The sequence below is a fragment of the Ursus americanus genome, chromosome 2 (assembly GCF_024610735.1).
Source record: "Ursus americanus isolate L20-20 chromosome 2, mUrsAme1.1.p, whole genome shotgun sequence".
NCBI classification, from domain to species: domain Eukaryota; kingdom Metazoa; phylum Chordata; class Mammalia; order Carnivora; family Ursidae; genus Ursus; species Ursus americanus.
Window position 1 is genome coordinate 2292090 of NC_142128.1, and position 142666 is coordinate 2434755.

Below are 142666 nucleotides of genomic sequence, written 5' to 3' on the forward strand. Positions count from 1 at the left end.
TCTCCTCTGTCTTTCCTCCAAACCTCGTCACCTTACATTTCCTTGATTACCCTAGCTGCAAGGGAGGCTGGGATATGTGGTCTCTTGGCTGTACACAGTTTCCCAGGATAAGGCAGGGTTCTGTTAATAAGGAAGGGAGTGTGGAGATTGGGTTGTCAACCAGCAGTTGCTTCCACAGTGCCCATAAACCGCAGACCTGGGATGGAAGCCCAGCCTGCCACCTACTGGGTTGATGATCACTCAGCGTGGCACCACGCTGGACGTGGCCTGGTTTTGGCCACACCCTGTCGGGACCATACTTGGAAAGTCTGCATGAAGGGATCAAGGAGAATGGCGCTAGAACCCATATATCTGCTGCGGAGGGGAGCACAGTTCTCTTGCACACCCCCCGCCCCAGCTCCCGGGCAGTGGGAGCAAACCCAATCCAGACCCTTACCCCACATGCTGGACGGAAAGAGGGAGCGAGGCTGTGTGTATGAATATGACATGCAGAGAAGCAGAGAGCCCATGTGGGGAGAGCGGAGTCAGGGCCCTGGCCTCAGGGCTGGAGTCGGGGACGGGGGACCTCCCAAGTAGCCCATGGAAGGACAAGGACGGGCCCTTCCCAGAGTGACTTTTGATAACTTGTCACTTGAATCAGGACGGACGTTAGTCCACGAAGCGTCTGCTGGTAATCCCGCCCAAAGCCCGGGTACAAATCAGGTCTGTCCTGGGTCAATGGGGGTGTCGGTCTCCCTGCCTGCACCCCCCCGTGGGGCCTGACCTCAGCTTTGCAGAAGGGGCCTGCAGGTTACAGCGGGGGCCAGAGTCGAACACCTCTGCCAACGGAGAAATGATAATAATTTTTAAAAAGGTTGAGGGGCGCCTGGGTGGCACAGCGGTTAAGTGTCTGCCTTCGGCTCAGGGCGTGATCCTGGCGTTACGGGATCGAGCCCCACGTCAGGCTTTTCTGCTGTGAGCCTGCTTCTTCCTCTCCCACTCCCCCTGCTTGTGTTCCCTCTCTCTCTAGCTGTCTCTATCTCTGTCGAATAAATAAAATAAAATCTTTAAAAAAAAAAAAGGTTGAAAACAAGGAAATGGAGAGATTTTAATGCAAGAAAAATAATTGCATGGCATGCTTCCCCCTCCGCCCCAGCTGTCCTGCCTGGGAACGTGTATCTGGTGTGTCCCGAGGGCTGGCGGGTGCCCTGGTGTTCAGGGTCCCTGCCCTACAGGGAGCACACCTGCTCCATGCGTTACATTCATCTGCTGCTCTGGCTTCCGAGGGGCCGTTGGCCTCGGGCCTGGCGTCGTGTCCTTCGTGGGGCCCTGCCCCCTGCTGGTGCCACAGGGCGGGACCCTTGGCCAGGTCAGCCCTGGGGGGGGGGTGCATAAACCCGTCCCGGTCCCCCCGGAGAGTGTCTGGCCCCTCAGCTGCATCTGGCCCGGGGCTCCCTGGGGGGCCCCATACCCGGTTGGACGGAGCCCCCTCGCCCCACAGCCCTGCCCGCTGGGGTCCGCACACCCCGGGAGCTGCGCTCAGCCTCCAGGGGCCCGCCTCACAGCTGGTCCTCGTCCACCCAGACGGTCTTGCGCTGTTCCTCGCTGATCTTGTCTTTGAGGACGCGGAGCAGCTCCTCCACGCTGCCCCACATGTCGGCTTCCACCGTGGCGTACAGGCAGGGCAGGGCCTCCAGCTCCTTCTCCTTCAGCCGGCACAGCCGCAGGAATTCCTCCTCCGTCTCAGGCCGCGGCAGCATCTTCCTGTGGGCACAGGGCGGGGGGACACAGGGCGCTGACGGAGCTGCGTGGGAACCCAGGCCGGGGACGTGTGGGGGCGGGGGAGCCTCGGGCTGGGGGCGGGGGGGGGGCGTGGTGCCTCCCAACCCCCCACCCGCCCCGCGACCGCCACCTGCCGCCTTCCAGCACACGGCCGTGTCACCGGCCCTGTTATTCCGGTCACTTGGGACATCCCAAGAGGTGGGGCTTAAAAAAAATCTTTTATTTTTATTTCCTTTTGTTTACTTAAAAAGAAAGTTCTTCCATTTGCAGAGCTAGCTGGCTGATCGGGCAGGGGAGGTGTGACACTCCTTGGTCTTGTTCAATCCGGCAGCACGCACAGAATCGTCTCCCTCCTGACCGTTCTTAAGACGACATCTCAGTAGTGTGGAATCTGCAATCAGAATTCTGCAATCTGCAGAACTCTTGCATCCCGCAAAACTGAGACGCATACCCGCGGACACACTCATTCCCCGCTCACCCTCCCCAGCCCCTGGCGCCACCATTCGCTCATCTGTGAATCGTCCAGGGGCCTGAAGTGAGTTGAATCGTGTAGTAGTTGTCCTCTTGTGTCCAGCTTACATCGCGGAGCCTCATGTCTTCCAGGTTCATCCAGGTGGTAGCAGGTGCCAGAATGTTCTTCCTTTCTAAGGCTGAATCCTTGTCCAGCGCATGGATGGACTTCATTCTATGTATCCATCCATCGACGGCCACTTGGGCTGCTCCTGCCCTTGACTCTTGGGAATAACGCTGCCGTGAACGTGGGTGAGCTGTTATCTTTTTGACACGATGCTTTGGAGTGGAACCGCTGGGTCATACGGTCACTCTATGAGGACCCTCCGTGCCACTGTCTTCCTCAGTGGCTGCACGATTTCACGTTCCCGCCCGCAGGGCACCGGGCTTCTCCCCGTCCTCGCCGACACACAGCCACTTCTGGTTTTCGGACAGCAGCCGTCAAAACATGTGTGCAGTGGTGAGCTGGGGATTTTTGTCTCGTGTGCTCGTTCATGGGTTCCCTGAGGCCAGGCACTTAACAGGTGCTCAGTAAATGTCTGATGAAGAGGCCTCCCCTCTTTCTCTCACTTTCAGCCGTGTGTAGGAGAGGTGGGGTCAGGGATAGCACCACGTAATGGCCAAGCCCCCAACCCCATAGTCAACCCTGCAACAAATACCACCAGCTCGTCCTTGAACACGGATTCAGACCTTTCCTCACCACCCGCCATGTAGGATCCGGGTCCCGGCTCTTGCCCGGGTGGTCCTAACCCCTGTCTCCACACAGCGGCTGGAGGGAGCCTTTTACGTGTCCTGTGAGATCATGTCAGTCGGCGTGGTCTGGACCCCTCGGCTGCAAGGTCGTTCTCCCCGCACTGCCCACCACACGGACTCCTGCAGCTGTCCCCACCTCGAGGTCAGTACCTGCCCGGCCTGCCCTCACTGCACTGAGGCTGCTGCAACATCAGCATCCCTTCCCCAGCCACCTGGGTCCTGTAGCCACGCCTCCCAGCCCTCGTCCCCCAGACGTGCTCTGCGTGTGTGTTCCTGTCTCCGAGGCCAGAGGCTGCGGGTCGTGTCTGCCCTGGACTGCAGCCGGGCACTCAACGAGGATCCCCGCAAGGGGTGAGCAGGGGGACCAAGCAGCCAGAGGCTCTTGGTGGGGACCCCAGAGGTGTGGCAAGGAGGGAGGAGGTGCAGGAGGCCCTGGGGGAGGGGTCTCAGAGCCCTACCTGAACCTCTTAATGTTCTTCTCCGACACCCGGATGAAGAGCACAATGGGGTAGATCCTGGATTTGATCAAGTCTCTGGTGCAGCTGATCCCGGCCTCCAGCAGACAGTGTTTGTCCTGCAAGCACAGCGGCCGGTGGTCAGTAGCTCCACCAGCCCCTGTGGGTAGCTGGGGCGGGGCCCGTGGTGCGGGGTCAGGCTCCGCGGGACAGGGACAGGGACAGGGCGAGCGCCCCAAGTGCCCCCAGCTGCACCAGGGTGAAGCCCGACCCCTGTGAGACAGGCCCCTGCTGGTCCGCACACTTGGTTCCATGGCGCCGTGCACGGCAGTGGGCGCTGCGGGAGCCCGGGCATCGAGCCCGAGGGGGGTCCGGCGGCATGCGTGAGTTGCTAGAAAGCAAAATGAGCTTCGGGAACACCTGTGACCCCCTCAGCTTACGAAGGCGTTCGTGGCACAATCAAGGGTGGGCAACACCTGGAAGGTGAGGTGGGGCTGGACGGTCCTGGGAGCATCTGCCAGGGTTCTCAGGCATGCTTCCCCGGCACCCAGGAGCTCGTCGGTTCTGAAGAAGGACAATCTCTGCTTTGCCGAAAGCGTCACTTCAAAGACAAACAAACCCCCCAAAGCCCAAACCCTCTGCGTTGAAACAGAACATGGATAGAGGAACGTGAGCGTTCCCGAGTATGCAGTTCAATGAATTTTCACAACCCGAACACGCCCCCGTGTTCCTTCTGGTCACTGCCCTCGCTCCCTGCCCGTGTGGCCGCTGCTCAGACTCCTAGCAGCACAGGTCCGCTGGGTGGCCTCACCCTTCCAGCGACAACCATCTCAGCTCCACCCCTGCCCACTCATGTCCTACCCGCTCCAAGGTCAGAATTCCCTAAACTGCTGTGGCCCAAATTTTAAAACCAGACAAACTGTTCCAGGCTGGTTCACAGCTCTGCCCGTGCTTTCATCCGTGTGAGTGACAACACTGAGGGGGTATGTGCTGGGTGGCAGATGCGGAGCTCCGGTGGGCACCTGCCCTGGCCCTTCCCCCTCTCCCCTCCCCCCTCCAAGGTCACCATCCACTGCAGAGCTGACCCCCCAGGCGCTGGGGCAGCACTCAACAGAGAGCTCTGCTTTGGAAAGGTCTCAGAAGGAGAGAGAACTCAATACTTGGGCCCGATAAGGACCACGTTGTCTGGCTCCAGAAGATTCTAGATCACATGCAGACACCTCTCCTGCATTGCTGCCAATAACCCTTCTGCTGCTCCATTTTCCCTCCTCAGGTGAACGGGACTCCTGGCGCCCACTCGCTCTCCCTGTCTCTCGCCCTGACCCATGCTCCCCTGTCCCTGGCCCTTGTTTTCACAGCCAAGCACATGTACAGCCCTGGGCGATGTGAGTCGGAATGCCAGTGCCAGGGAGCCATCAGAAATAGAAGGTGGCTTCAAAATACCAACGTGCGTGTCAGAGCCCAGAGAACGAGGGCGTGCGGAGAGGCAAATGGAGCAGAAGACAAAAGGAAAAGGAAGAGGTGTGCCCCCAGGGAGGTGAGAACAGCTCTGCATCCCACCCTTGCCCATGGCCGAGGCAGCCTCACAAAGAGAACTGGTGGTGTCATCCCATCCAGTCCCCAACCCCCAGCTCACCTTGGCGGCCACAGCTTCGATGTTGGCAGGAACGATGCATTCAAAAGTGTTGGGGTTCTTCTCTCGGGAGTAGATGATGGCCTCTGTCTTCTGCCTCCTGAGGAGCTCCTCTCTGGTGACAACATCTGCGGACAGAGGACCAGTCCTGAGGGCAGCACAAACCTCCCCTTGCTGGGCTCAACAGAATTCCATGTTGATCCTCTTCTGGCCACATTTAAATGAGCCCTAGCTCCTCTACTAGACTGTGGGACTTCTCAAGGGCAGGGTCAAGGTCACACTTCACACTTCCCACAGCAGCCCACAGAAGAGCTGGTTGGTAAATTCTCAGCACTAAGTTTCATTGGACAAAGTAGCTCAGGCACTGAGGTGCAATACTGGTGAGCTGTTTCTCATGAAGGATAGACAACTATCCACCCACCAGCCCACCCACCCATCCAACTATTCATCCATCCCTCCACCCAACCATCCACCCATCCATTCATCCACCCACCTACCTACCCATCAACCATCCAGCTAGCCACTCATCTACCCAACTAACCATCTACCCATCTATCCATCCCTCTACCCATCCATCTACCCATCCAACCAACCATCCATCCATCTCTCTACCCATTTATCCATCCACTCATCCATCCATCCATCCATCCATCCATCCATCCATCCATCCATCCATCCATCCATCCATCCCTCTACCCATCTACCCACCCAATCCACTCATCCAACCAACCATCCATCCATCAACCCACCTGCCCACCCACCCATCATCTATCTATCCATCCATCCATCCATCCATCCATCCATCCATCCATCCATCCATCCTTCCATCTAACCATCCATCTACCCACCCACCCATGCATCCCTCTACCCAATCATCTATCCATCCCTCCCTCCCTCCCTCTACCTATCCATCCATCCATCCTTTAATTTTTATTGAAATTTAACATTTATTGAAAATCTACTAAGGGTCAGTCATTAGAATAAAAATGTGATAAAACATAGCTGTTGTTGTATTTGAGAACCTATGACATAGCTGGGGAGAAGAATATGGGATACAGAAAACTATGAAACGATTCAGTAGGTGCAGTGATGGGCTATTTATTGTGGCAGCAGTGAGGAGATGTGGAGGGACTAGGGGAACAGGCAGGCTTCCTGGAGGAGGAGGTATGTACTGGAGGCCCCACTCACTTGCTGGGTGACTCTGAACACATCTTTAATCTCTTGACCTCAGGTTCTCCATTTATGAAAGGAGGAGGGTGGAGTTAGTCCAGGACTGGAATTCCCTGCTTGGGCCCAGTTGGCTGGGGGAGCCCACACTAGCCCCCAACTTTGGCATGTATACTACATTTTGCACTGGAAGTGGGTGGGAAGGGATCCAGGGGCGAGCCATTAGGGGAGGAGCTGCAGGTGATTTTGGGGGACGGAGGCAGCCTAGAACTCCCACCCTACAGTGCCTACAGCCCCCGGGCTGTGAATGCACCAAGGGGAAGACAGAGCTTGTTAGCAGAGCTCAGAGTGGCTAAATAGGATTCCAAATCAGGCTTTCTACCTAACTTCATATCGCCAGGAGCCAGCCGAGAAATGCTCAGAGCCTCAGGCAGGAGTGAGGTCTCTTTCTCAGAGCCTCCCTGCAGGGTGTGTGAGGCTCCCAGATAGTCAGGCAGAGGAAGAGCATGGGGACACACACCCTTGAAATGTTCCTGCATGTGCAGCTGGGCTTGGGAGGGCCTTGGAGTCATGCAGACCCTGTTGGGAAAGGAGGTGGGAGCAGCAGCGGCTGCAGGAGCTGGAGCTCAGCGAGCTGGGGGACCCACGTCTGCGCCCTGCCTGCTCCACGTGGGGGGCTGAGAACCTGGAACCCATGCTGCGCTTGGCCCCAGGGTAGCCTCTGGCCATGCATGAGTCTCTAACTTCAACGAGAAGTGGCCGCTGTTATCCTGGTTTTGCAGGCGAGGAAACAAGCGAGGTTGATAACTTGCGCCAAATAAATATCCAGGGAGGGATGGGCAGGCGCAGAGCCTAAACTGAGACCACTCATCTCAAAGAACACGATTTTTCCCACCAACCACACTGTGTGCCGTGGCCCTCCTGGCCAGGGCTGGAGAGGGTCTAAACCATGGGAGAAGAGACACTGGGGGTGCAGCCTCTTACTTCCCACTGAGCCGGGCATCCCGGGAGACCTTGGGCGCATTGGCATCAACCTCCAGGAGAAGGCTGTGTGCGGAGCTGCCATCCCGGGGTCAGCAGGTGGGTCTGCTCCTGCCCGGTGCTGTCCCACCCTAACGTTAGGGCTTTTGCAGGCAGCAAAAGCAGGAGTGGATGCCCATGAAGTCTGCACCCTGGCCAGGGGCTGTCCGGAGCGTTCCCAGCCCCAGCCCCACGTGAGAACCTCTGGGGGAGCTTTGCATAAAGGACGCCCGATGGATGGATAGGGCCGCCCCGCACGCAGGGACACTACCCCGCAGCAGGAGGGCAACGTCATGGATGGATCTCACAAATGTTATGTGGGGTGAAGGGAGCCAAGTATGGGTGATTCTCTACTGCATGGTTCCGTTTGTCGAAAAGTCTAGAAAATGCAAACCAATGTGTGATGGGAAACAGATTGATAGTGCCTGGGGCAGGGGGTGGCGGGGATGCAATATTTGGTCTTCTGGTCGTGGCTGGGGTCACGGGGTGCAGACACCTGCCCGAACTCATTCAACGGCACACGTCCACTAGGATGACGACTGTTAAGGCAAATGACCAGTGTTGGTGAGCTTGGGGAGAAACTGGGACCCTTGTGTGTGCTCGGGGGAGTGTGGAATGGTACGGCCGCCGTGCTCATGAGCATGGCAGCTTAAAATTAAAACAAAACAAAAACCATCGAATCCCCACGTGACCAGCAATCCCACTGCTGGGTCTCTCCCCACGAGACAGGAAGCAGGGGCTTGAAGAGGGGCTCGCTCGCCCACGTTCACGGCAGCACGATTCCCAGCAGCCGAGTGGTGGAGGCACCCCGCGTGTCCATCGGTGGACGATGGACAGACACGCGGTGGCCCAGCCACACTGTGGAACATCCCCTCGGCCTTGACAAGGAAGGACGTTTTGACACCGGCTCCCACAGGGATGGGCCTCGGGACAGTATGCTGAGTGACAGAAGCCAGAGGCCAAGGGACGGACGCTGGATGATTCCCCTTATGTGAGGCCCACAGAGGACTCAGATCCACAGGGACAAACAGTAAATGGTGGGCGCCGGCGGCTGGGGAGTGAGCGTTCAATGGGGACAGAGTTCCAGTTTGGGAAAATGAAACAGTTCTGGAAATACATGTACTTAATACCCCTGACTGGACACGTGGAAGTGGTTAAAGTGGTACCTTTTATGTTACCCGTATTTTATGGTAACAAGCCCACCACCGGGCACCGGACAGCGGGTTGGTAGGAGCGGCCCTGGACGTCCACGATTTAAATACAGACGACACTGAGGATGATTCCACTTTGCAGGCAGGATTGGGGCTCAGCCCTCTGTGTCTGGGGTGTACGACCATGGCCCCCTAGCCACATCGAGGTCATGGACGCCCTGGTGATGGACGGCTTGCCTCTTGGGCCCAGGGTGGGACCCCAAGTCACGTCTAACTGACCCTGTGCCCTTTGTCCCGGACCCTCGGTATGAATGGTGACGGGGAGGCCAGCGTTCGCTGCTCTGGGCCCATGCTGAACTCATGGCGACAGGGACCGTGACTCTCCCTCCCTGCGTGCACCAGGCCAGGAGGGAGCGTGGCCCTTCCATCTGCTCTCCCGCCCCGCCGCCTGACCTGATGGAGGAGGAGGGCCCGGGAGGGGCTCCTGGCCGGTGGGGCTCACTCACCCGGCTTGCACATGGTGAACTCCATCGCGCCCCCCGAGTTGAGCAGCTTCTGGACCAGCCCCTTGGCCAGCATGGTGGGCGTGAAGAGGACGGGCCGGCGGCGCTCGCAGTAGAAAGCACGCACCAGGCTGTAGGGGATCAGGCTGAGGTTCCTGCTGAGCTCGCTCTCGGGGTCCAGCTCTGGGAGGGGACAGGAAAGGGCCAGCGGTGAGACCCCAGCCTCCCCGCCAGGGTGCGGGGGTCACGGAGGGCCTGGGAGCCTTGCTGACCCCACGGAGCCCACAGGAACCAGGATGCCCCTTGGCCATCCAGGAGTGTTTACGAAGGGCCCCATGGGCCGGGCCCTGTTCTGGGAGCTGGGGCAATGGCCCTGCCTCCTGGTGCCTGCTTTCAGGGAGGTGGTGGTGGCAGGAGGCAGGTCCGAGGCATGTAACGAGCCCCACTGCTCACTCTGGGCAGCAGTGCTGAGCTCTCAAGGAGGGGCTGGAGCGGGATGGGCAAGGGTGGCTTTCCTGAGGACGGTCAGGGACTGGGGCCAGCGCGTAGAGAAGGAGCCAGGCGAGGAGGGCTGGAGGAAGGGCAGTCTGTGCAGAGGGGCGGGTGGGCGGGCAGAAGGAGAGCGAGGGGCCGGCAGGAGAGGATGAAGGGGCAGGGGTGAGCAGGGCCACCTAAGAGGGGCTTGGGGCTTATTTCAGAAGCTCTGGGAAGCCACCAGCCAGGGGCAGGGAGTGACGTGGCCTCCTTTCTGCCTTTCCAAGCCTCTCTGGCTGGTGTGTGGGGAGCAGTGCAGAGCGGCCCCCAGGCTCCAGGAACCCCCACCCGCCCCAGAAACCAGCGGCTTGTCCTTTCCTTTGTCCCCTGACCTGGCCGTCGGAGGGCCAGTCTGGAGAGGGGCCTGGGCTCTCCGGCCATCCATGCCCGGGCCAGCCTGACCCCACGAGAACAGCCGGGAAGGCTGGCTTGCCTTCAGCAGGGCTTTCCAGAGGGGCCTGTGCAGCCAGGTACCCCTGACTGCTTGGGAAATGGCAAGAAGCACGCAGTGCAGAGAGAAATCAATAAGTGAACACTTCACAGGAAACAGCTCCAATTAACACGGGCATCTGGGCTCCAACCAACTACAGCGAGCGTTCGTTAGGGGTGAGCCTGGCAGGACGCACCCCCCACTCCCGCCCCGGGCAGGCCGTCCAGCCAAGGCCAGGTGGGTCCCCTGGCAGCTCCTCCCAGGGAGGAACCCCTGTTTTGAGGGAGTACGTGTCCCAGCCCCCCTGGTGGGGACCCATGGGACCTGCCCAGACCCCCAGCAGCCCCCAGGCCAGCAGGACGTGGGGAGGGGCCAGGCGGTCAGCACCATACCTTCCTGCTTCTCGGTCAAGAGCTTGGTGGCATCCAGTGACGACCGGGCCAGGCTCCCCAGCGGGCTCCCCGAGACGATGCGGACTCTCTCGTTGCTGTTCATCCTTTTGTACTTGTTCTCAGACCTGCTGACGAACTGGAGGATGGGGTGGGGGGTGCTTTTCTTCTAACCAGACCGAGCTGCCTCCACCCAGGCACGGGCGGACCTCTGCTCAGACCCCAGCTCTGCCCCTGGGGGCCGGGGTCGGTCACCTTCCCCCGTGAAAACAGGAGACACCTAGCAGGCCAAGAGTGTCCTTTAGCTATTTCGATGTCATTAGCAGGGAAGTAAGCAAACAAACGCTGTCTCCCCTCCCTAACCAGGTTGAAGCCTGCCAGGGGTGGGGTGCAGCTGGGGTGCGTGGGGAGTCCCTCTGGCAATCCCATGCGCATTCCTGGGGAGCCATGGTTGGAAGGTCCCTGGCTGGGAGCCCCTGTTGGCAGGACGGTTCCATCTCCTATGATGCTGCCCTCCACAACCCCTGCCTCAGTATCCCCAAGTGCTCTGGGGGTGCCTGCTCCCTTGTACAATTCCGAGTTGAGCCCTGGAGAGGGATGTCCCAGTACTGGACACAGAATCCAAATTCCCACCTACTCCCTGGGCTGCTTTGATCTCTCCATACCCTCCGGAGGCAGGAAGAAAGATCCAGGGACCTGAGATCTCAGTTGGGCTCTGTTGTTCACTGGCCCTTGGGTGAACCACCCAGAGACGCCCAAGGTTTATGACTCTTGCATGACGTGTGGGCAGTGACACAGGCAGGACCGTGTGGTCTCACGTGGTCCTGTCTTCGGGAGTAGCTCAGACTCACGAGGGTTCCTTCCGTCTCTGTAAGTATCTTTCTGGTACCTGTCTGCATCTACGTGGGGTTAGGGTCACACTGTTAACCATTTCTCTGGGTTTCCCATGTTCCCAGGTCAGGACAGAGCAGTGGAGTGATACACCAGCTCTGCTGGGGCCTGATTAGTGCAGTGTCAACACAGGAACATCCTTGCGGGACCACGCCGTCACGTCACTCCCTTAGCTCTTGTCGGCAGGTAACAGAAAAAAGGGCTGCAGAGAATGCTTCTGCGTTTATGTGAAATCCCTTCTCAAGATATCACCTACTATGCTACTCAGTGTCCTTGTAAAAGGATTCATGCCAAAAAATAAATAAATAAAATAAATCCACTTTAGAATTAAGTATAAGGGAACATTTTTTCTGGTCCCAAACAGCTAAAATGTTTCTGTGGTCAGATAAGATTTAAAGAATCTGTAGCATTTCCCTTTTTTCCTTGGCTGCCAGGAGGCTCAGAGATAAATTTCATGCTCGATCTGAGGGACAAAACTGACGTAGACACCTACGATGTTTGTTTTCTTCTCCTGATACACTGTTTCTGATCTGTTAATATTGACTAGCTAAGTTATTTAAGTTCTTTTAGCCTGAAGTTCCTCCAATCTTTTATGAAAGTGACCTGTCGCAGTAAGGATACAATGGGACGGGAAATGTGAGGCGCTGTGAGAAGTTGCAATGGCGTACAAACACAAAGCACCGTTATTGTGATCAGGTCGTCTCTCCTGGGCAGCAAGAGGGCAGAGCCACAGCGAAATGGGATTGCAAGGTCAGTAGGTGCTCTGGGGAGCTTTACCTGAAGGAGCTGGCCGAAAAGGAAACTTGCTCGAGAGAGGCGGGGACTGACCCGGGGGTCGCTGGTGGAAAGTGGCTCTTCGGGCTGCAGGGTGTTCTGAAATCAGTTATCAGTTGGTCAGACGCACTGGGCTCAGCAGGACGTGAGAGCCCACTGAGGCCACGGAGAACCAGGGACGCGTCCTCAAGCCCCCTCGGTGTGAAGGGGAGAAGCGCCAGTCATGCAATCAAGGCATTCCAGGCGGGGAGCAAGCTTGGAGGGCAAGGGGAGCCCCGAGACTTGTTCTGGCAGAGACCAGAGATGCAGGTGAAAGGCTGCCTCCCCTTGAGATTAGCGGCTCCCGTGTTAGCCCTCCCGCCGGTGGGGCCGCTGGGTGACTTACCCGGAGCGCCCTCAGGGTGTGGTGGGTGCTGTCTGCCTCCTCTCGGCTGCCCCTGTGCATCAGACGTTGCAGCTTGACCAGAAGCAGCTGCTGGGCTCTGGGGGAGACGGGAGGGGAGGGCAGAACCTCAGCGCCAGGCCTGCCCCTGTGCAGGGGGAGGTCTGGGGCCTGGAGGCACCCCAGGGAGGACATGGCACCCAGGCAGCTCGGCTGGGGTCCCCCAGCCAGTGCTGACTGTGGCTAAGCCACTCCTCTGAGCCTTGGTAGGTGGCATTTGCCGATGCTGACCTCACAGCATTGGCCTGAGTGACCGCTGGAGTCTACAGGTGCTTTACAGACACCTGCCGCGTCTAACCAACGCTCTACTGCTGTATAATGACATAAGGAGGTCAGGGAGGTGGCCTGCGGCCACGCTAGCCATCACTAGCGAAGGAGCATAAAATCAAGAGCCCAGCATTCCCCGGCGATGACCAAAGGAGGCTTTCCCGGGCATGAGCGAAGCTACAGTCCTTAAGAGCAACATCCCTGGGCAGGCAGGGAAGCTTCAGGAGAAGGAGGGAATGGGGGGGCCCCCCGTGAGCCCCCCTGCTGGGCGGCAGCCGCCCCCGCCCACCCCGGCCCGGCACCTGCTCCGGCCTCACCGGCTGTAGCTGGGTATGGTGCCCACGTCCAGGTCCTGGTCCGTGTAAGGGTCGACCCGTGCGCACAGCCACTCATGCCTGTCCTGGTACATGGTGTCGCGGACGTGCACGACGTCATCGCACTTTAGGGACAGGGAGCAGGCGTCTAGCTGGCTGGAGATGTTCAGGTTCAGCCGGATGTAGAAGGAGTCCCCCGAGGTGATCAGGCCCTCCTCCATGTCCTTCAGCAGCTTCCGGTACCCTGTGCAAGATGAGGAGGAAAAGGAAGCACGGGCTGTCCATCGGCGGTGGGCCTCCCGCTGCCAAGAACCTCCAGGCACAAATCCCCTCCTCGCTGTCCCCGAAGACGCACCCGCGTGGCACGTTCCTCCTAGAGCTCGCAGGGACTCCCCTGTGTCCTGTGTGGGTTTCCCTCTTCATCTTGGCTGCCAGGGAGCTCACAGCTAAGGTGTGTGCCAAGTTGCAACAAGTCTAGGACCTCCGCTACGATCTCCACGCCTTGCTCACTGCTGGGTGTTTTTTCCCCTTTCACCGATGCACGACTCATGCACAGTAAACCCGGTCATTCTCACGAATGCAGGCACCCGGGCATACACTGCTCGGAACCTCTCTCACACTCCCTGGGTCAATTCCCTTCCCGGGGAACCGCGATCCCCGCTGCTGGCACCACAGCAGAGCTGTGCCTCACTGCATGGAGACGGAAGCCAATGGGACGTGCTCTCCCATGTCCGGCTTCGGGTCACTCCACTGTGGACAGTATCATACGTGTCTTTGGTGGACACGCGCACGCGTTTCTCCTGGCTCTGCCCACGGAAGTGGAATCACTAGGACCCTGATTATCCATACATGCAGCTTCCGAGGACACCGCCCAAAGGTTTTCCCAAGCGGTAGGAGCACAGCGTGGTTGTTTTAACCTTACTTAACGCCGCTGTCCTTTCTAGTATGAGTTTTTACAAATCCCTTTGGAAGGAAACGGCAGAAAGTGCAAATACAATAAATCCAGCAAACTGAACGTCTGTAACATAAATCCATAATGCAAAGCCCCAAATCAGCTCCGCACACCCCAGAGTTGCCTAACACAGAAGAAGCTACAACCGTCCTAAGTCCCAGGCCCAGCGTGTCCGCGCCTGCCCCACGGCGGGAGGCTTGATGCTGCTGGGTCTTCTGATCAGTGCTCCCGGAGAAGTGGGGGATTCCTGGTTGGGTCCTTCCCCCTCCCCTGCTCAGGGTTAACACCCTTCACTATCTGAGCTCTTCACCCCCCTCAGAGAAAGGCCCTACTAGGCGGGACCTTTCCTGCCCTGAATCCCGGACCACAGGGTTACAACTCTGGGGACTTTGCCGGCCAGGGGGCAGGGCGCTGCGCAGAGATGTTCTGCTGGGCGGGAAGGCCGGGCTGGGAAGAGGGGAGGAGCCTGCCCGCGTGAGGAGGAGACGGCGGCGGTGGCTGGGCCCTGTGTGTGGGGACCGGCCTCATCTTCCGCACAGACCGGGCACTGCCGGGAAGCAGGCAGGCTAGCAGGCAGCGGTGGGGAGCGGCGAGAGAGAAAGTGGCTATTTATGCGCTGTTGAAACATTCATGAGCCCTCGCGGTTAAAAATAAGATCCAGCTGCAGAGATAATCACGCAGGAGAAAAACACGGAGGTGAGAATGGGGGCTGACTGAGTCTTAGGGAACTGGAAGACAGAGCCTGGCGCTCACTGCCCAGGAGTCGCGGGCAAGACACAGGAGCCGCGACCTCAGCCCTGCTGGGGCCAGATGAGAAGGGAGTGAGGCTTTCTGGAGACAGTCCTGGAGCCAGCCCGAGCTGTGGCTCAGTGGCCCTGCGGTGCCGGGGCGGCCAGCCCAGAGTCCCTGTCTGTGTCAGGGCCAGAAGTCAGCCTCTACCTGGCAGGGAAAGGGGTGAGCCGGGCTGGGCAGGGAAGGGGCCTGGCCGGGGACCCCTGCCTCCTCTCGCCGGGTCCAGCATTCCACAGGTGGCCAGGCACTCCACCTGCACCGAGGTATGCCAGGCAGGTGTCAGCTCACCTGGGCTCCCGTTCACCTGTCCTTCCCTGCCTGCTGTCCCGTCAGACCCTCCTGACCGGGCCGCGACCGGCTGGTTCCTCCCACTGAAAAGACGCACACGCGGAGGACGCTGGTGCAGGGCCCCGCCCACAGTCCGAGCAGGGTGGGTGAGCACGGCGACTTTACCTTCCTGGTTGACCTTGTAGTGCAGGGTGACGGGCCCACTGCACCTCTGGATGGTCCAGTGCGCCTCCTCCTTGGTGCACGTGTCCAGGGGGACGCTCTGCCGCTCGCCCTTGATGCAGCCTTCCAGCTGGAGAGCAGGGACACACTGTTCTTGGCTCCTCCAGCGGCAGGGCTGCAGGGGTGAGGCCGCCCCGCTGGGGAACAAAAGCACCTCTCCCCCAACAGTGACTAGCTCAATGTCGCTGAGAGCCCGGGGAGCATCCCACTTAAAGTCACATGCCTCCCGTGCACTGGTGTGTGTGCATGTGTGTGTGCGCGCACAGGCTCTAGCCACACGCCCGAGGGCCCTCACGGAGAAGGGCCCGGAGAGGCTCAGGATGAGGGGCTGCCGCCCTGCCCCCCTCCAGCTCCCTCCTGCAAGCTGGGGGGCGGGGGTGTGCCCTCCGTCAGCACACGCGTGGAGAAGTGGGGAAAGCCCCGGGCCGTACTCCGGCTGCGCTGCCACCTTCCCCACCCCCCGGCCCCCCCCAGGCGCCTCACCAGCAGCAGCTGGTGGCCCTCATGCAGGCCCGCCTTCTCGGCCAGGGAGCCCGGCTTGACCGAGTGGACGAAGCTCCCTCGCGCGTTGCCCCCGAGCAGGGTGAGCTGCGAGATGAGGCTGTCTCCGTTCAGCGTGGTGTGCTGCACCGAGGGCCCGGGGCCCCGCACGTGCCCCACAGACGTCACAGACGGCCGGAAGGGTCTGGGTCAGAGGGAAACAGTGGTTACGCAGCTGTGATGAGGACATGCCACATGGCAGGCCTCGGAGGGCAGGGTCCCGTCGCAGGAGCTGTGAGAGCAGCCCCCTGAGGAGAGGGCTCACAACCGGCTCTCGCCAGGAAAACAGCCAAGACACTGAGCTGCCCTCAGCCCGCGGCGGCGGTCACGTGAGCGCTCACACTGGCCGCCCGCCCGCATGGGCTGGGCTAAGGACACGCTGGCTGCTCTGCTCCTCCTCACGCACCCGGTGGGCTGCCGTGCGCACAGTCCCCCCGGGTGTCCTGGGTCTCAGGTGGGGTGGGGGCCCGTCGGACATCGAGGGCTGCCCCCTTGCCTCTACCACGCTGTGTGGCCCTGGGCAGGCCCCTTCCTCCCTGGGCCTGATCGGGATGGCGGGGGGATGCTTTCTGGCTCTGGGACACTATGGTTCCTGGGCTCTGATTCTAGAATGGTCCCTTTTTGGGAGATGTAGGGGGTGACTGGCCTTTACCCGGCCATCCCCTCCCCCAGCTCTGGATCCCCTTTCCCACGACCACAGTACCTTTCTAGCGAGAACTTCCTAAACATGAGGTTGACTTGCTCCAGGTCATAGGCGTCCAGGCCCTCGGACTGGTGGGAGGAGGAGGAGGAGTGGACGGACGGGGGTCCGAAGGAGCAGCGCTCGTGACTGTCGTCTGCAAAGGGGCCGGCACACATGAGGACCCGCAGAGCAGGGAGGGCGGCCGCTGCTCCTCCCCACCTGCATCCCAGGAAATCCTCCCGCCGGGCCGGGGCCAGGAAGCCTGCAGCAGGTGCCGCACCGAATCTTCTCCCGGAGAGCCATGCCCCTGCCTCTGAGTCCCTCCTTCTGGGAAGCCTCGCCAGCTCCCTGCTTTTGAAGGTGCCTGTTTCTGCATGTGGGAAAGGGATCTGCTCCTGCAGGCACCCATTCTGCTTTTGGTTTGGGGTCCACATTATCATCTCGGGACCACCGTTCGTCTTAACATCTGCCACTTCTGGGCCTGTGAGCTGGGGCAGGGCCCAAAGGGCAGAGTCTAGACCGAGGACAGAGCCCCCTCTTCCCAACTCAGCGGGACCCCGAGGACTTGGGGGGAAGACACCCACTCCCCACTGCCCAGGCACTGCGATGCAGGATGTGCAAACCGGCCCTGGGCTGATAACAAAGGCTTCTCTGCAAAGGGAATTTGTCCTGACGCTGCAAAATGCCTTGGATGGCTGCCCAGAATTCTCTTTTGAGCTCTCCCCTTTCCAAAACTCCTTCAATTCTTCTCATTACCCAGCCTCTATTAGGTGCTAACCTCTCTTTAACACTTGATAGCTTCTGATGGTCCCCAATTAGGGAGAGCTGCTAATCCTTCATCTTATCTGCTGGCAGCCTGAGCGGCTGAGGGTAGAGGCAGGGTTGGGGGGAGCCCGGGAAGGAGAGGGCTGGCAGGCCCCACCTTGGGGAGTCTGGGCCAGCCCCCACGCTTCCGGTTTAGGAGGAGCAGGGGCCCCAGAGACACGGGGTTATCTCCAGGAGGCCTCGAACCCTTCCCGCCCTCTGTCTTCTGCCTACGCAGGCAGGTGCTCTGGTTGGTATATCACAGCTGTCCCACCTGGGTGACGGCCAGCGCAAGGACTTGGGGACACGAGTCTTTGTGTCCCGTGCCCCAGGCGTGGTGAGGTGTGGGGGCTCAAAGTCTGCTGGGCTGAACTAGATCGCCTCCCACCCCCCCAATTGCAAGGGGCCGTGGGTCCCTGGAGACTGAGCCCTCATTCCCTGCTCTCTGTTCTAGGCCCAGGGAATATCCCCTCCGTCACACCGGCTCTGCCCCATACCTCCAGTTTCAGGGTGGGGGGAGAACCACCCTAACTGCCAGCCCACGTCATTTCCCACCCCCATGCCACCGTCCTTGACCTCTCTGTGGCTCCCTTCCCTCGTCTGCAAACAGTTGTTGCCGATTAAACCCTCTCTTATAAATCTAGATGGAACCGGCTCTGTGCGCGGCAGCTGCAGGCCTCTGCTGCCTCCAGACCGAGGTCAGGCTGCCCCCCACCCCCCCAGGCCCGGGCCCGGCAGCTCCCCAGGGATGGAAGGCCAGCTCCCCAGCACAGACAGCAAGCACCGCCCTCTCGAGATCCACACCGCACACATTTCCTGAGGACCTAGGAGGCGCAGGGCTCTCTCCTGAGCTGGAGGGTCCGGGCGTGGGTGGCTTGGCCGTGCTCCCGCTGGATGGCAGGTGGCCGCCACACCGGTATGCCTGTGAGCTCCGCCAGGCACCTACCGTCAAAGTCCAAGACATCGAACCCGCCACTGTCATTGTCTTCCTCAACTGTGCTGTAAGACACGAGGGGGGGACAGGGGAGCGCATGTGAGCACGGGATCTCTCCAGGCCGTGTGCAGGGGTTGAGGGTGGGGGAAGATTTTGGAACGTTCTGGCTCTCCGAGAGGCCTTGGCTTGGAGAGGGCAGCATGCGCAGGAGGGGAAGGTGGGCGGAGGGCTGGACAAGGCTGTGTGCTCCGCTGGGGGACAGGGGGTCCCACGTGGCCAGCATGAGGAGGCTCACGAAGGGCGGGTAGCAGCGTCCCCGACAGCCCCACCTGCTACTTCCCACTCACTCTCTTCCTGACACAGAGGGCTCAGCACCCACTTGAGCTCACGCCACCTCGTGTGATGGGTCTACACAGCCGAGCGTGCCCTTCACACAGGACGCAACGTGCTCCACGAGTTCCAAGCTCCCCACGAGTGGTTCTTGCCGTAGCCCGACAAGGCCCAAACCAGGCCGTGGGCAGGTGGGGGGTGTGGATCCCACCCTGCAGGCCGCTCTGTGTGGCCAGCCCTTCTGGAAACCACCCAGGGATCTCTAATGTCCAGCTGGCTGGAAGCATCCGGACGCTCGGGGAATGATACCTGCCCTGTGGTTTTCCCAGCTGGGGACGGGGATGGTTTCCCAGAGGTGGGGGGGGGGGAGCAGGAATGGGGAGGCTCTTCCTGGGGTCTACCCTTCTTGGGCTGCCTGATTTCCGGGCAGCACGGGGCAAACCGACGTAGGCGCCGACACTTGGTAGCTCGCTGGGCGGCCCTGGGAAAGCCACACGCCTTCTCTGAGCCTCGGTCTCGTTTGTGAAGCAGGCAGCACCCTGCCTACCTTTCAGGGCTGGCTCAAGGGCTGAGGGAGGGGGTGTGCAGGGGCGCGTGCGGCACCCGCCCCCGCCCACCACCCACCTGCGGTGAGGCGCGTGTTCCTTGTAGCGCCTGAGGATGGAGTCGTTGCCGGGGGGCTCGGCGGTGATGGACAAGATGCTCGAGCGGCTCCGGTGCGGCTGCTTGGAGACACACAGACGCGCCATGGGGGCCGGGGATTCACACGGCCCTGCCTCCGCGGGCTTAAGTAGGAGACACGGGCACGAAGCTTCACGCGGATGCGCCCCGCCCCTGGCACGGCCGGCCAAGCGCGTTCTCAGCAGCGACCTTGGCCGGGGAAGGCTTGTGCTCAGCCTGGGGCGGCTCAGGGCCGCGGCAGCCTCGGAGCCTGGCGCACATCTGCTCGCACATCTGCTCGCCTCGGGCGGGGGCAGGAGGACGCGGGCGGGAGTCCGCCCAGACCCAGGGGGTTGTGGGGGGCCAGGCGGGGCCTTGAACCCTGCACAGGCCTAGTTCCACGGCCCCCCACCCCCTGGCTGCGCCGGCCTTGGGCACCCACTCCCGACGAGAGGAAGATGCGTGGGCCCAGTGCGGCACAGCTGCTGGAGGACGACCCTGCTGGCTCCTGGCAAGGGCTGCCTTAAACAAGAGCCCCGGATTTCGCCCCCCAGAGCTGCAAGCAGACAGGAGCCATTTCTTATCAAACCTCCGCATCCCCCAGGGCCTGATTTTGGAAGCTGAGCTGACAAGCTTCCCAGGGCTTCGCCTCTGGGGTTAGAATTTCTAATCCCGTGCCTTCTGCTGCCTGCCTGGGGGGGAGTGACACTGGATCCAGGGGCTGGGACCCCGCGAGGGGGAGGGGGGAGCAGGCTAGGGCGGGGAACCCGGGCTCTGCGGTCTACGGCTCCAGGTGCTGGCGCCCTGCGGGCTGCCGGAGGTGCCCGGGGCCTGAAGTTGCCGTTGAATTCTCAGCGGCTGCCTGCGCGGTTCCCTACGGCTCCTCAGAGGCCCATCTCTTCTTCCCACCAAGTGTTAAATTGGGAAAGGAGGCGGCGAGAAGGCGTAAATACATCGTGAGCCAGTGGAAACATCTTTAAATAAACATAAGGAGGGTCTGGGCTGCAGCCCCAGAGTGATGCTGCTCACAGGCCTGGAGCAGAGCGCAAAGTAAGGGGGCGGGTCTGCTGGGGCTGATGAAGGGGGGAGGGGCTGGGGACGGGTTCTGAGCTGGGGGTGGCCTGGGGACCCGGCTTACCACCTTGGAGAAGGAGTTGGTGATGGGCAGGGATCTGGAGGAGCTGGGGCTGGCGTCTGTGCCTTCTTCTTCATGGCCTCGCCCTGTCCTCGCCGACGCAGGAGGCAAAAGGCAGGGAAGAGGGGATTCAGATCCCCTGTGGCCACCGAGCGCCTGAGGGCTGTCCCATCTGGGTGGCCTGTCCTCCTAGGGAGGGTGGGGGGCGGCCTCCTCCCTCCTCTTGTTTCCCCAGCTGCCGGCAGCCAGGAGGCAGTGGGGTCCTGCACGCCGGCGCATCCTGCCGCGGCCAGGCCCAGGGCAGCCTCGGGAGAGGCTGGACGATGTCCTGTATCTCTGAGCACTCAGGCGGGGCCCCACCCGGCGCTCTGTGGAACAGCAGGAATGGGAGCATGCATCTTGTAGAGTGGAAACATCCCCGCCCAGGGACCCCATCCTCAAGACGCTTCCCAGCGTCTCTACTGAACAGGCCGACTGGAGACGGGGGCCGGCTGGGGGCAGAGTCGGTCGCCTCCTCGGTAAAGCCCTGGGCGCCCCTCCTGCTCCTTCAGGGCCGTCTGGGGTTTTGTGCACACTTCTCTCAGTCCTTGCCTTGCTGTGCAGGAACTGGCTCTCCCACGTGTCCCCCCGTAGCTTGTGCGTGAACAGTCAGACACACGCACACACCACCCTAGACAGCGGCAAAGGCTCGGGGAGGGTCCGGAACCTCCGTCATCCTGCTGCTGCCTGTCCCTCTTCTTGGGGCAAACACTTCTCCCACAGGCCTCAGGCCCTTTCCACCTCCCTTCTGAGAAAGAAGGTTCTAGAGATACTTGATCCGGCAAGGAGAGGGGTGGGTGGACCCCCACCTCTGGGCTCCTCCAGGCCCAAGGAGAACAGCCGCGGCCCACTCTGGACTCCTCCTTCCCCTGCCCCGCTGCGGACCCGGGGGGCGGGGTGCACAACCTCAGCACGGAGGAGCCCAGGAACCCTGGCCCTGCTCCCCGTGCTGTCCTGAGCTCTCGACGGATCTTCCTCCAGCCCACCGCCACAGCTCTTTCCTGGCAGTCCAGAGCCATGTTCTCCCTCCTCGCTGATGGCCCTGTCTCAGAGCCCAGGCTCCGGAGCGCCCACGTGGACCTACTGGCACCCGGCACACAGTGGGTGCTTGATTTGCCCAGGCACACCCTCACCAGCCAGCTGTCCCCCGAGAGTCACAGTGAGGACAAGTGGCAGGGATTCTGAAGACGCTGTGGCTTGGAGAACCAGGGGCTCACAGATGGACCCTGACCCCCGGGCAAAAGCCTGGAAGGACCGTCGAGGCCGCGTCCTGCTGACAAGCCGTGAGCAGAAGCGTCAAGTCCAGCTGAGGCATCAGGGGCTCCGGGTTGACCTCAGTGTGCGTGCGTGTGTGAGCATGCGTGTGTCTATGTGTTCATGTGTGTGTGTCTGTTCATGTGTGTGCGTGCCCATGTGTGAGCATGCATGTGTCTGTGTATGTGTGAGCGTGTCTGTGTGCATATGTGAGCGTGCGTGTATGTGTGTGTGCATGTGTGAGCGTGCGTGTGTTCATGTGTGTCTGTGTGCGTGCGTGCACATGTGTGTAGGGCAGATGCGACGTTTCTACGTCACAGCTTCTGCCCTGTCCGGTGACAATAAGCATTAATTACTATCAGACACCCCTCCACCTGGGGCCCCCAGGCCTGTACTAGGTTCAATGCACAGGATTGATTGCCGCAATGGGAAAAAAGGACTGGGAGAAGCAGACGGACAGACAGACAGACAGGAGAGGGGTCTAGGCGCACACCAACCTTGGAAATCAGAGGCTCGCTTCAGGCTGATGGGGGATTTGGCTCTCTGCAGCTGCGAGAGGGAGGGCAAGACAACGGACAGAGGGGACAGATCAGACAAGGCCCAGAACATGTGTCAGCAGAGGGAGGGAATGAATGGAGGACGCCCGTGTGGCCCCGGGAGCACCGATGGCGTGTGACACCCACACCCTGGGCTGCGTGGCAGCGGCTGGCACAGAGCCCCTCCCCCCCCACACCCCTCCTGGGAGGTGGCACCACGTGGCTCAGCTGGTACCAGAGCTGACGGTGGCAAGGAAAGGAGCCCATGCGGTCGTGAGGCCCAGCAGAACCAGGTACGTGACACAGACACAGGGGAATTTTCCAGAAAGGACGAGGCTTTCCACCACCCTCACCGGCAGGAGGTTCTGGTGCCTCCCGGGGGGCCCGCCCTGCGCTGACCAGCCCCTCGCATGTGAGATGGGCTCAAGTGCTCCTTCCTGCTGGAGAGGGAGCCCCGATGGCCCCGAACATTGAGCGGAGCGGACAGCATTGCCGCTGTAACTCCCGCTCCCCAGCCGGCCTCTCACAAGCCATTAACGTCAATAAACACGGGAGAGACACTCAATACCTATTTGCTGAATAAACGAATGAATTTGGAAATAACGCTCACTTCATTCTCTCTCAACTTCTACTACGCGGACGAGAGATGGGAGCGTTTGTGAAAGCAAACAGGGCAAGAGCTGGGGCTGGCAGGGTTTCCATCGAGGGGGCTGGGACAGGCGTGCGGCCCGCGCCACCAGCGCCCCGCGGCCGCCCCTACGGCCACTACCTGGATGCCCTTTAGATTCATCCTGCGCTTGGGCGGGTGGTAGGGCAGGAAGTATCTGCTGTCTTCCGGAGACTCCTCCGAGGTCGACGAGTCGTCCGCTTCCTGCCCGTTGGTCCTGGGGCTGGCGTCCCCGAAGTTCTGAGAGATGATGGCCACCGGCAGGTTCCTGGGCAGACTCTGGGGCGGAGAGAGGCCGGCGCCAGTGATGCGGCGGGATGAGCGGCCACCGTCGACGGCCGGCCTTCCCCGGGGCCCCGGGCTCACACTCAGGACGGGGCCCGCGCATCCCCCTGACCCCACGTCCCCCCGGGTGCCCCACCCGCTCCTCGCAAGCAGCCTCCTGTTCCCGTCTCCCCCTTTGTGTGTTCACAGCAGCAAAGCGATGGCCCCTGGGTGGGGTCTCGGCCCCTGGGGTCGGACGGGCCGCCTTCACACCCTGAGGGGCAGCCCTGGGCCTGAGCTCCAAATGCAGGACCTGGCAGGGCAGTGTGGGCCTCGGCCTGGGGCTTTCCAGCCGCTGCCCCGGGCCCCGCTGCATGGGCAGTCAGTAATGTCCAGCTGCCCCCAAAACCACACGACCTTCCTACCGCTGCCTCCAAACCCAAAGCCTCTTGCCGACTTCCCTGCACAACACGGTCAAGGTCCTAGACGAACAACGAAGGGCCTCAGCCCGCAAGCCGACCCTGCTACCGCCTGCCAGCCCTCCGGGCGCGTCTCCCACCTGCCCCTGCCTCCCGCTATATGGGTGGCAGAACCGCCCAGCGTGGCCCACCCGTGGCAGGCTGCGTGTCACACACCCGCAGGCCTTCGCTCAGGTCGTGCCGGGCCTGGAACACGGCCCCGTCCTTCCTCACCCAGGCGGCCGCCCCCACAGCTTTCCCTGACCCCCCTCCCCTCGGGCACATGCTCCCCGAGGGTCTCCCCGATGCCTGGCCCCGCGCTGGGGCTTGGCCTTCCTAGAGCTGCTGCGTGATTACAAACCACGAATGTGCGAAAGGGTGACGGAGCCCCTGCTTGCCATCGGGGGGGCCGGCGAAGGCCTGGCCGGGGGCAGCATCACCAGTGGAGGTCCCGGGGCCGACCCTGAGCTTCTCTGCAGGGAGTCTTTCCTGGAACCCTGCTGGAGCGGAGGCCCCTCCCCCGGGGACCCCACAGCCCCAACCCAACTTGTAATTTACAACGCTGTGTTGGCACGTCCCGTTCCTGGGTTGGCCTCTGGCGCTAAGTTTGGGTCCACTGAGGACCTCCCAGTTTCCCCGGGGCACTGACCAGGGTGCCCCCGCTGCTAGGGTCCAGGCTCCTTCCTTGGTACATGAGGACCGTAACGGTACCTGCCTGGCAGGAAGGTTCTGAGGGCAGGAGCTCACACGCAGAAGGCACTCAGCACCTGTGTGTGGCCGCCCTCGCGTGCACAGCTACCCCAGTGGTCATGTCGCCTGCTCTGATGATAGCGTCTGCTCATCCCTGAGCCCCCGGGGCCCTGCGGTGACACGAACTCTGAGCGTCGTACCGTCCGTAAAAGACAGTGTCCTCAGGCACTAGGGGCTTCAGCGGGCACACGGCGTCTGACGCCCAGTGACCATCCATGCAGTGGACGGGAGGCTAGCTGGCAGCCGCGGTCGGCTGACAAGCTGAGGCTACCTGGTGAAGTCATTTGCCTATGGTCGGCTAGCAACTGGCCACGGCAGGCTCTACCCGTAAGTTCCAAGGTCAGAATTCAGAGTCTGGACTGAGTGGTGTGTGCGTGCAGGAGGGTCAAGGACACAGGTTATTCTGGGTGGGGCCGAGGGTGGGGAGGCACCTGGCTGCAGGTGTGAGGCCCGGCAGCCCAGTCCCACCTGGTCCAGGCTGCTGCTGTCCTTGGAGAGACGCCGGAGCTTGCTCTCCAGGTTCACGATGCAGGCTTCCCGCCGGACCATCTCAATCCTCATCTCGTCGTTCTTCTCCTCCAGCTCCCGGATCTGCTTCCTGTATTTGTCCTTCTCGATTAAGCACTGCGAGTACTGTGTCTGCGCTTCATCCCGGGAATGGAAGGCCTGCGGGGGAGGGGGAGGGGGAGGACGAGGCCATTGTGGTTCTGCACCCCGCACGGACCCAATCAGACCCGGGACGTGGTCTCTGTCTGGATGCTGCTTCCCCGCCCAGTGGTCGGCCTGCTCTTTTCTTGACCCCGACTCTTGGGCGTTTAAATCGCTCCCTTCCCCAGTAGTCCGGATCACCGCTGCCACGTGTCCTGCTCCTTCCAGGAGCTGCGCACTGTGCTGGGAGCCCTGGGGCAGTACCTCTCGGGCCCGCTCCCTGCCCCCGGCAGGTGCTGCTGTCTCATTACTCCCATTTTACAGACGAGGACACGGAGGCTTCCACGGGGCGGAGCTAGCCTGCAGCCACACATCTGATGAGTGACCGAGCCTGAACGTGGCTGTCTGACGCTGGGGACCACGCGCGGTCGCAGGAGCCGCTGGAGCCCGGCTCAGGCCCCCACGTTCTCCGGATGCTGCCCGTACCTGGTCCCGCTCCCGCTCCACTTCCTCCAGCTGCAGCATGACCGTGTTCATACGGTGCTTGTACATCTCGCAGTCCTTGCCCAGCGTCGAGCACTTGAGCTCCAGGTCCTCCTTCTCCTCCAGGTACTGTGAGCAACGGGAAGAGATCAGCACCCAACCCGGCAGGCAGCAGGCGAGGCCAGCGGTTTCCCAGCTGAGCCTCCCTGATGGCCTATCCCTCCCTGACAGTCAGCTCTCTGAAGAGCAGGGCCCAGTCGTAGGGCAGTCAGTGAGCTGAGATGTGCTTCAGACCTGCTGTGTGCAAGGGACCGTGGAGGGGGGACAGGGCAGACATGTGAGCCCTCATGTGGGCTGCGGTCAGGAGGGGGAGGCAGGTGCTGGGGTGGTACAGTAATTCACAAGTCACAGCGAGGGGCTCATGCCGGCATGCATGGGGAATCTGGACCAGGCTGAAACCTGGTCCCCAGAAGACAGCGGGGGTCGGGATGTCTTGTGAATGCACGTCGGTGCACCAGCCGGGGTGGGGTGGGGGAAGCTGCCCCTCCGCCTGGGGGCTCCCACCTTGTCCCGCAGCTCCTCTGCCTGGCGGACCTCCTCCTGCAGGTTGTAGATCTTGTTGACGAGCTCCTGCCGGTCCTCCAGAGCCTCCTTGCGGTCATGCTCCAGGATGTCCAAGATGGCCTTGTCCGAGTCGGGCAGGCTGCGCTTCCCGGCCTGGGTGGGGGGGGCGGGAAGGTTTGACCATGCTGGGGGGGGGCCGGGGCAGGGAGCCAGGTGGACCCGGGAGGCAGGGAGGGGGTGGGGACCCCAGAGCCAGCGACAGACGCTGGGAGAGCAGAAGGTTTTGTGCCAGGGAAGCAGAGAAAGCGTCGCTGCCTCTTGGGGTCCTTAAGCAGCTTATTATTTAAGAATTTTATCACCTGGAAAGAAGCATAACACCCACTTCTGCTCACGAACATCCCAAAGCCTATTGTTCTGCCCTAGCTCTTATCAGAGCCGAGAGAAACAGCGGCTGCTTCTCCAAACGCTTCATAGGGGACGACAAAGAGAGGGCCGATCTGCCGTCCAGATGCATCCCCTGAAATATCAGTTAATCTGCTTCGATTAACCCGGGATTCATTCTCTGCTCCAAATCCACGCCTTTAACGCCAGGCAGCCGATCCTGGGGGAATAATTCTGGGGGAAGGGGAGAGCTAGCCTTTTCCCTATTCCTGCGGATGTGTTTGGGGATGTTATTTCTCAGCTACTTCCTCCTTTACACCTGAAAATGAGCCTGTGATGACAGCTGTGGGGAGGCACTTGAAGTTTTAACAAAGCACGCGGAGCTGAGGGGTGAGTTTCTTGGGCTCTTGAAGGGGAAATCGGTTTCCTGGCCGTCCCTGTCTCACAGAGCCCGGCGCAGGGACTCCATGGGATCCCAAGTGTCATCTCCCATCACGTCGTGTCTCTGACAAGGGGGTCGTGTGGTGACCCCACCTACCCAGGGATGACGCGGATCGCCCGGGGCCCCGCGGCCAGCCAGGGGGACGCACGCCCAGGCCGGGGTCTGCCCCGCCGTCCACGCCTGGCCCCGCCCGCACCTGGATAATGGACTGCAGCTCCTGGATTTTGGTCTTTAGCATCTCGTTCTCCCGCTCCAGCTCCAGAACTTGCTCCCTCTTAGGCCGATTCTCGATGTCGTTCTTTAGTTTCAGAGACTGGTTTCTCTCCAGCTTGCACTCCTCCTCCATTTTATTCAACCGATGCTTTAGTTGGTCAATCTGAAACGCCCAATGGTGCCGTCGGCAGGCCACCCTGGGGAAAGGCAATGCTCCCCCAGATCCCCAGCGGACTCCCCACGTACCCCGTGTGACGATGGAGAAGGGCTCAAAGAAACCTTTTGCGGTAAAACAAAGCACCAGCTTCTTGTGGATGAAGAGCTCCTGATTTGTTAATTTAGGATAATTCTGAAAGGGGTTATATGTCCCTTAGGGAACTGGGGGGATTCCCTCAACAACCCATGTTATTACAGGGAGCGAGGCAGCCACGAGTTCAGGGTTCTGGGCCCCGCGCCCTGACTTTACCCCAGAGCAAGCGGCATGGGCTTGTCCTTGCGGGTTTCCCACAAAATTCTATTCGGACAAACGGCACTGCTGTGAAAAGGACAGTGTGAGGTCCTCTGGGTTCACGGTATCTCTGGCCTAAAGGACCCACGCTCAGGGCTGGAAGAGTGGCTTCCTGGAGGAAGTGGTTACTACATCTGGAAATGCAACAAGTGGAGATGTGCCGAGCTCGGCCCTGGAGAGGTGACTGTCAGGAAGGGGCCCAGAAGAAGACTTCGTAGACCTTTGTGACTAAGCATGTCTGCTTCCCCGAACTGATCGATCTTACAGAACACCCACGCCAAGCCTGTCTTCAAGGGCTGCAGGAAAGGGAGGCAGCAAAGGGGCGAGCGCCCTTTGACAAATCTAGGCTTACGGGGAGAACACTGCAAGGTACCTGGCAGGCAGAGGGTCGTGGCTTTAGGAAGGAAATAGTGCCTGGGACCCATGGAAGGGAAGGAAGGAAGAGGCACACAGGGAAGCAGCCTGGGGCTTGGAAATGACCTAGGGACTCAGCTGGCCAGATGTTCTTTCAAGTTCTAGACACACTTCCCACTATTTCTATATCACCTGGGAAATGTAATATAGGACAAAGTCCTGGGAGAGAAACTTCTAGGTCACTGTCACAGGCTAACGTCTCCAAATCCTAGCTACAACAGCACAGAAACCTCTCCTCCTGGTCATGCAAAAAAAAAAAAAAAATCATCCTCGGCATCTTGGAAGGTCAGCCCCGGTGCCCAGTACTGGCTCCAGATCCCCTGTCCCATCCAAGTGGGCCCCGAGTGCCAGCCCTGTGGGGTGCTTACTGGCTCAGCCACTTTGTCGACGACATGGGGCTGTGTCTCAGCAACCCTGGGGCACAGGAATGATTTTCCACGACTGCCATTTACAAATGATGAAACAGGCCAAAAGCCAAGTAAGTGTTAAAGCCAGAAGCCAAAGTCAGATTCGAACTCAAATGCACAGGCTTTCAAAGCCCATGCTCTTGACGGAAACGCTCTACTGCCCGCTATGCCACCGACTCAATTCACCCGAATTCTAGTGGACTGTTTACTGATCTGTCTGCTTCAACTAAATTGTAAGTGACCTGAGCAGAAATCAGGTTATTTATCCCTGTGTGCCCCACCGTGCTTAGCACTGTGCCTTACACGTGGCAGGTGCTTAATAAATATTCCGAGTCTATTTTCCACCCAGCAGCCAGAGTGATCCTTCTAGATATAAATCAGTTGTCACTCTCCAGCTCTCAATCCTTCAGCGGCTTCCCATCACAAGTGGAATAAATTCCCAAGTTCTTACCCTGCCCTCATGCTCTGGACCTTGGCATCTCTCTGTTCCACCTGCTTGGTTGGGTTCAGCCCCACTTGCTCTTGATGGGTCTCAAAAACACCAAGCACACCCCCTACTCGGGGCTTTTCATTTGCTCTTTGCTCTTCCCCTGAGCCCTTGCATGGTTGGCTCCCTCCTTGTCCTCAGACCTCTGCTCCCATGTCCCCTTCTCTGAGACCCTTCCTACCATCCTATCTAAAGCTGCATCCCTCACTCACCATCCTCACACTCTTTCCTCTCCTCTTCTTAATAGCACTTCCTACTACCAGGGGTTTATGTATTTGTTTGCTGATTAACATGTGAGCTCCATGACAGCAGAGCCTTGGTCTTGAGTTATGTATCCCTGGAAAAGAGCCCAGTGCATGGTGGCCCTCGATAAATAAAAAGGATGAAGGAGGTAAGCAAATTCCCTTCCCCTTCTCTATTTTGGAGGTAAGCTCATTAATGAATTAATCACTTGGCTGATGGATCGTGCGTTGATAAGTACCTTGACCGTCCTGCTGCGTCATGCTGAGCTCTGTGGGTACAGTTGGGAAGGGGAGGGTCCTGGCCTCCAAAACCTCACGTCCCCATGGAACAAGTGCTGTGTCCATCGCCTCCCTGAGGGTCACTCATGGTCTGGGCCCCTGGGTTCTCCAGCTTCCCCGTCAGCTGGTTTTGCAGAGGGGCTGTGAGTGCATGTCTGCACACGCAGATAGCCCCGCTGGGTCAGTGTGTGCAAGTCTGTCCATGTGCATGGTGGCCCTGGGTCCCGAGTGGGTGGCAAGAAGCCCCGCTGGGTCGGTGTGCACATGTCTGCACACACACATGGTGGGTCTCGGTCCTGAGCCTGTCTGTGGCAGGAAGTCCACCACCGGGTTCGTGTGCACACGTCTGCACATGTGCATGGTGGCCCTGGGCCCTCGGCTGTCACGCTAAGCCTCACTGGGTTGGTGTGTGGACGCGCATGGTGGGTCTAGGTGTCCCCCAAGAACACAGTGTCCCCCACTCCTGCTCTCCTCGCTGAGCGAGGAGCCCTGGCGGCCGTGTGCGCCTGTGTGCACCTGCCGCGTGGTGGGCCCGAGCCCCAGCAGCCCTCCGGCATGTGCCGCTCACCTCCAGTTGGAGGTCTCGGCTCCTCATGACTGCCATGTTCTTTTCTTCGCTGAGCTGGGCGTAGCGCATGGCCAAGTTGTAGTTGTCGTCCTTCACCTTGACCAGCTCGTCGTTGTAGCTGTCACGCTCCTCCTTCATCTTGTAGTACCGCTCCTGGAAGGTCAGCAGCTCCACCCGCGTCAGCGTCAGCTGCTTCTTCTCATCCTCCAGCTGTCGCGACTTGGCCAGCAGCTCGCACCGCTGCAGGTCCTTGGCCTTCATCTGCTGCTGCAGCTTGATGACCTCATTCATGAGGAAGTGCGTGAGGCCCTCGTGGCCCTCCTCCACTGTGGGGAGGGGGCACCCGTCAGCCCCGAGGAGGGGGAGAGCGAAGGGGGCCCCGGCTGTGGGGTGGGGGTCAGCCATTCACTCACTCACTCACTCACACACCAACATTGCACAGAGCTCTTCAGGCCCTGGGCCCTCAGAGCGAGCAAGACAGCCTTGGTCCCGGTAGAGCTTACCGTCTCCCAAGGGAGACAGCCGGTGAAAAAGCAGATGATCACACACAGATAGACCTACAGACGGAGAGGATTTCGCAAAGTAAAGGCACAGGGGCTATGAACGTGGGCAGCAGGGGGCCAGATCCAGCCTGGCGGGCACACGGGTTGGAAGGCTCCTGATGGTTGAGCTGAAACACTGAGGAGGGAAAACATGTCCCAGGAAGGTGGAAAAACATTGCCAAAACCCTACGAGGAAGAAGGAGGAACTTGGCACATTTCAGAAACTAAGGAAGACCAAAGTGGCTGGAGTCCAGGGAGGCAGAAAAGGGAGGCTGGGAGCATCAGCAGGGGCTGGACCATGTAGGATTCTTGTGGGCTCCATTAAAGACAGGGGTGTTTGGTTGGATGCAGTAGAAAACCACCAAAGCTTTGCAGCAAGGGGGGCAACATGAGGCGGGGAGAGAGCATCGGAGCAGAGCGGGAATGGATGAAGACTGGATGGGGCTGGAGGGGTCCGCACCGGGTTGTGGTGGAGATGGAGAGAAGGCTCATTCAGGAATATTTAGGGAGGAAAGTGGAGATGAGGCTACTGAGGGCTCTGGCTCAGGGATGCTGACAAGACAGTAGGCAAGGCGAGGGCAGGATTTGGAGGGCAGTAGGAATTTCTGTCCCACCCACCAACATTCGTGGAAGATGTTCCATGAACACCCACTTCTCTCGGCTCCTACTTTGGTCTGCCTCTGTCACCTACCTTTGATCATCGGGCAGACATGAGTGGTTGACAGCCCACAAGCGCCACAGGAACACTGTCCTAACATCATCGATTCATAGCTTTGGAACTGTCCGCCCACTAGACACACACACACACACACACACACACACACACACACTCCTACCAGAGTTCACATGCTCCTGATGGCAAAGCCACTTACCCACAATGGTGGAGAACCTCCGGGTGGGCTCCTTTCCGGTCACCAGTTTGTACAGTTCCGGGTAATAAAACTCCAGGCTCTCCAAGAAGACCACATAGCCCCTTTGGCCCTTGGTATGTAGAATGTCCAACAGTCGGCCTGGCAGAACAGAACTCACCCCGTGAGGAGAAGAGTGCACTTCTGATCGGATGCAAGTCTCCGTGTCCAGCCTTACCCTGGACTCCTATCCCTCAATAAACTCTAAGAAGACAGTCTCACCACATTCTGTCACTCGAGAGCGGTATCTGGGAGTCCAGATACTATAAATCAAAGTGCCAGGCCCTCAACAGGGGTGCAGTGGCTGTTAGTTTTCCTTTCTCTGAGAAACTGGTAGAATCAGGATAAATGGAACTGCAGTTATAGGAAGCCAATGGTTTCAAAGAGCTTCCCAATTGACCAGCACTGAAATTAACCATACAGGCACCAGCCCTTCCGTGACTGAAGGAGGCTGGAAGTTCAAAGCAAATACAGAATAACGCATGGTTCCCTGAGACTCGGGGCAGGAAGACAGACCTCCAGGTGGAGAGCTAGGAAAAGTCACGGGAAGCCGGCCCAGCTCCATGATCTTTGGGATTATCTCATAGTCCGGAAACATCTTTAACCTCAATGGAACTTGCCTGGCGTTTTCGGTTTCTGTCCTACTGGTTCCGCTTAATATTTACATTTCCTGGCCCTTCCTCAAACATTTTATTTTCAGATATTTCTTCCCTTGAGGTGCCAAGATAGACGTAATAAATACGTCTCGTCTTGTGTTAACGGACTGTTTGGCGAGGCACTGTGTTGGGGATTCTGAAGTTACACCCAAGCTCGGGAGGAAAGCGAGCTGTGATTAGTGATGTCTGTCACGTATGCAAAGGAGACTCGCAGCCCATGAGCTACTTATCAACAGTCGTACTGTGGGGAAGTGATTTTCAAACCTTTTCAACGGTGAGCCACAGAAAGATATTTTACGTTGTGACCTTGTGTCTATACACACGTGGGCAAACAGGTGTATACACATGCGTATGTATGTAAAACCAAGTCTTACGAACCACACTCACTACATTTGAAGAATGAGATAAAGTGTCGCGGATCCCTAGACAGTCTGGAAAAGCCTGTGGACCCCTTCTCAGAATAATATTTTTAAACAGATAAAAAGGAATTGGATTACAAAGGGCATCAATTCTAATAAGATACCGTTATCAAATATTAAATCTGAGATTCAGTAATAAAAGTGCTTCTTCACTAATGTATTAGTAACACGATCTCTTGGCAGGTCTAATAACTACTATAATTTTGAGGGTGAGATGAGTGTAAATGATATTTTGGAAGATCTGTAACAGCTGTAATGTGGTATGAAGATACCTGTAATTTTATTGTTGACAAAGTCACGGGTATTGCTAATCTCCACTGCGATTTGTCGCCTACCCACACTCAGAATTGATGGGAACGCTAAATCTCGGTTAAAGCTAGTAAAATAAAGATGTAATTCCCCCCCATCCAAGTCCCTGGACCGTCTCAGTTCTATACGTAGAGAGCTCGGGGAGGGGGGAAACAGGGGTGGGCAGAAGTCAGCGGACCCCAGTTTGAAAATGCCTGACCCAGGGGCGCCTGGGTGGCACAGCGGTTAATCGTCTGCCTTCAGCTCAGGGCGTGATCCCGGCGTTCCGGGATCGAGTCCCACATCAGGCTCTTCCGCTATGAGCCTGCTTCTTCCTCTCCCACTCCCCCTGCTTGTGTTCCCTCTCTTGCTGGCTGTCTCTCTCTGTCGAATAAATAAATAAAATCTTTAACAAAAAAAAAAAAAAAAAAAAGAAAATGCCTGACCCAGAGAAATGCCATTTTGGTACAGCCAACTATGGGGTATTTCCTGAAGCTGCCACAAGAGGTCGCCCCCCTTCCCTCCTGGGCAGCGCCCCGGGTTACCTGCACGGTTGATCTTGGAGGGCAGCATGGGCGCATTGAGCACCTCGTCTTCATCCTGCTCATCGATGATCTTACACTGGCGCAGGTAGGGGGTGAGCTTGGCCGGGTTGATGTAGCGACTCAGCATGTGCCGGTTACACTCCACGTTCTCCCACAAGGCATCCTCCTCATCCTTCAATGTCTCCATACAGTCGTCCATCTCTGGCCCTCCTCCTTTGGACAGAAGCCCCAACAAGGTTAATAAAGGAGCCTCACTGCATAGCTCCATAAACTCTTTAAGAGTGATCTCCAGAATACGCTGTCGAGTTAAAAAGAAAAAAGTAGACAAAAGTACATATGGTATTTTACCTCTTATTTAAGAAAGGAAAGGATATGAACATAGATATATATTTCTTTATACACGACACAGAAACAACGGGCAGATAAGCCATAAAATTAAAAAAAAATTATTTATAGAGAGGCAAAATGTTGCAGTTGGACTATATCCTTTCCATCCAAGTTTTTATATCTTACTAAGAATTTATCTTCCCCCAAACAATATATACTATTGCTTTTTGTTTTACAATTTCACATAAAAGACATCATATTGTAGGCTTCCTTGTTTCATTTTTCAACTTTTTCTCTCTACCTTTTTTGAGTTTCATCTACATTGATACCTATATATCTAATTCCTTCATTTTTAAAAAAACAGCTTTATTGGGATAGAATTCACGTACCATGCAATTGACCTTTTAAAATTCAATGTGTACGATTTGGTAGTCTTTAGTATATTCACAGGGCTGTGCAGCCATCACAATGAATTTTACAACATTTTCATCATCAACCCCAAAAGAAACTCCATTGCTCTTAGCTGGCACCTCCCCATTCCCCCCAGTTCCTGCCCCTCCAGTGGTGGGCGTCCACTAATCTACTTTCTGTCTCTGTAGAGTACTATTCTGGACATTTCATGTAAGTGGAATCCTACAACATGTGGTCTTTTGTGACCGGCTTCTTTCACTGAGCGTAACGTTCTTACTGTTCATCCATGTTATAGCGTGTTTCAGTATTTCACTTATTTTTACTGATGAATCATTTTTCATCGTATGGCTACATCCCATCGTGTTTACCCAGCCATTGGTGAACGTTTGGGTGGGTGGCTTCTATTTACTGGCTATTATAAATTACGTTGCTATGAAGATTCATGTATGGGTTTTCGTGTAGACCTATGTTCTTTTTTTTTTTTTTTTGAAGATTTTATTTATCTATTTATTTGAGAGAAAGAGCATGAGAGAGAGCAGAGAGCACAAGCAGGGAGGGGCGAGGGGCAGAGGGAGGGGGAGAAGCAGGCTTCCCACTGAGTAGGGTGCCCGATGCAGGACTTGATCCCAGGACCCCAAGATCATGACCTGAACTGAAGGCAGACGCTTAACCGACTGAGCCACCTGGGAGCCCCTAGACCTATGTTCTTATATCCCTTGGGCAGATATGGAAAATGAAATTACTGAGCCACATGGAAAGCCCATCTTTAACATTTTGAGGAACTGCCAAACTGCTTCCCAAAGTGCCTGTAGCAGTTTACACTCCTGCTAGCAATGTATGAGGCTCCAATTTATCCACACCCTTGTCAACACTTGTGGTTGTCTGTCTGTTTTATTATAGCCATCTGAGTGGGTGGGAAGTGGTACCTCCGTGTGGTTTTGATTTGTAGTTCTCTGTTGATTATGATGTTAGCATCTTGTCACGTGCGTATTGGCCATTTGTATATTGAGAAATGTCTATTCAAAACCTCTGCCCAGTTTTAAATTGGGTTGTTTGTCTTTACTATTGACTTTACTATTGAGTCGGAATTCTTTATGCGATCTGCATATAAGCCCTTTATCAGATATATGATTTGTAAGTATTTCCTCCCATTCTCTTGGTTATATTTTTGCTTTCTTCAAGGTACTATTTGTAGCACAAAAGTTTTTAGTCTTCATGTAGTCCAATTTATTTATTTTTTTCTTATTTCACTTGTACTTTTGGTGTGTATCTAAACATCATTGCCTACCTCAAGGCTGTGAAGGTTTGCTTCTATTTTTTTGAAGACTTTTATCCTTTTAGCTCTTATGCTTAGGCACATGATGCATTTTGAATTCATATTTGCATATGGTGTGAGGTAAAGTTCCAACTGTATTCTTTCACATGTGGATATTTAGTTGTCCCAGCGTAATTTGTTGAAAAGATTATTCTTTCCCCATTGATTGGTCTTGGCATCTTCGTCAAAACTCAACTCACTGTGTTTACTTCTGGACTCTCAATTCTATTGCATTTGTCTCTATGTCTGTATTTATGTCTGCACCCTATTCTCTTCATTACTGTAGATGCATAGGAAGTTTTGAAATTGGGAAGTATGAGTACTCTACCCTTGTTCCTCCTTTTTAACATTGTTTTGCTTCGTCACAGCCCCTTGAAATTCCATGTGAATTTAAGGATCAGTCTGTCAATATCTGCAAAAAGACGTAGCTGAATCCATTGAAGATGTAGATCAATTTAGAGATCATAAGACAATGGCCCATGAATATGGGGTATCTTTTCATTTGTTGAGGTCTTTCATTTCTTCCAGCAATGTTTTGTAGTTTTCAGTGTACAAGTCTTTTTTTTTTTTTAAAGATTTTATTTATTTATTCGACAGAGATAGAGACAGCCAGCGAGAGAGGGAACACAAGCAGGGGGAGTGGGAGATGAAGAAGCAGGCTCCCAGCGGAAGAGCCCGATGTGGGACTCGATCCCACAATGCCGGGATCACGCCCTGAGCCGAAGGCAGACGCTTAACGACTGTGCCACCCAGGCGCCCCTCAGTGTACAAGTCTTGCGCTTCTTTTGCTAAATGCGTTCCTCAGTGTTTGGATGACATCGTAAATGTGAACTGTTTTCTTAATTTCATTTGTGGAATGTCCACTGTTAGTGTATAGATATACAATTGATTTTTCTATATTGATCTCTCATGCTGTAACCTCACTGAAATAATTTCTTAGTTCTAATAGTTTGTTAGTGGATTTCTTGTGATCTTCTCTATGCAAGATAATGTTACCGGCAGTTAAATAGTTTTACTTCTGTCTTTTCAACCTTGACACCTTTTATTTCTTTCTCTTGTCTAACTGCTCTGGCTAGAACCTCCAGCACAATATTAAATAGAAGTGGCAAGAATAGACATTCTTGTCTTGTTCTTGATCTTAGGGGAAAAGCATCCATTTTTTTTTTTTTTTGTCATTAAGAATGGTGCTAGTTGGTTGGTTTTGTGTGTGTGTGTGCGCACGCTCACGCATGTGTGTTTTAGAGATCTTTTATCAGCCTGGGGCAGATCCCTTGCATTCCTGGTTTGTTGAGCACTTTTGTCACGAAAGGGTGTTTGATTTTATCCAGTGCTTTTCTTCATCCATTGAGATAACCATGTGATTTTTGGTTTTGATTATGTTAATATGGTGTATTACATTAATTGATTTTCAGGTATTAGGAAAACCATGCATTCTTGATATAAATCCCACTTAGTCACGGTGTGGAATTATTCTTCTATACTGGTGGACTCAATTTGGTAGTGTATTTTTGAGGACTTTTGCATCTGTGTTCATAAGAGATATTGGTCACTAGTTTTCTTACTTGTGATGTCTTTGACTGGTCTTGATATTGGAGTAATATTGGTCTCGTAGAACTAGTTGGGAAATATTCCCTCCTTTTCTATCCTTTGGAAGAGTCTGTGAAGAATTTTTTCTTTTGTTTGGTAGAATTCACCAGGGAAGACATCTGGGCCTGGACGTTTCTTTGTGGGTAGATTTTTGGTTACTAATTCTTTACTTGTTATATGTTTGCTCAGATTTCCTGTTTTTCTTGAGTCAGTTTCAGTAGTTTGTGTCTTTCTAGGAATTTGTCCATTTCATCTCAGTTGTATAATTTATTGGAAACAATTGTTCATATTATTCCTTTATAACACTTTTATTTATATAAGCTTGGTAGTAATGTCCTCTCTTTTCTTTCAGAATCACATTCTTCTGGATCTAGGCGCCCTCTAACCAGGGATATCTTCCCCCAACTAGGGGGAACAAAATGAACACCTATTTTAACTTCTTACTGCCCCAGCCATCATACTTTCAAACCATGGTTTCTCTCTTCTTAGTTCCCTGTTATTCTCATTAACCTAATAGTGGGGTTGGAGGGGGGAGAAGGGGGAGAGTTGAAGGGGGAGAGGGGGGAGAGAGAGAGAGGGAGAGAGGAAGAGAAGGGGGAAGGAGAGGGAGGGGGGAGAGAGAAGGGGGAGGAGTAGGGGGAGAAGAGGAAAGAGAGAGAAAGGAGGGGGAGGGGAAGAGAAGGGTGGGAGACTTCTCTCTTTTTTCCTTGGTCATTCTAGCTAAAGGTTTATCAATTTTGTTGTTATTTCGAAGAACCAACTTTTTATCTGAAACTAACACAGCATTACGTGTCACATATTCTCAAATAAAAAAAATTTAAAAACAACAACCAAGAACCAACTTTTGGTTTCACTGATTTCTATAGTTTTCTATTCTCTAACTCACTTATTTCTCTACTAATCTCTATTATTCCCTTCTGTCTGCTTCCTTTGGGTTTAATTTGCTTTTCTTTTTCTAGTTTCATAAGGTGAAACGCTCGGTTATTAAGACCTTTTTAAGTAAAAACATCAGAGCTATAAATTTCCCTCCAAGTGCTGCTTCGGCTGCATTCCTTACGTTTCGGTAGCTTGCATTTTCATCTTCATTCATCTCAAAGTAAGTTTTCTAATTTCTTTCCTGATTCCTTCTTTGACCCACAAGATATATAGAAGTGTGATATTTAATTTCCCCCATATTTGTGAATCCCCCAAATTTCTTTGTTACTTATTTCTAATTTAATGCCACAGTGGCTGGAAAACATACTCTGTATCATTTCAATCCTTTTAAGCTTGTTGACGCTAGTTTTACGGACCAGTGTATGACCGATCTTGGAGAATGTTCCAGGGGTGTGCTTAGGAAGAGCACATCCTGCCGCTGTTGGGGGGAGCGTGCAATGGATGTCTGTTAGATTTAGTTCATTTATAGGGTTGTTCAATTCCTCTGTCTCCTTGTTGATCTTCTGGTTAGTGGTTCCATCCATTATTAAAATTAGGGCGTTAAAGTCTGCGACTATTCAGCTAATGGTTCAGTTTGACTGTTTTATGTATTATTCCATTGCAAGAATATACTATAATTTATTTACCCATTTCTCTACCGATGAATATTTAATTTGCCCCTGTGTTTTGCATGGACATTTGGCGCTGTTTGTAGTAGGCAACAATGGAAGCCAGCGAGATCTCATCAGTGGGTACTCCACAATCCTTTCGTACTATGGAGTAACCTTTGAAAGGGATGTGGTAGCATAAAAACATCCCAAGATGTATTGTTTTTCAAAAAGTCAAATTTCAGAATACATATATGAAGTATAATACAAAAAAAATTGGTCTTGGTCCTGGTTCCTGACACAGAGTTCATAAGACTCCTGGAATCTTCTGAGTGATGAGTCTTTTGTATGGTAATGAGATGACTCTTGGCTTAAGGGCCTTGAGATAGCTTCCAGTGGGGGCTGGACGCCTCCAGTGGGGGCCGGACGCCAGAAAGACCACGTGGTTAAAGGGTTATGACTTTCAGCCCCACACCCCTACTCCAGGGAGGGGAGAGAAGCTGGAAATTGAGTTCAGTCATCAAGAGCGAATGATCTAATCAATCATGGCTCTGTAATGAAACCTTGATAAAGATCCTTCCACAACGGGGTTCAAGGAGCTTTAGAGCTGGTGAAGAAATGTGCCCTAGGGGGGTGGCATACCTCAACTCCATGGGGACAGAGGCTCCCACACTCGGGGCCCTTCTAGACCCCGCCCTCTTCACTGCCTCATCTGGCTTCTCATTTGCATTCCTTAAACTGTAATTAGTACCACGTCTTCTTGGGGTGTATGAGTCATTTTAGCAAATTACTGAGCCTGACGAGGGGTTGTGGGAACCCTGGGTTTGCAGCTGCTCGGGGAGAGTATGGGTGGTCCCTGGGACTTGAAGCTGGCATCTAAGTGGGGGCAGGCTTGTGGGGGTCTTTGCTGACTCTGGGGAGTTCGTGTTGGGATTGAGTCGAATTGTTGGACACCTAGTCGGGTTGGGGAATTGGTTGGCGTGTGGAAAATGACACATATTTGGTGTCAGGAAGAAGATGTCACAGCACAGCATAAAACCACTTATGTAACGCACCGCTAAGCAGGACTATAATTATACAGGTGTGTGTGTGTGTGTGTGTGTGTGTGTGTGTGTGTGTGTGTGCAGAGACGGAAGGGAGAGAGGAAGGGCAGGGAAAGTTCCAGAGAACCGGATGCAATGGCTCATCTGGGAAGAGGAGTAAGTTCAGAGGTTAGTGGTCAAGGAGGACTTGGACATGATACAGTGTTAGTATTTACAACAAGCATGTAGCAGTGCACGACTTACACAGTTTGGAAGAAAAAAAGACAAATGAACAACGGTGAAAGCCAAGTAGAGCGCAACAGACAGGCCAATATCCGATATTTGCCCCTGACTCACATCTTCTTGGAAGACCACAGCCCCAATGTCTTGTTGGCACCAAGGAAACCCTCTGGCTGGTGGACTGGCCTGCCTCACGGAGGACTGGTCCTCAGGCTGGGGGTTTCGTGTGGGGCCGAAGAGACGGCGGGACAGTGAGTGTGCCGTGGGGAATGGAGCCAGAAGGTAGCATGGAGGGAACAGAGCTGGGTCACAGTGAAGCGAGGCACAGGCAGGGGGAGGCCGCAGAGGCCGAGAAGGCGGGCGTAGGCAGAGGAAGCTGGGCAGCTGAGCGAAGCCTCAGTGAGAAGCCCCACGGGTTGAGAAGAAGTGGCAGGAGCGGTCTCTCTGCAGCCCCGGCCCCATCAGCCCTGGCCACACGCGTGCTGCCCGCTCCTTGCTGTGGGATCTCTGAGAGTCTCCCCGTTAACCTGAGCTACTTGCCATGGGTGCTCGCCCCCCACCAGCTGAAGGGTGTGAGTGACCATACTGTGTGCTGTCATGAGCCACGACTGCCTTGGGGTGGTGAACGCTGAAACCCAGCCCCCTCCCCGGGCAGGGAGCTGTACGCAGACTGCCCTGCCCCACAGACACAAGTCCTGACCCTGCCAGCACTCTCGCGGACTCAGAGCAGGTTACAGGGGCCCCACGGCCAGCCTGCGGTTCCGGGCGACATGAACACGTCCACTGCAGCCACTCCCCCCGACGTGACCATTTCTACGCACGAAGCAAAATGTGCTTACCTAGACGGTTCTTAAAGGCTCAATGCTAAGCACTCGATTCGAGACGTTGATCGAGCGTGTGGCAGCCACCGCTGTGTCTGTCCACGTCACCCCCCCCCCCCTCCACTCCTGCTGCTTACAGAATCCTCAGGGTTTTCAGGAACTGAGCTGCCCCGGGCTTCAGGGAGGCCGAGCATCTCCTGAGCTGTGAGGAGCAAGATCTTGTTTGGTCTCTGCCAGTGGTTTAAGAAGAGGCACGTGAAGTGCTTCATGAGACGCTCAACCTGTGGGAAAGCCTGCTGGGGGCAGTTCCGGTGCTCTTCCTCCATCTATGACAGGGACACAGGAAGGAACAGTGTCATCCAGCTCTTGGATGTTAGCAGGTGAAGGTGTGTGTGATGCTGGGAGGTGTGCAGCCATCCTGTGACCCAAGGACTCACCTGAGCACAAAAGCTAAAACCCTCAAGACGGCAGAACAGAAAGACAGAAAGAACCTGGGTCCCTGATGTCCCAGCCTGGGCACTGAATTCACCACCACCAGACCCCTCCCCTCACTGGACTGCTTCATATGCAAGATAATAAATGCCCTTTGCCCTGAGCCATTTTAAACTGGATCGACTATTACATGCACCCCAAAGCCTCCTGACTAGTGAATGTATCTAGTTAATACAAAGACCGGCTAAGCACAGTGAACTGAGAACCAGGTGCTCACAGGCTGACGCTGGTTACTGGGGTCAAAGGCGTGTGTCTAGAGATTAGTTACATGTCAGCTCAAGGCAGGGAGACAGGAGGTCTGGATGGAGCAGAGAGGCATTTCCAGATGCCCTTCACGGACAGAGCAAGTGTGCCGGGCGCTCGGAAAACTCGTTACGCCCATGCCCAGTGCAACAGAAACTCCTCCAGGGACCGGGTGGCCTGTCAGTGGCCTCTGCTGGGAAAAAGGAAAATAAAAACGAAGCAGGACATGACTAGAGCCAAGCCTTTCTCCCCCAAGCGGAAATGAAGGGGACGCTCCTACCTTATACGCAAGGAAACGACAGAGCCTTGGTCTAGCGTCTGTCTGCCCCATCGCCAACACCCTGGTGCGCCTCAGCCCCTCTGCAAACATGGGCCAAACTCACGAGAACCGCCTAGTTTGGTGAGCGTCCCGAGCCACGGGGCCGCTGAGCGGACGCCACGGCCTCCACCACCGGCTGAGGGGGGTGAGCGCCTGCGAGCACCGAGCACCGGCCCCAGGGGCAGGGACGCAAAGGCGTTTCCCACACAGTCCCTGCCCTTGGGAGGAAGCCAACGTTTGCTGTGAGAGCCGAGCCGCCAGCACAGACAGCTGCAGGGGGGGCGTGAGGAGGGCCGCAGAAGACAAGGGACAGAAGTGCCCCCCAGGCTGGGCTGCTACCCTGTGCCAGGTGCACACCTGTCCCCTACCGTCATGGTCACAGCAACCCAGAGGGGGGTGGGATCATCCCTGTTCTATAGACACGTTGTCTGGGCTGAACGGTGTCCCCTTGGATTAGGAACGATGACCCTGCCCACCTGTTCCCACTTGAGGGCCAAAGACCGAGGTGAGCAGTGACTCACCTCCAGGCATCCCCAAGTGGCTGAAATAAACCTTGGGATCGGAAAACAGGTTGACTTGACCTGGCAGGCTCGGACACGCAGGCACGAGCCCAGGCTTCCCTCCCCGGTGCGATCCCTCGAGAAACCACCCCACAGGTCAGGAGGCTCGTGCAAGGACAGCTCGTGGCAGCGGTGGCGGCACGCACCCAAGTGCGAGGAAGCATGCCGAGATCCTGAGGCAGGAGAGGGGATAAGCACTGGGGGCCTGCAGAGAAGCCGCGTGCTACCGCGGCGGGACGAGAAGAAAAAGCCCACCCCGTCCTCACGGATGAACTCAGGATGTGACGCGGGGCACAGCAGCGGGTCACAGAGCACCCACGACAGGCCACTGTCTACGTGTCTGAAACTTACGACTAAACTATGCTGGTAAGGATACGCGGCAAAACTGTACCGAGGAGCGAGGAACGGATAAGAACTGGGACGGTGGCTCCCGTGCAGACCGCAGCACGGTATCACTATCCCCTGGAGACGCCGGTGATACTGGGGTCTGGGGCGTGGCTTAGCTGGGGACGCGGCATCCACTGTATTATTGTCTCACAGACACACACAGACATAAATACGCCAGGTGTTTCTTGGGCAAAAACTACGGATAGTGTAGCTAGCCTCGAAGAAAAAACCATTTTGGACACAATTCCAGCTGCATTTCCTCCCCGCACACTTGGCTGTGACTCAGCCCGATTCCGCCTGGTCTTTGGGGACGAATCCGGCAGCCGGTGTCCAGCTCCGGGCAGTTTCCTTGAAAACAGTCTGCCCAGAATCATGCCCTCAGACGCCGAGGCACTGACGGCCCACGGTGCTGCCCGGTCCTCCGTCCCCTCCATCACGGTCAGGGCTGGAGGCAGCCCTGCCCAACCCTTAGCGGGGGCTGGCGTCCAGTCCTGAGCCGAACCCTAGAGCCCGTGGGTCTTTCGACAAACAGCGGGAAAGGCAAGTTCCAGGCTCCTGGACCAGGGTCTACGGATGGGCCATGTTGCTCAGGCTTTTACGGGACAGGGACATGACTCACCCGTGGACAAGCTCCGTGGCAGCTGCTGGCCTCCTCGCCTCCCTCACGGACTCGAAATGTTTACCCTGTGGCCCCCACTGCTGTTACGGTGAAGTCCAACATCTTTATCGTGACCCTTAGGCCCCGGAGGGTTTGCTCCTGCGGCTTCCGGAGTCTCATCCTGACTGTGTCCCGGGCTCTTCACCAAACCCGCTCTTGCACCTCCCTCCCTCTGCCTAGAACCTCCCCACCGCTCCCCTGTCAAGTCTTAGGTAAGCCTCACTTAGCGTTTTGTTTTTTTATCTACTGGAGATAACACACGGTGCGAAGTACCTGGCATACAGTGGGTGCTCAGTAGCCAGTGGCCGCTGTCGCCTTACGGAGGTCTGACTTCCGCGCCTCCGGGCTGGCGCCTGGCCTTCCCTGAGCCAGTCTTCCTTGGGATCTAGAGCTGCAATGGCCGGAATCTATAAAAGGAAAGATAATCTGACTTGGCACAAGGGTGGAGAGAGAGAGAACCATTCAAGTATCAGAGTGATGCCCTGCTTTGGAAGAAAAGGTCAGAAAATCCCAAGGTACCCATCTCTCCCGGTGACAGTGACATAGTGGACCATGGCCAGGAGCTGCTGGAGAGAAGGGTTTTTGTTGCAGCCCATGGCCAGCCTGGAAGGTCACTGGCCACAGGTCCTGAGACCTCTGGGAACAGGGAGGAGGGCAGATGGTAGCATTGGGGTTAATCCTGGCCGGGGTGGAAGGTCTCTGCAAAGTCTTTGCCAGGAGTGTTTGCAGAGTGGAGATATTCTGATCAGCAGCTAACGCATTAGGTCAAGAGCAGCAAACCACACTCCCGAGCCCAGAAGAGTTCCCTCCACTGTGAATTATGTCTTTAGCCCCCGGCACGCCGTGGGTTTGGGCAGGAACACACCATGGCATGCACTGTAATTTCCCCAAGGTGGTGTTCCTTCCAGTGACGGACAAGGCCGTCACCAATGCCCAGCTCAGCCACTCCAGGAGCCCGGGGAAGGCAGGCCAGGGAGGCGGAGACGTCAGGCACAACCCCTGAGAGGCTGAGGTGGGGCCTGACACCGGGCCTGACACCTGTCCCGATAGTCCCGACAGCTGCTGGATCCTGTCCCGACAGCTGCTGGGATCCCTGTGCTGGGGGCTTCAGGCAGCTGTTCCATGACCGACCGCTCTTACTCGGCAGTGACAGGGACCCTGGGACATCACTGTTTAATCAAGAACTTGCTTGGTTTCAGCTTTGAGAATTTATCACAGGTGACATCAAATCTCCCAGGGCTGATAGGAGCCGCTCTTGTCGGGTGTCAGCTTGGATCGGAGTGGGCTGTCACAGGCCCTCTGCCCGGGGAGGTGGCAGTGACAGGCTTCTCTGGAGGACACCATCTCCTTCATCTCCTCATGGCCTCCCTGCTCTGCGGCTGGGACAGGGACAGCTGCCCCATGACCCAGCACGGCAGGCGACGGCCGGGGAAGCAGGTGATCTGCGGGGCTGAGCGCCGCAGCAGAGACCAGCAGGCCGATGACCAAACGCAAAGGGAAATTATACTTTTCTGCATTTGCAAAAGCAACAGAACATGCCTTTCTTTCATAATCAGAAGAAAAGGCTTTTACAAATTAATTCTAAGAAAGATTTTAGTTACAAGAAAGGAAAAACAGATTTTCACAGGGTTGTACGACTACCCAACGTGTCAACAGAGGCTGGAAAAACTGAGACACGAGACAGCCAGTAATGAGGCTGAACTTTCTATTTCTGCTGTTAGAATTTCGATTATACCCTCAAGAACTTGGTCATAAGGTCGGAAAAACTTATAGGATACGTCTCTCGAAAGATTAGCTTATTGGTATAACATTCAACTGGCTGAAACATCATTCCTGATGCTTACAGATTATTTACTATATGCCAGGCACTTGCAAGCATAACTGAGAAGCCTCAAAAACTCTCTGAGGTAGGTGGCATTTTTATTATTGCCATCATCATCACCATTTTATAGCCAAGAAAACCAAACCTGGGAGAGTTTCAAAGTCCTGTAATTAGCATGGAAGTCAGGGTTTGGACCCAAGCTTCTCCGGCTTACTCAGCACCTAGAATTGGCATCTATCTATCTATCTATCTATCTATCTATCTATCTATCTATCTAAAGGATTTTATTTATTTATTTGATAGACAGAGAGACAGCCAGGGAGAGAGGGAACACAAGCAGGGGGAGTGGGAGAGGAAGAAGCAGGCTCCCAACCGAGAAGCCTGAAGTGGGGCTCGATCCCAGAATGCCGGGATCACGCCCTGAGCCGAAGGCAGACGCTTAATGACTGAGCCACCCAGGCGCCCCTAGAATCGCCTTTTAAAAAATAAAAAGTTTACTTTTAGAAGGACTAGAACCAGAAAGTGTAAGTACCTATCCTCCCTGAAATAGCACGTTTACATGCAAACTTAAGACAGAAGTAAAGCCATGTTCTAAGATGGCAGCTATTGGCTCAAGGTAAAAAGAACGCCTATAGCTTCTCGAAAGAGGAATCAACTGCTTAGTGAGTTCTTAGTGTGTTACTCAAACACAGTCAGTGCCCATTCGTCCTGTGGTGAAGCTGTTTAATCGACAAGCAGAACTTGTACAGACCTTGCTTCTGTCACCTCCTACTTAAGAATAAACAGAGAGCCAAGGATCACTTGATGTTTGAGGAAAGCCTTCATGTGAAAGGAAGAGATCAAAAGAGACAAGTTGATACAAAGAACTTGCAGGAAGCAGACAATGCAGAATAAGAGAAAATTAAAAAACAAAACCCAAAAAACAACAACCCCACAACCTGATAATTAAAATCCAATGAAATTAAATAAGATATTGCATCTAGAAAACAATAGTAGGATGCTATGAAAAAGGGACAATCAAAGAATGAGAAAGAGTTCTTAGCAATTAAAATAAAGTGCCAGAAATTTATCAAGAGAAAGTCTGGAAGACAAAGTTGAGGAAATCTTCCAGAAAGTTAATAAAAAGTTAAAGAGAAGGAAGATAAGAGATGGTAGGGGAAATGAGGTTAATTTAGGTCTAATATCTAATAAATAGAAATACTGCAAAGAGAGTGCAGAGGTTATGATTCCTTTCTTGTCTAGCTTTTGGGGATATAATATAAAGTTAGGGATAAAATTATCAGAGAAATAATATTAGAGGATTCTCCAGATGCAAGCACACAAGTCTTCAGATTTAAATGGCCCTTCGGGTGCTCAGTACAATCCGTGGGAAAAGAACCTTCTCAGAACATCCTTGTGAAATTTCAGGCCATCAGGAAATAAGAGAAGACCCTAAAAGCTTCCAGAGAGGAAACATCAGGTCATACGCAAAGGACTAGGAGTAAGTTTGGCATCAGACCTTTTGATAGTAGTACTGAAAGCTGGGAGACAAAGAAGTGATGCCTTCACATTTTTGATGGAAATTACTTATTAACCTAGAATCTATTACACCCCCCCTGAACTATTAGGCATGAAAATAGAATGATATTATTTTCAGAAAGGCAAAGACTCTAAACATTTATTTCCCATGTACTCTTTCTTAGGAAGCTACTAGAGGATATGCCCCAGTAAAATGAGGGAAAAAAAAAAAAACAGTAGAGAGAAGGTATGGAGCTCAGAAAACAGAAAATCTAATTGGACAAAGCAGCAAGGAAATTTCCAGGGTGAGAGAGATGTGGCAAAAAGGAGCTGGCCAAGATTATGGCAGGACCACGGAGGGCCCACCAGAGGGAGGTGGCCAGGGAAAAAATGAAATGGTCATCTGATATATTTCATAATTTAGGAAATAGTATTGTCAGGCAAATGACAGGACTGTGAGTCAGATGGGAAAAAAATGAAAGATAGGCACATAAAAAAACTTTAATGAATGAAAAAAAAAAAGGCAATGTTAACTCCGGGAGAAAACAAAAAGGTAAGAAAGGAAATAATCACAGTATACAACTTGTCTCAACATAAACAATATTTACCTAGTGATAATAAGGTAACATATAAAACTGTGATCTAAATTCATGGAGAGAATGGAGGAAGGGGAGATGCATGGAGTGGGGTACTCAGAAAAGAGGACTAAATGCTCTTCTACCTAAGAATGTTTCAATAAATAATGCTTACAGTGGATATATCTGTAAATAGCAATGCAAACCTATTACTTAGAAATGAGGTAAATAACAGAAGAAAACAACAATGAAGCATTAGAAGTGGTTGCATCTGGGGATCAGGACTGGGAACAGATGTTTTTATTACAAGGCTACTTTACATTTCAACTCTGCATGACATGTATTATCTTGGTAAAAAAAATTAACAAAAATTAACATATGTCAATAGTTGGAAATACGGACGGTACATTTAAATATAAAGAATCAAAGAGTTACTTCCATTCTCTGTGCATTTAACATAGTCTACCTTTTGTAGTGCTTGTCGGACAGCTCACCTCTCCATGGACCAGCAGTGCTGCCTGTGGGCTGGGCACTTCACAGATGTCACCTCGCTTCCCAGGAGCTCATTTAGGTAGCTTTTATTATTCTAGTTTTTATCATCCGCACTTTAAGGAGGAGGGAGGATCAGAGAGTTAAATAATGGGGTGAGATCCCACAGCCGCTCCACGGCAGAGATTCCAACCCAGCCCTCACTGACTCCGACTCCTCTGATCTCAACTAAACTAGCAATCATCACAACCAACATTTATTAAGCATGGCATCTAATCTAACCAATTAGATTCCTTGCGTCCTGGGCTCTATAGCGTTCTCTTTATGGCTTTACCCCCTCCTTCTGCAGGAGACTGTGCTCTAATAGCTGTCTGTGAAAATGTACATGGTAGCAGCTATGGGCAGGTGCTGTGCTAAGTGCTCCACGTGGATTATCTCGTTTCATACAACAGCACTGTAAGGTACATACCACTACCCCCATTTGCTAGAAGAGAGGTTCAGGGAGGCTCAGCTACCTGCCGTCTGTCTGTCTCATCTCCCATAGAACTTAGCATGGGAGAGGTGCCTGGGTGGCTCAGTCGTTAAGCATCTGCCTGCGGCTCAGGTCATGATCCCAGCGTTCAGAGATCGAGCCCCACGTTGGGCTCCCTGCTCAGCCGGAAGCCTGCTTCTTCCTCTCCCACTCTCCCTGCTTGTGTTCCCTCTCTTGCTGCCTCTCTCTCCGTCAAATAAATATATAAAATCTTAAAAAAAAAAAAAGAACTTAGCATGGGGACTTACTCTTAGTAGCTGCTCAATTTATTTTCGTTGGGTGAATAAATAAACCTCAAATCTGAATAAAATAAACAATAAGGCTATTATTATTTCAAATCCAGGGGGTGCCGGCTCTTTGGGAAGAGCTATGTTTGTGGGACAGACACCTCCTCTCTTCAAGAGCAGCCCTGGGGCGAAAGCTCTGGAACCGGAAGGGGGTCAGCAGTCAGTCAGATAAATGCATCTCTGCTTCATTGATTTGCCTGGAAGATTGGAGTGAGAGGCTTGAGATGGAGGCTTTAATTATTCCAAAGAAACCTCCATTTAATTGAAAGGACTTCTGGCAAAAAAAAAATAAATAAATAAATAAAGGGAAAAAGATTATTTAAAAGGATGATCTATTGCCTTTGAGGAAGGACTGAAGAGACACTCCAGCCGCCTACGTGTTCACGGCCCTGGAAATGAAGCTTTACGGGAAAGGACCAGAGCCTTGTCCCTGGCAGTCCCCGTCCTATAAAAAGGACATGTGGAGAAACAGGGAGAAAATCCCCCCCCCCCCCCCCACTGCAGGATTCTTCCCTGGGATCCTAGTTAACTTTCCAACCTATCTCCTTCAGCTCATTCAACCGAAATACGGAGATGATAGTATTTCTCATCAATTAACGTGTGTACAGCAATCGGTACAGCTTCCCTGATACATATTTTGAAAGCAGCAATTACCATTTTAAACTCACAGTGGAGTGGCAGACACTGCCGGCTGCCGACCTAACATCCATTTTCTCTTCTTTATCAACAGAGTCCCAATATTGTGGGGAGCGTTACTGTGCCCCTCAATAAACTATGCTCACAGCCTCTCTTGCAGCTAGAGATGGCTATGTGACACAGTCCTGACCAATGAGATGGAAGCAGAAGTTTCTGGAGACATTGAGAAGGGCTCTGCAGAGGGGTGGGGGCAGAATCAGGGCAGAAAAGCCTTGGATTTGTTCCTGTCTTCCTACCTGGAATGTGGATGCAATGCCCTGCTGCACAGCAGCTATCTTGTGAGCATGAAGACAAAGGTCACACTCTAAGTATGGCTGAGTAGGATGCCACAAGCACTTTGGGTCCAAGCTTAACCCTTGAGTTCTTGGTTCATGAGAAGAATAAAATCCAATCCCTACTATGTGTAAAACTGATTTTGTTTCAAACAAACGAGATCCAAGCCTTCTAAGAAAGTCACATTGGTCCCAGCCACAGATGTCTGAGCCCCATAATCTGAGCAGCCATGTCTTTTGTCTATTTGGGCCGGTTCTTCTTTTTCTAGATTCAAAACCAGAGTAAGCAAGAGATCAGTAAGGACCGAGGACCCTCCGAGCGGCCGGCAGACTGTGAGGAGATAAGGCACAGCCCAGGAAATGCGACGACCAGATGACATTCCTGGCTTGGCAAGGCGATTTACCCCTCCCGCCCACTGCAGTCCGGCCTCAGATCCTGAGCCATGCCCCTCGCTTCTCAGTCTCGAGTCACATCTCTGCCCCTGCCACGTCCACTGGGCTCTCTCTGTTCTCTCACTTAGCCTTCATTCTTCCACACGGCCCCATCCCACCACCCCTACCCCCGCCAGACCCAGCTCACATGACAGTCAAGCTCCCTCGCCGTCATCCCAGAGCACCGCCAACCTCCCCCGACCATCTCCTCAGGGACCAGGCCACCTGTAATCCTACCTGGAGCGACTCATCTACCTTCAGGCGACCCGGGCAAAGGGCCGGTGGTTTCTGTGGGATAAACATGTCTTGACCCAGTATCACTTAGGAAGGGGGGGGCATCAGCAGACGTCGGGGGCTCGGGGGCGGTGGGGAGCACGGCGCACCGACTGAAGCCTGAGACCGAAGGAGGCGAGCATCACCCCTTCCCCATCCCCAGGCCCGCCACACATCCCACCTCCACCGCGGCCTCCGACTTGCACCGCGGCAAAGAACTTTGGAAGGGCACACGCCTTTTGCATTAACTGAAGTTACTGCTCTCCTCCAGCTCTCGTTTTTCTATCAGGACTGCAGAGCAGCTTTTGAAACAAAAGCACAATTAGGAATGACAGATTTAGATTGTTCTGAAATGCGCATCGATTTATCACACTGGCCTTTTAGGAGCATCTGGATTCGGAGCCGTGCACACAGCACGACGGCAGCGAGGACGGTGTCCAGGACCCGCGGCCGGGCCACCTGGCCAAACCTGTGCCATGCGGTCTTGCTCCGGGGCTGGCCGGGGGGGAGCCTGCGCCTTGGCGATCATGAAATGTGGTTCTGTCCCGCACTGGCCTTGGAAGCCTGGTCAGCAGATGGCCTTTGCCCGGGGACGGTGATGTCACTGTGACCACCAGCGGATCCCAGCTCAGCCGCCCTGGGTGCTCTCTAACACAGACCCTTTGCTTCATCTGGGCGCACCATTCTTCTCCATTGGCACATTCTTCACTGGCTACCGTTTTGTTACCTGGGTTGGGAGAAACTTGGAGCGTCCACAGTCCCTCTTGGAATGCTTCATGTCGAGACTGGGTTTGCAGTCGTGCTCACAGGGGGTGGATTTTCGATAAACATGTGCTGGAGCCAAAGCTCTAATGGCCTAAGGTACTACGATAAGAACATTCCACTGTCACAGAACTGTTGTTGGTTAGCCCAGAAGCACATGGCGATGGCAGGCGACGTGGTCAGCCCAGGTGGCCGCCCTGCCCCACAGCTCCCTGTGGAACCCAAGTCCCTATTGTGGAATGAGCAACCCACATTCAGTGCTTTCTGCCCAGAATTCTGTGCTTTCACCATCGCCCATTTGCACGCCCGCCGGGATTCCTTAAGAGGCTTGTGCTGTGCTCACGGGCCAGTCTCCAGCACACGCCGCCGGCATGCAGTGAGCTCCCCACACATCTGCCCAGCGAGCGAACGAATGGGTCTCCTTCCAGAGCGCGGCCCGGATGCTTGGGGTTCCTGCCAGGCAGAAGCGGGACATGGAGCGTGCATTTTGGTGCACGAATCATAGGGAGGTGTAATTCCAGCGCAGGAGAGGCAGAAGGAAACGCTGAATTACTTTTTGATTTGGGGAATGGGGAGGTGGGTTGGAAGGGAAGAAACTGGATGTAGGAAAGGCACAGCCCTCCACTGGAGCTTAACAAGCAGAATCCTGCCCCTGGGGCTGGCGTGTGAGCGTGTGGGCTGAGAGTCTTCCCAGTGAAAAGGTTGGGTCCTTGCATTTCATAGAAAAGGTCACCAGCATCATCAAGTAAGAGCCCCACTCGGACAGCAGCCAGGAGCGAGACTGGAGGGTTCTGTGGGAGCCACATCCGGACCTTAAATCTTCTGCTTTTACCTCCTCCTGGTGTCGCCTGGTTGGCTCCGCAAGCCCGGGGAGCGCGAGCCCAGGTAAGAATGGCCGAGCGGGCCCGAGGGGACGGTAAGGAAGCCTCACAGTTTCACGGGAAGAAGAGGAGGGAAGGGAGCGGGGCTGGGGAGAACGTGGAAAAGGAGGAAGCCCGGGGTGGCAGTGGCCGCGCTGACAGTTGAGCCTCTGCTCCGAGAACGCAGACCAGGGGTGCGGCGCGGGGAGCTGCCAGGGGAATGCGGGGCGGGCCACGCGGGCCTCACGCAGCTCAGACGGACTTATCTCCAGGCCCCAGGGCTGGTCCGCAGCCTCACGAGCACGCTTTGAGCCCCAGCAGCAGGTGCCCTGGTCTCTCTCTTCTGCATTTAGAAGGTGCCCCGAACACAGACTCCGAGGCCATGTGGTAAATAACCGAAAATGTATTTGTAGCCACGGGGCTGTGTGTCTGTGAACTACCACGAGGACCGGTAAGTCAGTGACACTTCCGAACACGTTTCCACACGTTTGAAAATGACTCTGCCGACGTCTTCAATTGGAGCCGGCTGGTATCTAGAAATGCGCAGATTTCGGGTTTCCTCCTGCGGGAACAGAGAGGTGGCGTTGGGGGCGGGGTGTCCCTGCCTCCAGCTTTTTCAGACGCTTCCTCCCGGTCCGAGCATGACATGAACAAGTGAAGCCAGGGGGTCGCCTCAGCTGCAGGAGAGCAGCCCCTCGATGCCTGAGGCTCCTGCTTGCCCACGGCTGCAGGGGATCCCAGAGACGTCTTCTCGAAAGGCCTCCAGGGCTGGTGGAAACACTGAGGCAGGAAGCAGCCCGGTGTGTGGACCTCAGACTTTCTTATTTTACCCCGGGGTGTTCGAGGCTTGAAGTCAGAGCTGCACTTTCTCCGCCATCAGTCCCCTGGGCAGTCCAGGCAGCAGAAAGGACGGAGGGAGGGGCTTTGAGGGGAGAGAGTGGCTTTGCTAGAGGCGCGGTCTCTGCAGACCCACAGAGCTGGGGGCCTGGGGTTCCATTTGCAGGGAACCCACATGCAAGGAGGGTGTAGAGCCTGTCCTTGAGAGGTCAAAGTACACGGGGCTTGTTGGTGTGAAGTGACATTGCCCCACCCCCCGCCGTGGGAAGATGGGGGCCGTGCACAAAGGATCACAGGAATTCTACTCCAATTAAAGAGAAAGTCCAGCCAAAAAAATCTTTGCACAAGGAGATAACGCTGCGTGTCCTAGCAGAAGGCATCCAGTCCTGAAGTGAGGGTCCTGGGTTTGAACTCCAGCTCTGTCGTGTGCTGTGTGGCTTTAGGTACGTTGCTTAACCTCTCTGACCTCCCCCCTCCTTGGTCTGTAGAACTGGACAAGCAGTGCTGTGCATATGGTAGACACTTAGTCAATATCACTTAATCCAGCCCTCAGACGCCAACGCAAACTCCGGTTGGAAACAAGGTCTCGGCCAGATGTCCTGTATAATCACCTCCATGCCAAACAGAACTTAGACAAAAACATCAAAGATTTGACTTCAACGCTTCCATCCGGACCTCGGGTTTGCCTCTCCCCCACCCCGTGTTGTCAGCGTCTCTTTACATCCATCGTGCTCCTTACGGCCTCTGGAAACGGACCCCTCTCTTTTTTCCCTGGTACACCCCACGGTGCAGACAGTATCTTGCACAGATGGGCATTTAATATTTATAAAGCGATTGATTTCCAATGCATAAGCGCTGGCGCTCTTTTCCTCATTTTAGCTTCCTCCCTTCGGCGGGAAGACCTTTGTGTCTGCAGGCGTGGCGAGGTTTTCACCATGACAGCCTGCTGACGGGATCGTACGCCCTTCATTTGCACCCACTGTTTTGCTGTGTCTGCAATTCGGATCCAAGCACCAATCTATCTTGGCCTCTCAATCAGTCATGGATTAGAAGTCCAGAATCCACAGGCTCTCCAATTTCTGACCTGCAGGGACAGAGCGATCTTGTCACAAACCACCCTAATCGGGTGAGCTGCGGAAAAGCCAGCTGGCCCCACATTCCGTCGGAAAGAACTCTTCGTTGCTGGCGTTCCCAAACACGGCCTCGGTCTCTTTTTGCGGGGTGCTCCTTTCCCGGGGCAGCCCCCGAGTCTGCAGGGCCTTCTGCATCATCAAGGACAGCATGGGCTAGCCACCGGCATGCTGGAAATCGGTTCAGTTTGGAATCCTCATTCTTTGAAAATTGATAACCCCACACCAGTCAGCCTTTCTGGAGGACGCCGAGGGCTTCACTCCCTCATCGTGGAAGGTCACCAGCTGACCTTCGGGGGACACGTTCCTGGACGGAGCTGTGGGTGTCTGACACGCAGTGGGCACTCATGCACTATCAGAGGAGGGGACAGAACGACGCAGTGACAAAACCCACAACAGACGGCACGGGTGGAGGCGGGCAGAGTCTAAGAAAAGATGGCTATCGCTCAGAAGGGCTGGAAAAACTACGCTCTGTAAACTCGGCGTGTCACGCGGAGGGTGTCAGCCACCTAATCTGGGATTATGCTAGACTGGGCTCGTGCTTCCCAGGAGGAAAGGGACAATCGAAACTCTGGTGATGGAAAGCTGCAGGATGCGTCCGCGGTTGTTAGTTTCAACCGGGCGTTAAAATGAGAGCAGTGTCGCACCGCTCAGCACCATTGCTCACTCAGAAAGGACCCCGGGGCCAACCGCGGCCTCCCGAGCCTTCGGGGACCAATGACCCAGTTTGTGGGGGTTCCAGATGCCTGGTTTGTTCCATTCCCCTCTGTGTCTCATGATGTCACCATTTATCGCCGACATTTTGGGAAGAATAAAGTACAGCGCCTACATCCGGCGCCCGTGTTCCCACGATTATTGTAACGCCGACGTTTCCACGCGGGATTGGGCGGGCACAGAAGTGAAATTCAAACCGGTCGGACTTTCTGTCCTGGGGTGTTGGGCCGGGAGATGGCGAGGGGGTGAGTCAGCGACAACGCCCTAACTGAGGATCCACCATGCTGGGAGAAAATAGGGTTGTGCGTCCAAGGAAACGTCAGGCTTCCGGAAGAGAGGGAGAGAAGCAGGAAAGGACCCAGGAAGGGTCCTTTACTCATAAGTAACTGCAGAATAAACAGCTCCCCCATGGAACGGGCCCCTCCTTTCCACCGCCCCTGCAGCCCCACATTTCAATTAGCTCTGTGTTATTCTGGTCCCCTATTAGCGCCGATAATCAAGGTCTGGCTATAATTAATTGTGATAATGTCTCAGGAGCAGAGCCAACAGCAGCTCGGGGAGGCTAGCCAGAGACGCTCCTCTCCCCAGCATGCCCTCTGTTGAGGGGCTGCTCGGGGTTCGGTCTGCACAGACTGCGGGCTGGGCGAGGGCGGTGGGCAGAGACCCTCACAGGCCAGCCTCTTCTGGTGTCTGCAGGGTCGCGGCACCGAGCGAGCTTCCCCTCCTTCCACGTCCCTGTATCCTACTTCCCTTCCCGGTCCCAGCAGCCCCGAACCCTCAAAGCCAGTGACTCTGGAAATGAAGACATTCATACATACAGTGGAATACGATTCAGCCACGAAATGGGACGGGGTGCTGATCTGCGTTACGCCACGGACAAACCTTGGAAACCTTACACGGAGCGAAAGAAACCACACTCGAAAGGGGCACGTGTTGTGTGATTCCATTTATGTGTGATATCCAGAAAAGGGAAATCCACAGACACAGAAAGCAGGTGGGCGGCTGCCAGGGGCTGGGGGCTGGCGGAGATGGAGGGGTGACCGCTAATGGAGAGGGGGGTTTCATTTTTGGGGTGCTGGATATGCTTCGGAGCTAGGTAGATGGGGTGACTGTACAACACGGGAGTGTGTGGAATGTCACTGAATAGTTCTCTTTCAAAGGGGGCTGTGCCTGGGTGGCTCAGTCGGTTAAGCGTCTGCCGTTGGCTCAGGTCAGGTCCTGGGATCAAGTCCCGCATCCGGCTCCCTGCTCAGCGGGGAGCCTGCTTCTCCCTCTCCCTCTCCCTCTGTGCTCTCTCTCTCTCAAGCAAATAAATAAAGTCTTAAAAATAAATAAATAAAAAGGAGGAGTGGATGTTACGTGAATTTCACCCAATCCATCAAATCAGATCAAATAAATAAAACCGGCTACAGTTTCTTAAGTACACACAAGATGCCTGGTCCCTGCTGGGATGGTACCATCGACTCCGATGAAGAAATAAGAGACCCGGGTCCCGGGGAGGGGAATTGGGGGTGGGCGAGGAGCCAGGTCAACCCTGCAAGGCCAGCACACGTCGTCCTCCCCGCAGCGCCCCCGGCGGCGGGTCAGCCCTGGGTCCCGGCAGCCGTGGGAATCAGGAGTGACGTCTGCCGGGCGCTGCTGTGTGCAGGAAATACAGGACAAGGCCCGCGGGAGGCCGAGGCAGCAAAAGCAGGCGGGTGCGGGTTTGAAGAGAGGACGAGGGCCGAGAAAAGGGAACAGGAACTCAGGGTTTTATTTAACACCCACAGGTGCACGGCCCAGGGAGGGACGCGGGTGGGGTAGGCCCCGGCCAGGGAGAGGGAAAGGGAAAGCGGGGTCTGTCCAGGAAGGGCTGCTTCCGCGGTAGCGTCCGTGGGACAGTCACGTCCCTCCTCCCGGGAGCTCCGCGACCGCCGGTGACCTGCACACCACCTTTCCGTAGGCCAGCTCACCTGTGTTAAAGCCGCCAGGCAGCTTGAACCGTAAAAAACACGGAGCAGACTCACATTTTCCACTCCCCTGTGCGGGAAAAGGGGGTAGACGGGACGAGAACATCGCAAAGCGTCTCAACACACTCGGCTTTCCTTGTAAGGACAGAGCTCTGCGGAGCGTCTCTCCTTTTTCAATGATCTGTTATGTAAGCGCATCTTTAAATGAATCTGTCGGGGCTGGAGGCTGGTGGGTGTTTCTTTTCACTTTCTCCCCCCACCCCGGGCTCCGGCAAACACCGGCCGGTGTTTTTCTCAGGTTCTCTCTGCTTCCTACACAGTGGCATGGAAACACTTTCCCCGGTCTCTGAGAGCAGCAGGGGCAGGAATTTGGGGATCTCGACGCTCAGAGATCATCTCCAGCTTCTCCCCGTGAAAGCAAAAGCGCATGAATCAGACACAAACCGGAAAGGCCTTTTTTTTTTTTTTTTTTGGCTTGTGTCAAATGACTCGATCACCTATAATAAGTAAGGCGCCTGTCAAAACTGCACCCAGACAGGGTAGATCAGGACAGACTTGGGGGCCTTTAGGAGCGAGTGTAGTTTGCAGGGGATGGGGGAATCAGCCGCTTTGGTGACCCTTTCTGTGCCTGTGGGGGGAGCTGGGAACGAGTCCGTCTGCCAAGTCAGGCTTGAAGGCCGGCCGCCTGGCGCTCTCCGGGCGTGTGGCGGGCCAGCCAGCCCTTCGTCCGCAGGCCAGGAGACCTCTCCATCGAGCAATGCCGCTGGCTGCGAGACTTTGAGACACCCCTGCACTTACACCGTCCCTCGTTTCCAAGGACACCTCTGAAACCTTGCTGCCTTCTTCACACCCGTGACGTCGGTTTGACCCCCTCAACCTACACGACCATCTCTAAAAGCACAAGACCCCAAGGGCTGCAAAAATTCAACCCTGCAGGATGTGAGGGATTCCTGACGCGTCTCAGTAGGAGAAGATGAACCCTCTCTGAGGCTCCAGGAGATGCTGGCGGGGAGGGGGGGGACCTCCCCTCGGGCCCTGGTCCTTCTGCCTCCTAGAAAAGTCATTTCCCGCCCTGCTGTGCCTTTTCGCCCAGGGTTCTGGATCAAAGGTCTCCCGCCTGGCTTGGGCTCCAGCTTCTTTCTCTCTCCCTCCGTGTTGCCTATGGGCCGGGGCTGGACCTCGGGTTCACTGATGGACCCTCAGCACAGGCCTCTTCCTCTGCATGTGTGATATTGCCAAAGCTCAGAAGAGGCTGCAGGGCGCTCCTGGGGAGGGCGGGGATCCCAGGAGGGCAAGGCTGCCGGGCTCCTGCGGCAGACGCAGCAGACCCTCCCAGCTCCGGCAGCTCTCTCTGCGCTCACACCCACTCCTCCACCCTCGGCCCCGTCCCCCATTGGGAGAAAGTTAAACACATACACACACACACACCCAGCACATAAAAACGAGAGAGTTCTGGTCCAAATCGACCAGGCATCTATCGAGGGCCTTCTCTGGGCTCCATTCCACGCTCTGCGCAATCGAAGTGACAGCATAAAATAGTTGTCCCAGCTGCAGCTGTGGGGACCCACCATGTTGTTTCAGAAATTAAGAAATGAAAAGGAACATGCATGAAGCCGTGAGACACAAGGTGGTGTGGACGAGAGCAAGAGGGATGAGGTGGGGGACGCGGGGGTCGCCTAGCAGCCCCCAGCCTGCTGCAGAAGCCCTCCCTGACGAGGACATGGCTTCTCAAGCTCCGCACCCACATGGCTCAGAGCAACAGGACCGGCCAGTCGGGACACATACTCACATGTTTGCAAACTAGCTCGGTCCTGGGTCTGCCTAGGGGGGCTCTCTGCGTGATCCCCTCAAACTCCCGCTCCTCCAGCGCGTGGCCTGCCAGGCCCCCAGAAAATGCTGATGCTGCAGGGAGCAGCGGCCTCCCCCGGAAGCCCACACAACACCCCCCTCGGAGGCCGCCTCTATTTTTAGCAGGGGCAGAGGTGGGGGCTGGGGGGGCTGCCATACTTCCCTTTTTATTTTTGTTCTGAGCAGAGTCTGTGGGTGACTTTCCACAGAGGGGGGAGGCCGGGAGACGCAGAGGGGACGCTGCTCTCTCTGGCAGGTGGGGCCACGTCTGTCAGTGGGGCCCAGAGAGGAAGGGGGTTCAGGGGTGGAGGGAGGTGTGGTCAGGAGCCTGGCGTCGCTCGCGCCGTCCCCTTCTGCTGGCTCCTGCCTGTGACCTGCACCAAGGGGGAAGCCCGGCTGGCAGGCGTCGGGGGTCTAGAACATTCCAGGGAAGATGCTTCTGCAAGCCTCACATTGAACTGCCCAGAGCCAAACACCTCACCCTACTCTTTTCTCCTCAAACATCCATGGCGGGCCACTGACCCGGCTCCTCTCTGCCTCTCTGACCACCACCCGTGTCTTCTCTGCCTTCTTACCCTGTGGGCTGCCCACGGACTCTGATCGCCCCATTCCCCTGGGGGAGCAGAGGGCCGTGTCCTCTCGGGGAAACGGGGGCAACGGAAGCTGTGGGTGGAGGGACCCAGGTGAAGCACGCACACGCCGGTGGTCCGGACAAGCCGGCCCGCCCCCTTCCTAGAAGCTCCCCTCCCCTCCTCCGCAGCGTCCCCGCCTGGGCGCCCTGGAGCCCCACACCACTTCAGCCTCCCTCCTATGTCCCAGCCTGTGTGGATCGCCAGAGAACTTTCTGGTCCCTCTCTCCTTTCCTCAAATACTGCGGTCAGGTCAGGCGGCATGCGTCCTAAGTACACAGTTCAATGAGTTTTGAAAAGACACCCTTACGACCAATTAAGAAGTGGAGTATGGCCAACACCCTAGAAAGTTCCTTCATGGCCCTTTCCATCCTGTGTCCCCACCCCCAGAGGGCCCCAGTCCTGGGATTTCCATCACAGAAAGCTGGAGAAGCGCACGACGCACTTTTAGGGCCTGGTTTGTTTCGCTCAGCACCTCGAGGTGCGTGCGTTTGTGGCGCATGTCACCGGCTTGTGTGTCCCAAGGTTTATCCGTTCGCCTCTTGGTGGACATTTGGGTGGTGTCCCAAGTTCACTTGTCAGGGACATTCTTGGCCAAATCTTCACGTGGACATGTGTTGTCATTTCTTTGGACTAAACACCTGGGATTAGAATGGTTGGGTCATGCGGTCGGTGTACAATATACCCCTGTTTTCCAAGGTGGCGTGGCACCCTGCCCTCCAGCCGGAGCGGCTGAGAGTGCCAGCAGCCCCACACCGCCGTCAGTGCTTGGGGAGTGGGGTTGGGACGCGCGGAGTGGTGACACCGGCCCGGGCCACACTTCTAGCGCCGGCCTTCCCCTCTCCCTGGACCTCCCATCTGTTGATGCCCTCCCACGTGTACTGGGTTGGACAGTGTCCCCCTCTTCAGAACGTGGCCATATTTGGAAAGAGGGTCTTTATAGGTGCACGTGATTCGAGGCCTCCCTGGATTGGGGGGGGCCCGGATCCAGTGACAAACACAAACACGGAGGAAAGACGCCCATGTGACTAAGGAAGCCGCCGTGGGGCGTGTGGCCACAGGCCGAGGAACTCGGAGCCGCTCGAAGCTGCAGGAGGCAGCGGGGACCCTTCCCCAGAGTGCCCAGAGTGTCTTGCGCTCACTTTGACCAGACTTCTGGCGTCTACGACTGTGAGAACATGTCTGTTTCGTGTTAAGCCAAGTGGTTTATGGGCATTTGTTATGGCCACATCAGGAAGGGAACAGCCCCGCAACCCATCAGGAGCTCTTGCACGGACTCAGGGGCTGGAGGGAGCGAGGGGGAGGGCTGCCTGGCGGAGCTCAGCCTTCAGGAGAGGGGCACGGCCACCCCTCGGAACTCACTGCCTGACCTCTGTCATCCCTTAGTGCTCCCATCTGCCACGGCCACGGCCACGCAGAAGCCAAGGGTCAGGGAGCTCATGCACGGGGCTCACTCAGGTCAGCCTCCGGGCGTGGCAGGTGGGCTGGTCTGCAGGGCATCCCCTGAGCCCTCGGGGTCTCCACTGTCACGTGGGGACAATGACTGTGCCAGCGTCACCTGGGGCGTGAAGATGAAGAGGTGAAGTTTGGAGAACACGAGCCCAGTGCCTGCATGTGGTCAGCGCTCGGGGCCTGACGCTGTGTGATCTCCTGTCGGGGATGGGCCTGCCTTGCTCTGCTCAGAGGACCAGCCTCCTTCCTGAGGACAGAAAGAGTTTTCAGCATCTCCTGGTCATGCTCCCATGTTCGAGGTGCTGATGGCATCACTGTTGGTGTGAGCGGGAAGGACTAGGAAGGAGGTGAGCATGTCCCCTCTCTGGGCAGGGGAGGACGTTCAGGAGAACCTCCTAGGGAAAGCTGGATCCTTCTTCTTCCAGTTCTCATCCTCCCATTCTGTCCTACCAAACACCACAGAAGGGAAGTTGTGCTTAGCTGCAAACCCTTTCACGGCCAGCGGTCCTGTGTGGCCACTGCCATTGCTACCTGGAAGCTGAGGCTTGGAGGAGTCGTAGGACTTGTCTGAGGTCATGCGGTGTCTTCGTCTGCTCCTGCTTCTAGTGCAATGTCCCTCAGACTGGGGGGCTTAAACAACAGGCACTCATCTCCCACAGTTCAGCAGTGTGGGACGTGCAAGTTCAAGGTGCTGGCAGGTTCGGTGTCTGGCGAGAGACCTCTCCCTGGTCACGGACGGCCGCCCTCCCATGCTGTTCTCACCTGGCCTTTGCTTGGTGTGAGCTCAGAAAGAGAGCTCTCCCATCTCCTCCTCTTCCTATAAGACCCCCAATCCCATCACGAGGGTCCCACCTCCAAACACCACCCCACTGGGGCCTAGGGCTTCCACACGTGAATTCTGGGGAGGGTTCACAGGCTGGCTCTGCGTGGGACAGAAGGCGTGCCCCTGTGTCTCCCACAGGAACAGGGCCTCCGTCTGCCTGCTCTGCTGTGGGCATCGCTGGGACGCCGTCAACTGGGGGGCAACTCCCCAACTCGCCAGCAAATCAACGGAAAGGGAGCGCCGGAGTGACGCTTCCGTCCTAGATGGTCAGAGCACAAGGTAATGGGATGTCAGAGCTGGGAGGGGTCTTGATGCCATTTCAGCCACCCACGCCGTGAACGCGAGCACCGACAGGCGCACTCGCTGAATGAATGCTACTCAGCTGGGCCCTCCGTGGGCACTCCGCAGGTGGCTTTGCCCACGCCCACCCTGTGGGGCAGGTCGCTTTACTCTCCATGTTGCAGGAGTGGGTCTGGACACCAGGGCCCGGACCCCACAGGGCGGTGGGGGAGGCGCAAGGACCGATCCTGGTCTTCTCTACTTCTGCACACTGGTCTTTCCATCACTCCACATTTTTCTTCTTCCCCGGAGAAAGCGGATCCTTCTAAGCGGAGATAAACCCACCAGTACCAGGATGAGGGAAGCTGTCCAGTCCCCAAGGGGCTTCAGGGGAAAGGGGGTCCAGGCATGTTGCAGGATGGGGCCAGGTACCCTTCAAGTCCTTCTGTCCCCAGGATTCTAAGACACTCCCCACCAGAGAGACCAGAACGTAGTCGGTAGAATTCTTTCCTGGACCAGATGAGATGCCCACTGGGTTCATCAGGGGCGGAGCACGAGGGGTGCCCGCACGGCAGGGCAGAGGGAGCTGAATTCTCACAGACAGCCGCCGAGAAGAGGGGTTAGTTGAGCTGCTCTGAGCCCCTCCCGGGGAGCCGGCAGGAGCTAAGTGATATGTGAGAGGAAGTGGCCTCCGACAGCTTCCTGCGCACACACCCAGGGAGGTTTGAGTCTGAGTTGTAGGTGAAGGGTGATTTCGCTAGTATGGCAAGAAGAAAAAAAAAAAAGGCAAAACATCCGGCTCTGTAATAAAAACAGCCTCGCAGGGGCTGGGGGACCCCGGACACAAAACACGCCCAATGTGGACTGGCGCTTTGGCATGCCAGCCGCACCCCAGAGGCCTGGGTCTGTCCTGCCAAGGCCCCGAAATGCGTTAGGGCCCGCCCAAGGACGCAGGATTCAACCTCTTCCCCTGGGCTGTTTTATTTATCTCCGCCTTGAAACCATAGTTCTAAACAGTGCAGGCCCTTGACTGCTGACTCAGCTGCCAGAGCCAAAACTCATAAAATCCTATTTCAAAAAGGTCCAATGATTTTATTTTCTGAACATAAATATGAAATTTAATTAGCAGCTTGCCGCTAATGAAGTCGCCATGGAAGCCAGCCTGGAGACGCAGAGCAGGAAGAGACCTCCCGGCATTAAACAGAATCTGCTGCCCTGTTAACCCTCGCCTCTCGCCCCTGTCCTTTGCCATGACCCCCGAAGCCTGGAGAGGGGAGAGCAGCCTCTGACCTGGACAGACAAGGCGGCAGGGGAGCGGGGGGGGGGGGCGCTCACTTAGAGAACGGGATGCGGGTCAGATGTCCCCTCTGGGTTGGTGGGAAGTTCCTGGGCACTCTGGCCTGGCTGTGTCTCCACAGCAGGGCAGGGGTACTGGGAAGAGGCTGGAAGAGCACTTAGGAAGAGCCACATTACTCTGCTTTCCTGGACATCAGTGAGAGAACAACTTGGGGGTATTCACACTTGACCAAACACGTGAAACCTGATGCCCACCCTGCTCCTACAAGTACCCCCGGCCTTGGTTAATCTTCTATAAAATGGGAATCTATAAATAATCTATAAATAGTTTATCTATAAAATAGGCATAATGCCCACAGCTGGTGGAATTTTAGTGATGATGGAACATATTTCTAAAGCCCGTGCTTGGAATATAGCAGGTGCTCGATAAATGGGAGCCTTCGTTATTATTATCATTGTACGGGTTCATTCGTTAAATCCAAAGTCCCAGAACTCACTAAGATCTGAAGTCCTATTGAGAAGAAATGGACTATTTCAAGCATCATTCAAGACTCTGAAGGTGAAACATGAAAAACCCAACCCACACGGTCGGTGCTCAAATAATGCTAACATCAACCAAAGTGTGTCCTGTGCCACGGTGCCTAAGACCTGGGTGTGCGTGGATGGTGTGAGAATGCATCCATCACACGTGCAGAGGTCATGGCTGTGCACAAGCACGGACTCCCTAACACAAACACCTGCTACACGTGAGAGGCTCCTTCCCTCCTGATGGATCTATAGCACGAAACTTTAGACTTAGTTTGCAGTCAAGGCACACAGTATTATATTCTAGAAAAAAGTTTATGGCAGAAGGTAATAGAGTTTTGAGGGTTGTTTTCTTTCTTGCCTTTTTTTTTAAATTGAAGCATATTGCCATTCTGTTGGCATTTGAGTTCTTGAACAAGTAGGAATAGCACATGTTTCAGCGCCTCGTGGCTCTGCAGGGAATTCTCCGAGGGTCACGGCTGAGATCTCTGGGCTGCTGGAGATTGAACAGCCCTCAGGTAGAACTGTCAGCCCCAACAGGTGCAGCTGTCTTGAAGGGTGAAATGTCATGGGTAAACTACGCTGTGTAAATCCAGCCCTGTTGTCTCCATTTACTGGGTTTAGCACCATGGTCTCCTCTATGCCACAGGCATCAGTTGACTCCCCACGTGAGGCACTGCCCTGGCTGACCGGCCGAAATCCCTCCCCGATCGCTGCCGTCTGTGGGCCCACGGATCGGCACCATCTGGAGCTTGTTGGACCTACAGCTCTTCAGGCCTCATCTCAGACCTTCTGAGTCAGAGTCTGCATTTTAACAAGCTCTCTGGGTGACTCACACGGACACCGATAAGTGCTGTTCTAACTCAGTCCTCACTGTTTGCAGAGACGCGGGTTGCTGACTTGCCAGTTCACCCCCCTTCCAAATCTTCTAGAACGTTTGTTTGACTCCTGTGCTGGTCTCTCCTGGCTCACACCTTGCCTGGCCTTTGATGAACCTTCTGACTTTCCATGTTGGCTCAACGCATTCAAGACCTTACGGGCAACTGAGCCCATGTGGGACCAGGTCTTCATACTTCATCCCTCAGTGGTCCTCACTTTGTCACGACCTTGCTGCGGGCCCTAGATGCTCGTGCACGCAATGCACCAGCTCAGTGGTTCACTGACTTCATTTCTGACCAACAACGTCACCGGGAAACAACTTCTAAAACTTGGGGACCCGGGCTCTGCTACCCATTACCTACCTCTGCTTCTTCTGACAATCATCTTCCAATGGGTCATGGAACACTATTTATTACAACTAGTCCTTCTGTAAAGCGAAGTAACAATTCTTTTGCAAAGTGGGATTAAGCCTCACAGTTATGTCTTATAAAATTCCAGTATTTTATACAACAAGATTTTTGGGTGTGCTTGAAGTCTTATTTGCGGACAGGGTGCCCCATGATTTCTACTTAAAATAAATCCTAAATCATTGTGCATCTTTTATAATACCTTCTTATCTGGCTTGATGAATTCAGATCAGTCATGAGGTATGCAGAAAGCAACACATTATGAATAACAGCAAGAATATTAAACAATTATAAAGCGTGACAAGAGATTTGAAATAACTGTTTGTAGACACTGGAATAGGTGGCTCAGGATGACAAGAAGATAAATTCAGGAGGTAAACCTCATGACTGCTCTGGCTTTTTGTCTGGATGCACTTTACGTAGTATGGGCAAAAAGGTGGAGTCCAGAGGATGGCAGTGTCACCAAACTGAGGAGACAGAGATCAGAGTTCAGGGCTGTTAAGGTCTGCAATTTGGGAGGAGGGATAGCAAGAGGGACTACACAGACCCAGAGTGGCTAAATACCAAACCACACTTACACGAGCAAGACTCCATGAGCTTGGCAGAGAACAACTACCACAGGGCTGTGAACTGAGAAATTCCAGATGACACACAGGACTGAGAGATGTTGGAGTTCCAACTAGCCACACTGGACAGAGTTCACTGAGTTCAGAGATCCAGAAAGTCTATACCTCAAGAGTAGGACTACTCTAACTCCAGAGTAAAGACTGTTCTAGATACACCTAACAAAGCTTAAAAATAAGTTTCAAAAGGATCAGCCCTATTCATACATAAAGGAACTATTTGCCAAATCAAAACTATCATGAATTACAATCAAATCCAGAAACTTGGTATCCACAATGACCAGAATTCAGGAAAAAAAATTATTAGACATGTGCATAAGCTGATAAATGTGACTCATAACTAGAAGGAAAAAACAGTCAATAGAAACAGATCCAGAAATTACAGAAATGTTGGAACACGCACACCAAGACTTCAAAACAGCTATTATAAATATGTCAAAGACTTAAAGAAAACATGGACATAATAATAATACAGGTACAAAACAAGAAATAGCTAAATGGAAAGTCTAGACGTAAAAATCAGAATACGTAAGTTATAAAAAAGTTATAAATTCAAACAGATGCGTTTAACAACCACTTGGACGCTGCTGAATAATCACTGAACTTGAAAACAGGGCAACAGAAGCTATACACCCGAGGCACAGAGGAAAAGAAAAGTTGGACAGAGAATTAGTAAATTGTGGGATAATACCACGTGGACTAACATTCATGTAATCAGAGTCCCAGAAAGAGAAGAGAAAGAGAAATTGTGGGACAGAAATCACTTTTAAAATGTTTCCATATTTGATGAAAAATATCAACCCACAGATTCAAGAAACTCAGTGAACTCGAAGCAAAATAAACACAAAACTACACATAGGAATATCTCAAATTGCTGAAAATTGAATATAAAGAGAAAAATTTTAAAGCCAACAGAAAAAAGATACATTCTATACAGTGGACTAGTGATAAGAACTATTGTTCATTCCTCATGGGAAACAATGTGAGGGAAGAAAACAGAACTACATCTTTAAAGTGCTGAAACAAAAAGTCAACTTGGAATTCCTCATCTGGTGAGATAGCTTTCAAAAGTAGGACGGACTAAAAGCTCTTTCTTTGATAAAAAGCTGAAAAGATTCATCACAGCAGACCTGTGGTGTGAAGAATGTAAAGAATAGTCTTCAGAATGAAAAAAAAAATGATACCAGGTAGAAACTTGAATCTGCATGAAGAATTGAAGAGTGTCAAAAATCGTAAATATGTAAGTAAATATATATTTTTTCATTTTTAATTTCTTTAAGAGATAACTGATGACTTAAAGCAAAAAAGAACAACAATCTACTGTGTACTTTGTAACATATGTAGAAAGTACATGTCGATAAGAACACAAGGACGAGAGGGGGTTAAGTGAGAGCGTACTGTGATAAGTCTTTATACTAGATGTAAAGTGGGAGAAGTAAAAGATAGGTTGTGGTAAGTTAAAGATGCATTTTATGAACCATAGAGCAACTGTGCGTACACAAAAATAAAACAAACAGGTAGGCTAACACGTCGACAGAAGAGACAAAATGAAACACCAAAAAAGACCCCAATTAATCCAAAGAAAGGCAGGAAAGGAGGAAAAATGAACAAAGAATGGATGCATCATAAAGAAAACACTCAGTAAATGTAAATGGACCAAACGCTTCAGTTAAAAGGCAGAGATTGTCAGGGCGAATTTAAAAAAATACTCAACTGTATGCTGTGTGTAAGAGACACACATTAAATATAAAGGCGCAAGTAAGATGAAAGTAAAAGCACAGAAACTTCATAAAACTTGGAATGGCTCTACTAGTATCCCAAAAATAGGCTTCAGAAAAGGAGTACTACCAAAGAGGGACACTTTGTAATAATGGAGTCCATTCATCCAGAAGCTGTAACAGTCCTAAATGTGTATGCATCTAATTGTAGGGCTTAAAAACACGTGAAGCAAAAGAGAGACAAAACTGAAAGTAAGATTAGACAAATTGACAATTACAGTTGTAGATTTCAACCTTTCTTTCAGTTATTGTTAGGGCAAGTAGATGAAAATCAAGGACACAGAAGATCTGAGTGACACTATCAACCAACCTGACCCACCTGACATTTACAAAACACAACAGCTAACAGCTGCCGGACACCTGCAGAATACATGTGCTTTTTGGGGTGTGTATGAAACATTCACCAAGACCTTATGATGGGCCATAAGACAAGTTTCAGTAACTTTAAAAGAATTAAAATGATATAAGATACGTTTTCTGGCAAAAGGGAATTAAATTGGAAATTGATAATTAAAAATCCCTAGATATTTGGAAGTTAAATGACACAATCCTAAATAACCCATTGCTCAAAGAAGAAGCAAAAGAGAAATTTTGAAAATATTTTGAACTAAATAGAAATAAAAACACAATGTCAACAATTTGTGGCATACAGCTGAAGCACTGCTTAGAGGGAAATTTATAATTTTAAAGGCATATATCAGAAAAGAAAAATGATTTAAAATTAAAGATCTAAATTTCTACATTAAGAAGCCAGAAAAGTTAAAGTAAGTAGAGGAAAGGAGACAATGCATTAGTGCATTCGAGGTGACCACTCTCCTGCAAGGCTGCGCTTTTGCTCCCTTGCCCTCTGAGATGACCTCGCCGCGGGCGGGGGAGAGAGGCGGAACGTTAGCAAACACCCCGACGATGAGCTCAACCCCACCGGAGCCCTCGGCACTGTGTGGCCCCAACCACCGCGTGTGTGTGAGTACGAAAAGGCTGAGCGCCCCCAAGTCAGTCTAAGTGTGTTGGTTCCCCGGGGCTGTGGCAGTAAGGTGGGGGTGGCTCAAAGCAACAGAAATTTATTCAGGCCTTGATTTGGGAGGTGGGAAGCCTGGAATCAAGGTGTGGGCTTAGATTGGTTCCTTCTGGAGGCTCGGAGAGAGACTCTTACTCGAGGCCTCTCTCTTTCTGCTTCTGGCGGTTTCTGGCAATCCTCAGCAGTCCTGGACTTGTAGACACTTCACTCCAGTCTTTGCATCACTGGCCACAGCGTTCTCCTCTGCACGTCTGTATATCCTCTTCTTCTTACAGGGGCACCAGTCTTGGGACGTGGGAGCTGCCCTTAACCGGTACGCACTCATCTGAACTAATTACATCCACAAAGACCCTAGTTCTAAAGGTTGCATTCTGAAGCTCCAGGTGGACATGGACTCTGGAGGTCAGTATTGAGCCCACTACCGTGTGCCCTCTGGTCCCCCAAATTCACATCCATCGTACCTGCACAATATATCCACCCCACTCCAACACCCGGTATACGTCTTTGTCTCCAGAAGGCCCCTGTTAACACGCACACGTCTCCTGGGAGGAGAGGCTGCTCCTGGCGGCTCTCTAGTCCCGTTAGAAAGCTGTGATTTATCTTGAAAGGCTCAGGGAACGGCAGGGGGCCTGGGTCTCCAAGTGGGGCTTTGAACAGCCCACATCTGGGTTTGGGATCTGCACGCCCAGGCAAGAGAGGTGCAGCAGAGGCATATTTTTCGGCATTACAACCCAAAAGAGCAGTATGGGCACTCATCGGGGCCACTCTGCCATGGGACGCAGGCTTGCAGAAGGTACTTCCCGGGGTTCCTGGGAGAAAGTCTCTGGTGGCCCATCCTGGACTGGAACCTCATCCATTTGGAAGCACGACTCAAATCTGGAAGGCCCTGAGAAACTGGCAACATGCCCCGACTCGTGTTAACTCTGCAGGGGAGCGGGTGAGTATCAGGGAGAAGGTCGCATTCACGGAGAGAGCCAAAGGTCAGGCCTTGTGCTCTGGCCCAGAGGGGCCCTTCCCTTTGTCGCCTTTCTCCACGGAGGAAGGAACCCCAGCAGGATGGATAATCGAGCCTCAGCGGGTTTAGGAGCTGGCTCTCAGTGAGCCTGTCCCCACCCCGCCAGCTACCCCACCAAACGCTCCAAGTCCTTATGCCTCCCCAGTCTTGTCCCATCAAACTCTGTTCCCAGGAAAGACGTGTAGAGCAGAAACAGAGCGAGCGGCCGCCTTCTCTCAACTCCCCCGCGATGCGGGGAATCCCACGAATCCCCTGCCCAGGGTGACTGACACGGGGGGACGGCTGAGCCCGTCACATAAAGGCGCGGGTCTCCGTGACCTCCAGACCCTCCACGCAGGGTTCCGGCAGCGGCTCTTAATGCGTCAGCTCTCCCATGCACACCTGCTCGGGAACGGTGGAAACAGCGATTCCTAACAGGAATTTCGAACATCGGGGCTCTGACTGCGTGTGCGTGGGGTGGGGGCAGAGCCGTTCTGGAAAACGGGGCCTCAAAAACACAGCACTGTTTATACACGAGAAAAAACACGCGTGGACGGTTGAATGGCAGTGGGTTTGACTCGAGAATGCCTTTGCCGGACAGAAGCTTGAAGTCTGCAGGAACGTCTGAAGGAGCCCAGGTCTCTGTTGGTGTCTGTATTGGCTCCGGCTGCTATAACAGCCCCACAGACCGGGGGCCTTAACCAATAGATATTGATTTCTCACAGTCCTGGAGGCTCCAAGACCAAGATCAAGGTGCCATCAGAGCTGGTTTCTGGAGAGAGCCTCTTCCTGGCTTGCAGACGGCGGCCTCCCCTGCGCCCACATCCCTGTGTCTCTTTCTCCTCTGAGAAGGAGACTCATCCCATTGGGTCAGGGGCCCCCTTTTACAACGTCATTTTAGCTTTAATTAGCGCCTTAGACCATCTCCCAGTATAGTCACACGGAGGCTCCGGCCATCGACATGTGAAATCAGAGGGGACACAATCCGGTCCGTGAGAGTGATGAAGCTCGCCACTTCCTCTCCGGCCTGACAGGACGTGGGAACCGCACGGACTGCTTTAAACAAAGGGGACTTGGCGGATTCCACCCAGATGAACTCAGGTATTTAAGACTGTTTCCCGCAACCTGCACTTGCTCGACATACAGAACTCCCTCTGAATTGCTCCCGGCGACACTTCAGAAGCAATGGTCCGGAAGCTTGAAAAACAATCCCAAGGGGGAGGGACTGCAGTCCTTTTGTGTGCGGTGACACTGACCCTGGGAAAGCCGGTACTGCACAGCAGCCCCGCCCAAGAGCTTCGGCTCCTCATGCCCCTGCATCTGCCCATGCTGTTCCCTGCACCTGGGACCCGCATTCCTGACGCAGGAGCTCGGAGGCACAGCTGGCAAATCTGCAGGTCTGCATGTGTAACGCAATGCTGTCCCCAAGGTAGCATTTTGAGTGTCAAGGCCTTTTGCCCCTTTGTCGGTCCCCGACAGCTGCCATCAGCCGCGGGACTAAACCCGTGAAGGTGGTCTCCCATGTAATCTTTATGACAGTCTCATGGGGATGGTTTTGGGCTCTTGTGCCCTTGACTGAGACCCAGCATCTGGAGACAGCACGTGACTGGTCCAAGGTCACTGGGCACTGAGTGGTATGGTCAGGATTCGAATCCAGGTCAGGGAACAGATGCTCATTCCCCTGCCACCTTCTTTTAAACGCCAGGTGACGCGAGATTAACCATGTTTTTGGTTTAATCTCTCCCCTTCCTGCCTTGGGCTGGCCAGCTGGGCTGAAAATCTATCACGGAAGGACAGAAATGGGGACTCGGGAACACGTCACGAATAACAAAACAGAGTTAACAAAGACAGAGGTGACTTTTTCAGGTCTCCTCTCACCGGCCGTGATTAATTTACAGCTTTTTACATGCTAATGTTTTCCTGCCTTCTGCCAGTAATAAATAACCAATATGCTTTAATACCTAGTTATTATTCATCCCTTTCAGAAATTTGGATTTTGATTCTTCACTGCAGTTCAATCACATTGAATTTCTTTAACCAGGACAGCTCCATTAAGAGTCCCCTCCAAGGACATCCTGGCGGGGCGGTGACAGTAATGGATAATGGGCGACAAGAGGGATTGGGGAGCTGGGGCACGAAATATTAGCAGCCATGGGGAAAGAGGGGGAAACTGTAATAAAAAACACCACCAAACCACATTTAAGTAACGCTAAGGTTATGACACACACCAATAAAACCAGGAAACGTACAGTCACAGCTGACACGCCATTCATAACATGCCTTCCTCTGCCTGTCACTGCAGCCGAGATGTGGGTCCACTTCATCACCTGCCGGACATGGAGGGCTCCCCCCTGCTCTGCCTTGGGTTGAGACGGCTTGCCAGCACCAGCTGTGTTTCTCGGAAAGCGACTTGGAGCTTTCTCCATCTTAACTTCCTCAAAGTGTTTTTCAAGCAAGGAAGGCTACAAGCCAAAGCTGGTTGGAAGGGTCATTTCCTCCCGAAGAAGTTGTCCTCTCTCCTGGGACCCCAGAGCTCTCTGACTCGCCCTCCACTCAGCACATGGCAACGTGCATTCTCTTAGGCCAGCTGAGGACAGGTCGCCACGAGCTCCATTCTATGCTGCACTCGCTCCAAGAGCACGGGCATCACTCCCGCGGCCTCTGGTGGGCCACCTTCCATCCCAGTCACCTGGGCCATCACCTCGGCCGTCACCTCTGCCTTCTCAGGCCTGCCCACTCCCTCCGGGGCAGGAACACCCGGGATGTGTCTAGCACAAGGAACTCTTCCCCAAGGGACGGCACTTAACTTTCTTGAATCCATTTGGTATCTGGGACCACTTCCAGAATGAAGTTTTTAAATCCATGATGTGACACACAGAGGATTACACAGGGAAGTCGTTACGTCGAAACACCAGATATTTTAAAAATTAGGATCTTCTAATATGCGTGCTTATTAGTGCATCCAATAATACCTAGCAGTGGGGTCCAACGACTCCCTGACTTTGCAACAGGGACATGCAAATAATACGTTGAGGTCTCCACAACAACCATAACGAGGTGTGACAATATTTGCGATTTCTGTTGGTGACAAAGTGGAAAGTGCTATTGACACTGTTTGTCCCCTGACTTCGTCATTGAAGGAAATGCTCAACTTCCATTAGAACTGATGGAAAAAAGATGTAATTCCTTCCAGCCAAGTTCATGGGCTCCTGAATTCTCTCCACGGCTCCCGGGGTGGGGGGCACCCAGGCTCCAGGCTAAACAGCCTGAGCGCAGGTGCAGGACCCCCAGGTAAGGGACCCCATCTGTCTTGTTTGCAGCGGCGACACGATGCCTGGCAGAGGGCCCGGCGTAGCTGCAGATGACGAGTGAATGGCATGGGTACAACCTCGCTCTGCATCTGTGCGCGGCGTTTCTGGATGGCTCCTCGAGAACAGTGGGGCACCCTGGTCTTTTCACGTTTGCCTCTGTGTGGACTCGTTCCATCAGCATCATGCATCGTTATTTATGTTAACTGAGCTCTCGTGTACACATCATGAAATCTACCACTTCCAGTGTGTGATTCAGGGCATTTCATATATTCCCAAGGTTGTATAACCCTATCGGCTAATTCCAGAACACTGCCATCAGCCCTAAGAGAAGCCCGTATTTGTTAGCTCTCACTCCCCATCCTCCCCTCCCCACAGCTCCTGGTGACCACCACTGTGCTTTGTCTCTATGGACTCCCTCTGGGGACATTTCACATCAACAGAATCCTACAATCTGTGGTCTTTTGTGTCTGGCTTCTGTCATTCTAAGCACAGTGTTTCCACCCACGCGGTCGCACGTACCGGCAGCTCATTCTTTTTATGGCTGGATACTGTTCCACTGTATGGACAGACCACATTTTGTTCATCCATTCACCTGCTGATAGCCATTTGGGTTGTTAACCAACATGTACTAGATGGGAACTCACGGTGAGCAGAGACCCTGCCCTCCTGGGGTCAGAACAGCAGGCCCTTAGGCCAGCCCCTGGGGTTGGGATCCTTCAGTTTCCCCATCTGTAAAATGGGGACGGGTCTACCTCGGAAGATTCCAGGGAGGCTTTAGAAAGTGAATACACGTGAAAGACTTAGAATGTGTGTAGAATGAACACGGCGAGTGTTGGAGAAGAGTCAATAAATTATGTCAATCACACTGTGATTAATGCCAGGAAAGAAGCAAGCAGGTGTTGACGGTATGGTGGGTCTCACAGACAGAGGGCACGTGGATGAGACAGTCAGGGAAAGCCTGTGTCAGTCTTAATCCAAGGCCCAAAGGATGAGAAGGAACCAAGCAAATGAAGCAGCAGGGGACCAGGGATCCTGGCAGAGAGAAAAGGAAGCACAAACCTAGGGAAGAAAAAGGCCTGCAGTGGTCCAAGACCATGCTGTCCAGAAGGAAGATCACGTCAGCCAAGAACATGGGCATAATCTTACATTTCCTAGCTGCGATGTTACCGAAAGTCAAAAGAAAACAGGGAAAAGTAATTTCAATAATACATGGCATCTCACCTAATATATCCAAAATATGAACATTTTGACGTGATTAATATAAAAATTGTTGATGAGATATTCTGCATTTTTTTTTTCATTCTAAGACCTTGAAGCCCAAAGTGTATTTACACACACAGCACATCCCAGCTGAGACGCGGAGTTCGAGTGCCCGCTGGCCATGCGGGGGAGGGGCCGCCATCCCGGGCAGCACAGAGAGGGCCTGTCGGAGGGCGAACGGGGTGAGAGCGTTGGATCCTCGGGGACAGCAGGAGTGACGTGATGAGGTCTGCCTCTGAAACAGACTGAAGAGGCTGCTCTGTGAGGACAGACTCAGGGGAGACGAGAGGGGAGGCAGGGGACCACTCAGGGGGCAAGGGGTCATGGTGACCTGGGTCACCAGATGCTGACAGTGGACAGAGGGCTGACCGTTCCATCTCACCACCCAACTCTTGGAGTAACTAAAAGACCCTTCTTAAGGTACCAGATGGTGTGTGCACGCAAGATATTACTGTTGACGTCACCCTGAATGCATCTTGATATTAGGGCCCATGTCTGTTTCACTCAGTCTGCTGTCCCAGCACGGAGCCCGGAGCTCAGCAGGCAATCACACGGCTTATGCGACCCTCGCTGGTCCAGGGCCCCACAGACACTGGGAAGCAGCAGATTGCATAAGCTCCCCTGTGCAGTCTAGTCTCCTGCCCAACTACTCATCACAGCCTGGCCTATTAATAATGGATCTTTGCCGGGAGGGCCTCTTCTAACCTTAACCTACTGTCACATCACCTCGGTGATGTGTTTTGGCAAGAACTCAAAGTCAAGAAGGGCATGGGAACGGATGCCTCCACCTACGATCGGCCCAGACGGTGCTGGGAACACTCTTCCCACTCTCCAGACTCACTTCTTCCCCAGCGGGGGCCACTGTGGGAAGAGGCCACATCCAAGGGCTGCACCGCAGTCCACTCCAGCCCCAGCACTGTGAGCCTCCTGCAGGTTACTGTGGAGATGGGATGTCAGGTCCCCACGGGGACAGGACATTCACAGAGCTCCGGGTGAATGAGCGTCAGGCTGAGAGGCCATGAGGCCCAGGATCAGGCAGGGTGCAGATTTCAGGGCTCCAAAAGGGGCTGCAAGAGTGGTTGAAAGACAAGTAGCAGCTGGGCCAGCTGCTGGGAGTGCATATGACCGAGGGCAGCGTCCTGGGCCATCTCGCGGTAAGCCACAGCCACACGCCAGTGAGTTACAGAGAGCAGACCCTGACTTACAGCACACGTTTGGGCTGGGAGAGAGGTCAGCAGCTGCCCCCAGGCTCAGAGCCATGCCTTCCCGGGGAAGCACTCACGCCAGCGAATCTCTATTACTTCTGCAGCGAAGGCAGGCCTCGACGTGCCTGGCACATTGTTAGATCTCTTTTGGCAGGAACGTTTGGCCAGAAAGAGACTTGGTCTAGAACGAGACCAAGACCCTGGCTACCCCGTAGTTGGGGTCACCTGGCTCACCCTCCACTTGGGATGCGGGGCTCAGTTTTGCAAGCTTGAGGAATTGAGTCCTTTCCCCTCGTTCCGGGTCATCTGGACCCACGGACTCTTCCGAGGCTGACTCATAAAGCTGAACGCTAATTCATTTTTGTCCTATTATAAATGGCCACCTTCCTCCAGAAGAGCACAGCAACGTAGACTTTGGCATGAGGCAGGCCTGGGATGGAACCTGGCTCTGCTGCTTACTGGTTGGGTGAGCTGGGGAAGTGACTCGAACTCCCCAAGCCGCAAACGCTTTACCTGTATAAGGAGCATGATGACTCTGTAGAAAGTTTACAGGTTGCTGCAGGGAGTGAATGCAGTAATGTGTAGAAAGAGCTTAGGCCAGGGCCTGACACATGGAAACTCAATCAGTATGTGCTATTAACTGCACAGAATTCTGCCCCAGGAGACCAAGGTAATGACCGGAGACACATTTACTCTGTCAGTACACACTTCTGAGTCACTATTACGTGCCTGTTCTTTGCTTGGCACGAAGTTTGCAGTGGTGAATAAAACAGGTGTGACCTCTGCCTTCACGGGGCTTACAGTCCAGTGGGTAACATCAGCATGAAATAAATAAGCATGCTAATAGACCCCTATTAAGACACTGTGATACGAGATTTGAAGACAGTGAACTGAGGTTATAAGAGTGTAAAGGACTGAGGTATCTGCCCAATGAACAAGCTCAAAATGAGAGCAAAGAATGCTAGGTGTCTAGGGTCAGAATTTCCCTTGAAGTATGTTTAACAGCGACAACCACAACAAAGTGAGCAGTGGGGGGTGTGATTTGGTCAAAATGATTGGAAGCGTGGGATGCTGCAGGACTTCTCAGAGCCTTAGCTTGCACATCACCGCAAGGGAAGAGCAGCAGGCAGCCTTTCCTAACTTGTTTGATCACAGAATCCTTGCTTTATGGAGCAACTCACAGGGCTGGTGTTCTTCGTCACACACTTTGAGAAGCATCATCTCAGTACACGTTCATCAACATGGAAAAGCACGATGAACTCATGTTCACTCCAGGGACGTGTCTGTTCTGAAAACAGGGACTTGTCAGTCGCGCCAGGCTATGCCTTCCCCCAGGATAGTCCAGGTAAAAACACGTGGCCAGTTCTTGCTCTCAGACGAGAAATCCCCTCCTCTGTCACGGCACCAATATTCACGGTGGACAAGTCCAATGAATGAGATCGCGTGCATTCGGTTAAATTTGGCTTGGTGTCTACTGATGAGGTGTGGGAAGGACCCAGCCCCTCCAGCAGCCCAGTTCAATTCGACTTTTAGGGTGGGTGCCCCCCTGCTAGGGATCATCTCACTCATTTTACCTCACTTCCTGTCAGGTGGAATTGCAGAGGCTGGTGTTTTCTGAGCCTGTTCCCAAATGGTGGAATGGGTGGGCCACATCTGGGGAGGGATCTTGTGCACCATAGAGGGTCTGGGCTTGGAGTCAGTCAAATAAAGTCCACCACATCCAGCTGGGTCACTTATGCAAGGCATTTCCTCATCTATGAAGTCAGAATCACAGTTATCTCTTCAACGGTGGTCTGGTGAATTAGCATTTGTAGTCTTGAACACAATGGCTTCCATGGCAGAATTGGCCTATGCGTAACTAGAAAGCCCCCCAGGAAATGACATCAATACCCTCCCCCGAGAAGCTCATCCTCCAGCTAGGGAGACAAACCGGCATATCAGAGCAATCAGGAAACACTGAGACAATTACACGCTAATCTGCTAGGATTAACAAATGGTACATCCTGATTTTAGCTTCTGACTAATTCTCCATGATAACCTTGAGGATAAGATAATAGAATTTGGACTGACTATTTTTCCCGACAGGTGAACTTGCGAGTTGTTGACCACCATCACCTGAAGAGTACTGACAAGGGCTCTAGCTTCATAAAGGTTTGTTGAATAAGTAAATAAACCTTGGGCAAGGTCTCAAGTGGTAAAACCAAAGAGCTCGTTTCTGGGCCCCGTTGTGTTCAACAGTTTTTGGCAATGATAGTGACGGAAGATGTAAAGGAGAATCCTATCAGATCTGCAGGTCGCGCGGAGTTGGGAGAGATAGTTAATATGATAAATGGGCTCATCAATATTCAGAGAGATTTGACAGGCAAGAATATAGGGCCCAAACCACAAGATGGAATTCAACAGAAATAAATGTAAGATGCTGAATTTTGCCTTTAGAAAGTGGAGAAGGACAGGCTAGGGGAAACTCAGCATGGCAGAGGCCTGTGCAAAACCCAGAAACAAAAATGCACCGTGTACATATTCTTTCCCTTAACTAAATGTTGAAAATGACCAATAACGTAACACAAGTACTTAAAATATAATGTAGGATTGTATGAAGAAGGGAAATTCTGTGTACCACGTAATTTCTCCCTTCCCTCCCGCCCCCAGCCAGTACATGAGAAATTGTGAGGATTCTTTTGATAAGCAGAAGATTGAAAGAGAAAACCCAACACCAAATGGCTGCAGAAAGGGCCAATTCTAAGCTTGGAAGGGCCCGACACAGGGGTGGCCCTAGGGGGATAGGTTAGAGCTCTGCAGGGACAGAAGCAGCTGAGCAGACTCCTACCCCCTCAGCCATGAGCAGGCAGCAAGTCGTGGAGAAGTCGTCTTCCTGCAGGTGGGAGCCTGGTGGCCAGAGAAGCAGGTCAGCACCTGGGGTGAGGGATGGGGTACGCAGGCAAGATCCAGGAGCCCAAGAGGATTCAAAGCCAAGAAAAGGAATTCCTGAAGCATCTTGCCCCACAACACACCTGTGATCATCTCTCTCACAGAAAGGGTGAAGTGAACAGATGCAGCCGTAACAGGAGACAGAGGACATTCGATGTAAGTATAGTCCCTTCACCAGAGACCCTGGACACTTGCAGAACACCAACACCACAGAAGAAGACCAAGTGCAACAGACAGAACCTCTGCCAGGGAAACTGTTCCCAGAGCCAGCAGAACAAGTTGCGAACGAGAACATGCATATTTAATGTCCTCGGAAAGATACAAGAGAATAGTGGCTCAACCGGTAGAGATGTGAAACATCACTGAGCCCAAAATCAGCAGGTGGATCAAAGTTGCAGAATGGACACAGCTCATAACCGAATTCGTGAGCTGGAAGACTGAACTGAGGAATTCTCCCAGAACCCAGGAAAAAAAGGGTTGGACTGAATGAAAGAAAAGTCAAGAGAACTGGAAGCTAGAGCCAGGTGGTCCAACATTTCTCTTACAGGTGACCCAGAAGGAGAGAATGAAAAGAAAGGAAAGGCAGACAAACTCTAAGACATTCTAGGGAAGAAACCCTCCAGAACTGAAAATAGACGGGAGGCCTCAGCTAACAGGACACACAAATTGCCAGGAAGAGGAAAAAAGACCACATCTCTTTACCTTGGGATGAAGTTTAGAACACCAGGCTTACACAGAAGTCCTAACAGCTGACAGAGATGTATTGCTTACAAAGAAATAGAATCAGAGGGACCAACTGCAGTACCAGATGTAAGAAGACAAGGGGGACGATATCTTTAAAGTTCCAAGAAAAAAATAATTTTAAAACTCAAGTGTAAAAAAGGGAAAAGAAACACTTTTCACACATGCAATGACATGCACTCAAAACATTTACCATCCACAGGCCTACCATGAAAAAATCACCAAGCAGTGGACCTCAGTAAGGAGGAAAGAATTTCAAGGGGAAGAAACAATGGTACCTGCCTGCTATGATCTGAATTGTGTCTGCAAAATTCACGTGTTTTTTTTTTTAAGTAGGTTCCGTGCTCAGTGTGGAGTCCAATGTGGTCTGAGCCCACAACCCTGAGATCAAGACTTGAGCCAAGATCAAGAGTCAGATGCTTAACTGAGTCACCTAGGTGCCCTGTGAAATTCATATGTTAACGTTCTCCAACCCCTGTACCTTGGAATGTATGTGTATTTGAAGATATGGTCTTTAAGGAGGTGATTAAATTAAAATGAAGCCATTAGGATGGGATTCTAATAAGAATGGAAAAAGATATTCCATGCAAATAATAACCAAAGAAAACTGGGGGTGGGGCAGCTGTCCCAATATCAGACAAGATAGACTTAAGTACTTGTTACGAGACAAAGAAAGACATTATATATTGTAAAAGGGCTAATCGGTCAGTTAGATATAACAATTATATACATATATGCACCTAATAACAGAGTCCAAAATTCCATAAAGCCAAAGTTGACAGAATTAGAGGGAGAAACAGCTCTATAATAATAGTTGGAGACTTTAAGAACCCACTTCCAATAATGAATAGAATAACCGGGTAGATCACTGAGAAACAATGACGAGGGGCGCCTGGGTGGCTCAGTTGGTTTAAGCATCTGACTCTTGATTTCAGTTCAGGTCGTGATCTCAGGGTTGTGAGACGGAGCCCTGCATTGGGCTCTGTGCTGGGTGTGGAGCCTGCTTAAGAGTCTCTCTCTCCCTCTTCCCCTCCCCCAGCTCTAAAATAAAAAAAGAAAAGAAACAATGATGAGCAAACCATTATAGGAAAAAATAGAACAAAAATACCTGATCAATTCTACAAAAGGGAGGAGGCTAAAAAAATCTTGAGAAATAGGAACCACGAAATGAGGTATTGAGAATAAGTCCAATGTGTCATGAATTACAGCAAATGTAAAAGGGTTTACGAGAAAACAGAATGCAAGGGGAAAAACATTAAAAAGGACAAAGAAGATTTTTATGTGATTAAGTGGAACTATCAACCACCACGAATGTTTATGCGCCTCACAACACAGCTTTGAAGCACGCAGAACAAACTAGAGAGAGAGAAGGAGCTGGCAAAGACGCTGTCCCCGTAAGAGACTTCATAGAGCCCCGGAGAAAGGACCAGTAAGGACGGCTGCCAGAGATAAAACATAATTAACACGTCCGCTCTAAGGGATCTACAGAACTCTGTACCCAACAAGTAGGGAGAACAAATTATTTCCAAATACGCATAGAAATCTTACAAAAGTGTACCATGCGTTAGCCACAAAGGAAATTTCAAGCAAATGAAAAGCAAAGATAACATACGGCATATTTGCCGGTGAAAATATAAAAAGAAAAAAAATTGCGAAAGAATACCATTTCCAATCTATATGCCCCAAAATATGAAAAACATAAATTAAAAGCTATTTAAAAAGGAACAATAAGGAGAACACTACCTGCTAGAACTGATAGGAGAGCCTGAGCAAGGTCGCTAAAACCAAGATCAACCTGTATCTCTCCCGCTATTAGGACATATTATAAAATAACAGGCCACAGAGGCACAGGTGCAGATAACTAGATCAATGAACGAAAGTCTAGCAGACAACTCCGCTGTGTAAGAAATTTAACGCACGATTAGGGTGGCATTCCAAAGCCACCAGAGAATAAAAGGAGTATTCCATGACTGTTGGGATAACTTGCTAACAATTAGGAGAAAATTCTATTCCTCCCTTGCCCCGTTGCAAAAATAATTTGTGGGTAGATTAATGACTTAAAAATTAAATAATGAATTCTAAAAGAATTAGAAGAAACAAAATATGCGTATGACCTTGGGATGGGGAAGGCCTCCCCAAACAAGGCGTAATATGCTAATGTCGTTTGGGAAAAGATTGATGTGTGTGAGTCCATCATAATTTAAAACTTCTGCATGATGGAAAACAGTGCAACAAAGTTCAAAAATGTAAGCTGTGGTCTAGGAAAACATCTGTAATGTATGAAATAAAGATTAATGCACAGAGGATCAATAAGAAACAGACGAGGAACGTAGTAGAAGGAAAATGAACCTGCAAGTCACAAAGGTTTCTGTGATCAATAAACATGGAGCAATAATTAGGCTCTGAAAACAGTTGAAACAACGAGATTTCATTCTGCATCTGAATTTCTTCAGCTACCAAACAGGAACAATAGAGGACCCCACCTCACAGGGTTGCTATGGGATTCACTGCGCTTATATGAATATATAAGGAGAGCTTTTGGAGAAGTGCCTGGAACACAGTCAACTGTCTATAAGCATTACTTACTTACTATTATTGTCTCTAGCGTGTTTTAGCAATCTGAGTGGCAAAAATTTTCAATCTTGGTAATACAAAGTTTTGGTAAGGGTGCAGGGAAAAAAATAGTCTCACACTGTCTTGGTAGAATATAAATTGGTCCAGCCAATTTTGGTGGACAACTTGGTGATAACCATCAACCCATACAGTGTGTAGCCTACACCCAGCGATTCCGTGTTGGCACCTAACCTAGAGAGACGTTTACCTCTCTGCACAGGAGACACGTGCAGACGAGGAAGAGCAGAGATTGGAAAGAATCCTAAATGGCTATCGACTGGGGTCAGATTACGTGAAACGTGGGGCTTTCGTGCCATGTTAGACCTTGCTCGCGTTGGTAAGGACAAAGTAGAGCTCAGACTACGGACAGCCCTGCTTTCATGGGGGGAGCACACCAGGCGCCTATGTCTGTACATGGAGACTTAATAGCTTTGTCTACATTACTCGAAAAACTTAAAAGAATGGTTTCACGTATGAATTTTTAGAAATGCAAATAAACAAAATATAAAACAAAACCAAACACCAATGCAATCTCAGGGTAGGGTGTCCAGACTATAAGAAGGAACAGCGCCCCATGTGGTGGGAGGGCCAGACGTCTGTGGTTCTGTAACCAATCAGGGCATCACGCTCGAAGAGAGACTTTCATGCCCAGAGTGCACTGTCCATAGGATACGTCCCCATTTGCCCAGCACAACTCCGTCCATGCCTATTGCCCTAGTGTTCATTATTAACAGTGCCCCTTCTTTCTGTCAAGAGTTCCTTGGTTGGATGTAAAGCAGCTCCCTCAAAAAACAAAAATAAAAACCACAGGCATGATTCTCCCCAAACAGGTGCGGGATCTGTACACTGAACAAATATTGGTGAAAGGAATCTGGTGTTCAAGGATGAAACAACTCAGCGTGGTCAAGATTGGAATTCTTGCCAAACTTATCTATATATTTAACCTGATTCCAGTAAAAATCACAGCAGGACTTTTTGTAGATACGGACAAGATAGTTCTAAAATTTATATGGAAAGGCAAAGAAACTAGAAAAGTCGAAACAATTTGAAAACCTGATTTTGAAACCACTAGAAAGCTAGAGTCATCAACAGAGTATGGTATTGGTGAAGGAACAGACGTAGATCAAAGGAACATGAGAGGGTCCAGAAATAAACCCGCAGAAATATGGCCAAGTGATTTTTGACAAAGGTTCAGAGATACTCAAGAGAAGGGCACTCTTTTCAAAAACTGGTGAGGAAATGATTGGACATCCCTATGCAAAAAAATGAACTTCCACATATAACTGGCACCTTGTCAAAAAATTAATTTGAAATTGATCCTATATTTAAGAATAAAACATACAACTATATAACCTTTAGGAGAAAAGAGAAAATATTTGTGACCGTGGGTTAGACAGAGCTCTTCGACAAAACACCAGAGGCACGGTGCGCGAAAGGAGAAATGGACAAATGGGACTTTTCAAAAATCAAAAACTTTGCCAAAGACAGTATTAAAAGGATGAAAGACACGCTACAGATTGGGAGGACACAATTGCGTATCACCTGTCTCACAAAGCACTTGTATCCAGAATACCACATACTACTCAGCAAGAGAGGGAACTGCTTGTTGAAACCCACAGTAACATGGATGAATGTCAAAAGCGTTATGATGGATGGGGTGCCTGGGGGGCTCCGTCGGTGAAGTGTCTGCCTTCAGCTCATGTCGTGATCCCGGGGTCCTGGGATCGAGCCCCGCATTGGGCTCCTTGCTCAGTGGGGAGTCTGCTTCTCCCTCTGCCTCTCTGATCTCTCTCAAATAAATAAAATCTTAAAAAAATAAAAAGGCATTATGCTGGATGCATGAGGCTATTCTCCAAAGTTCCATGTATATGACATTCTTGAAAAGAAAAAGTATAGCGTCAGAACACATCAGTGGTTGGCAGGGCTAGGGTGAGGGGAGGGTGTTACCAATGGGAGGGAGTTGTTTTGGGGTGACAGAGCTGTTCTGAATCTGGATGATGGTGGTGGTCCCCTGAATGCACATAGGCACAAAATTCACAGAAGACGCAGCAAAGGGAGGTGATTTTCTGTATGTTAATTGAAACAGGAAGTATCCTGATTTGACAAGAAGGTATATGGTCACCCCAACCATCCAGGGAGAAGACCGAGTCAGTGACCAACATGAAACCCAAACAAGGACAGTGGAGGGGACTGGCTCGTACATACGAGCCATGACTAAGCTTGTTGACGGCGTGCCCTGTGCCAGGCGTGGCCCTGAGCGCCTCCCTTAAACGCATCTGGTAGATGCCGACGCCGTCCCCATGTCACAGAAGAACTGTTGCTTAGGAGAGCTTGGGGATGTGGCCAGCATCACAGCGCTCCCGCCGGCGGAGGCTGGATTTGAACCCACGCCGCTTGGCTCCAAAGCCCGGACACAGAACCACCAAATGACGCTGTTTCTCTAACCTGCGACGGCTGGAAAATGAAAAGCTAAACTGAGAAACGATAAGGCTCCACGTGACTCTATAACAAGGGCGGGGGAAGGGGAGACGGGGGCAGGGAGGGGCGGAGGCCGTCCTCCCCAGCCCACACATCTGTCCACCTGCCTGCGCCCCTTCTTCTCATCAGGTGGTACCTCTTACACATCCCCACACAGGAGCGGACTGGATTCGAGTCCCTCTGGTCTCTAAGAGCCCACGATTTCTCCCTTTTTATGGGGATGAAATTCACATCACAGAAAATCAACCGCTTTCAGCGCAGGGCTTAGCGGCGTTTTACACGTTCACCGTGTTGTGCAAGCATCTTTACCTGGCTCTAACACACTCAGCAGTCAGGTCCCCCCCAGCCTCGGGCAACCACTAGCTTGCGTTCTGTCCCCGTGGAATTGCCCATTCTGAACGTTTCGTGGAAGTGGAAGGAGCCGTGGTCTTTTGTGTCTGGCTTCGTTCACTCGGCCTGACGGTTTCAAGGCCGTCCTCGCAGCAGGCGTCGGGGCGCCATTCCTTTTCACGGCTGATTAACAGTCCATTGTCTGAATTTACCATGTTTTGTTTATCCATCCCTCTGCTCATGTACATTTGGGTTATTTCCACCATTTGGCTCTTGCGAACGGTGGTCCCGTGAACATCCGCGTGCAAGCGTTTGTTTGAACACCTGTTTCCAGTTCTTGCGGGGGCACACCTAGGTGTGGAATTGCTGGGTCATATGGTAACTTGCTGTTTAACCTTTGGAGGAAGTGCCAAAGTGTTTTCTACACCAGCTGCATCATTTTTCATCCCCACCAGGATTTCGTTTTTAATCACAAAATGCAATAGAAATTCAGAGGACGGAGGCAGCGGAGTGGAGGAGAGCACCCTGCAGGTCTCACAGGGCCCGAGCGAGACTGCAGGACGGGTGGTCTGCACGGGCAGAGGGGACAGCTGGGCAGTGCAGGGAGGGAGCCCAGGCCGAGCCCCAGAGGTGGGGGCAGGTCGGGCCGCTATCTGGGTAACTAGCTCGGTTGAGCACACACATTGAGCTGTAGGAAGTTTACTTGATGGGTGAGTTGAGGGCCCTTTAGCGGAGACTGGGCTCTGGCATGGGACCCAATCCCTGTCACCCACGCGCCTTGGCCTCTAAGCAGATAATGGGAAGTCTGCAGTAAAAGGCAGACAAGACAGGATGGAGTGCGGTGGGCTTGTAATGAGGTCATTCTTTTGTCCTGACCCCCGAATTGCAGAGGCAGGACACGCAGAGCTGTCATTCATCTGCTTCCAACTATCATAAAAGAGATGTCAGGTGGGGAAAATACCAAACTAGATATAGCATGCAGTCAAGCCAGGGAATTAGCCAGCTCCTGCTTTCTCTCTCTCTGACTTTAAAATGAACTCCCAGAAGCCCCCACACTGGGTCTGGAATGCTAATTAAAAAAAAAAAAATCAGCCCAGCATCGTGTTCACCAAGGTGCTCCATAGTGGGGGAAGGACACTGCGGAATTGGGGGGGAGGCACAAACCCAAACGCCCCCACTCTGCGGACCCACGGGCTGGATGCGTGTTAGGACTGGCACTGCAGCCTGCAGTAATGTTTGCTCCATCACGGCTTCCGGTGCCCAGAAGGGCGCGTCTGGGTCCCTGTCTCAGGCTCTCGCTGGTGGGGGGCGGGGAGTCGCATCAGAGAAGACGGAGGTCAGCAGGACCCCTGTATCAGTACCACAGACCAGGCAGCCTGGACAGCCGAAGCTGATTCTCAGGTCTGGAGGCTGGAAGTCCAGGATCAAGGTGTCAGCAGGGTCGGTTCCTTGGGAGGCCTCTCTCCTTGCCGTGTAGACCACTGTCCTCTCCCTGTATCCCCCCGCGGTCGTCCCTCTGGGTGTGTCTGCGTCCCGATCTCCTTATCTCAGGAGGGCACCAGTCCGACTGGATTAAGGCCCAGCCTACTGACCTCACTTGACCGTAACTACCTCTTTCAAGGCCCTGTCTCCAACACAGTCCATTCTGAGGTCTGCGGACCAGGATTTCAACACGTGAATTTTGGTAGGGAGCACAACCCAGGCCGTAACACCCTTGAGGTCCAGACTCGGATTCCAGAACCCGCTCAGGGGAGTCAGTAAGTGTGCTGAGAGCCTGTCACTTCAGACGGCAACGCCAGGCGCCGGGTCATGGCAGACGGCATGCAGGAGTCTCAATCCGCCAGCACAGCACCAGGAATGAAAATGCCTGGTATCTCAGCGGAAACGCAGGGCCCTCGTCCAGCTGGCAGAGGAGACACTGGGTCCTGCAGAACCCATCTCTTCGAGGGCCCACCCTCCACTTACCAACCTGAGGATGTGTCAGGGCATGGCTCGTTGAAAAAAATCAGGATGCAGAGGGAAGGTTGTGGAATGTCGGGTAGCAGAGGCCTGCTTTGCCTCCCTGGGGCTGGGGCCCCCCTGCTCACTAGAGGAGTAGGACAGGCCCCCTCAAACTATCAGCTCAAACAGGACGTCAGCAGTGTAGGGCAGGAGCATCTGGGGAGAAACGTCAGGAAGATGCCGTTTGATGGTACCCTGGTCGTGGGTTTCCTCCCCCGGGTCCTGGGTCCTACTGTGCCTCCTGGACCAAGTGATGGAGTTCAGTTTGGCCACATTGTCAATGGGGCCCGAGCTTGGCCAGGAAAGCACGGAGAGCTTCGACTGAATCCAAGATCCCCGGAAACAAAGCTCTGAGACTTTTACCACGAGTCCAAGCACCTGACTTCGAAATAAGCTACGTGTGATTTACATTATTTGGCCAGAAATCGACTCTTTGCCCTCAGGGCTGCTTCTGATTCTCCAGAATGTTTTCTCAGCTCTAGGCTGGGAACTTCCCAAGGCCATGGCTGTTTCTTACTACCTTTGCAAATCTTGGATACACCCGGCTCACCTGTGGAGTTTCTCGAACACAATGCTCGATGCTTGCAGCCCTGCCCCAAATAAGGATGTGACAGCTGTGGTGTGGCCCGGGAAGGGTGAGCTTTGGAAGTCGCTTCTACCGTGCAGGTTGGGAACCACTGCCGCAGAGCTCCTGGCTTGAACAGGGACCCAAGTGGAGAAGGAAAAGGGAGCCAGGCTGCGAGAGGGAGCAGGGCCAGGGGAAGGGGCCCACGAGGAGCCCAACGCACTGAGCGGTGCCCCTGGACACCTGCTGTGTGTGTAGGCATCACCAGGGGCTCTTGCAGAAACAGCTTGGAGGGTCTGCGGTGGGGCCTGGGAGCCTGGATTTCTAACGAGAGCCCTGGAGAGGTCAGTGCTGCTGGTCTGAGGGCCAAATTTTGAGAAGCAAGAGAAAGGGGCACCAGGAGAGACGTCGTCAGCAAATACAGAGAGAGAGAAAAAAATTACTTCAGGTGCTTCAAGTTGGATTTCCAGTTAAATGCCTACATATTTGTCTCTGTTCCCTCCTGAAACCGCACCGATTTCCCAGTAAAGGAACAGAATACAAGCACACGCGTGTGTGTTCACGTGGACACAGAGAATGGAAGGGGCCGGGGCAGATGAGACATGTCAACAAAATTCTGGATGATGGAAAGCAGACAGAGACTAGTACTTCTGGGAGGACGGCGTAGTCTAAAACATTTCCACCATGATAGATGTAAAATGCCAGAGAAAGTCCGGCAGGATGTTTATTAAAGTTCATAACCGACCCCGCAAGACACTAGGCAAGTCCTGTGGGGCCGGGAGCAAAACCAGAGCAGGAGCCCAGAGCAGTCAGGGGGGGATCCCTGGCACCTGGGCCGCCCGCAGCCTCTGCTAAGCCCAGGGGAGCCAACCTGGGCTGGATGGTGACGGGGACTCAGACCGGAGACCCTCACCTATAGCACAGGACCCCCGACCGGCCATATTTCCAGAGACGTGATGGATTTTAAAACGCTCAGATGGAGGGGCTCCTGGGTGGCTTAGTCAGTTGAGCATCTGACTCTTGATTTCAGCTCAGGTCACGATCTCGGGGTCCTGAGATCGAGCCCCATGTTGGGCTCCACGTTCAGTGAGGAGTCTGCTTGCGATTCTTTCTCCCTCTCCCTCTGCCCCTACCCCTGCTCATGCTCTCTCTCTCTCTCTTCCTCTAAATAAATAATAAATAAATAAAACCTTTAAAATTTTTTTTTAAAAACCTCAGTGACAGCAAGGGAATGCACCTGTCTTCTCCTCAGCTGGGAGGAGGGGAACGTCCTCGCTGTGGTCTGTAACCACCTGTGTCATGCAGCTCAAGGCTCCTCGTTCACCTGACTTCATGGACCAAAACGCACCAAGTGGAGGATTTCGTTTAAATCGTCCTGCTCGCTTGTGCTGCTGGTGGAAACAGTGAGTACGACCACTGCAGAACACGGTTAGTATGAAAGCTTGTGCCCCCGATTCCTCCGTTCTTAAGTGTGAGACCTGACGGAGAAGCGTGGTGTGTTCACGTGGGACACACACAGGAAGCTTGTGGCATCAGACCCCCGAAGGGAAGCCACTCACATGCTCAGCGGCCACAGGAGAGAAACAACGTGGGCTACCGTACAGCGACGTGCACGAACGTACCCACGCGGACCCGTCTCACGGGCGAGCGCTGAGTTAGAGGCCAGACACGAGAAAAGAGCATGCCTGTGGTTCCATCCGCAGAAAACAGAACCACCCTGCATTCAGGACAGTAGTGACCTTGGATGGGGGACGTGACCCCCAGAAGCAGGGGGGAATGCTGCGGTTCTGATCGTCTTCTGCCATCCGGCCACAGAAGCTGTTCAGGAATGACTTGCATATTGTTTGTATGTACGTCGTACTTCAATAAAATGTTCACATAAACCAAACCGACAACGTGATCCTGTTCCCGGGGGCCCGGGCGTCCGGCAGAAGCAAACCCACATCGTCTTTGGAGAAGCACACGCTCAGCTCAGGCCTCAACATTTTTCTGTGGATGCGGTTTCCAAGAACATGGGCTCACGTAAATACAGAGGAAAAACTGGCGGCTGCCAGAGACGGGGTGGGGGATGGGCAAAATGGGTGAAGGGGATGGAGAGGTACTAACTTCCGGTCATAAAATAAATCGGTCTCGGGGACGAAAAGTGCAGCATGGGGAATATAGTCAATAATGCTGGAATACGCTTAATGTGGCGAGCCTTTCGGGATGTTATAATTGTTGAATCACTATGCTGTACACCTGAAACTAATTTAATATTTTATATCAGCCATACTTCAATTAAACATTTAAAAAAATTTAAAAATTAGGGGCGCCTGGGTGGCACAGCGGTTAAGCGTCTGCCTTCGGCTCAGGGCGTGATCCCGGCGTCATGGGATCGAGCCCCACATCAGGCTCTTCCGCTAGGAGCCTGCTTCTTCCTCTCCCACTCCCCCTGCTTGTGTTCCATCTCTCGCTGGCTGTCTCTCTCTCTGTCGAATAAATAAATAAAATCTTTAAAAAAAAATTTTAAAAGTTAAATACAATACAATTATCTGTAAAACTGCCACCTCAAATTCTTCTCTTTTTTTTTTTTGGAATTCACGACTGATATAAGTCATTTATGAAGTTAAATAAAACACTTAATGTTTCCCAAAGAAACCAAAACAGAGAACAGTTTTAAAAAAGTGATAAGACCCAAGAAAGCCCAGACACCAACAGAACAGCAACTGCGGCGTCAGACCCACAAGGAATCCAGATATTAGAGGCTGAAGGATGCAGAATGCAGATGTATTATCTTTAATATGCTTAAATAACCCAATGTTCAATATGTTTAAAGAACCAAAATACAAAAAGTAAATAACAACCCAACGCAAATAGGCAGATTTCTAAATGAACGATCACGACGGACGTTAAAAACGTCCCGCAGCACGTGGCTCTCGCTGAAATGAGGCGGAGTTGCGGATGTGCTCGGAAGCCCGCGGGCGAGGGGAGAAGGGCCACGGGCTGTGAGGACAGTGCCACGTGCAGATAATGCATGGAGAGCGTTCATGATCCGAATCTCTACTTTTGCATGTGTTTGAAAACTTCCTTAATATTATGGTTTTTTAAAGCCCTCAAAGGATGGTTGAATGGTAGGACAGATACGCCAGAGGGGAGGACTCGTCAACCGAAAACACATATGAAGAAATCACTGGGGGCGCCTGGGCGGCTCTGTCTGTGGGGCGTCTGACTCTTGGTTTCGGCTCAGGTCGTGATCTCGGGTCCTGGGTTTGAGCCCTGTGTCGGGCTCCGTGCTCAGCAAGGAGTCGGCTTGTTCCTCTCTCTCTGCTCCTCCCCCTGGCCCCCCTCTTGAATAAATAAATAAAATCTTAAAAAAAAAAAGAATCGCGAAGATACCACCTGCCAAGAATTTACCAAGAAGACGGTGCCTAGCAAGGCAAAAAGACGGGAACTACTGGGGGGTTGAGGCACGTGGAAAGGACACCGCATGTGCTGGGATGTCCAGGAGGAGAGACAGTCCTCGAAGGGGGTGTGGCTGAGCATTTTCCGGAACCGATGACAATGTGAACCTCCATACGCAGGATGTACAATGAGTCCTGAGGTGGAAACAAACGTTTCAATCCACACCCATATTTTGTGGGACGACTACAGAACACTGTAAGACAGAAAGCAATTGTAAGAGACGCGAGGGAGAAAAAGACTACCTTCAAAGGAATAACAGTCCCTCAGGGATGAGAAAAATGTCAGCAAGCAGGGAAACTTCAGGTAGCAGATGATACATTCCATGTACTCAGGGAACGTTTCGGCTGACTCACAACTGTATACCCCGTGCAATTGTATTTCAAGAACAACAGCAAAATCGGGCATTGTCAGACAAAGAAGAATAGAGAATTTATCGCCAACAGACTCTCATTAAAGGAAATTCTAAGGGACATATCTCTGGAAGGAAGAAAAATACTAGGTCTAGATGCAGAGAGGAATAGTGACCAAAGAAAATGGTAAATATATAGATAAATCTAGACAAACATTACAGAAAACAAAACTAACAATGCCTATTTCGTGGGTTTAAAAATAATAGCATTAAAATACTGAGCAGCTGTGCGTGAATTGGCGTGCACGGTACTTGGAAATGAATGCAAAAGTCCTTGTATTTGGGGGGAGGAGGGCAAAGATATTAGTTAACTTTACACTTTATTAAGTATGAATGTTAAAACGTCTACCGTCTCCATTAAGTGAATAAAAAATGGAGTGTATAACTTTCAAGCCAGAAGCCAGTGGGTGAGGGATAGAATTGGGAGGGGAACCCAACAAATATCTCAATCCTGAAGAAAATGTGTGTGTGTGTGTGTGTGTGTGTGTGTATACACACATACAAATTTGGGGAACAGAAAAGCACAAAATGAGTGTTTTAACTCAAAAAGATTGTCCAAGTAGAAAAAAAAATCTAGCCACAATAAACAAAATCATGACCAAGTTGGGTTTATTCCAGAAATACAAAGTTGGTTTAAGTTTAGAAAATAGTACAGGGGCGCCTGGGTGGCTCAGGTGGTTAAGTGTCTGCCTTCGGTTCAGGTCATGATCCCAGGGTCCTGGGATAGAGCCCCGTGTCGGGCTCCCTGCTCAGTGGGGAGTCAGCTTCTCCATCTCCCTCCGCCTCTCCCCCTGCTTGTGCTCTTTCTCTCTCAAATGAATAAATAAAATATTTAAAAGAAAGAAAATAGTATAAAAAGAGTTGATTAAGATTAAGGAGAGTTGTACATACTTGAGTAACTGTAAAAATAGCACCTGATAAAATCTGATACGCGTTCAAGATAAAATACATTTGTAAACTAGAAATGGAGAGGAAATAAATGTTCATAAACTAATAAATACGTCCACAAACATCCTCCAGCAAACATAATAGTTCAAAGTGAAACTCTGAAAGCTTTTCCTTCAAGATTGGAACCAAAACACAGATGCTCACTATTACTGCTACTATCCGGTGCTTGGTTAGAGAGGCTAGCCAGCATGGTAAAAAAAGAAATACATAAATGAATACATGAATGACGGAAAAGAAATAAAATATCTAAGAATTGAAAAAGAAGGGGGAAAATCACTATTATCACTCACAAATGATATTATTGTCTGCAGAGAAAAACCAAAAAACCTGGAGACTAATTATCAGAACTTAAAAAAGAGTTCCGGATAGTTCTGATTCCAAGATTAAATATATAGAAAAGCCCATCTTTCTCTATACCAGTAAAAACATAAATGCTGGGTTTTAAAAGACACTATACGAGCAAAAACTAAGCAAGACTTTTACAGAGATTTTAAAAGTTTATTGAAAGACATGATAGAAGACTTAAGGAAATGGAAAGATAAACCAAATCCACAGATGGAAACACTCAGTCTCAGAAAGATGCCAGTTCTCCTCAAATCGGTCTATGGATTGATTGGATACAACTGAAATCCCCGCGGGGGGGGGGGGCATAGAACACCAGGAGCGGACGTAAAGTACACAAGTGATCACTAACAGTCAAGACACACATGACAGAGGATGAGGTCAAATGGGTTGGTCCTACCGGGCACTGAGATCGAATGTAAAGCAATAAGTGATTAAGATTGGTAGCTGGGGCGCCTGGGTGGCACAGCGGTTGAGCGTCTGCCTTCGGCTCAGGGCGTGATCCCGGCGTTCTGGGATCGAGCCCCACATCAGGCTCCTCCGCTATGAGCCTGCCTCTTCCTCTCCCACTCCCCCTGCTTGTGTTCCCTCTCTCGCTGGCTGTCTCTATCTCTGTCGAATAAATAAATAAAATCTTAAAAAAAAAAAAAAGATTGGTAGCTGTTGCTGGAATTCCTTTCTCTTTTTGGGGGGGAGAGTGCATGACTTGAGTACATTTCCCACCTTCTTTTGAAGTCAGGTGTGGTCATGTGACCATGTTCTTTACAATTCAAGGTGAACAAAAGCGATATGTTTTCCTTCCAGGACAGGTGCATAATACACCTGCCGTATGTGCACTTCTCTGCCCTTTTCCTTCTGTTGACCAGGCGAAAACAACACCGTGGCCCCAGGGTATGGTGGAAAGAGCCTGGGGCTCTGAATGGCAGGGAGGGCAGCTGTCCTGCTAACCCAAAAACCCACCCTGCATTTTACGTGAGAAAAAAAATACAGACTTTCGGTTCTTTAGGACCTTGGTATTTGTGGGGTCTACTCGCTCTGCCGTAGAGCTACCCTAACTAATACCCTATAGTAACGAAGGCGGCTTGGTCTCGACCTGTGGTTTCAGCTCTAACATGTGAAGAGCTTGGAAGTTATCTCTTCCATCCTTATAAGAAAAAGCTGGACAAACGGAAAACCAACAATTTTCTCGAGAACTAAGAGACCCAGAGACCTAACACCAGAGACGTGAGGTCACAGGACAAATGGCCACCTTGAGAATGTGAGAGACGGGGACATCTAGCAGGATGGAGCAACTGAGGTCTACTTAGAGGGAACAGAAGAAGCTGCTGGAGCCATAAACTGGTGGGAACACCAAGTGGGGATTTTGGCAGATTGCTGGAGGACGAGTGTGGACCAGTAAGGATGAAAAACTAGGGGGACCACAGTGTTAGGGGGCACCACAATCTTTTTGGCTTTTCTACCAGGAATCCCACCAAGTTCTCACAGGGAGGATCGCAGAAAGACCCACCTGGTGGCGCTGGCAGAGGGAGATGAAAGGAAACACCTGAGTAGACCCAGGACCTTCGTCATTGCCATAGTCACAGGTAAGGCGTCAAGGAAACAGACTGAGCCACTGCGGCTGGGGGAGGGAGTGGGGCATAGGGGGAAATCTGTACTCCTGGGGAATCGCTTGTGAGTATCCCAGCCCCGAGCCACAGACCCACTAAAAGACTGACACTTCATCACAGATTCTAGAACATTCCACCACACCAGCAGGCTCTGGGACTACCACGGATTAGAGCTGAAAGCGTTGTGAAAACTCTCTCTTTAAGGAGGAGGGAAGTGCAAAGTCAAGAACAGAGACAAAAACAGGGGTCCTCCAGGTGGCAGAAGCTTGATTTGTACCTATGGCTACCACAGACATTACATAAAGCCCAGTCCTGGCCATATTAACATATATCCTCGCACTAAAGGCCTCTTTACCTCAGTTCCTATTACTCTCCACAAAAAAGCACAAGGAATGCCAAAAGGCAAGAAAAACACATTTTGAAGTGACAAAGCAGCGATCAGAGCCAGACTCGGGTGTGACAAGGATACTGGAATTATCAGGTGGGGAATTTAAAATGATTGTGGTTAACATGTTGACGGTTCTATGGGAAAGCTGGACACCATGAAGATGGGTCACGTAAGCAGAGAGATGGAAACTCTCAGCGAGAATCGAGAGGACAGGATAGAAGCAAAAAACACAGTATGAGGAATGAAGAGAGCCTCCGACAAGCCCATCGGTAGGCTGGACATGACCAAGGAAAAAGAATCAGTGAGTCTGAAAATAGGCTAATTTAACTTCTCAAACTGAAACGTAGAAAGAGAAAAGAGTGAAAAAAAAGAACAGAATAAGCAAGAATTACTGGATAATATCAGAGGTAGAGGATGGATGTAATGGGATGAGTGGGGGGAGGAGTAGAAAAAGAGAAGCAGGAAGAATGTTGAATTAATAATGACTGAGAACTTTCCAGAGCTAATGACACCAAACTGCACAGATCCAGGGAGTTCAGAGAATACCAAGAAGCATACGTAACAAGAAAAACACACCTACACGGGCTCCTGGGTGGCTCAGTCGATTAAGCATCTGCCTTTGGCTCAGGTCATGAACCTGGGGTCCTGGGATCGAGTCCAGTATCAGGTTCCCTGCTCAGTGGGGAGCCTGCTTCTTCCTCTCTCTTTCTCTCTCTCTCGCTTACTCTGCACTCTTTCTCTCAAATAAATAAAATCTTTTAAAAAAGGGAAAGAAAAAGAAAAGAAAAACACACCTACATATGTCAGATCCAAACTGCAGAAATCCGAGATGAAGAGAAAATCTGGAACGCATCCACAGGGGGAGAAATCACCTACAAGCACTAACGGTAAGAATCACAGTGGACTTCTTATCAGCCGTCATGCAGCGAGAGTGGAAGGCAGTGTTCCCAGTATCAAGAAAGAAAAAATGACCAACCTAGAATTCTATATCCAAGGAAATCGTCCTCAAAAGGGAAGGAGAAATAAAGACTTGCTCAGATAAACTAAAATACAGAGAATTTATGGCCAGCAGACTTGCCCTACAAGGCATGTTAAAGGTGGACCTTCAGGCAGAAGAAAGACATTATAAAGAGAGGAAGAACACCGGAGAAGGAATAAATAAATAAATGTAAAATAAAATCTTTCATTTTTCTCATTCTTTTTTTTTTAAAGATTTTATTTATTTATTCGACAGAGATAGAGACAGCCAGCGAGAGAGGGAACACAAGCGGGGGGAGTGGGAGAGGAAGAAGCAGGCTCATAGCGGAGGAGCCTGATGTGGGGCTCGATCCCATAACGCCGGGATCACGCCCTGAGCCGAAGGCAGACGCTTAACCGCTGTGCCACCCAGGCGCCCCTAATTCTTTTTTTTTTTTTAAAGATTTTATTTACATTTTTCTCATTCTTAATTGACCTAAACTAGAACTGTTCTCTCAAGTACAGATCTTCCTCGAGTTATGATGGGGTTACCTCCCGATAAGCCCATTGGAAGTTGAAAATACCGTTAAGTCGGAAAATGCAACTTAATACACGTAACCTATCAAACATCCCCTCGCAGCTACATTTAAGCCCACCTTACACGTGCTCAGAACACTTACACTGGCCCACAGTTGGGCAAAATCATCTAACAGAAAGGCAATTTTATAATAAAGGGCTGACTATCCCATGTCATTCATCGGATACCATACTGAAAGTGAAAAGTGGGTGCGGGATCCTTGTGAGTGTATCAGCTATGCTCATCCCGGCATTGCTGACCGGGAGCTGCGGCTCACCGCTAGCCAGAATCACGAGAGAAAATCATACGGCAATCGCTAGCCTGGGAACATACCAAAATTCACCTCCAAGTGTAGTTTCTACTGAATGCACACCACTTTTGCACCATTGTGAAGTCGAAAAATGAAAAGTCGTAAGTGGAACTGTTATAAGTTGGGGCAGGTGTACGACAGTAACAATGTTTGCAGCTTTTCCCTAATAGTCACAGCGTATCAGGTGATTCTGGCACAGGGATTGGTGAAATGAATGACAACGTTCTCCCGGAGAAGGACTGGGAATAGTGGTCACACGCTTATACTACAGGTGAAGCAATAGAGTGTAGTTTGAAGGGGAACTTGGGGTAGTTAAAAACGTATTTTCTAAATTCTTTAAAAAGACTTTAAAGAAGTATACTTGTGAGCTAAGAGACAAGATAAAAGGGAATCAGGACATGTTCACTTAAAAACCTGAGAAGGCAGAAAACAAAAGACGACGACAGTCCAGCATGTGTTTGACTAAAGATAAGCAGATCTAAGGAACACGCCAGTGAGCTCAGACTGAGAGCCGGGGTAGAGGGAGATATGATTCCTGAGAAACTCGGTGCTCCACATGAGAGGGAAAGGATGTGCTGGGACAGCCCATGGAACTACGTTTAAAGGGATTCAAACCATTCACAAAAATAAATTCCATAGGGGCACCTGGGTAGATCAGTCGGTTAAGCGTCTGCTTTGGCTCAGGTCATGATCCCAGGGTCCTGGGATTGAGCCCCGCATTGGGCTCTCTCTCAGTGGGGAGCTTGCTTCTCCCTCTGCCCCTCCCCACCCCCCTTGTACACTCTTTGTCAAATAAATACAAATCGTAAAAAAAAAAAAAAAATTCCATAGACTGAAATGCAAGATCTTTTTGTTAGTAATCTCTAATATATGTTGTATACTAGTATTCTCTATTATATATATATATATATATATAAAACTTGTTTTAATTTTTTTAAGATTTTATTTATTTATTTGAGAGAGAGCAAGAGTGAGAGAGCACAAGTAAGGGGAGCAGCAGAGGAAGAGGGAGAAGCAGGCTCCCCGCTGAGCAGGGAGCCCGACATTGGACTTGATCCCAGGAACCCCGGGATCATGACCTGAGCCGAAGGCTGACACTTAAGCCACCCAGGCGCCCCAATTTGTTTGAATTTTTAAGAGATATTTAGTGTATAATTTAAAAATGTTTAAAGACTTAGAGAAAGATGTAACCTAGTGCCTCGTGGTTGAAGGGCTGGCAAGAAGGGCCCAGAAAGGCTCAGGAAAGAGAGGCACCTTCTGCTAGAGAAGGTAGACCTTCAGGGGAGGGCTGACACCAGGAGGCACGGCTGAAGACTGGAAAAGGAGCAGTTAACCCCCATACTCCCTTCCCAGCCCAGCAGGAGAAGGCGGGTTACTCCCCGGAGAATAGGGCAGGGCACTGGGTATGAGCGGTGAGGGGCCATGGGAAGAGGAGGTGATTAAGATGTTGGCAGAGTGGGGGAGGGTGAGGGCTGGGGGGACTGCTATTTTTTATCATAAGCCATGTGGAAATATTGGACATTTAAAACCAATACATGTTTTAATTAGATAAAGATAAAAATTAAACTTGAAACAAAGTCAAAAAGGTGACAACAAGAACCCCCAAATTAAATCTCTTTTGAGCTTGGTCCTTAGGACGGCTTTCTTCATTCTGGTCCAGGGCACAGAGCAGGACGCAGTGGCCCCGTGAGGCTCCCCAGTGGCAAATCGTGCCCCTCCTGGGGGCCCTGCCCCAACACGGTGGGGGCCAGGACTCTGTCCGTGGAAAAGAGGGTGCTCCTGTAATGACTTCGACACTTCTTACTGACTTAGTCCTTCTTCTCACTTTCATTTTTCCCCCAAACTGGATAATCTATCATTTACCCTCCCTGCTTCGGGCCATGCTATTTATAACAATAGAAACAGCATTTTTGGCTTGTCATCTTTCTCCAAAGGAACTCAGATTGCCTCTAAGCCTTTAATGTGCATACAAAGTATCTTGGAATATCGTTCAAATGCAGATTCTAATTCAGCAGGTCTGGGGCGGGGCCTGACAGTCTGCATTTCTAACCAGCTTCCAGGTAAGGCTGATGCTGCAGGTTCATGGACCACAGCCTGAGTGGTGAAGGGACATGGGGCAACTTCACGGGGTCATGGAAACAGTCTGTATCTTGATTGTGGTTGTCATGACATGGGTATATACATTTGTCAAAACACACTGGACTGTATACTTAAAATGGGTACCTTTTATTGTGTGTAAATTATCCTTCAATAAAGTTTATTTTAAAGGAAAAAATTCACTCTAGAGGGATTATAGATCTAAACGTGAAAGACACCATTCAGGGGCGCCCGCCTGGCTCAATAGGTTAAGCGTTTGCCTTTGGCTCCGGTCATGATCCCAGGGTCCTGGAATCGAGCCCCAAGTCAGGCTCCCCGCTCTCCCTTTCCCTCTATCCCTCTCCCAGCTTGTTCTCTCTCTCTCTCAAAGAAATAAATAAAATCTTTTTAAAAATGTGAAAGACGAAACAATAAAGGTTTTAGAAGAAGCCATAAGCCTCGGGGTAGACAAATCTTTCTTGCAAAGGATTCAAAAAATAATTGGCCATAAGAAAAAAATCCACACGAACTGGACTACGTTAAAATTAAAAAATTCTATTCATCAGCAGACTCTGTTAGGAAGATGAAAAAGCAAGCCATTAACTGAAGAAAGATATCAGTAATACACACATCTGACAAAGGACTCCTACCTGTAATATATAAAGAGCTACTATAATTCAATAAGAAACTGCCCACCTAAGAGATTAACAAGCTAAACACTGAGGGGGCACTTCATCAAGGATGATATACAAAATGGCCAATAAGCACATAAAAAGTGACTCGACTTAAGTAGTCACAAGTGAAATGCAAAGGAAAACCACAAAATTATTTGTTTTGGCTGTACCTGGGCAGGAATGGATAGCATGAAGAGACAGACAATAGGATGTGCGAGCCAAGATGTGGGGCAGCTGGAACCCGCATGTGTCGCTGATGGGGGTGTAGTCTGGCACATCCTTGGAGGATGATTTGACAGTATTTACTAGAGCTGACTGGCGGCGTACTCTATGATTCAGCAGATCCACTCTGGAGTGGAAACACACGCATGACTCCCCAAAAGATAGGGATAAGAATGTTCACAGCAGCCTTGGGGCGCCTGGGTGGCACAGCGGTTAATCGTCTGCCTTCAGCTCAGGGCGTGATCCCGGCGTTACGGGATCGAGTCCCACATCAGGCTCTTCCGCTATGAGCCTGCTTCTTCCTCTCCCACTCCCCCTGCTTGTGTTCCCTCTCTCGCTGGCTGTCTCTCTCTGTCGAATAAATAAATAAAATCTTAAAAAAAAAAAAAAAGAATGTTCACAGCAGCCTCATTCGCAACGGCAAGAAATCAGAAACAACCCAAGTAGCCTTCAACGGTAGTGCAGATCAAACGTGGAATATTCCTAAAACGGGCCGTCGCTGGCCAAGTGCTACGTGTGGAGTATGGCTACGTGCAAAACGAGGCCACTCGGGGGCCAGATCGAACAGACGGCACTCAGTGAGATTTGTGCTTTGAGTAAACAAGCAATATATGTTTAGTACCTCGGTGTCCCATGCAGTATTTGGGACACACCTATACTAGTAATCATTACCATACGGAGAGTCGTTATTATCATTCATGACACTATTTTTCAGCCAGTCGTGTTCTGTTCCCTGATCTGGGTGCTGGTGACTCAGACACGTGCGCTTTGCGTGACCTCCCCCGGGCTGCGAGCTTCGGGCTCGCCCACGTGTCTCGCATGAATGTTACACTTCAATGGGAAGTTTATTTGGAATAACCGTAAAATGAATCCTGGCCTGCGTCCCATCGACGGGGGGGGCTGCCTCTTGCCTCGAGTCTCCCATCTGTTCTCCTTGCTGCCACTCGTGATCTTTCAAACCTGCACATCCCTCCTGGCTTGGGGCTCCCGCTCAGAGCATCCCAGGGGCCGGCCCTCGCCCACAGGACAGCATCTGCCTCCTTGGCACGGCATCCCACGGCTCTTGGTGGCGTCTCCTCCCTCTGCCCTGACACCTCCCCATCTTTTTGTCTGACCCTGACACGAACCGCACCTCCGTGGCTTAGCGTAGGCCGCTTCTCTGCTGAGAAGGCCCTCCTCGCGTCTCTGCTGGCAAAGCCTTGTTATTCTCCCAGACTCTGTTCAGCTCCGATCGGCTCTGGGAAGTCTTTCTGGCTTCCTCGGGCAGGCCCGGGGCTCCCTCCTGCAGCTCCATGTTCCCTGGGCGCTCACTCACCTGTCTCCTCACCACACTACGGGCTGCTTGGGGCTGGGACTCCAGCTCTTCAGCCTTTAATCCATCGCACCAAGCAGGGGGCCCGGGGGGATGGTGAGCTGGACTCGCACGAGGGATGAGTAAGTGGATAACAGTAGTAATAGGGGTTCAAGTACGGGGGGTTCATGAAGGTAGAGGAGGAAGTTGTTCTTGATAAATTCCAGAGCTTGCTCTAGGGCCCCGTGCTAACGAGCAGCATATACCTGTATCGTGAGTGTGCACGTGTCCCTTACTGTGTGAGTCCCCGAACGACGAGCTTACTGCAGGTGCGGGGCCCTTGGAGATGGCATCTTGTCTAATACTGCTGTGATCCCCATTTTACAGATGAAGAGAAGTGCAGAGACGTTTGGTGGCTCGTTCACGGTCTCGTGGCTGGTGGGAGGCAGAGCCCACATGCACTACATATGGTCTTTCTTCTGTGAATAACAACTAGGTGTTGAATCACGAAAACATCCCTCGGGACAGGAAAGGCAAGGGGGGACGCGTCAGTACCCACTGTGCCACGGCGGTGGTTTGAGTCAGGCTACCCTCCCGGTCCCACTCAAATCAGTCTCCGTGGGTAGCCACCCCCTCTCCTGTGCAATGGCCCGTCGGGAAGGGGCATCACCCCGCCCTTAAACACGGTGTTGAGCTCTGTCCAGAGACTTTCAACTCCTGCCTGAGATTTTCAGGTTTTAAACAAAACAAAAATCTGATTCACTGTTTCCAGGCCTACAGGAAACACAAGTCCTTTATTTTTCTGCCACTAACCAGAAAAAGGAAGAAAGAAAGAAAAAGAGAAAAAAAGAAATCAAACCAGAAAAGAAAAAAAGACGCTTTATGTCTTAGAAAAGTTTTGAATGCTTCTCATTTCACACCACACCAAACATTGTTCACGACAAAGGCCAGAGAATGAAGCCAGGAGGAAATGAATCACATTACAATAAAACGCGCTCCCTAGTAAATAAGAGCCCGACCAATGAATCCGACTCAGAATACACCACTGGCAAGAAGCAATGCCCCAAAGCTTCGCTTAAACCAAATAATATAAGAACAGATGGCTCCCCTGGGTCTGAGGGAAAAGTTAATGCATACAGGAGGCTGCAAATGGGGACTCTTGTTTGGGATTTTTGCAGAAAACACAGGGCATTAACAGCATTCAAGGTGAAAGAAGGGAGATGTGTGGATTTGGAGACAGGGATGCTTTTATCAGGTGACAGAAGAGATAGATGTGGGTCCCTCCACTGATGCCCACTCCAGAAATGAACCAGAGCTGTGCTCGGCAGCAGGACCAAACACTCCCAGCTGCCCAAGGGGAGAATAATGCAACTCCAGAATCTGGGTAATAAGGATGAACCCTGAAGGGAGACAAAAATTTACTTTGGGAAGATTTTTGTTCCCCACCTGTTGTGCAGAAGCATTATGGGGGGGCGCGCAGACCATGGTTGGCGATGCAACGGCCCACCCCTGACCGCCTGTAAGGCCCCAGAGGAAGCCGCCCGCCCTGGTGTTAACGATGTCGAGATCTTTCCAAGCACAGGAGATCATGCCCCACGCCCGACATCACAGTCATCCCCTTCCTCGTCATCACTAGGGAAATCTAAACAGCACGGTCTTGCCCGCGTGGGAGAAAAGGAAAGCAAAGCCCAAGGAGATGGTCCAGAGGACGGCACGGCTGACACGCATTCATGACTAGAGAGCTCAATTAATAACAATAAAACCTCACATTTATATAATATTCTGTTATTTTCAAGGCAATTTTTCACCCGCTCACTCATATGCTCCCCGGAGCAATTTTGGGTGGTAGGGAGACAGAGGTTATTTATCTCCCTCTTGCTTGTAAAGAAGCAAAATCTTGGGACAGTGAAGTGATGTACTCAAGGTCATGGAGCAATCATGGATTCTTAAGGCTCTGAGGGTTCCTGGTCATGACAGGCAAGTGCGCAGATGACTCATCGGAGGTACCAGGGTTCAGTTTTCAGTTTTACACCCACGGCAGACATGGGCAATCGATCACAGAACTCTCGCACAGAGCCCGGTCCTTCTCATGTGAGCCATCACTAGCTGCAAGGAGCTGGCCCTCAAGAAGGACCCCACGTGCCATCAGGTCCCGTGTGATGGCGCCGCGTCGGAGGAAACCGAGCCCAGAAGGCAGAAGGGACTTGGCCAAGACCGCCCGACGGGTTCGTGGCCAGACTCCAAGTCCCCTTTTCTGAGCTGGGTGGTGTCTCCGGCACACCATGCTATACTCCACCTGCTGGGTGAGCACGTCCCCAAACAGATGCGCCAACGAGGCGTAAGAACAGCATTCTCCATGACCTCGCCAGAGCAGGTGGAACTCCTGCGCTGAGCAAGGGGACGCACTCCTGTTTCCCAGAGAGGACTCAGGAGCCCCCCGGAGGCGTGTAGCCTGAGCGCCTGGCAGGGTCAGGAAATTCTGGATCTGCGCCACGTCCAGGTAGATAAGTTGAGACTGTTGGCTGTTAGCGTCTAGAGCTCAGGAGGGGGCCTGAGCAGCAGATAGAGACCCGGCAGTCGTGAGACAGGGAGCACTCGGGGAAGGAGAGCACGGGGAGCAGAGGCACGGGCACTCTGACCCTGAGGTGGGGGGTTACTGAGGAATCAGAAAAGAGAAGTAGGAAAGAGGGGTCAGTATGGTGGGACCCATGCCATGTCCTGAGGATGGGGTGGATGGTCACGCAAGGCCGGGGTCAGGTCCTGGGAGGACCAAGAATGGACGCCTGAACTAAGCTGCTTGGGGCCCACCAGTGACCTTGATAAGAGCTATTGAAATAGAGTGCTGGGGTCCAGACAGAGGGCAGCAGAGGAGCAGGGGACAGACAGTGTAGACAACATTTCCAAAAAGACCTGCTCTAAAGCTGATGGGCTGAAGGGCATCCCCCGAGTTCATACATTGAAGCCCGAACCCTGGGACCTGTAGTTGGAGGTAAGGCCTGTAAAGAGCTGGTTAAGTTAAAAATGAAGCTGTTAGAGTGAGCCCCAGCCCAGCAGGACCAGTGTCCCTGTAGGAGGAGGAACGGGACACACACAGAGTTGCAGGGGCAAATGCACACAGAGGGAAAGCCCCGGGAGGACACGGCAAGACTGCGGCTGTCCACTCGCCCCGGAGAGGGGCCTCCGGAGACCCCGGCCTGCCCGCACATTCATCTGGGACTTCCAGCCTCCAGGACTGAGACCGTAAGTCCCCGCTGTGGGCTCTGCTACGGGAGCGCAGCAGACTGGGGCATAGCAGGCCAGAGCCAGGCCCACGGGGGGAGCCGCAGGGGCCAGGCAAGCCGGGGGGTGGGGGGGGCTGTTCTTTTCTTCAAAGGCGGGTAGAGCTGCAGCCTATCTGTACGCAGATGGGGATGATCCTTGGAGAGAAGGGAGATGTGGATGAGGCAGGAGAGCAAGGATGTGGGTGCCCGAGGAGTCTCTGGACAGAGGACGCGGGCTCCGGCACTTGGGGGGGGGGGCCTGGAGGGGGGCAGGGAGTGGCCGTGTGCCCAGACCCACGAGGGTGGGTGGCCACCGGCTTAGGGCAGGAGGGCCTCTTGGGCTCCGTTCGTCTGACTCTGCCACAAGACAGAGAAGGTTGGGCTTAAAAAGTGGATTTTAAAATTAGTTAAGAAAGACACAACATGGTGTCGAAGTTCTTTGTGACATTAAGGGAGAAAGGGACTGGTCCGTTGCCTGTGAATGCCCATACTCTGCTGTAGTGGGGCGGGGGAGTCTCCCCTACTTGGGGCCACTTTCCTCTGGGACCTAAAACCTCCCCGAATATAGAAGCCATGCGACAGAACCTCCCTGAGGGGCTCCGGGAGACAGGGCTTGTGGAGACAGAACACCCCTGGGAACAGGGGATCTCCGCGCACCCGTCTCTTCATCCACAGACAGGGATGACTGACGGCTAGGGCGCCCGGGAGTGATGGAAGTTAACACGCGGGTTTTTCGGGAAGCACCTGAGACTTGGAGCCTGGAGCCTGGGAAGGCCGTGCGAGGTATCACTACCATTCAACTGAACGCGTCCCCCTGAACCACCTACACTCGAATCCCTTTAAAAAAAAAAAAGGCCATTTCTTCTTAGGAAACTTCAATGAATCACACAGTCCTTACTCAGAGGCCAGGAAAGAAGCACTAATGTCGGTAAGACACGGCTGTACTCCATTCCAACGTTCGCCCACTAAAACAACAATTTATGGAAGCTCAGTATTGCTGGCGTGGGGCTTCTGTTCGCCTTCAGATTAAAAAAAAAAAAAATGGGTCATTGCCACCAAGACGTCCTAGCTTCCCTGTCCACAGCAAGAATGTCCACAGCAGCTTTATCCTAAGAGCCCCGAAGCGCAAACATGCAGAGGCTTCCCAGCGGCAGGATGGGGAAGAAGGTGCGGTAGGTTCAGATGGCACCGCTCCGAGAACCCCGGCGGTGCACGAGCGGGTCTCTAGCGGGAGGCAAAAGGGAACATGCCCCAGGTTCCATCTACGTTCACGGACAGGCAAAGCAGGTGGGGGTTAGCGACAGGGCAGGGGCTTGAGACACATCCCCACCTCGGGGGCCTGGAAGGGACCTGTGTCTCCATCTGGGTGCTTGGCCACGTGGGTGATGGAAACACTCAGCGGCTGTGCACGTCAGATTCGGGAGGTGTCTTGCCTTTCAACGGGAGCGCTGGGGCCCTGGGACTTCTCTTACTGGGATGCAGCTGAGATCAGGCTCTCGGGGCTGGCAGGTGGGACCCAGGGAAGCTAGGACGGCGGCAGCTGCAGATGGGGACAACCCTAGACACTCTTCTTAACCTGACTTTACATTATTGTTTTCTTTAAATTTTATTTTATTTATTTATTTGAGAGAGAAAGAGAGAGCGTGCATGCACGAGTGAGGGGGTGGGGCAGAGGGAGAGGGAGAAGCAGGCTCCCCGCTGAGCAGGGAGCCCGCCGTGGGGCTCAATCCCAGGACCCTGAGACGAAGTCTCAAGCCAAAGGCAGACACTTAACCCACTGAGCCACCCAGGCGCCCCTACATTGGGGTTTTCATCGTCATAAAGATAACAGATGCTCTTGGTAAAAAAAAGGGGGGGAAAAAGGACAAGGACACAAAATAAATACTACAAAACAGAAAATAAATGCCAAGCTTCTCTCCCCAAGGTCCCTACGAGGGCAGTTTCTTATATGTGCTAGTGTTTTTTTCCAGAAACTCCTCGGATGTCCCCCAGAGTCCCGCCTGGGCCATTAATGGCCTCACAGAACTCCACGGTATTGGATGGACCCCACTCCTGGGGCACATTTGTGTGGCTCCAAACTTTTTCTTGTGATAAATAAGGCTACAATGAACAGCAGCAGACAGAAACACTCCATCTGTGAGATAGATTCTTTAAAGCAGGATTCCTAGACCAGAGGGTTTCTGCACGTGTCCTGTTGGTAAGTATACCTGTCAAAGCCACGGTATACGAGTACCTGCTGACCTTCAACCTTTGACCTTTGCCAGGGAGACAGGTGTAAAATGGTTTGCCCCTGTGGTGTTACTTTGCATGCATTTCATTAGAAAGGAAGCGCGTTGGCTGGTATGTTCATATTCTGTTTGCTCACGTCCTTTAAGAATTTTCCCCTTGGTCATGATCCCAGGATCCTGGGATCGAGCCCCACGTTGGTCTCCCCTCTCAGCATGGAGTCTGCTTCCCCCTCTCCCTCTGCCCCTCCCACCGCTCGTGCTCTCTTTCGCTCTCTAATAAATAAATGAAATTGTTAAAAAAAAAAAAAAGAAAAGAATGTTCCTCTTGGGTCAAGTTCCCCAATTCTGCAGTTGGCAAACTATGGTCAAGGGTGAATCCTGCACCCTGTGTTTTGTGCCCTTGGCCCAATCTAGCCGTGCTCATTTGTGCCTGCAGCTGCTTTCATGCTGCGAGACCAGAGCCGAGCGGTTTCCACAGCGACCGTCTGGCTCGAAAAGCCTAAAATATTTACTATCTGGACCTTTACAGAGAAAGTGTGCCAATTCCTGCATCTCATTGATCTTTTTTTCTTTCTTTCTTTTTTTCTTTCTTTCTTTCTTTCTTTCTTTCTTTCTTTCTTTCTTTCTTTCTTCTTTCTTTTTTCTTTTCTTTTCTTTCTTTTTCTTCCTTTCCTTTCCTTTCTTTTTTTGTAAATTAGAAGATAGTGTGTGGTACATATTGTTTCATATTTAACTCATCACTCTGTCCTCCCTCCCGCTCCCCACCTCCATCAAAAGGAACCAAGTCAGAAGTACAGCTTTAAAAGCAGAAGTCCTCTGGGCACCTTCATTTGGAAACACTGTGGTCTACATTAACGTAGGGGTGGTATTTTTACACCCATTTTACACATGTGCAACTGAGGCTCGGAGCCATGATGACTTTCCTGAGTTCCCTGAGGTAACACAGCTAGTGCGCTGCAGAGCCGGGGTGGACGCCCTGACTGCCTGGCTCCGAGACCACAGATCTTCCCACTCAAGGATCTCGCCTCCAGCGGACGGGGCCCGCAGCAGGGGGTGGCGGTGACTGTAGAAAGCCAAGTGTGATGGGTGTTGCCCGCGGCACTACCAGGATCTGTGGGGGACGTGGGACAGAGCGTGGGGGGCCCCACCATGTCACTGCCACATGTGTGTACGAGGACTGCTCATTCCTGAGTGGGAGCAGGGCAGGAAGGAACCCTACACCCTCGAAAGAGAAACCAACAGGGAGGAGGGAGCTCTTTTGGGGTATGCAGTCTGCACGCCCCTCCCTCTGGCTCAGCCACGAGTGAGAAGCATCGGCCACTTGGCAATGACCCCCCCCAGCTGTGTGGGGGGCTCTGCCACAACAGACGTGTCTCGGGAGCCTGACCCCGGGGCTGGTGCAGGAAGAGAGCACACGAGTCTGGGGAGGCGGGAACACAACTCCGATTACTCCTTGGCGCTGGGCCTAACACGAATGTGACAGCGACCATCAGAACCTCGAAGCCCTGAGCAGATCATGACCAAAAAAGGTTACCCTCCTGAGAACAGTCACCCCATTAAAACCACTGGCCCACAGAGCAGGAGGAGCTCCGGAGAGTTCAGGGGGCGATGCCCAGGGCGTGTTCCTCCAGAAAGGCATGGCCCAGGTGGGGACTGGCATCTGGGGAACTGTCCTTAGGAGAAAAGCCTGTTTACGGGGCTTCCTGGAAAGCTGGCTTTTCCTTTGCTCTCTGTTCTTGTATTTAAATCCATGCAAATATTTTCTAGGCTGATGGAATACTGCAGTATATCCACAGAATTGCCTGGAAGATGGGATTTGCGGGCACGAAACCAAGTAACGGAGTCCACCCAGCTGGGCCGCGTGGGAAAGTCTGGACCTCACTGTCCCACCTCTCCTCCTCCCCAGATCGCAGTAATACTCGCAAAGGTTGTCATTTGTCACATTTCGTGTTTTCTCATTTTATGCTTGGCGTAACCGACGATCCTGAAAATAATCAGTATTAATATCCAGATTTCACTGGGGAGAAATGACTCTCAGAGAGCTGGCGTGACAGGCCTGTCCAAGGTCACAGGCTGAGCACAGATGAGCTGTCGTGGTGGCACCTGTGTCTGGGGCCGCAGCACGATGAACTTTCCCACCGTTCCCCTCCCAGCCTCAGACCCAAAAGGTGGAACATGGGCCTCCTAGTGCCTTCGTCCCTCGATCAGACTTTTTAAACAGTTTCTCAGATCAGGTCACGGCACACACAACAGCCGTTACGGGCCCACACGGGAGTTATAAACCCTGTCCCCATCACCCGGACGCACTGCGACCAGTGCTGAGCAAGAGAGCGTGCAAGGCGGCTGTAACACGGACTTGAGCCCCGCGGCTGCGCCAACGCTCCTCTTCATCGCAATCATCGGAACATCAGGACCCAAGCTGGCCTTCCAGGCGCGCGGTGCCGCGAGGAGCTGCCTGCATCTTCCGCCACCCCCGCCCCCGCCACCCACACCAGACACACAGCCCTTCGGTCCTGGGGAGCAAGCCGTCTCTCAGGAGAAACACTCCATACGAAAGTGAAGAAGAGGCCGGGATGTTGTCCTGCCAGCGCTGTCTCAGCCTGGAACCTATTGCCCCAGTCCCCATGCGCTCTGAGTGCACCTGCCTACCATGTCCCCCTCAATTCTGTTCCATCTTGTTTGAGCCTCAGTACGCTCTGGCCACGGTGCACACAGACTGCGCGGCACGAACTACTTAGGGTGAGGACATCTGGGTCTCACAGCCCTTCCGTGTGTCCCCCACGACGCCCAGTGCAGCGCCCCCTAGACGGCACCCACTGGCTGATTCAAACAAGGGCCATTATGTTTAGACGACCAGTTAGGTTCGCAAGTCATTTTAAAAGATCTCGCCAAGGATGAAGGGATAAAACAAAACCGGGTCCATCGACGCAACGGAGTACTACTCAGCCTTAAGGAGGAAGGACATTCAGACGCCCACTGCAACGTGGATGAACCTTGACGACGTCATGCTCATTGCAACAAGCCAGCCACAAAAAGACATGCTGTATGAACCCCCTCACGTGAGGTCCCTGGAGGAATGAGACTCACAGAGACGGAAAGCAGAAGGGTGGATGCCAGGAACTGGGGGGAGGGGTTAGTGTGTAATGGGGACAGAGTCTCCAACTGGGAAGATGAAACAGTTCTGCTAATATAATCCATACACATCCAAACCTTTCTTCTGGAGCGTGGCAGGGCTCCGTGCCAGGCTCCCTCTGCCCTCAGATCACCCCTGGCCCACAGTGGGACCATCTTTTCTTTATGGCTTCCTTGGGGGTGGACAGAAATGGACATTCAGGGAAAGGACCAAGGTGGAGAGTGTTCGCTAAATTCTGGTCCTTGCATGAGTCCACGGCCCCCGGGACTGCAGGGGACATTATGCACAGAGTAGGCACTCAGTAATTGTCAAGGGACTGACCAACATGTTTTCCCTTTCGGAAAGGTGGATAACCTTGTACCTTCAAGAGAGTTGTAAATGTCAGGACAAATTTTTTGAACTACAAATCAAAGGCTCTTAGGGCAGTCCGGGCATAGAGGTCCGTTTGGTCCAAGACCAGGTGTAAGCAAATGGCCCTCTGCTGACACTCTCTAGAGCGGGTGCTGGGAGGCTCACAGCTTAGACTAACCTCTGGGTTCCCGCGGGGCAGGTGCAACTGGGAAGGCTGTTCCCGACAGCCAGCCTGTCTCCCTGTGGCCCCTCCAACTGTGCTCTGAGCTCTGAAGCCACAGAGAGCTCCCCTTCCCTCCCCGTGGCCCAGAGCTCAGGAGAGCTTGGGGTCAGGGGAGGCTTCCGGTCTAACCCTGTGCTGGGGTGGTCCTCCGTCCAGGGAAGGGAACTGGAAGCCAAGGTCACTAGGCCCTCCTCCTGGCTTTGCTGGGAACCTGGGCCTCCCCTGTCCCCTTCTCATACACTCCCCATGGGAGAGGCTGTCCTTCCCCCTCTGCACCCAGGGGCCCCACCTTCTCGGGAGCCTCTGAGTCAGGCCTCGCTGTGGTCTGGAAACTTCCTGTCCTTTCAGGTGTTAGAAAAGGTTCTTTTCCTCTCTGTGGGGCAGGTGCACCGAGGGGCACCCTGCCAGGCCACTGCCGCCTACCGGGCTCCCCCGACCTGCTCCCCACCCCCCCTTCATCCCTTTCTTCTGAGAGGGGCCTGGGGACTCTGCCAGGCGGAGACACTGGGAGACAAACTGTCCCAGAGAGGCATGGAGGGGACAGAGGGGGGTAGAAAGTGGAAGAAATCAGGATTGGAAGGAGAGGGCTGGGGCTGGGGGGGCCCGAGCGTGGGACACAGTGAGCGTGAGGCAGAGAAAGAGGGGAGGGGGAGAGAGATGGATGGGGGTCCAGCTCCACGGGAGAGGAGGGCAAACCATCCCAGACCTCTCACATCGCCCCCACCCCGCGTGTGCTCTCCCCCTGGCGCGCCCCCACAGCGACCGCGCCCCCTCCCCCCACCGCGGACCCCCCCCCCCAGCCCGGATGCGTTGTGGTTCCCCCCACCCCACACCGTTCCACCCCCGCCTGTCCTCTCCCCCCGCCGCACCCCCACCGGGACGGCGCCCCCCCCAGGCGGCATCCCCACGCTGCGCCCCCCAGTCGCGCCCAGTGCCCCCCCCCCCCGCCCTGCCTACCTGGGGCGCTCATGCTCCGCCAGTCGCGCGGGCCGCCTCCTCCGCGCAGGCCGCAAGCTTCCCCCTGGGCCCCGGCCCTCCAGGCCACCGCCTGGCGGTCCGAGGGGCGCTGCCCGCCCAGGGGCTGCAGGGCCGGGAGGGGGCTGTGCGCCACCCAGGCCGGAGTTCCGAGGCCAGAGGAGGCGAAAGAGAGAAAAAAGGAGAGAAAGTGTGTCATAGGCTGGCAGGGGGAGGGAAATGCAAAACCCGACAGGAAATGAGACTAAAAAATGCAAAAGGTTAGAAAGAGATAAGGAAGAGGGGGCGGGGCGGGGTTTGGGTCCCTGGCCCGGGGAGAACAGGGAAGGAGAGTGGAGGGGAGAGCAGGTGGGCTCTGGGGCCGCAGCTTAGACCCCAGTCCACTCGCCTGGATCAGAGAACCCGCAGGGTGTACCAGGGGGCTCCCCCTTCTCCAGCTCCAGGTGGGGGTTCAGGCATCTGTCCTTTTACAGGAACTGGTCACGTTCTGAAGAACTTCCAGACCTTGTCCTTGTGATTTGGTGGGAGGCTTGTCCCACAAAGAGGAAGCAAGGAACTCTGCAGACTTGCCTCCGGCCCCAGGCCTCTCCTCACCCTCAACCTCTGTTCTGGAAACTTCCTTGGGATTGGCTGGTGTTCCTCTCTCCTCCAAGGGCCCCTAGCACTGCTCCTGGACGCTTCACAGCCACAGAGCATACCTGTGCCTTCCTCCCCCCACCTGCTGTCCTGGGCCCAGCGCCCCCGCCCCCGCCCCCGCTAGTGCTCTTCAAGTTCTGCTGAACGACCCTTGTAAGAGAAATTGTGGTTTCCAGATGTCCACGTTTTAGTAATTTACCCCTGAAAGCTTTGGCCATAGGCCCTGGGGGTGGGGGCTTGCTCTTGGCTGCAGGGGTGGGAAGGTCCTGCCTGAGGGTTTATCTGAATCATGAACCTAAAAATCTGTAGGTCGGAGGCATCCTGAGAATCTTGGGCCCTAGTCTCCCTGCTGACATGCGGCTGTTTCCCCGGCCCCCCACACCTCTCCTATTCTGCCTCAGTTTACCATTCTTCTCTCCCTTCTGCCCGTCTTTTCATTTACCCTATAATACTAGAGAACATGCCCTCCTGTTTCATGTTCTAAGTCCTCTGAGAAAAGTCCGTCAAGCTGCCAGAGGGAAAGGCATTTGATACGTTAACACATCAAGCAAGAGACAGATCAATCATGGCGTGTGGTCGGAGCACGGGAGAATCCGAAATCTGGGGAGTCTTGAGGGGTGTGGTGGCGGTGATGCGTGCATGCCAGGGACTAGGGAACAGAGCTCTGCTGTCTGCAGAGTGTGTCCAAGAACGTAACCTAGACCCGCACGGAGAGAAAGTTCCCCCAAATAAACACCAAGGCCCGGAGTGTCCAAGTTCTCAGTCGCGAGGGCTCGCCCCGGACCAGGGCGGGATCTCCCCTGCACTGAGTGAGACCTTCTCATCAGGCAGTGTGGTTTTCGAGAAGTCTGGTTTCCTCTATGCATAGTGTGAAGGGTCATCGTGCCTTAAAACAACAACCAAACCGATGACGGAGCCATACACACCACCGAGGGCAAACTTCTGCAAAAAGCTTGCTGAACTGTCACAAAGCAAACACACACCCCTGTAACCCACACACATAATCCGGAATAGGACTTCATCTGTGCCTCAGAACTCCCAGCTGGGCCCCCTTTTAGGCACCCTCCCCACCGCGGATAACCACGTTCTGACCTTGGACAGCATAGACCAACTGTGCCTGACCTCTCACCTATAAAGCCCCAAAACTGTGTAAACGGAGCCCTACCTACATTCTCTTTTGGGTCTGGCTTCTTTCACTCAACATTATAATTTTGAGATTGAGCAGTGGGGTTACATGCAGGTATAGCCCATTGAAGACTTGTCTCTTTTTCTCCCCAACACCTTCTTAGAATTGTTAAGCATTCAGACAAGTTAGAGAAATTATATAGTGAACACCCAGCTATCCCACCCAGCTGATTCTACAGTGAACATTCTGCTAGATTCGATTTATGACATATGTATCCATCTCTGCATCCTGGTAGCCATCAATCCTTACTTCTTTTTTTTTTTTTTAAAGATTTTATTTATTTATTTGACAGAGATAGAGACAGCCAGCGAGAGAAGGAACACAGCAGGGGGAGTGGGAGAGGAAGAAGCAGGCCCCCAGCGGAGGAGCCTGACGTGGGGCTCGATCCCAGAACACCGGGATCACGCCCTGAGCCGAAGGCAGACGCTTAACCACTGTGCCACCCAGGCGCCCCCATCAATCCTTACTTCTGATGATACATTTCAAAGTAAGTTGAAAACATCAGCTGACTTTACGTTTCAATCACTTGTCGTGCCTATATCATTAACTAGAGGCGTTTTTCGGGGTAAAATCTACATGCATGCGTATCATTAAATGGAGGTTGGTCTGGCCTTTTTTTTTTAAGGTAAAATTTATAGATTTTAACTATTTCCTGAAATCAGTTTTGCCGAATGCACGTACCATGGAACCTGAGCCCCTATATAAAGACAGAACTATGTCCTCATCTACTTTTTCAACTGTAAATTTACAAAATCTAAGTAGAGGTCAGGGATTTCCAAGGTAAATTTAGTGTCTGAATTCAGGTGCTATACGTGTAAGAGACACACCAGGTTTAGAAGACTCAGTCTGTAAAAAAAGAATACAAAATATCTCATTCATAATTTTGATACTGATCGCACATTGAAATAACCGTATTCTCGCTATGTTCAATTAAACAAAAGATACTATTAAAATGAATCTCACCTGCTTTTTTAACGTTGCTACTAGGAAATTTAAAATTTTAAGGCCAAAGAAATGTTTCTAAGGAAACCTGCTCTGAGCGCCCAGGGATCTCAGAACGGGGACAGTGGCCCAAGGAGACCCCTCCTCATGTGACGTTTATCAGAGGGACAGCCTGACGAGACCTCCCCTGACCTGGGCCACACAAAGCAGGATCTCCTGAATTATCTATAGGAAAAGACATTCCCCAGCCCTGCGCCTTTTCAAAAAACGTTTCTAATCTGTTATGGACTGGTACTTCTGTGAAATACAATAAAAGGAATTACTAGAAAATGAAATTAAATAAAAAAGATACTCAAGATACAAACTTGCCGATCATGCTTGGTTATCGTGGCGATGTCGAAACGCTGTAAAAAAGTTTCTAAGCGCTCAGTTTCAATTTCTGTTGCAGAGAAGGACAGGGGTCCACGGACCAGATTTTGCCCAGCGCTGCCCTGGAGAAAAGTCAACCTGGTGTGCGACGTCTGCCCCAGAGAACCCCACCAGCCTCTCAGGAAGGAGGTCAGAAAACATTTGTCAACCCTGGGCCTTCGGAAATGTGGGCAGAAACCAGCAGCTTGAAAGAGGAGACTTTCTGAGCAAATAGGACAAGTGTGTCCCACGGGTGGAGAGGGATAACACAGGCAAGGCAAGGAAGCATAATGAACCAAAAAACTCTAATGAGTATCCTCCGGGAGATTCCAGCAGAAATCACACTGCGAAATAAGAACGGATTGCTCTGGAATGGGCTGCCTGGACAGGGGGACGGTTTATGGAAGTACCAAGAGCGACTGCGAAAAACAAGACGAAGGAAATACGGTTGGGACAATAGAAGGACCGGGAGATGCCCGTCAACAGGATCTCCTAGGCCGGAAAATAAACAAATAAAACCCACAAAGAAATGAAGATTGTGGGGCTCCCGGGTGGCTCAGTCCATTAAGCGTCTGCTTTCGACTCAGGTCGTGATCTCAGAGTCCTGGGACCGAGTCCTGCAATTGAGGGGGGGTTCCCTGTTCTGCGGGGACTCTGCTTCTCCTTCTGCCTCTGCCCCTCCCCTGCTTGTCCTCTCTCTCAAATGAATAAATACAATCTTTTAAAAAATTAAAATTAAACTAAAAAAGAAATGAAAAGTGTGTGAGACGAGCTGAGACATTATGTGATCAACTTGAAAAGACCAAGGCCCACTGAAGAAGGGTTCCGGGCAGGGAAAGAGAAAACGGAGAAAGGAGCTAAGCATAAAACGCTATCGGTCATGCGTGTCAGAGCCGAGGAGCGACATCTCCACAGTGAGGGGGTCCGGCCAGAACCCCTGTGAAGAGTGAAGAAAGATCAGCACCTGGAGTCATCCTCATGACATTTCAGGGAAGAAAAGAAAAAGGCTGATAATGAGAAGACTCTAAAATCTTCTAGAAAGAGAGAGGAAAAAAAAATGCATGGCAATGCCAAGAATCAGGTGGGACTCGGGGTATCATCAGCAGCACTGGATTATCTTCCAGCAAGGAGATAATGAAGTAATGCTCCAGCGTTCTCGGGGAGATTTACTCTAAACGTGGAGTTCTGTATTCAACTGAATAATCAATCAAATGTGAGAACAAAATAAACACATTCTTAGACATGCAGGGATATTGGAAATTTACTTCCCAAGCACTTCTCAGGGAAAGAAAAAAATTACCCGAGAATGTGCTATGACAAAATGAAAAGGCCATCTCAGAGAGAGGAAGACACGCGCTCTGCAAGTGAGCGAAAGAAGTCCATGAGAACAGTAAGACAGACGGTCACTGTGCGGCCTAGGAAAAACATCAGTGTGTATCTGACCTCTGCGTCAAGAGTCGAGCTACCGAAACAACCAAACACTGCAGTTACTGGATTGGACTAGGTCTTATGGCACATCCCTCTGAAAGCCTGATTTGGTAAAAAACGCTCATTCCTAAGGAGTTGAGTTGGAAAAGAGTGAACGGGGCCAAATGGGTGATTTTGCTCGTCCCTGGATGTCCTTCCTTCTCCACTGGAGAATGTGTATTTCCCTATTCACATAATTCTTTCGTAATAGAATGCATTGTGCCTACAAGAAGCTGGGGAGGGGAACCCGAGTAACAAAACCCAGTGAGAGGGCTGCTTGGGGGAGTCCTCACACCCCACATTCAAGATGGCAGGACCTGAGTGTGCTGGGGCCACGGGATCACTGATGCCATAGAATGTGTGTTCAGAGAGAACCCCTCTTTTAGCTGGGAGGAATCTTGTCTTTGTTCTGGGCCCCTCTTCTGTGTTAGCAGGACAAATCCAAGTTTAGCCCTCTCTGCCTCAGAATGTAGCCAGACGCAGTAACTGCACAGTTTTCAGGTTCTGGAATTAAAACGTGTGGTCCCGGGGCGCCTGGGTGGCACAGCGGTTAAAGCGTCTGCCTTCGGCTCAGGGCGTGATCCCGGCGTTCCAGGTTCGAGCCCCACGTCGGGCTCCTCCTCTATGAGCCTGCTTCTTCCTCTCCCACTCCCCCTGCTTGTGTTCCCTCTCTCACTGGCTGTCTCTATCTCTGTCAAATAAATAAATAAATAATCTTTAAAAAAAAAATAAATAAAACGTGTGGTCCCTCCCTCTGCGTTCCCCCAGATGGCGTCGGAGTATGTACAAGAAGTGTGGTTTGTGGGACCTGGAGGTCCCCAGCCTCTGACCGCGAATTCCTTGGGGCGATTTCTCACCGGGTTGCCGCTCCCCCTGCTGGAATTTGGGACTGGCGTCTGGCGCCCACCCCTGCACACATGCACATCCAGCCTGGCCGGCTCCCTCTCGGCTTGGGTAGGTATCTGCCACACTCTTAGCAGCCCTGAAGGCCACCTACAGCCCATGTGTGGGGGTCACCTGGCGTGCCTCGGTGGGCTCTTCCTCGGGGGCCCATGTCACGTGCTGTGGCATTCACTGTTTGCTGGGGCAGCCTGTCCGGATCCCCAGTCTGTCCCCTCCGTCTAGCTATTGAGGGAACTCCAGGGGACCCCATCTTCCTAAACGTGGGGCTGCTGAGAAAAGAAAGGGGCATCTCGCTTTGGTGCGCACAGCTGCCCATGCTCCTTCCCCATCTGAGCAGAGGCGGGAATCCCCGAGGGTGATCTTGGGAGGGGGTGCTTTCAGAGAGCAGGGGGATAAAAGCTGAATGGGGGCAGGGAGTTGGGGGACTCCAGCTGGAGCCACAGGTGCCCCCAGAGTGAGCTCCGCTGGAGGCTGCGAGCTGCCTGGGGAGGTGTGCACAACAAAGTTTCCCTCGATGGGGTCACCCTGAACCGACATGTCAGGACCAGGACGGAAACAGCAGGGTCCCGTGCCGTCGCTGCACCATGGATATGGTTCATTAAATTCATCCCATTCCCCTAATTGTCAGCTTTGTCTGCTACGCCCCCCTTTCTCATCATCCCCCCCCCCAGTAGGTCTCAATCTGTCCACCAACACTCCCACCTTCAATCCTCCTCCCCACTGAACAATTTTAGGAATCTACAGCAGGTTAAGAGCTGCTGGGGCTCCGACAGGTGGTCAGGAGGGAAAATGAGAGGCTGGCGTTACCTAGAGCCACCCCTCAGACCCAGTTGCAATGCTGTGTTTTGAGACATTTCTGTATTGCACTGAGAACAAAACGGACTGAGAGCGGGAACCCAGGGGATCATGAGGGCCTCGCTCTTAAATGACCCCTCCCTGGCTGGTGCTCCCCCTCCCTCCTCCTCTCCCCTCCAGAGCGCAATCTCATCCAGCAGTGGCTGTCCTCAACTCCAAGAAAATCACTCCTTATCACTGAAACAGTCGCACGCTTGGGACGGCAAAAAGGCATTTCACAAACTATTGATCTGAGAATTACTATATTGCTTTTCTCCCAGATGCCACACCTCGCTGCCGTTGTATATATTAACACCCCCCGAAATAGCATCGAGAGCAAAACAACCTTCCAGGCCTTTAATTATGTTTTACGTACTTTGTACTTTTATGCTGTTCTTGCTTTCTGCTCCTCCGAGCTCATTCCTCTTCATTCCAGACTGTTCCCATGCCGTCTCCCTCTGCAGAGATGACTCGGAAGGGCACCGTGGACCCACACTACCCCCCACCGACGGAAAACCCACCCACCCATTTACTTTCCTGTATGCAGAACACCTTAAATGACCCTTGACTTTTTTTTTTTTCCCCTTTAATTCCTGCGGAAAGCATGGCTTAAACCCAGGAGGGGAATGTTCCCATCTGTAGGCTGGTAATACGCATTCAACAGTTTCCAATTGCTGGTGCTATGAGATATGGTGATAGCTGTCTATATATCTCATGGGGGAAAAGATACCTTGAAATTCACTCTGCCCGGTATTGATGGGGAGGCTTGACGGCAGAAAATGTGCAAAATGGCAGTAGGCTCGTGATTACACCAGAGCGGCCGTGAACTTAGGGCTTTCTGTCTAAGCCCAGGAGGGCGGCCTCGTGACGGGCCATGGAAGTGCCATCTCGTGCAGCAGGCAGATGTCGGGAAAATGTGCCATCAGCCCAGTCGCCGCAGACCGCCGGGCTCTGTCCACATTTTCCCTTTCCGAGGGGATAGATGATGGTCTCGGAAACTTGACCATTTTCTTTCTCAGTTAATCAGCATTAGGGTAATTGGCACATTACATCCATTTTACAGTGTGGCGTATGTGCTCACGGCTCCGCATAAATAATGAAGAATCGCGGTAATGACCAGAAATGTGTGTGAGCTATGGCATTGTGCGCGTAATGGATGCTTTGTTTGTCTTCGGGGACTGTGTTACCAGCACGGAACTGATTAGGCTTGAAAACGCTCCGGGTTACCTGAGGCTTGAAAGGTGCTTCATCAAGCTCAGTCCGTTCCTCTCCGCGCAGACCAAAGAGGGGCCCGGTATTTGCTTTCGGTCCCCCTGTATAAAAATGGAAAATATGTAGCCCGGCTCATCCATCACCGTGCCTGCCGATTGCTTTTCCCCTCCCTCTGCTTTTAGAGAAAGCAACTGGAAACACCCAAGTAATACAAATGGCTGAGTTATGGCTGTTTTTAGCACACGATGTTTGAGCGCCAAAGTCAGGGCTCATTAAAAATACGAATGCGGTGGCTTATAGAATTGGCCCCTTTAAATGTAGTCATCTACACACCAGTGGTTCTCAAACTGTTTTATAGGAGTCTGGGTTTTTATGAGGTATCTCTCCGTATCTGTGTGCATAGCACACTCCAGTGTATTTCCCCCAGGTTCAGCTGAGCACGGCATTCGCGAGATCACTCCGGCCCATGAAGGAGCAAGCAGCCCTCCATGACTGATGTGAAGAGGACCTGTCACTTTATCAATGTCGACGCCAGCGTGTGACCGTTATGTGGCGACTAGTTAGAAGAATGAGGTGCCTTTCCAGGCATGTGGTTATTTAATCCTTGTAAGCTTAAGCTTGTGACTATTTTACGTTCTATAAAATTAAGCTCCTTGTGGTCTACCTTGAACTCAAGCGTGCGTAGAGTGGAAGATTTGTGTTTCTGACCTTTGATTTTCTTAACCAAAGACTTGTGTCCATTGGAAATGTTCGCCCTAAAATGGTCGAGTTCAGGGTGTCTTAGAACACAGAGAAACTTGGCAACTGCGAATCGAGGACTAGCTGGGGGAACAAATAGGAGAGAAGGGAACTTTGCAGGGAGCAAGGAGGGAGGCTGATAGCAGGTGGGAAGAAGGACAAATTGCCCCAGGGGGTGATCAGACCGAAGCAAATGGGGGGAACGAACCACATGGCTCGAAACACCAAGCCGAGAGATAAACTCACCAGAAGAAGACACGAGACACCGTCGAGGTAGAAAGGTTGCACTTGGCATGTTGTCTGAGACACCCACGTGGGAGCTGCCAAGAGGGATCACGCACGGAGCAAAATCAAAACCAAACAAGAACCATAAACAGCCAAAGGCACACGCGTGTGCGTGCACACACACACAGGTGCCAGTTACATACTCCATATTTACACTACTTTTTTTCAGCACTGACTTTTGTTTTAGGCGATGCCAAGATTAAATTACGACGTGCTAATGGCCCGCCCAATGGTAAAGGACTTGACCAACGCAGGAAATAAATCAATATTCTATTAATAACTATGGAGATCCATCGGGCCTGCCTCGATCACCACGGGCACAGCTCGTTTATTTAGAGTGTGACATTCCAGCCCTTCAGGACATGTGCCACCCCCAGCAGTAGCACCGGCATACGTGACAGCCAGAGGGGATCATTCACAAACACTATCCTCTATACTTCAGCGTTACTTGCAGTTACAAGTATATCATGATCAGTAATAATCATTATTTGCTCGGGTTTTGGTTTTAAAACAATGACCAGTTATAGAGAGGATGAATGTCAATTCTATTTATTTATTTATTTTTTTAAAGATTTTATTTATTTATTCGACAGAGAGACAGCCAGTGAGAGAGAACACGAGCAGGGGGAGTGGGAGAGGAAGAAGCAGGCTTACAGCAGAAGAGCCTGATGTGGGGCTCGATCCCATAACGTCGGGATCACGCCCTGAGCCGAAGGCAGACGCTTAACCGCTGTGCCACCCAGGTGCCCCCTGAATGTCAATTTTAAAGATATTATTCAGATTGGGGAAAATATTTCACACGTGAACGAAAATGTGTACTCAATGACATAAATATTATGGCCCGTGATGTGCCCTGTTTCCCTGTTTTAAATTTTAAACATAAATGACAATGCCGAGCGGCCACAAGAAATGGCAGAAATGAAGTGATTCCAGTTATTTTGTTCTTTATAATCACGGTGCTGTTGCTATTTATGAGAAATCTGCTGTTTCAAGACAAAAGTATGCAGTGTCGTGGGGCTGGAGAGGGGAACCAGTCTCAAATGAGCTTCAACGATTCTGAGCCTTTAGAAACGTTTACATTTTAAACAGCTTTATTGAGATACAATTTGTGTGCCATAAAGTTCACCTATTTAAAGGGTACAACTCAATGGTTTGATTGAATGGTATTGATCTCCACAGAGTTGTGTAATCATACCGTAGCCTAATTTGAGAACAAACCCTGTACCCACTGGGAGTCATTCTCAGCCCCCTACTCCCAAGCCCCTCCTCCACCGCCCTTCCCTACCCACCTCCCCACTAATCTACTCTATTTCTACAGATTTGCCTGTTATGAACATTTTCTACAAAAGGAATCACACAATAGGTGGACTTTTGTATCTGGCTTCTTTCCTTTAGTGAAAGGTTTGCAAGGTTCCTTCGTGACATGGCATGAATCAGTATTTTATTCTTTGTGTTGCCAAATATTACTCATTTATCTAAATGCTCCATCTTTTGTTGGTCTCTGTATCGGTGGATGGACATGGAGGTGGTTTCCACTTTTGGGCAACTACAAGTAAGGCTATGAACATTTACGTACAAGTTTTTGTGTTGACATCCGTTTCCTCTCACTTGAGCAGGTGCCCAGGAGTAGGATCTCGGGGTCATATGAAACTTGAGCACCTGGAGGAACCCCCAAACTGTTGTCCAAAGCAGCTGCACCATTTACATTCCCGCCAACAGCGGATGAGCATTCTGATTTTTCCTTCTCTTGCCGACACTTGTCTGTCTCTTCTATTAGAACCACTCTAATGGGTGTGAAGTGGCATCTCACTGTGGTTCTGATCTGCGTTTCCCCGATGACTAATGATAGTGAGCATCTTTTCATGTGTTTTTGGCCATTTTGCATATCTTCTTTAGAGACATGTCTATTCAAATTCTTCGACCATTTAAAACATGGGGTTGACTTTTTTTTATTATTGAGTTGTAAGGGCTCTCTATGTATTCTGGATACAAGTCCCTGATCAGATTTGTGATTTGTAAACATTCTCCCTCATTCTGTGGGTTCTTTTCACTTTCCTGATGGTACCGTTTGCAGGAAAAAATGTTTATTTTGATGTGGTCCTCTTGATCTTTTCTTTTGCCACTTTGTGCATTGGTGAAATACTTAGAAATAAGTGACTAACCCAAGGTCACAGATATTTACTCCCATTTTTCTTCTAAGAGGGTCATAATTTCAGTCCTTACATTTAGGTCTGTGATCCACTTTGATGTAATATTTGTGTATGGTGTGAGGTAGGGGTCTAAATTCATTCTTTTGCAGGTGGACCTCCCTTTGTCCCAGCCTCATCATTGAAAAGACAGTACTTTCCTCACTGAATTGTCTTGGCTCCTTTGTTGAGAATCAATGGTCTATAAACGAGGGTTTATCTTTGGAGCCTCAATTTTATTCCATTACGTATATGTCCATCCCTAAGCTAGTACCACAGTATCTTGATTACAGCAGTTTTGTAGTAAGCTTTTAAATCAGTAGGTGTGAGTTCTTCAACTTTGTTCTTCATTTTCAAGATTGTCTTGGCTATTCTCGGCCCCTTAAATTTCCATATGAATTTTAGAGTCAGCTTGTGAATTTTTGCACAACAGCCAGTGGAGTTTTTGATAGAATTGTGTTAAATCTATAGATCAATTTGAGGAGGATGAACATGGGATGTCTTCCCATTTATTTAGATCTTTAATTTCTTTCATCGATATTTTTATAGTTTTCAGTGTATAAGTCTTCATTCCTGTTAAATTTATTCTTTTTAAAAAAGATTATTTATTTGAGAGAGAGAGCGAGCGAGCACACATATGCTTGGGGGGAGGGGCAAAGAGAGAAGGAGAGAGAGAATCCCCAGGCAGACCCCCCTGCTGAGTGTGGAGCCCAACCTGGGGCTCGATCCCAGGACCCCGAGACCATGACCTGAGCAGAAACCAAGAGTTGGCCACTTTACTAACTGAGCCACACAGGCACCCTGTTAAATTTATTCTTAAGTATTTTATTGCTTTTGATGCCATTGTAAGTGAATAGTTTTCTTAATTTTTTTCCTTACTATTGTAAATAGTTTTAATTTTGTTTTCATATTGTTTATTGCTGATGTATAGAAATACGATTGATTTTTGTATATTGATCTTGTAGCTCTCAATCGTGCTGAAATCGTTGATTAGTATTAACAGTGTCTTCCGGGATTCCTTGGGATTTTCCACATACAGGATCATGTCATCTGCAGATAGAGATTGTTTCTCTTCTTCTTCCCCTTCCCCTTCCTTCTTCTTCTTCCTTCTCCTTCTCCTTCTTCTTCATCTGGATGCCTTTTCTTTCTTTTTCTTGCCTAATTGCCTTGGCCAGGAGCTCCAGCAGAAGTGCTGAGACAAGCATTCTTGTCTTGTTCCCCCGGCAACATACTCTTGACCGGAGCCATGTAGCTGAGTTGGTGCGTGTTGCGGGTGGACCGTAGAACTGAATTAACCCCCCTCTAGAATACAATATTTATTACACTTCAAGTACTAAGAATGTGCTAATCTGACGCTCACCTATATATTATTAATACCCAACAGGAACCACAGCAATTGTTTAGCACTTAGACCCATCAAAGATGTTTTTTAAGAAGGAGTCATTTATCACCGGCGTTATGTAGAGTTGCTGGTGCAATTAGTGGGTATTAGTATTATTTTAAAATTCCCTACAGACAGCGTGCTTTCTGCTGCTTGCACCCGAGGCGGATGGCTCCCACTACCCCACCCTTGGTGCACGGATGCCTACCCTCCTTTGACACAGACACTGATACACACAACAGATCACCCAGAGGCTTGGACCACAGCACCCACTGTGCCTCCCTCCCACCCTGTGCACAGAAGACCCTTCACACGCCTGCGGATTTGACCGAGAGGGTCTGGGGACCCAGTGAGCGGCACTCTCTGCTCTATCTCAACGCTGCTGTTGGGGCCCACAGTCAGGGAGGAGAGGGTAGGACGTCGGCGCCCCGGGGGCTCCAGTGTTGAGCCCCTCACACCCTTGGGTGGAGCAAGGGCGTGTGAGTGTGATGGCTCTATGGTGACACATCACGTGGCCCTGGGACCGCGGCTGCTGCTCTTTCAATTTCTCTTCTGTTACAAGGAATAGTGGTGCATGCAGGCTTGACCCACTGCCTCAGCCTCCTTAGAGTGGAAAGTTTCATTAATGTGGCTTTGTTACTGAGCCTTTGGAAGGAATGAATATGAATAAAAAAGGGGGAGAAATGACCTGTTGATTTCATTCTTGCCCTCTAGGGGCTTGCATTCTTGGGCTTGTCAAAAATATCCATTTAAACTGTGTCATTTTTTTTTTTTTTACGTGGAGAGGGGGGAGCATGGAGAGAGTATGGTTTCCTTACATAAGCTCACTAACTGAGATTAGCTCTTTGATAAGGAAGTGCATGCTCCCTGAAGACGCTCTAACGGGAGGCGGAAGCTCCCAGTGCCCCACTCAAGTCCCCTGGTGCTCGCCACTTCTGGCTACCAAGTCCCCACCCTTGCCAGCTGCGGCCACCTGGCACTCCCCACCCGGAGGCTTTCTGTGGCTCACAGGAGCAGCGCTCAGCTCATAGCAGGTGCAGTCGGAGGATGGTCACCCTGAGTCACACACCTGCGGAGCAGTGCAACTCTGAGGTGTGCTCCCCAGCTGGTTTCCAGCTGCCCGCTACGGTAACTGGATCAGTGGAAAACCTTTGCTCATTGCCTTCCTTCCCTGTCCCACCTCCTTACTCTCCCACCGAGATGCTCTAGGACCACTGCCTATGTAAACCTCTTACCCTCCAATCTTGTTTCAGGGTCTGCTTCTGGGGTCCCCAACCCAAGACAGAATAAAAGGCACAGGAGAGGGCTGACAGACAGTCTCTTGGGAATCAGGACTGGCCGGGGCCACCTCCCTTTTTTTTTTTTTCCTTGACAGTGCATCATTCAGCATCGTAAGGGTCAGCAAACTACAGCCCGTGGGCCAAATCCAGCCCATGGTCTGTTCTCAGGCAGCCTGGAGCTAAGAATGTTGCTACTTTGTTTTGCTTTGCTTTGCTATGATCTCATGACACAGGGCTGTTTACTCTTGGAGAATCTCACTTTCTTCCTTGTCCCCTCCAGTGCTGAGACATAATTGCCACGTGACACCTCGTTTGCCGTAGATGCTGGCGTATGCCCGCGCTGTGAGATGCTCCCCCCGGGACGTCTGGTTAACATCCATCACTACCCATAGTTCACAACAGTCTTTTCTCCTCGTGAGGACTTTCAGGATGGACTCTCTTAGCAATGTTCAAAGACACAATACAGTATTTTTAGATCTCCATTGTCAAGGTCCCTGCAATTCTTAACATGTGACAACACGCCGAAAATTGCCACAAAATTGTGCATGTTAAAAAATTTTTCCTGAAAGAAACGAACGCTTCTAATGCACAGTGTGACACAACTGTGCTTTTCCCACGTTGGTTAGAGGGCTGACTTGAAAAAGATGTTGATTCATTATGCAGGAAGGCGGCGTGGGTCGATGCACAGCTGGAGGAGGAAATCCGTCGTCCTTCTAACCAGCCGGTGAGCTTCCCCTGCAGAGGACACAAGTCCACGTGGGACGCCTTTTGGGAATGAGTGGTCACGTGACTTTGAACTGAGAAACCAGTAGGCTTGTTTCCAGGAAGCCCCTTTCCGTATCTGCAAACTGGGGCTAACGATTCCTACCTCACTGGTTTGTTGTGAGAAGCTAGGGAGGGTGGTGAGTAAATGTGCGATCTGATCTGTTTCCTCTCCTGCCCCCCACACTTGCCTTTAAGACGAGGGGGGAGCCAAGCGGAGCTTTGTGCGGCTTCTTTAAAGTTTCCAGTGTCTTTGGTGAGTGTCACACGAGTGTCAGATGAAAGGCGGTCTAGAGATAGAAAATGCTGCTCTGATTACAATAAAGCTTTATGCTTGAAGTGATGTCGATAACAGAAATAACAATAAAGAGAGGGAAAAAGTATTGTGGGCCAGGTGAAGGAGTCTACCTGCCGTACTAGAACTGTGGGCTCAGGGACCCGGAAAACAGAACTGCATAGAGTGGGGGGACTGCGGGCACAGACCCTGAGAAATGAAGTCCACCCCCCTTAGGAATAGGGAGTTCAGAAGGGTAAAGATCTCTGTTCTCCTTTGGTGGGTGACTTCGGCCAATCCTTCACCCACTCTTCTGCTCCCCTTCCTCCCACCAAAGGGGTGGTGCTCTTTCCTCCTGCCTGGGCACCATCCTTCCACCAGCTCCCTCCCACCTGGACCCCTCCCAACTCTCTCCAAGGCCCACCTCCCCTGCAGATCCCGCCCATCCGAGGGCCAGCATTGCACCTGACAGTGGATGTACCTTGCAATGTGCCAGCACTGTGCTGAGCCCTTGGACACAGAATCTCAACCTCACGATAACCTCATGTCTCGGTTTGGGCTTCCCCGGCAGCCAGCGTCAAGGATCTTTGTGCAAGTGCTTTATTTGGAAGGTGATGCCAGGAAACATAGTACGGCAAGGGGAAACAAGGCTGGGGAGGCTGAGAACGTAAGGAGCTTGGTGAACAAGTCACCAATGGAGACAAGAGGAGCACTGCCCCCCTGGGGGACCCCGGGGACGACTTAGAATGGCTCGGTGTGAATGCACCTGGGGAACACAGGAGCTGTTCTTTATCTACCAGAGAATCTGGAAAACATCCCCTAGGCACAAAAATGCAGATACAGCGAAGGAGAATTGGTGGGTATCACTAAAATAGGTTCCAAAGGAGGAAGCTGGCTGTGCCAACACACTCGGGTAAGCCAGCCCCCATTCTGCTGCTGAGAAGCCTGGCGCTGACTGAAGAGGTTCAGGTGTTAGCCCCTGGCCCCTTACTCGTGGTGGAACTGGAGATTCCCACCGTCCTGTTGAGGTGTCTCCCCTCCTTGCCCCATGGCTAGCACCAAGAGGAATGCAGTTGTACAGAAAAGAGCATGGATTACATCCATGACCAAACCACCCACCCTTGGGCCCCAGGGCCTTTGCACTTTCATCCTTGGACTCCCGCCAGGCCCAGCACATGCCTTTCCTGCCTGTAGTTGAGCTGGAAGCACACCCATGTGAACTGGCTCCCACTTGCGATGTGAGGAGGTAGAGTGAAAGGGGAAAAGAAGATCCAGATACGGACAAAGCCACAATTCCTCCCAGGGAAAGGGCCCCTGAGCCTCCTTCTCTGAGGGAGAAGGTACTTCAAAGCACAGGTCCCCTGTCAAAAGTTAAAATGAATTTCGTTCCTAAGTCCTGTCACATTTCTCCACATATATTACAGGGAGTCTAACTTAACCCCTTCTCGTGCACTTAGAGCCCCCTCCCTCCTGTCCCCTGTGTCCAGCTGCTCCCAAGGCCCTAATGGGCCAAACTCACCCCCAGCCCCAAATTCTTCCTGAGGCCAGCCTCTGGGCTCCCTTCCCAGCCTGTCCTGTAAATCAGAGTCCAGCAAGCAAGAATCCCTTCTTTGTAGGAACTGGAAAACAGACACAGTGACCAAAGATTCTCAAACGTGGGAGAGGAGAGAGAACACTTCTTAAAATCTGGGTCCCATCTATTGTATAAATATGTGTTGATGTCAATGCATCTGGCTGACCTTCATCTCCAGTTCCTGGGAGGGGGCATCTGAATCCTTGCCATTTCCCAATCAGACAGAGGAGTGTCCGTTATTCCTGGGGGACCTCTCAGACCACACCTGAATTTATGCTAACAAGATGGTGCAAACGGGGGCCCGGCCACACCAGAAGGACCCACTGGCTGGGCCCCTGACTTGGGCCCCAACCCTGGTGCCATCAGCCCAACCTCTGGGCTGGATTGAGTTCAATCATGTGACCTGTGATTCAATCGATCGTGGCTACGTCATGAAACCCCAGTAAAAACTCTGGACACCAAAGCTCATCAGGCTTTGGGTGGATAAGCAGACATCTGCGTGTGGGGGAACGGGAAGGATCTGAGGACACAGACGCTTGCCTTTGGGCTCTTCTTCCCGTCCTTGCCCGAGGGGTCTCTTCTTTCAGCTGGCCCTAATTTGTATCCCTTATAATAAAACAGTAGAAGTCAGCACAGTGCTTTCTTGAGTCCTAGGAGTTGTTCTTATGAATTATTGAACCTGAGGGAGCAGCCGGGGGCTGTGAATCCGTAGCCAGATGGTCAGAAGAGCAGGTGGCCTGGGGAGCTCTGAGCTCGCAGCTAGCGTCTGAAGGGAGGACCGTCCCCACAGCGAAATCTGACCTAACTCCTGGCAGTTGGTGTCAGCATCGTATGGTAGCTAAGATAACATAATATAGATGAAAATTTCTCATTCTGTTTGAAGACCGTCACTTTTCAGGTTTGGCTAATTCATTGCTCTGGGACCTAGATGTTCCCCCTTAGAGTTTAGGATTCTGTCCTTGTGTTTTGTGTTCCGTGTTTTCGACTGAAGATGAAGACCAGGGTGAACAACTGTCATCTGGGCATTGAAAACCAGGGCACGATGAACGGGCAGACCCAGAACTTAAAGTCCTGCCTGGGGCTTCCCTTCGAAGAGGAGATGGGCGGTCAGGGTCGGAGGCCACACTCTTGAACAATCCCAGCCTCCCTCCACGGTCTGTGCTACTGAGCACCTCTGTATAAATCCCTGCACAAGAGCCAACAAATTAACTACTCATAAGAGCCTTTGACAGCCTTGGAAGTGGCAAAGAACCGAGAGAGAAGACCCAGTCTGTTGGGTTCAGAGTTAGTGGGATCAAGCTGGGTTTGGTTTCTGTTGTTTACTCATTTGTTTCCAAAAATAAATTCCAGGAGGACAGACCATTAGGAATAAAAGATGCCGCAGTGTACTTGAAACTGTTGGAGAACCAGGTAAAAAGGCAATAAAATCTAAAATTGATTGTGGCTGAGGGTTTTTCTAATGCCAAGGACAACAGCAGTAGACAGGAGCACAAACTGTGCACCATCGATCTTGGCCGGCTCGTAGCTCTCCCCCGTTTTCCAGGGCAGAAGTCCCCATCAGGTAGCCATGAAAGAGAAATGCTCGATTTGCATCAACAGCCTGGAATTTGAGGTCTTTGGGGAACAGTCACTTCAGTTATGCAACCCGAATACGTATTGAGCATGAGTCGTGCCTGTCCCACCTTGAGCCATTTTTGTGGGGAGCCTTTTCTCAGAGGCTTCCATTAGCCTCACAGCCCCTTCAGCAGGTCTGGGGAGAGTCTGAGCACCGTGATGTCCTATAAACCTGGGGTGAAGTCGTCTGTCTTCCACCCACCACCCCTGTGATCTCGGGCAACTCAGTTCTTTCATTTGTAAAAATGCAGATACTAATAACTACTTATAGTGCATCAAATAGTATCCCCACCCCCCAAATCCACGTCCACTGGAACCTCAGAATGTGGCTTTGTTTGGAAGTGGGGTCTTTGCAGATGCAGTCAGGTAAGTGTCTTGAGATGAGATCATCTTGGGCTTAGGATGGGCCCTAAATGATGGGTGTCCTTAGAAGAAGGGGAGAGCGCACAGAGAGGTCACGTGAAGACAGAGACAGAAATCGCAGTGATGTGTCTACAAACCAGGGAGCGCCAAGAATTTCTGGCCCCCATCAGGAGCGAAGGGAGAGGGATATAGAGTAGGTGGAGCCGAGCCTCCAGGAGGCGCCAACCCTACCAACACCTTGATCTCGGACTGCTGGCCGCCCAAATTGTGAGAGAATCTGGTCTGCTGTTTTCAGCTCCACCCCGTGTGGTCTTCCCTGACAGCAGCCTGAGAAGGCAAATGCGCTACCGTAAAGAGCGTTAGGGCGCAGTGAAAGAAAAGAGGATGCAAGGGCTTGGGTCAATGGAAACACTCAGCCAGGGCTGGTTCTTCTTTTCGTTCTAATATTGTTTCCATGGGTAACCCTACGCAGCTGTGGGTGGTATTCGACCGCATCTATCAGCTTCCCGATTTATCCACTGAAAAACGTCTTCGTGTAGGCTCCACCTCTGTGCCCTGGTTTGGGTCTTCGCTTGTGAGTTTCTCGTTTATTTTCGTATGTATAGCAGTCATTGTTGGTTTCCTGCTCGTGTGCCCTTGGCGCACTGACTCGCCCCTGGCTTATAACTGCAGCAACCATAACTCCTTCGGAGAGCTCTCTCTGGCTTTTAGCACCTGCTTGGTTTGCACGTGGGACAGAGTGGAGCCCCCGGGGATACCTTCAACCAATGATCAATGAGAGTCGGTGAATAAATCCCCAGCTCCTCACCGCCATGCTAGGTGGCTCTGAGGTGTGAGCCACAGTCTCCTACCACCCCTAGCAGGACCAAGCCCTGCTCCGCCAGCCACGGCAGTGAGCTGCTCGGTGACATGCACAGCACTGGCTTTCTTCCTGGATTGGTTTCCTGTGGCTTCTGTCACAAAGGGTCGCAAGCGGGGTGGCTTAAAACAACAGACACTGTTCCTTCACAGTCTTGGGGGCCAGATGTCAGATATTAGTATCTTGGGCTGAAATCAAGAGTCAGTGGGAACATGATCCCTCCAGAGGCTCTAGGGGAGAATCTATTCCTTGCCTTTTCCAGAGCCTGGTGGTCATGAGCAATCCTTGGCATTCCTTGGTTCACGGGCACATCAGTCTGAATTCTGTGTCTGCATTGTCTTTTGTTGTGTAGTCAAATCTCCCTCCGCCTCCCTCAACTCCCTCAACCAAGGATGCAAGTGACTGTATTAAGGGCCCACCCAATCCAGAACAATCTCCCTACCTCAAGATCTTCAGCTGCCACATCTGCAAAAAGTCCCGTTTTGCCGTCAAGTAACAGTCACAGGTTTCAGGGATTAGGATCTGGATAGCTTTTGTGGGGGTGGGCATTACTGAGCTGACACTTCCCTCCCCGGAACCAACTTCCGGATAAACTCCTCCCACTCATCTCCCAGTCTTAAGGTCGGACACTTTATTTCCTAGGGAATGAGACTCACTCTTTCAAGGAATGATTTACAAATCTGATGTACTCACATTTTGCTAACCGTTATACTTGTAGGAGTCTGAACAAGGTTCTTAAATTCTTTGAAGGTTGTTTATGAACTCAAAACCATAATCCCAAAGTGGAGGGGATGATTGGCTCAAACAGGCTTTTGGATAACAATAATCCAAGAAAATCAGGGAGAGGTCGCATGGGGACCCTCATGCCACTTAAAACATTCTTCAGCTTCGGTCTCTGTGGTTTATAATTTGAGATATTTCATGGGAGAGAAGTTTCGGTGGGAAGGTCATAGGCCAGACAGCACCCAAACCCATGGCCATGTATCATCACTTGCACTGGGTTGTGGAGAGTAAGAAGTGGGAAAGGTGAGCTCCTCCTGCTGGGCCCTTCATCGGGGTAGGCAAGGTTGAGAACCCCAAACCCCCATTTCCCGTGGCTGTTTCGTCTACGCCAACGCTGAGATCATGACTCTGTGGTTGACGCTGTCAACTTTCATTGGAGGGGTTGAAAGTCACTGTACTGTTTCTGGAGATGGTTGTTCTTTCGTCCACTCAATTGTTCGTTTGTTCATTCATTCATTCATTCATTTTCTCTTCTGTTGGGCAAATATCTAGTGGGTGCCGACAGGTTGTGGAAGGGCTCCTTCTGATCAGCAGGGGGGAGATTTAGGGATGACTGTCCTAAGGAAGTGAGATTTAAATGGAGACTCCAAGGATGGGTAGAAAAGAGCTGGCTGGACAAGCAGAGACAAGTATCTCCTGGTGGAAGGAGACGTAGCAGAGAAGAAGAGACCCAGGAGCTCAAGGGGGAGACACAGGGTCAAGGTGTCCGCAGTTGGATGACTGGTGATCAGAGATGGAGGGAGGCAGCGTCCGTCCCGGTGACCTGCTGAAGACTTCGTATTCACTCAAAACACAGTGGAAGGCCACCAAAGGCCTGGGGTCAATGTCAGGACCTGATAGGTGTTTTAAGGACATTGCTCAGTCTGGCTACTGTGTTCAGAAGGCACCAGAAAGCAGGGAGGCTAGAAGCAGGGAAGCCAGGTTGGGTGCTCTGGACGCCGGGGCGGGAAGGGTGGTGGCAGGGGACGAGGGCCCTCTGCATCCACGCTCCTCCACAGGCCGAACCGTGTCACTCACAGATTGAGGTGCCCGCAGTCCTAGCCCCCAGCAGAGCCGCAGGGGACTGCATTTGGAGATGGGGTCTACGGAGAGGCGGCTGAGGTACAATGAGGTCCCAAGGGTGGGCGCCAATCCGCTGTGATTGGAGTCCTTCTAGAAGGAGAAGGTCAGGACACAGCCAGGCGCGGGGGACCGGCAGGCGAGGCCACAGGAGAAGGTGGCCATCTGCACACCAAGGAGAGGGGCCTCAGGAAGAAACCAATCCTGCCCAGCCCTGGATCTCAGGCCTCAGCCTCCGCAGCGGTGAGAGAATAAGCTTCTGTTGTTTAAGCTGTGGGTCTGGGTTACTTACTTAAGGCGACTCCCACAGACCAGTACACGCTGTTAAGCGAAAATCTGCCGGCCGAGGGATCAAGGCTCTCTTCCCTTCCGCTTTCTCCAAACGGCTTGCCTTCTCTCTGCTCACAGCTGTCTCTCGGGTGTGAGGCTGCAGTTCCCACGGGCTGGCCCGCTCACCCGCACACGAATGCCATCCTCCGGGGTGCCCGCCTGCTGGCCTTCCGTCCTTGGCAGCACGGATCCTGGAGTTCTTACGCATTATCTCTTTGTAGGTAACTCACTCCAAAATTCTGCACCGTCCCTTCAGCTGCCCAAGTCTCCTACACATTTAGAGCAATTCCCCGACCAAATGAATGTCACTTCTACATTATACAGACAGACCAAATTAGCATTTAGCAGAGAAAGGGGCTTCTTTTCTTTTTTTTTTTTTGCAAACCGTATAACTCTAAATTACCTTCAATTTCCTAAATGGAATTTGGCTCGTGATTCACTCTGGTATGGAGTAGTCTGTAATGAGATTATATTATGTTTGGGGGAAAACATTCAAATGACCAAGATAATTAATTTTGCATAACAACCAACATATAGCAAGATCCAAAGCCGTAACTCAAAGCCCGCAACCTCCCAGGGCCCCTGGGGGTGATAATGTTTCTTTCAAAATACAGCAACAAAGACAGTTCCAGGGACCCGTGAAACACAGAGGTTTTAAAGCTGGAAATGTTGGGTTCTTTCTGTTCCAGCCACAATGCTCATATTTTCTCAGTAGCTGTCATTTACCAGGGCTCTCTCCTGGGTTTGGGAGGATGAAAGAAATCCTCGTGCCCAAAAGAGTATCTTGGAGGCGCTTTGCTGGGAAGAATCTTTTAAGAGACGATTCCAAGTATTCAGAATGTTTGGTGGTGTTTCAGGGCTCAGTGTATGGTAGGCTGAGTGTGTGTGTGGGGGGGGGGGCACCCGCACAGCACGCACCTCTTGTAAATGAAAGAATAAGATTAAACCCTCTTCGGTCCTTTGAATCCTCATTGCCAGGTGGCTTTATTTGTATGATATTAGACTTGTCTGAACATCTGGGAAGGATCTGACTCCGAAGCAGTTTTCCGGTCCTGATTCATTGTTAAAAATCACCTTAGAAAGAGCCAGGTCCTGGCAGGCTGCCCCGCTCCGTCCTGGTATCTCTTGGCTACATCTAATTCTAACATAGTCTAGGAATATGTGTGAGATTGGGAGCCAGAGAACCCACATTCTTGTGTAAGATCTGCTTCTTACTGCCTGCATGGTCTCAACAAAAAATCCCTGCACTCAGACACTTGGGCGTGAATGAGCACAGCAGCACTGCCCACAACAGCCGAGAGGGTGTACAACACAAATGTCCGTCCGTGGATGAGCAGATAAACGGCGGTATGTCCACGCAGTGGAACATGACTCAGCCATAAAGAGGAAGGAAGTCCTGGAAACGAGAAGCTAATTGGCAGAATTAGCTCACATGCCGTCGGATTCCTTTTACATGAAATATTCAGCCTCGGTAAAGCCACAGAGTCAGAATGCAGATGGGCCGGTGCCAGGGCCTGAAGGAGGAGGGAGTGGGGAGTGACTGCTTAACGGGATGGGATTTCCTTTTGGGGTGGTGAAAATGTTTGGGAACCAGGGAGAGTGGGTGGTTCTGCGATATCGTGAATGCACTAACTTGTGAACTGTGTACTTTATTTTTTAGTTTTTTAAAGATTTTATTTATTTATTTGACAGAGAGAGAGACAGCCAGCGAGAGAGGGAACACAAGCAGGGGGAGTGGGAGAGGAAGAAGCAGGCTCCCAGCAGAGCAGGGAGCCTGATGCAGGGCTCGATCCCAGGGCCCCGGGATCACGCCCTGAGCCGAAGGCAGACACTTAACGACTGAGCCACCCAGGCGTCCCCGAACTGTGCACTTTAGAACAGTTAGCTTTGTGTTATGTGAATTTCACCTCAATTAAAAAAAGAGATGTCCTGGCTATCACTATCCCCCCTCCCCAATTCCAGATCCTGGGGTCTTCATCTGGGAAAATTAGGATGTTGGACCCCAAACAGAGACTAACAGGCTGGCCCTGTGTTTGGCTCTGACCAACAGACGTAGCAGAAGTGACACAACGTAACCTCTGTCATGGCTCGATCCAAGGACAGCTGCAATTTCCACGGAACACTCCCACTCAGAACACAGACACCACACGGTGAGAATGCCGAAGCTCTATGAAGGGCCGTGGTGGAGCTCAGCGGCACCGACTGCCAGCCGTGTGAATGAGCAATCTTGAGGTTCTAGCCCAGTCGTGACTTCGGATGAGACAGCCCTAGCTAACCTCACAGGGAGGTTCTTTTAGCTACAGAGACGGCTACAGTTATGAATACAGGTGCACAGAGAAACATCTGTATCCATTGTATCTATAACTCTCTCTGCATCTACCTAGCTAGATACAGAAAATAATTATGTGCATGTCTATTTCTATCTATAGATTATGAATGGATTCACACGATTGTGGAGGCAGGCCAGCAGACTTTAGTCCCAGGGAAGATGTTACGGCTCCAGTCCTAAGACAGTTGGCTGGGAAAGCTCCCTAGTCCCCAGTCTTTTTTCTGGTATGGCCTTCAACTGATTAGGAGAGGCCCACCCACATCAGGAGGGTCATGTTTTTACTCAAAGGCTACTGATTTTAAATGTGAATCTCATCTAAAAAAGTACCTTTGCAGCAACATTTGGACTGGTGTCTGACCACATATCTGGATATCGTGACCCAGTTGACACATAAAGGTAAGCCTTTCAGGGGGGCAGTGAACCGACTGTGGAAGACTCCCTTTTGACACTCAGTCTCAAATTTCACTTCCATTTATGCTCTGCCCTTCGGTTCCCTTCCATTTCCAGAGCCGCCTGCCTGAGGCACAGGGAGCTGGAGAGCTAGTGGTGCCCGGTCCCCAGAACAGCTCTCGCCCCAAGACCGAAGAGGACAGGAGGGGGAAGCTCAGCCCCTCTCCTCGGGGTGAGAGAACTCAGAGGCCTGATTGAGTCTCTGGCACTCCCCACGGGTCAGGCAGAAAAGCCCTACGTGGCCCTTCTCCCCCCCGTCTCAGCCTTGCTGGGCTCCGCCTGCTCCCCACTGGTCCTCCTCCCCCTGAGCTGAGTACCCGAATACCCATCTTAGGATCTTCTTCTGGGAGCCCAGCCTAAGACAGACAGCCAGGTGAGGAGAGGAGCCAGGCATGATGCAGTTGCGTGCGTGTGCTGATGCAAACGTTTCCCGAGCACCTGCTTTGTGCAAGCGTTCTTTCTAGGCACTGGAGACAGAACAGTGAAGCAGATGGACAGAAGCTCCTCTACTGGGGGGTGGGGGGCCGTGGGGCTGGCTTCCTTCCATCTGGCCAGAACAAGGGGGTTTGTCTAGGTGAGGGGCAGAATTTGCGTGTCTGCACCTGCTTCGTCATGGCCGGTCCGGCCTTCTCCCCACAGGCCTTGGTGGATGCCGGAGAAGGCAACCCTCTGCTTCACGTTCACTTGTGCACAGACTATCTCCCCATCGCCACCGATTTCTTGTCCTACAAGCAGACTAACGCGCATGTCTCCTGCAAACACCAGCACGACGCAGGCCTGGTCCTTCACGGAGGATGGAGCCACAGGCCCCACGCTCCTCGTGCCTCTCCAGAGAGCGGGGCTGGGGCCTCCCCGCTTGCCCACGACTCTCCTCTCCCCATCACACCTTCTTCCTGCGGCCCCCATCCCAGCCGTGCCACAGCAGGATCAACCCACAGACAGAGTCCCCGACGTGAGCCCCACCGTCTCCCCCCTGCACCACTCGGCGATTGCCGGCTTCACAGACTCCCATAAAGGGGCGCGGGTGTTTGGTGACGGATACAGAAATTCAATAAAAGGCAAGTTAATTAAAACGGAACAAGCTGTTGCCTCGGGCAGCAAAACGTAACTGCTTATCATGTGAGTGAACGTTAAGATACAGGGGAGTGTAATTTTCTCTCTCTCCCCCTGTATCTCTCTGAGCCGGTTTGGCAAAGGCAAAGCGTGAGTCTGCCAGCTGGGGCCTCAGACGCGTGTGCGCATGTTTGTGCTTGGCCCTGGGTACGGGGTTACATATGAAGAAAACCCACAGACTGTGAGCTCCTGCGTAGGCCACGAATCGTGTCTCGAGCTGGGTGGTAACACCCCTCCCCCCGCCCCACGTGCACGCACAGGCAGCGCCCTGGGGCACCTGTTGCTAATTGCTACCAACAGTAATCTGAAACAGGTGTCCTGTTATGGCCTGACGGGGTCTCCCTCCCCGAGGCCTGCCCAGCCCCCTCCAGCCCCCAATGCATATGTTGGAGTCCCAACCCCCAGGACCTCAGCCTGGGCCATATTTGGAGATCAGGTCTTTAAAGAGGTAATCAAGTTAAAATGAGGTCATGGGGGTGGGGCCCTAATCCAATCTCACCAGCGTCCTTATAAGAAAAGATTCGGACACAGCCTGGCACAGAAGAAAGGACAGAGAGAGAAGGTGGCCATCTACAGTCCAAGTAGAGGGACCTCAGAAGAAACCCACCCCGCCAACACTTGAATCTTGGATGTCCAGCCTCCAGAACTTCGAGAAAATAAATTTCTGTGGTCTCAGCCACCGAGTCTGTGGTATCTGGCTACGGCAGCTCGGGCAAACTTAGGTACACCTGACCATCTGTTATCGTTCAGGGGTCTTCAGGTGGGCTGGGTGGTTGTGCGGATCCTAGCTGAGCTCACCTGTGTCAGGGGCTGGCTGTCAGCGGTCCTTGGTGGCCTCGGCTGGGACGGCAGCAATGTCGCTGTGCTCCTCCTGGTCCCTCACGGTCCTGCAGGGAGCCTGGGCTTGCTGTCGTGGTGATGGGAGGGGCGAGGGAGGTGGGAGAGAGAGAGCACGAAGGAACAGGTCTCTCCAGGGCCAGGCTCCCTACGTGCAGACCGGCTCTTCCGCCGCATCTTATTGGCCAAAATAAATCACATGATCAGCCTCACTCCAGGGAGGCGGGGGGAAGACCCTGCTTCTCCCTAGGGGCCTTGGCAGAGTCCGAGGGTGTGCGTCTGGGGAGGGGAGGGGTGGAGAAATGGGGTCATTTGTGCAACCAGCCCAGGGGATTCTGAAATGTTTTCTTTTGAATGTCAAAATCTGCCCTTCAAGTCTGAGGAATTTGGAGGCTGTGAAGGGGACAGAAAAACCCTTAGAAATGAAGAGGTAGGAACCCCTGCCAGCAGCTATCAATCAGAGACGAAGATAAGGCTCTCTGACATTAAGTCCAGTGGAAAAATCAGAATCGATCCACAAAATTTGAATGACACAGTGTTTAAGGGTTAGGCTTCACCTTCTCCCCACACGGTAAATGACAAAGCTGGTGGGAATCCCTGATCTGAGTCCCACAGAGGAACGCCGTGATCTCGGCTGCGGGAATCCAGAGTTCAGGCCCCCATTCAGAAAGCCCTTGTCTGGGTCTCCAGCCTAAAGGGGGTGCCCCTGCCACTGTTTCTGAAAGGCTCCTCATGTCCCCTCATCGCTCTTCCCATTCCAGCCACCACGTGTGGCTCTGGGGACCTCATCGTTTGCTAGGTTCCAGACCACGTGAGGGCAGGGGCCTTGCCTGGCTGGCTTCCCCAGCTGCCTCCAAGCCCCCCCCGCCCTCACCCCACCCCAGGGGCTTCTCCTAGGAAAAGGGGGAGAATAACAGGTTGAGAAAGTCCTCTCTTATCTGCCTCTTTCCTTTGGGGCAGCCTCAGAAATAAACAGAGATTTATTTACAAGGAAATACAAAGGTTTGCGTTTCTGATGGGCCAGGAACCATTAAGTTGATGCCATCCCCAACTTGCCTGCCAGTGATGTGAGAGAGACAGATGGTAAAACTGTGACCAGCTTTTGCGACTAAAACACCCCCCCCACTCCCACCCCATCCCCAAGCCTGTCGTGGCATCAAGGGACTCGCTCTCTCTAGAGGGTCCTAAAGCTAACAATGGTTTGGTTTATAGCTTTCTTTGAACTCGGCTTTGTCCACCAAGATGTTTCCCAACCGCTCGGAAATACGTGAGTGCACTCCTCGAACACGTATAATTTAGTTCCCATTTCTGCTTGCTGGTGCGAACTGCCAATGAAAATAAACAAGATTCATCCTTATTTTGAAGCACGTTGCAATATGGGCAAAATTAACGTTGGTAAATAAGACCCTTCTGGAAAAGGATGGGGTTGGTGGAAACTGCTCTGTAGCCTGAAAACTAATTCCGAGGCTGAAAAGACCCAGTTATCAAGAGAGAAGAGCAGTTTTCAGGATGGTGGTGCGTCTGCGGATCGGGGCCGGGGCCGGCGTGCCAGGCTCGCTCACCAGTAAGATACAGTACAATGCAATTTATTTTTCTCCAGCGTCTTCACCCGCAAGTTCAACAAAATGCTCTACAGCTAATTACCGACTTTCTATGCAAATACAGAGCACGGGCACCCAGTGCACCAAACGGACGCTATCAGCAGGCATCGGAGGACCATCGGCGATGGGGAGCTCCGCGTGGGCCAGGGAGAGGCCGCCAGGAAGGAGGGCGTCGCGTGCCCAGAGGGCTCCTGGGAGGCGGGTCACAGGCACGTGGGGGTGTCCTGGAGGGGACCAGCAATCAGGCCTCGGATGGACATAGGGGATTGATCAGAAGGGAGGGAGGGATGCCAGTCCCGTTTGGGGATGGGTGGGACGCTCGGGCAGCTCCGGGGCTGGAGGGGAGGGGTTTCACTCCAGATTCGGAGGTAGACAAGGAGCCATAAAGGTTTGCGGTGGCCGTCAGTGGAACACGCGTGTGTCACACTGAAGACGGGGGGCGGGTGGGTGTGGGTGTCTTGCGGGGGCGGGGGGACCAGCAGTGGGGGTGTTACAGGGAAAGAGGACCATGGCAGGCCCAAGGCATGCGACAGAGGCCTCCTGGAGGCGGGACGAGCTTCGGGGAGGCCAGAAAGTCAAACCCACACCCGTTCTCCATGCTGCGGAGATCGGAGGAGGAGGAGGAAGGCTGAGGTGTGGACTTCGAGCTCACGGTGTTGAAGGACACAGCAAGGGTGACACAGGTGGGATCCTGAAGTCACCACGTGCTGGGTGAGGACGGCAGATGGGGCTCCGCCGTTTAGGAAGGATCGTGCATCCGGGAGAGGCGGGCCAGGCTTCTCACGACGGAAGCGGAAGCCTGACACATGCCCCTAAAGTGAACGCACTGAAAACAAAAGTAGAAGTTGAGGTGTAAAACCCCAGTGTGTCCAGAGCATTCTGGAAATAACAGATCAGTCAGATCAGCTGTTGGCATCTAATAGATCAAAAATTCAAAAAAAAAAAAAAAAAAGAAAGAAAGAAAGAAAGAAAGAAAACAAACCAAAACAGAAACCCAATGAGCTGATATTTTCCGTAAGCATCTGCTGTTTTTGTTTTTTGTTTTTTTGGTTTTTTTTTTTTTAGACTCCGTGGTCAGGCCCACGCAGTTCAACAACTGTAATCCTAGCCGGTTGTCATTCTGGAAAATGTGAAGAGGCTCGGAGATTCACAGACGCAAGCCCGGGGGTGTCATACGCTGACCCCCAGATGGGCAGGCTCCCCCCGGACAGACATGTCAAAAGCCCTCGACCCTGAAATGGCCGAGAGGCCGGCCAAGCCAGAGCCACTCGAGAGTCAAGGCCAGACTTAGATAATCTCCTCGGGGTAATGCTTTTCACCTTCATAAGGAGAAGAATTACGATGCTTTTTCCCTCGTGTCCTCAGCTGATGGCCGGAGAAGAGAGATAATATTTACTATTTTGTCCTTACAAAATGCAGACAGCGGTGCCGACCATATATTTGAAAAGCAGAGACTTGATACCTTGAGCTGGGGCGGGGGTGGGGGAGGGGGGGTGTCGTCGGGCCAGGAAAAGTGGGAGATTTCACCTTATTTACTTATTTAGCTCCGACCCTGGAAGCTTCTCCCAAAGAGCTCAATGTCACGGCTGCACGACGCGCCGTGGTGGCCGCGCGGAGAGCCGCTCTGGACGCCTTAACGAGGAGTAAGTCGGGAGAGCTGGAAGCCGAGGACGAACTGTCAGCCTTGGTTGCTCCGCTGAGTTGAGTCCAAAACGACAGCTTTGCCTGGAGGCTACAACGCGAGCATTCAGAGAGACTCAGAAGTGGTCTTTCTTTTATATTTTGCTGAGCTGAAGGGTGTCATTTCTCATCTGGTGTTCCAGAAGCTCGCTTCCCCTCCTCCTCATTAGCCGTGGCTGCCTCTCTCCCCGAGAAAAGGAGGCACCCAGATTGCAAGGCGGAGGGGTTCTTCCCACCTGGGGGAGGTGGCCCTTTGGCGACGGGGCTGTCACACCTAACGGGGCGGCTGGAGATGCGGGTTCCGCTCGGGGACCTGAGCGCGCCTGAGCGGGCTGCCTCTCCTTCTCTGGAAATGCCACTTGACCCTTCGTCCTAATGCAGTGGCATGACAACCCTTGAAGCCCCAGAGAAGAAACCAGGAGCCCTGTCTGCTCTCACTACTTCAGGTCACCCCAGGGGTAATAAAGATGCTTCTCTTTTCATCTCGAGGAAGCACGGCTCAGACCCAGCCCTTCCGGCCGCCGAGGGATTCTCGGGCTGATCCCCAGCAGCGGCGCTCTGAAACAGGTGTATGCTTTCAGCTGCAGCGTTTTGCCGGGAGCTCAGGAAACCTGCATCCCACTTACTGGCATTGACAGATGATCCTATCGGTTGGGGGAAAATGCTCTGGTCATGCACTGCTGATGTGTTAGGAAGGAATTTACTGCATAACATTTACTTTCCAGCACAGGGCTGGGAACAGAAGGCCACAGGGGGCGAGGGCGTTTCTTCTCCTTGTCAGGCGGCTCCTGGCTTGACCTGCCATTTAGAGCCTAGACGTCCAGAAAACACTCAGGGGGTCCAGAGGCATTTCTCCGTGTCGGCAGCTGTGCTGGGGCCGGGAACGGCAGCGAGGTTGTCAGGCTGGGGTGGTTTCAGCGGCTTCCGGCAGAGGCAGGGAGGCTCGGGGGCTTATGCACTAGGGTCTCGGTGTCTCACCTCCCAGGCTTTCTGGCTCTCCCTGCACAAAGATGCACTATTGCGCCCCAGTCCGAGGCCTGGGGAAGGCGCTGACCGTCAGTGGGGGCTAAGTGCACACTTTAAACACAAAAGACCCACCTGTCTCTGATGCCCTGAGACCCCTCCTTGAGCCTTCTGGCCTCCACCTGCTCTGGGCCTCGGCAGTTTCCACCCCAGGCGGGCCAGTCCCCAGGGAGCCCACACGTTGGTGGGGTTCAAGCTCCAGCAAGCCGCTTAGCCTCGGCCTCTGCCTCTGTGCAATGGGAGCTCAGTGCTGGCACCCAGGAGCCATCGAGGAGCTGGTCGTGCAGGGGAAAGTTTTGGGACCTGAAGGAAGCAGAAATGACGTGAGCTGATGGAACGGGCAGAGTTCCAGAGTAAGGAGGGGAAACCAGAGGCAGCTCCTTGGCAACTAGCCCGGGTCAGGCCAGCTGTAATTGCTACACACGAATGGGGCTCCGTGTGGGTCATTGGCCAGGCCAATATTCTGAAGCCAGGGTGTCCCCCACCAAAGCCTGTCCTCTCCCTTTCTAGCTCGTGATCCAGGAGCCCAGGATGTCAGGGCTGGGAACGGAAGCATGCTGGAAGAGTTCCAGGAGGCCGCCAGGCACACGGCCGGGTCCGGCCTCCCCGCCAGCATCACGAGACCCCTCGGAGGTGGCCGGGTCAGGCCCGATTCGGGAAAGCCCATTCTTTCTCAGTCCACCAGGGGGCCATTTACTAAATCCCTGCGACCGGCAAATTATGTCCTCGCTTGGAAAAATGGCTCCCTGGTGTCTTTTGGGGCCCACTGCTGTTTATTAACCTGTTGGAGGGCCAATCATTCACAGCTTTCAGGGATGGGAGTGCATCCAGTTTTTGCTTTTCTTGTCTATTGTTTAAGACGGGGAGTGGGAATGTGTCACGGGTCGCCTGTGAGCTCCCCCATTGTGGGAGTTACTGACTGATGAGTGGACCTATGCAGTCGCCCATTCATTCGTGTGATTACGATATGAACATCTTCAGGCAGCCACAATACCTGGTACTAATGTTACAAATGAATTGCTTCGTTCTTTCAAGAAGTGTTTGTTGAATACTACTGTGTGCCCAGCCTGTGCGAGGCTCTGAGAAAACAGTGGTGAAGGAAAACCTGGTGTGGCCCCAGCCTCACGGCACTTACATTCCAGTGGGACGAGAGTCGAATAATCATCAGAAATGAACGCAGAATTGCAAATTGCATTCGAGGGAAGTCACACGCTGCGCTCGGCCTGGAGTCAGAGGATTTGACTTGGTCGAGGAGCTGGGGTGGCTTTTTGAGGAATTGACCTTCGAAAGATGAGACGAGGTCAGTTAGGTAGGTGAAAAGGGGGAAGAGCGATTCGCGGCAGAGAAGACAGCATTTGCAAAGGTCCTGTGGCAGGAGGACGTGGGGCGAGCATGAGGTCAGGGTGGAGAACGATGGGACAGTGCAAGATGAGGCTACACAGGCGGACAAGAGCCAAGTGGAGAAGTTTGTCTTTATCCCAAGAGCGTCGGGGACCACTGAAGGATCTCAAGCAGTAATGCGGTCAGATTTGCCTTTGAGAACAATCCCTCTGGCTACCCGTGGCAGTCTCTGCAATGTGCTGTTCCGTTCGCCCTGCAGGAATAAAGGCCTGCTCTCCCGTGTGCTGGGAGGGCCGCTGTCAGAATGCCGTCTGCACGTGGCCCCTTCATGGATGGTGTCTGCGGGAGAGGGCACTGGCCCCAGTCACACCCCTTCCCAGGAGTGGTGCCTTGTCTGGTGCCTTGCCAGCCCCAGGACAGCTCCAAGAGGTCGTCTCATCTCCGGAGTTCTCACCGGGGCTGTCGGGGCTGTCGGAGGCCCTCCCGGAGGCTGGATGAGAGCTCAATAGCACCCCCTCCCTAATCCTGCCGCCCCCTCCCCTGCCCCAGGTGCCTGTCTAACCCCACGCCCAGCTGGCGCTCCTGCATACGCATCCCCCTCTCTGAGCCTGCTTCCGGGGACACCCCAGATCGTCGGTGACAGATTGGGTAAGCCATGTGCATCTCATCGTCGCTCAGCTCCAGGGATGCACTCAAATGTTCAAAAGGAAGCCCACACTTAAAATATTGGCAAGTATATTTCAGAAAGTGAAGCTTTAAAAAATTCTGTTGCTGCAAAAGGCCGGAGGGAGGGCTCCCCACCTCCCCCGGGCCGAAGACACGAGGCCCCTCTCGCGGCTGCTGGGCCTGACTTCCTGCACCGCTGCTGGGGCTTCTGTGCTCACAGCTCGAGAGTGTGCTCACCCTGGGGTGCTAGGCCTCCTGCAGGAAGCCGCCTGGGGGGCACTGTGCCCCGCCCGCTGTGCCCCCTGTTGCTGATGCTCCCCAACTCCTGTCATCAACCTGCAGCCCAGCAGGCACCCACCCTGCCCCCCAGAACCCCCAGAATGGGGAGCAAGAGGGCGGCCAGAACACGCATCTGTGGGTCTCCTATTCCCATCACCATCACGTTGTGTGTCACAGTGGGGGTTCTTGCAAATAAAGCACGAGAGAAGGAACGCTGTTCCAAGCTGGGTCTCCACGTACATTTTCGGTCCCCAAACCCCCAGGACAGATTCGCGTGCGTGTGACTGTTACTAAACGTACAATATCTCCCTGTTGGAAGAATTCAGAATGGCACTAGAACATTTGGAAGATAAAGGCCAAAAAAAAAAAAAAAAACAAAAAACCACCCAACCCCCAAACCAAAAAACACTACTAAAAAAACCCCAAAAAACAAAACAAAAAAAAAACCCACAATCAACTCTTATTTTTGGAACAGAATAAGGTTAAAAAAAGATCAAAACAATCACAAAGGTATGATTTAATCTTTAGAATGTTATAAATATTAATATGA

General features: G+C 52.4%; 1 protein-coding gene across 7 annotated transcripts; it reads right to left on the bottom strand.

The window, feature by feature from the left end:
* Positions 1-1067: 1067 nt before the first annotated feature.
* On the bottom strand, positions 1068-109912 carry CARD11 (caspase recruitment domain family member 11). Of its 7 annotated transcripts, none has more exons than XM_045813366.2 (25): positions 109705-109909; positions 43474-43607; positions 33296-33508; positions 31352-31489; positions 29938-30263; positions 27016-27195; positions 25997-26149; positions 25436-25561; positions 24770-24967; positions 22932-23108; positions 22124-22175; positions 20337-20419; positions 19163-19263; positions 18221-18273; positions 16492-16624; positions 15732-15933; positions 15192-15363; positions 12998-13238; positions 12357-12453; positions 11975-12070; positions 10310-10445; positions 8957-9136; positions 5116-5240; positions 3483-3598; positions 1068-1743 (listed from the first exon to the last, which is right to left on the bottom strand). In XM_045813366.2, the coding sequence occupies exons 2-25, from the start codon at positions 43478-43480 to the stop codon at positions 1539-1541; spliced, it is 3510 nt and encodes a 1169-aa protein (XP_045669322.2). In that variant the 5' UTR covers positions 43481-43607; positions 109705-109909; the 3' UTR covers positions 1068-1538. The 7 variants fall into 7 exon arrangements, with proteins under 7 accessions (XP_045669322.2, XP_045669323.2, XP_087723094.1 ...); XM_045813367.2 differs by lacking the exon at positions 109705-109909 and adding an exon at positions 58117-58206; XM_087866968.1 differs by lacking the exon at positions 43474-43607 and having other exon boundaries at positions 19163-19260; positions 20340-20419.
* Positions 109913-142666: the final 32754 nt, after the last annotated feature.

Coding starts and splice junctions, on each gene's coding strand:
- CARD11 (XM_087866947.1), bottom strand. Junction 9,137..10,309: donor CTTGACCGAGAAGCAGGAAG/GTATGGTGCTGA, acceptor GTCCCCTCCCAG/AGCTGGACCCCGAGAGCGAG. Junction 5,241..8,956: donor GTTCACCATGTGCAAGCCGG/GTGAGTGAGCCC, acceptor CTCTGTCCGCAG/ATGTTGTCACCAGAGAGGAG.